The following is a 144,179-nucleotide window of genomic DNA, read 5'->3' as shown; positions in this document are numbered from 1 at the left end:
CGCCCCGCCCCCGGGGTGATTTAACCCCCAATTCCAACCCTTGATGCTGAGGTAATGGGTCCCATTTTTATAGTGTTTGGTATGACTCGGCCGGGGTTTGAATTCACAACTTACCGATATCAGGGCGGCCACTCTAACCATTAGGCCACTGAGTAGGTCAGTAGGTGTGGTGTTCCTGGGATTAAAGGCCTCACCTTTTCTCCTCCAAACATATTGCTGGGTATTGTGGCCAAACAGCTCCGTTTTTGTTTCATCTGACCACAGAACTTTCCTCCAGAAGGTCTTATCTTTGTCACATTTTCAGTAGACCCATAATAAATTCATAAAAGGACCAAACTTCATGAATGTTTTTTGTGACCAACAAGTATGTGCTCCAATCAATCAATCAATCAATCAATCAATGTTTATTTATATAGCCCTAAATCACAAGTGTCTCAAAGGGCTGAATCGCTCTAGTTGTAGAAATGATTGGAAACTCAAGACAGCCATGACATGATGTTCTTTACAAGTATATGTACACTTTTGACCACCACTCTATATCCATGCCTCCATTGTTTGATTTGATATTTTCAGGTATGCAGATCCCAAACACAGGCAAGGATAGTTGGTTTTGCTGTAAAGTGCTGATGAAGACTTGTTTTATTGATGTTTGGTTTTATATGTGACAGGAAACATGGTACTGGCAAGGAGACTCTGCAGCTGAGAACGTCGTGATGAGCGGTGTGAGGTGTTCAGGGACCGAGCTGACTCTGGATCAGTGTCTGCATCACGGGAAACACCTGGAATGTCCTAAAGGAGGAGGACGCTTCGCCGCCGGGGTCTCCTGTGCTCCAAGTAAGGAGTTTGGTACCAGCGCAGAGTCCCAGGAACCAAGCTGAACGTGTTGATGCTGTGTCTTAACGCAGCGGCCCCTGACCTGGTCCTCAATGCCCAAGTCGTGGAGCAGACCACCTACCTGGAGGACAGACCCATGTACGCCCTCCAGTGTGCGCAGGAGGAGAAGTGTCTGTCCAGCAGTGCCGACAACGCCGATCAGAACTCTTACCGCCGCCTGCTACGCTTCTCCTCCCAGATCCACAACAACGGCCAGTCAGACTTCAGGCCAAAGGCCGGACATCAGTCCTGGGTGTGGCATGAATGCCACAGGTGAGAATTTCATGTTCATCTACCACTCAAAGCGTGATTCTTTTTTGACACCCTGCCCCCCTCTCCCTTGTGGAGGGGGGGCGGGGGGGCACAGGTCCGGTGGCCATGGATGAAGGCCACCAGACATGGATGGCTGTCCAGAGTCAGGACCCGGGCTGGACCGCTCGCCTGTGCATCAGTTGGGGACATCTCTGTGCTGCTGACCCGTCTCCGCTCGGGATGGTCTCCTGCTGGCCCCACTATGGACTGGACTCTCACTATTATGTTGGATCCACTATGGACTGGAATCTCACAATATTATGAACTCTCACTATTATGTTAGATCCACTATGGACTGGACTCTCACACTATTATGTTAGATCCACTATGGACTGGACTCTCACAATATTATGTTAGATCCACTATGGACTGGACTCTGACACTATTATGTTAGATCCACTATGAACTGGACTCTCACACTATTATGTTAGATCCACTATGGACTGGACTCTCACTATTATGTTAGATCCACTATGGACTGGACTCTCACTATTATGTTAGATCCACTATGGACTGGACTCTGACACTATTATGTTAGATCCACTAAGGACTGGACTCTCACTATTATGTTAGATCCACTATGGACTGGACTCTCACACTATTATGTTAGATCCACTATGGACTGGACTCTCACTATTATGTTAGATCCACAATGGACTGGACTCTCACTATTATGTTAGATCCACTATGGACTGGACTCCACAATATTATGTTAGATCCACTATGGACTGGACTCTCACTATTATGCTAGATCCACTATGGACTGGACTCTCACAATATTATGTTAGATCCACTATGGACTGGACTCTCCCACTATTATGTTAGATCCACTATGGACTGGACTCTCACTATTATGTTGGATCCACTATGGACTGGACTCTCATAATATTATGTTAGATCCACTATGAACTGGACTCTCACTATTATGTTAGATCCACTATGGACTGGACTCTCACACTATTATGTTAGATCCACTATGGACTGGACTCTCACACTATTATGTTAGATCCACTATGGACTGGACTCTCACACTATTATGTTAGATCCACTATGGACTGGACTCTCACTATTATGTTAGATCCACTATGGACTGGACTCTCACTATTATGTTAGATCCACTATGAACTGGACTCTCACTATTATGTTAGATCCACTATGGACTGGACTCTCACACTATTATGTTAGATCCACTATGAACTGGACTCTCACTATTATGTTAGATCCACTATGGACTGGACTCTCACACTATTATGTTAGATCCACTATGGACTGGACTCTCACTATTATGTTAGATCCACTATGGACTGGACTCTCACTATTATGTTAGATCCACTATGGACTGGACTCTCACTATTATGTTAGATCCACTATGGACTGGACTCACACTATTATGTTAGATCCACTATGAACTGGACTCTCACTATTATGTTAGATCCACTATGGACTGGACTCTCACACTATTATGTTAGATCCACTATGGACTGGACTCTCACAATATTATGTTAGATCCACTATGGACTGGACTCTCACAATATTATGTTAGATCCACTATGGACTGGACTCTCACACTATTATGTTAGATCCACTATGGACTGGACTCTCACTGTTATGTTAGATCCACTATGAACTGGACTCTCACACTATTATGTTAGATCCACTATGGACTGGACTCTCACTATTATGTTAGATCCACTATGGACTGGACTCTCACTATTATGTTAGATCCACTATGGACTGGACTCTCCCACTATTATGTTAGATCCACTATGGACTGGACTTTCACAATATTATGTCAGACCCACTCGACGTCCATTGCATCCGGTCTCCCCTAGAGGGGAGTGTGGGGGTGTCACCCACATATGCGGTCCTCTCCAAGGTTTCTCATAGTCATTCACATCGACGTCCCACTGGGTTGTGAGTTTTTCCTTGCCCTGATGTGGGCTCTGTACCGCGGATGTCGTTGTGGCTTGTGCAGCCCTTTGAGACACTTGTGATTTAGGGCTATATAAGTAAACATTGACTGATGGATTTCTTCTTCTTGCTTCTCCAGACACTTCCACAGCATGGAGGTGTTCACCCACTATGACTTGGTGAATGTGAACGGCACCAAGGTGGCAGAGGGCCATAAAGCCAGCTTCTGTCTGGAGGACACGTATTGTGATGAAGGTAAATCTACCCGACTGCGTTACTTTTCTAACCACACCTGGATCTTAGGCGACATCAGGAATGTGTTCTTGTTTTTAACACCCTGGGCGTGATGTGAAAGTCAATAACTTCATCTTCTGTGGTTGAGTACGTTTAAAAACATGAGATAATGTCTCACATTTGGTGGGAAACAAACCAAAACATCTTTGAAAAATAACCCATCCCGTTTTGAAAAATCCCCACTCTGTCCAGAGTTGATTCAAATATCAGTTTTTAAGAAGTGAAGTACACAGAGGCCAAAACGTTTTTAGAATATGTGTATTTGTGAAGCTAAACACTTTTTATTATCCTTCATTAAATGTAATCTAACAGCAAGTATTGCGGCACCATCCACTTCAACTAATAAACAGTCTTTGTTATAACACCACTATATTCACACTGTCAATATTCATTATTATATATTATCTTTGACACCAGTGTAAATATTCATTATTATATATTATCTAATAAACACTAAACAGTCTTTCTTATACAACCACTGACAATATTCATTATTATATATTATCTAATAAACACTAAACAGTCTTTCTTATACAACCACTGACAATATTCATTATTATATATTATCATTGACACCAGTGTTAATATTCATTGCACAACAATATCCTTGTTCAAATAAAGACCTCCTCTCAAATAAACCAGTATGACTCTTTAGTACAGGGGTCTTCAGTCTTCTCCAGACCAAGGATCTCAAACAGACTGTGACCCCCCACTTACATATCTAGTATAAAATGGTGTTTTAAATTAAAACTGGCCCGAAAGTACCTTGTTATTGTGCAAAAAAAATATTTTTTTATTATATAGTATAACATGGCTAATAGCAGGCTGGCAACTAGTATGCTAATCGCTAGCTGTCACATAGCATGCTAATTGCTAGGTGGCAACTACAGTGCTAATGTACTGCAACTACACATTGTACAGTTTTTTGTATATTGTACAGGATTGCTTTTTGTTTTTATTGGATAGTAGTCTGTTTATTTCAATTCTTATTTTTTTATCTTTATTACTTATGTGATTTATTTGTATTACATATTTGTTTCCACTACTGCACCTTAAGTTGGAGTCCTTAATCTCGTTATATGCAAATATAATGACAATAAAGTCCATTCTATTCTATTCTTCTATTCTACAGACCCCGTTTCCATATGAGTTGGGAAATTGTGTTAGATGTAAATATAAACGGAATACAAGGATTTTCAAATCCTTTTCAAGCCATATTCAATTGAATGCACTACAAAGACAACATATTTGATGTTCAAACTCATAAACTTTATATTTTTTTGCAAATAATAATTAACTTAGAATTTCATGGCTGCAACACATGCCAAAGTAGTTGGGAAAGGGCATGTTCACCACTGTGTTACATGGCCTTTCCTTTTAACAACGCTCAGTAAAGGTTTGGGAACTGAGGAGACACATTTTTGAAGCTTCTCAGGTGGAATTATTTCCCATTCTTGCTTGATGTACAGCTTAAGTTGTTCAACAGTCCGGGGGTCTCCCTTGTGCTATTTTAGGCTTTATAATGCGCCACACATTTTCAATGGGAGACAGGTCTGGACTACAGGCAGGCCAGTCTAGTACCCGCACTCTTTTACTATGAAGCCACGTTGATGTAACACGTGGCTTGGCATTGTCTTGCTGAAATAAGCAGGGGCGTCCATGGTAACGTTGCTTGGATGGCAACATATGTTGCTCCAAAAGCTGTATGTACCTTTTAGCATTAATGGTGCCTTCACAGATGTGTAAGTTACCCATGTCTTGGGCACTAATACACCCCCATACCATCACACATGCTGGCTTTTACACTTTGCGCCTATAATAATCCGGATGGTTCTTTTCCTCTTTGGTCCGGAGGACACGACGTCCACAGTTTCCAAAAACAATTTGAAATGTGGACTCGTCAGACCACAGAACACTTTTCCACTTTGTATCAGTCCATCTTAGATGAGCTCAGGCCCAGCGAAGCCGACAGCGTTTCTGGGTGTTGTTGATAAACGGTTTTCGCCTTGCATAGGAGAGTTTTAACTTGCACTTACAGATGTAGCGACCAACTGTAGTTACTGACAGTGGGTTTCTGAAGTGTTCCTGAGCCCATGTGGTGATATCCTTTACACACTGATGTCGCTTGTTGATGCAGTACAGCCTGAGGGATGGAAGGTCACGGGCTTAGCTGCTTACGTGCAGTGATTTCTCCAGATTCTCTGAACCCTTTGATGATATTACGGAGCGTAGATGGTGAAATCCCCAAATTCCTTGCAATAGCTGGTTGAGAAAGGTGTTTCTTAAACTGTTCAACAATTTGCTCACGCATTTGTTGACAAAGTGGTGACCCTCGCCCCGTCCTTGTTTGTGAATGACTGAGCATTTCATGGAATCTATTTTTATACCCAATCATGGCACCCACCTGTTCCCAATTTGCCTGTTCACCTGTGGGATGTTCCAAATAAGTGTTTGACGAGCATTCCTCAACTTTATCAGTATTTATTGCCACCTTTCCCAACTTCTTTGTCACGTGTTGCTGGCATCAAATTCTAAAGTTAATGATTATTTGCACACAAAAAAATGTTTATCAGTTTGAACATCAAATAGCAGCTTTATTATTGTCCATTCTTATGTTGTCTTTGTAGCATATTCAACTGAATATGGCTTGAAAATGATTTGCAAATCATTGTATTCCGTTTATATTTACATCTAACACAATTTCCCAACTCATATGGAAACGGGGTTTGTAACTACACTACAGTGCGTTGGATCAATCTTAATGTGTATTTAAAGACATTTAAATGAAACAAAGACTTCCCCCTGCAGAACCTCTGGGGGTCACAGACCCCCTGTTAAAGACCTCTGTAGTACATAGACTCTCCAGCGGAGTACTACTAGTCAGAGTCGTGTATGGCCAACTCAGTTTCAAAGTTGGTAGCAAACATGGCGCCCTGTAGTCACCGATCATTTAGGAGACCATCCAGCCATACGCTCTCTGATTGGTCAAAAGCCCCTAATGTCACTACAGGGCGCCATGTTTGCTAACAACTAAGTTGGTCATACTGTCTTTATACACGGCGGTGTGGTGTATAATCAGAGTAAACAAAGGCGCCATGACTGTTGCTGTCGTTTTGACGTTAGCTTTTCTGATGAAATAATATGTCAATATACAGTTCTAAAAATACTCCAGCTCCTAAACTTAGAATAAAACATGATTTTATTTGGTGACAGTATAATTTTGCGTATTTGACGCACATTCCTGCTGTGTTTGGTGACCAGCAGGCACTCGGAACACGCACTTACAAGTGTATGTCCACTTTTGACCAGGACTGTAAATCAACATTGACAAGTGTCCAGGGAATGGATGAATGGATGAATAATAACATTGGTGTGGCAGGCATCCAGAAGCAGTACGAATGTGCCAACTTCGGAGCGCAGGGCATCACTGTGGGCTGCTGGGACACTTACAGACACGACATCGACTGTCAGTGGATCGACATCACAGACCTTCCACCTGGCGACTACGTGCTGCAGGTACAGACACACCAGGCCACCACCAAAGAGATGGCTTCAGTGTGAGAGGGAGAAAATAAACCACTTGCTCCTCCTCCAGATTGTGATCAACCCCGAGTACGAGGTGGCCGAGTCAGACTACACCAACAACATCATGAAGTGTCGCAGTCGCTACGACGGCAACCGCGTGTGGACTTACAACTGTCAGATAGGTAAGTTCTGAGACGACAACAACACCCGTCCAACATAATCTATCTGTCTGACAATTGACCTTATGCTTTTGACTGCACTTATCAGTATCAGTGTTTCCCATAAACTGCCAAGATACCTGTGGCGGTGGGGGCGTGGCTATGGGCGTGGTCACCATGACATCATCGAGTAATTTGCATAATTTTCTACAATGATTTGATTTTCTCTAAAAAGGCTCAAAAAATGTATACTTACTAATTAATAATAACAGTTTTGTTTTATTTTTTATTTTTATTTTTTTATTTTTATTTTTTTTTCTATGTCCTGCCCAGCTTCTCGGGCAAATCATATAGCAGATGTAGATGCCCATATCGGCTGTTCAGATTTACTTTACAAAAGAGAAGTGTAGGATACTTCTCTTGTTGCCTTACTTGTATTTTGACTTTATTAAATGTATTTATATTATCATTTGGTGCAGCCGGGCCGGAGCAGGAGGGGATAGAAAGAGAGAAAAAGGAAGACAGAGGGGGGAATTGTGGGGACAAGAGGGGGATTAGACAGAGAGACAAAAACAACAACAGCAAACACAACAACAACAACAACAGAGCAACATCAGCAAATACGACATGTACAAATATGATGGTAAAAGTAATAGCAAATAAACAGTTAGCGAAAATTTAAAAAAAAAAAAAAAAAATACAGAAATTACAATGAGCATTATTACACTAAAAATGGAGCAATATGAATACCAATAGAAATAGTGCTATTGATAATAAACAATACCAGTACTTTACCTTTATTATCAACAATACAATTGTTCAAATGCAACAATACATATACGTAATGATAACTTGAGATACGAAAGAATGCAGAAAAATGGAGGGGAAGAAAGAGAAGCAACCTTAACCTTGTAGATTGTTAAAACAGTTTTGTTTTAAACGTCCATCCATCCATCCATTTTACAATATAACTACAACACTTTATGTACATATTTATATACAGATTTGAACAATAAGTTATTCACTGAAATATATTTATTAATTGTGGTTCTTACAAAAATATATCTTATAAAATATAAAAGCTAAAATGTCTCTTAAAGCTCTGCCCCTTTAATTAGTGCGTACTAAATAATTTAACTTTAGCCTACTACTACAACCATATTATTTACCAGCAACATAAAGTGAAACAGAGGCAGAGGTGTCCTGCCACAGTCAGTAACAAATAAACAGAAAACAGTAGTGGTCAAATACAAATAAGGCAAAAATAAATCTGAACAGCCTATATGGGCATCTACATCAACTATATGATTTGCCTGAGAAGCTGGAAAGGACAAAAAAAATATATATATATATATATATATATATATTTATTTATTTATTTTTTTTATGTGGCGGACGTAATTCTTTCGTGGCGGGCCGCCACAAATAAATGAATGTGTGGGAAACACTGAGTATGGCACAATACAAAATACATTTGCAGTTGGTGGGCAGCACAGTGGCAGAGGGGTTAGTGCATGTGCCTCACAATACGAAGGTCCTGAGTAGTCCTGAGTTCAATCCCGGGCTCGGGATCTTTCTGTGTGGAGTTTGCATGTTCTCCCCGTGACTGCGTGGGTTCCCTCCGGGTACTCCGGCTTCCTCCCACCTCCAAAGACATGCACCTGGGGATAGGCCCCTCCCACCTCCAAAGACATGCACCTGGGGATAGGCCCCTCCCACCTCCAAAGACATGCACCTGGAGATAGGTTGATTGGCAACACTAAATGGTCCCTAGTATGTGAGTGTGAATGTTGTCTGTCTATCTGTGTAGGCCCTGTGATGAGGTGGCGACTTGTCCAGGGTGTACCCCGCCTTCCGCCTGAATGCAGCTGAGATAGGCTCCAGCACCCTAGGCCTATGGATATGAATTTTGGAGAAAAAATTGAAATAAAAAAGTTCTAAATATGTGCTTTCAACAGATTATTGTTATATAATTTAACATTGTATTTTAACAGTATTCATTTTCCATATCCACTTTATTATTGATAATAAATTAAGTCCTTTTTTGTTTTTATTTAGGTGAAGTGTGAATTAATAGTAATTATTAGAGATGTCCGATAATATATAAATGCTTTAAAATGTAATATCGGAAATTATCGGTATCGGTTTCAAAATTATCGGTATGGGTTTAAAAAATGTATGACTTTTTAAAACGCCGCTGTGTACACGGACGTAAGGAGAAGTACAGAGCGCCAATAAACCTTAAAGGCACTGCCTTTGCGTGCCGGCCCAGTCACATAATATCTACGGCTTTTCACACACACAAGTGAATGCAAGGCATACTTGGTCAACAGCCATACAGGTCACACTGAGGGTGGCCGTATAAAAAACTTTAACACCGTTACAAATATGCGCCACACTGTGAACCCACACCAAACAAGAAAGACAAACACATTTCGGGAGAACATCCGCACCGTAACACAACATAAACACAACAGAACAAATACCCAGAACCCCTTGCAGCACTAACTCTTCCGGGACGCTACTATATACACCCCCCTGCTACCTCAACCTCCTCATGCTCTCTCAGGGAGAGCATGTCCCAAATTCCAAGCTGCTGTTTTGAGGCATGTTAAAAAAAAAAAAATGCACTTTGTGACTTCAATAATAAATATGGCAGTGCCATGTTGGCATTTTTGTCCATAACTTGAGTTGATTTATTTTGGAAAACCTTGGAGCCCTTGTGTGGGCTCTGTGCCGAGGGTGTCGTTGTGGCTTGTGCAGCCCTTTGAGACTTTTTTGATTTAGGGCTATATAAATAAACATTGATTGATGTTCTTGTCTGTGTCTCCACAGGCGGGTCACGCAGCTCAGAAACAGAAGAAACCTTTCCTGGACTGCTGACCAATCAGCTTTCACACAGGTAGAGCAAGAAGTGAGGTGGAGGAGGGTTTCCCAACCACTACAGAGGAGCCGGCGCTAAACTGCTATAATGAACATTTCTCACAATCATTTGGGACACGGAACGACGGCGATGTGATCTGATCTGATCTGATCCGAGGGCGACAAGATGCGGTGGAATGTGGCAGAGAGGCTATGGAACTCAAGTTATTATGAAAAGTTTGGAGTAAGGGTGTAACGGTACGTGTATTTGTATTGAACCGTTTCGGTACGGGGGTTCCGGTTCGGTTCGGAGGTGTACCGAACGAGTTTCCACACGGACATATTAAGTAGCGTAATAGTGTGTAAACAATGCACACCGAGGCACAACACACTGCCGTGTGTTTCTTAAATGCCTCAAATGTCCTGCATTTTGAGTTAGGGTTGCGTGTATTAACAATGTACGTTCAGGGTTAAGAAGGGGTTAAAAACAAAACAAATTGTGCGTGCAGCAGCATTGGTGAGGGAGGGGCAGAGACAGAAAGAGAGAGAGAGAGTTATGATAAACGTGCATGCGTCGCCAGGCTCTGCTTTTTATCCATAGATTTATCACATTCAATTTTTTATTATCTATAGCAGGGGTGTCAAAAGTGTGCCCCGGAGGCCATTTGCGGCCCACAGCTAATGTTTTAAAGGCCCACGGCACATTCTAAAAATACTATTCAAATAAACAAAAACATAACAAAAGTGAAATAAAAAAGGTTAAATGTAATTTAGAAAAAGTTGCAATCTTGACTACCGTATTTTCCGCACTATAAGGCACACTTAAAAACCTCCAATTTTGCAACTTTTTCTAAATTACATTATAAGGCGCACTTGTCAGCTTTTGAGAAAATTGGAAGTTTTTAGGTGCGCCTTACAATGCGGAAAATACCGTATTTTCCGCACTGTAAGGCGCACCTAAAAGCCTCCAATTATGCAACTTTTTCTAAATTACATTATAAGGCGCACTGTCAGCTTTTGAGAAAATTGGAGGTTTTTAGGTGCGCCTTATAGTGCGGAAAATACAGTATTTTCCGCACTATAAGGCGCACCTGAAAACCTCCAATTTTGCAACTTTTTCTAAATTACATTATAAGGCGCACTTGTCAGCTTTTGAGAAAATTGGAGGTTTTTAGGTGCGCCTTATAGTGCGGAAAATACGGTATTTTCCGCACTATAAGGCGCACCTGAAAACCTCCAATTTTGCAACTTTTTCTAAATTACATTATAAGGCGCACTTGTCAGCTTTTGAGAAAATTGGAGGTTTTTAGGTGCGCCTTATAGTGCGGAAAATACAGTATTTTCCGCACTATAAGGCGCACCTGAAAACCTCCAATTTTGCAACTTTTTCTAAATTACATTATAAGGCGCACTTGTCAGCTTTTGAGAAAATTGGAGGTTTTTAGGTGCGCCTTATAGTGCGGAAAATACGGTATTTTCCGCACTATAAGGCGCACCTGAAAACCTCCAATTTTGCAACTTTTTCTAAATTACATTATAAGGCGCACTTGTCAGCTTTTGAGAAAATTGGAGGTTTTTAGGTGCGCCTTATAGTGCGGAAAATACGGTATTTTCCGCACTATAAGGCGCACCTAAAAACCTCCAATTTTGCAACTTTTTCTAAATTACATTATAAGGCGCACTTGTCAGCTTTTGAGAAAATTGGAAGTTTTTAGGTGCGCCTTACAATGCGGAAAATACCGTATTTTCCGCACTGTAAGGCGCACCTAAAAGCCTCCAATTATGCAACTTTTTCTAAATTACATTATAAGGCGCACTGTCAGCTTTTGAGAAAATTGGAGGTTTTTAGGTGCACCTTATAGTGCGGAAAATACAGTATTTTCCGCACTATAAGGCGCACCTGAAAACCTCCAATTTTGCAACTTTTTCTAAATTACATTATAAGGCGCACTTGTCAGCTTTTGAGAAAATTGGAGGTTTTTAGGTGCGCCTTATAGTGCGGAAAATACGGTATTTTCCGCACTATAAGGCGCACCTGAAAACCTCCAATTTTGCAACTTTTTCTAAATTACATTATAAGGCGCACTTGTCAGCTTTTGAGAAAATTGGAGGTTTTTAGGTGCGCCTTATAGTGCGGAAAATACAGTATTTTCCGCACTATAAGGCGCACCTGAAAACCTCCAATTTTGCAACTTTTTCTAAATTACATTATAAGGCGCACTTGTCAGCTTTTGAGAAAATTGGAGGTTTTTAGGTGCGCCTTATAGTGCGGAAAATACGGTATTTTCCGCACTATAAGGCGCACCTGAAAACCTCCAATTTTGCAACTTTTTCTAAATTACATTATAAGGCGCACTTGTCAGCTTTTGAGAAAATTGGAGGTTTTTAGGTGCGCCTTATAGTGCGGAAAATACGGTATTTTCCGCACTATAAGGCGCACCTAAAAACCTCCAATTTTGCAACTTTTTCTAAATTACATTATAAGGCGCACTTGTCAGCTTTTGAGAAAATTGGAAGTTTTTAGGTGCGCCTTACAATGCGGAAAATACCGTATTTTCCGCACTGTAAGGCGCACCTAAAAGCCTCCAATTATGCAACTTTTTCTAAATTACATTATAAGGCGCACTGTCAGCTTTTGAGAAAATTTGAGGTTTTTAGGTGCGTGCCTTATAGTGCGGAAAATACCTTATTTTATGCACTATAAGGCGCACCTAAAAACCTCCAATTTTCTCAAAAGCTGACAGTGCGCCTTATAATCCGGTGCGCCTTATATATGGACCAATATTGAGCCACAACAGGTCTCGCAACCCCAGCCTCTACCGTAGAGTCTATTCTATGCGCCTTATAATGCGGTGCGCCTTATATATGAACAAAGTTTTAAAATAGGCCATCCATTGAAGGTGCGCCTTATAGTGCGGAAAATATAAAACAAAGCTGTTTTTCTTTTTTTCAAACTGTCATTGCTCAAAACATAATATTGAATCAAAATCAATGTTATTATGAATTATTGACCTATGCAAGGTTCCCATTACTTCACATCAAATATTCCACTAAAAAACATATTTTTGGTGGAAGATTTTGCAAATTTGGTAAATAAATAACCCAAAAATTTATATTTTTTTGTTTTCTTACTGTACCGAAAATGAACCGAACCGTGACCTCTAAACCGAGGTACGTACCGAACCCAAATGTTTGTGTACCGTTACACCCCTAGTTTTGAGTTAATGTGACCATCTATAAACTAATATGTTGTACTATGTCAGTGTGGTTAAAGCTAGCTGCGTGTTACAACTCACTGTGATGAAAATGACTCGGTGCTTCATTCATAACAATGTCAGGGAACATTGCAGCCAAGTAAAGAGCACATTGGGAGAAACCATCAAGGTGCTTCATTCATAACAATGTCAGGGAACATTGCAGCCAAGTAACGAGCACATTGGGAGAAACCATCAACGTGCTTCATTCATAACAATGTCAGGGAACATTGCAGCCAAGTAACGAGCACATTGGGAGAAACCATCAAGGTGCTTCATTCATAACAATGTCAGGGAACATTGCAGCCAAGTAACGAGCACATTGGGAGAAACCATCAAGGTGCTTACATGTTGCACAAATGTTACTATGCAGTAGAAACATTGAATATGTTTACACAATATTTCATCCAGCACACATTGGATTTACTACCAAGGTCTCAAATACAATTAATCTATTTCCTTTTCAAATACTTGACCTTTTATTTATTGACCATTTTTATGTTGACTACGCTCTCCTTCCTAACCTGCATTGAGCCCTCGTCGCCATGTTGGATTGTGTTAAATTATTGCTGTCAGAGTCCCTTTCTGATGCCTTGTTGGTTGTTTTGTAAATGACCATTTCTAGGTGACACATTCCCTTCATTTTAGAGGGAGTCAGTCACGTGTTGCCTTTTGTAGATGTTCTTATCAGGTGGAATAAAGGTAGACGGTGAAAGCACACACGTTTAATGTTTGGCTCCTCTTCTTTCACTTTAGTATGGCCTTTTAAGGCAAAAACAATTAAAAGTGAACACACAATTGTTATGGTTCATTGTATGTCCTGTACCGTAAATAGAAAAACATGCCTATAAACAAAGGGAAAGTACAAACGTGAACAAAGTCAAGTCAAGCAAACCCTGCGAAACAGGAAGAGCAACAATATATATTTTGTATAAAAGCTAACTAAATGGTATATAATGTCTTTGTCCTGTTGGTGTAACTTGAAGTCAGTGCTTCTGCGTTCAATTTAAATTATGGGCGGCACGGTGGGTTCTGGGGTTCCTGTCGCTGGCCGGCCTGGCTGCGTGGGGGCGGTGGTCCCTGGTCCCCTGGGCGCCACACCCGCTGTTTGTGGGTGGGGCTCTCTGGGAGGCTGGGGCCGTACTCTGACTCCCACACACTGGGAGTCAAATATAATGTACATACAAATTCACATATATACTCACATACATACATAGGTACCTACGCTCCCACATACATATACAAATACAGTACATACCTACATACTCAAAGTTCGTACATCCACACGCACATTCACTGTACAAACATACACATACTGTACATATACATTCACTGTACAAACATACATATACACATACATGTACATATACATTCACTGTACAAACATACATATACACTTACTGTACATATACATTCACTGTACAAACATACATATACACATACATGTACATATACATTCACTGTACAAACATACATATACACTTACTGTACATATACATTCACTGTACAAACATACATATACACATACATGTACATATACATTCACTGTACAAACATACACTCATGCACATAATCACGTTTCATCAAACATAAATGAACGTTGTTGCCCTAGGGTAAACTGGGTAACACATGGCACACTGACAAAGCTTAACCTATAGTTACTATAACAATCTACAAGGTTAATATAGGTTGCTTCTCTTTCTTCCCCTCCATTTTTCTGCATTCTTTTGTATCTCAAGTTATCATTACGTATATGTGGCATGGTATTCAAAAAGACTTGAGGTGTAATTTCTGCCAAAGGTGCATTAATTAAGCATTGAGCAAAGGCTGTGAATACTTTTTTTTTTTTTAGCTTTTTATTTTATTTTTTAAATACATCAAAACTTGCAAACATACATTTTCACACTGTCATTATGGGATGTTGTTGGTAGAATGTTATGGAATGTATTCCATTTTGGAGTAAGTCTGCAACATGACATGTGGAAGAAGTAAACCACTACATTTTGTCTTACTTGCTGGTTGAATAATTAGAGCAGTGCTGCCCCCTAGTGGGAGACTTGTGTATTGAATGAAAAAAGATGGAAGTCCTCTCACGGTTCATCACCTGTATTGTTGCTGTCAGTAGTTCTGCCCTCGTCCTCGTCCTCGTCCCTTCAGGCCCAAGGCTCGGGCCACCATCCGCCTGGCCACAGCACTGTCGGTCTTGGGGCGCTCCTTCACCGGTTGGATGAACTCTGGGGGCCACAAACACACGCTGGATGTATCTTCAACAACAAGACATGTTTGCAGGGATTGTGTAGTACCTGCTCTTCTGATGGCCTTGCCTTGTGCCTTCTTGCTGCCTTCTGCCAGGCGCCGCACCTTCAGCAGAGGGTGGTCCATGGACAGTGCCTTCAGTGCTGCACACACACACACACACACACACACACACACACATTTAGTCATTTGGGGGCCCGAGGCAATTCAGCCATTAGGGGCCTCCACATAGCAAAAACATTTTTTAGAAACTGCCATGCAAAATACATATTAAAGCTTGGCGAGCAGTCAGAACTTTTACTGTACCATTAATAAACATTTAAAACTGATTCTAACACTTTTACTGCACCATTAATAAATATTTAAAACTGATTCTAACACTTTTACTGCACCATTTGTCTGCCAAACATTGTTTTTAAACTTTTGCATTCAGATTCCCAACTTTCAGTGAACAGTCATATTTTTTGTGCTTAATATGTATTTTATTTATATTGAAATTAGATTTATTTTTATGTTAAAGATATTATTTATTTATCTTACAATTTGAATTTATCTACATTATATATAGAATTTATGTTCAAATTTTAATTTATGTTCAAATTTTAATTTATGTCAACATTTGTGTTTGTGTTTTTATGTTAGATATAGAATTTATTTATGTTAAAATTGGAATTCCTTTATGTTTAATATAAATTTATGTCAAAAATTTAATGAATCTATGTCAAATAGATTAAAATTCTAAATGATTTTTTTATGTTAAAGATATTATTTATGTTAAATTTTGAACTTATCTATGTTGAAAATAGAATTTATTTATGTCAAAATGTGAATTCATTTATGTTAAATATAGAACTTATGTTAGACAGAATTGATTTATCTTAAAATTTGAATGTATGTCAAAATTTGAATTTATGTTAAATACAGAAGTTCTTGTTAAAATTGGAATTTCTTTATGTTTAAAATGTAATTAATTTATGTCAAAATTTGAATTGATTTATGCTAAATTTTTAATTTATTTGTTAAAATTTGAATTTATGTTACATATAGATATAGATATTTGTTAAAATTTTAATTTATGTTAAAATTGTACTTTATGTTAAATATGTAATTTATTGATGTTAAAAATTTTAATTTATTGAATTTATTTATTTTAAAATTTTAATTTATTTATGTAAATATATAATTTATTTATGTTAATATTGGAATTTTTACCATTCAACATTTAAAACTGATTCTAAACACTTTTACTGTACCATTCATCAACATTTAAAACTGATTCTAACACTTTTACTGTACCATTCGTCAACATTTAAAACTGATTCTAACACTTTTACTGTACCATTCGTCAACATTTAAAACTGATTCTAACACTTTTACTGTACCATTCGTCAACATTTAAAGGGACCCTATAAGGATTTTAATCGGCATTTAAAACAAAACAACATTTTATTCCATTTTTGGAACTTAAGTGTGTGTTAGTAAATATTAGTTTTAAATGTGTTTAAAAATGTCATTTTGTTCTATTTTTGGTACTTAAATGTGTGTTAATAAATATTAATTGATCTTGATAAAAGAAACTAATTTTATTCATTGTTTTGTACTTAAGTGTGTGTTAATAAATAATTTTTTTATTTTCATTTTTTTAATCTAATTTTATTCCATAATCGGTAATTAAGTTTGTGTTAGTAAATATTATTGTTTTTGATTTATTTTTTAAATATTTTACAATTTCTTTATGCTTAATATTTATTTAATTGATGTCAAAATTTGAATGTATTTATGTTAAAATTAGAATTGATTTATGTTAAATATGTAATTTATTGATGTTAAAAATTAAAACTGATTCTAACACTTTTACTGTACCATTCATCAACATTCAAAACTGATTCTAACACTTTTACTGTACCATTCGTCAACATTTAAAACTGATTCTAACACTTTTACTGTACCATTCGTCAACATTTAAAACTGATTCTAACACTTTTACTGTACCATTCGTCAACATTTAAAACTGATTCTAACACTTTTACTGTACCATTCGTCAACATTTAAAGGGACCCTATGAGGATTTTAATCGGCATTTAAAACAAAACAACATTTTATTGCATTTTTGGAACTTAAGTGTGTGTTAGTAAATATTAGTTTTAAATGTGTTTAAAAATATCATTTTGTTCTATTTTTGGTACTTAAATGTGTGTTAATAAATATCAATTGATCTTGATAAAAGAAACTCATTTTATTCATTTTTTTGTACTTAAGTGTGTGTTAATAAATAATTTTTTTATTTTCATTTTTTTAATCTAATTTTATTCCATAATCAGTAATTAAGTTTGTGTTAGTAAATATTATTCTTTTTGATTTATTTTTTAAATATTTTTTTACAATTTCTTTATGCTTAATATTTAATTAATTTATGTCAAAATTTGAATGTATTTATGTTAAAATTAGAATTGATTTATGTTAAATATGTAATTTATTGATGTTAAAAATTAAAACTGATTCTAACACTTTTACTGTACCATTCGTCAACATTTAAAACTGATTCTAACACTTTTACTGTACCATTCGTCAACATTTAAAGGGACCCTATTTATTTATGTTAATATTGGAATTTTTACCACTCAACATTTAAAACTGATTCTAAACACTTTTACTGGACCATTAATAAACATTTAAAACTGATTCTAACACTTTTACTGTACCATTCATCAACATTTAAAACTGATTCTAACACTTTTACTGTACCGTTTGCCTGACAATCATTGTTTTAAAATTTTTGCATTCAGATTCCCAACTTTCAGTGAACAGTCGTATTTTTTGTGCTAAATATGTATTTTATTTATGTTGAAATTAGATTTATTTTTATGTTAAAGATATTATTTATTTATGTTACAATTTGAATTGATCTACGTTATATATAAAATTTATGTTCAAATTTTTATTTATGTCAACATTTGTTTTTGTGTTTTTATGTTAGATATAGAATTTATTTCTGTTAAAATTGGAATTCCTTTATGTTTAATATGTAATTAATTTATGTCAAAAATTTTATGAATCTATGTCAAATAGATTCAAATTCAAAATGATTTTTTTATGTTAAAGATATTATTTATGTTAAATTTTGAACTTATCTATGTTGAATATAGAATTTATTTATGTAAAAATGTGAATTCATTTATGTTAAATATAGAATTTATGTTAGACATAGAATTCATTTATCTTAAAATTTGAATTTATGTCAAATACAGAAGTTCTTTGTTAAAATTGGAATTTCTTTATATTTAATATGTAATTAATTTATGTAAAAAAAAAAAAATTTTATTTATGCAAACATTTTAATTTATTTGTTAACATTTGAATTTATGTTAAAATTGGAATTTATTTATGTTAAATATGTAATTTATTGATGTTAAAAATTTGAATGTATTTATGTTAAAATTTGAACTTATCTATGTTAAATATAGAATTTATTAATGTTAAATATAGAATTTATGTTAGACAGAATTGATTTATCTTAAAATTTGAATTTATGTTAAATACAGAAGTTCTTTGTTAAAATTAGAATTTCTTTGTTTAATATGTAATTAATTTATGTCAAAATTTTAATTAATTTATGCTAAAATTTTAATTTATTTGTTAAAATTTTAATTTATGTTAGATATAGAATGTATTTGTTAAAATTTGAATTTATGTTAAAATTGGAATTTATTTATGTTAAATATGTAATTTATTGATGTTAAAAATTTGAATTTATTTATGTTAAAATTTGAACTTATCTATGTTAAATATAGAATTTATTTATGTAAAAATGTGAATTCATTTATGTTAAATATAGAATTTATGTTAGACAGAATTGATTTATCCAAAAATTTGAATTTATGTTAAATACAGAAGTTCTTTGTTAAAATTAGAATGTGTAATTAATTTGTCAAAATTGTAATTAATTTATGCTAAAATTTTAATTTATTTGTTAAAATTTTAATTTATGTTAGATATAGAATGTATTTGTTAAAATTTGGATTTATGTTAAAATTTGAATTTATTTATGTTAAATATGTAATTTATTGATGTTAAAAAATTGAATTTATTTAATTTATTTATGTAAAAAATTGAATTTATTTATGTAAATATATAATTTGTTTACGTTATATTGGAATTTATTAAAACTGTTCTTGAACAAGATTATGTATATGTGTTTTAAAAAAATGGACCTTACTGACCTAAACATGAGACAAAACCTGTTTTTGGAAAAATATTTCCAGGACAACATCTAATAAAAAATGAATTTTTATTTGTATAATTATGTTTTGAAAATCAGTGAAAGAAGGGTAAATAATACAACTGTAATTATTCTCTATGGATGAATTAGATTGACATGATTTGTTGTTGCTCTCACCTGCCTCCTCAGTGGAGAAAACCCCCAGAGCGTGTGTGTCGTCCACCCAGGTGATCTTCAGTCCTCCGTCACTACAAGACACAGGAACCTTACCTTCACCATCAGCCAAGTGAGAAGACCTTCAGGATGTCTCACCTGTACTCAAAAAGAGCATCCCTGAGGTCCTCTGTCTTGAAGACGGGCGGGAAGTCGTAGATCTCGATGACGTGGTCAAAGTGCTCAGGCTTGATGAGCACCTTCTCGTAGGCGGAGTAGTCCTTGTGCACGTGCATCACTGAGAAGGTCGCTCCGTCTTTCAGGTGTTCCTTGATCTGAGGGGCGTTGGCAGAACATGTTAGCGCAGGAAGGGTAACCAGAAGCATGTGGTAGTCTAACCTCCTGAGTCAGGTCACATGTGGCTCCTTGCTCCTCGCCATTGTCCTCCAGGCTGATGTCCCTCAGTGTGTTCCCCCAGTGGAGAATCTCGCCTTCCTCATCGCTCAAAGTCACGTTTGCTTCCCCTCCTCCTGGCGGATCATCTCCGAGGGCGCCATCCGTGGCGTGGGGGACGGATTCCTCTTTTAAAACGAGCGATGGCGACTTGTCTGTGGTCTCAGCAGGAGGAGAACACGTCTTTGATGGATGGCTGCTGGCTGGACGTTGGAACTCCTGCTGTGGTTGCGGTCTACTCCGAGCAGCTTTTGGGATGTAGAGCTCCTTGTCGGGCCTCCTGGGGGCTTTGCTTCGTGCGGAGGGGGAAGATCTATGCTGTGTTCTGACAGGCTCTTCATCCAGGCTGTAGTTGCTCTCCACATCGTTGTCTACTTCCAGTGCGCCTCTACAGAAAGCACAGTTTTACCATTTAGTCATAACTTTTGCGCTAATGAAACTTCTCTATGACTTCAGCTGCGGACTTCTCCTGTTTGTTTGATATTGTCATTACTGCCACAAGTGGTGAAAAAGTGCATTACAACTGAGTACCGATGTGGCCCATACGGACAACAGCTGAGAAATACCATTTTTTTTGGCGGCCTTTTCGGAGGCGCTCACGGCCCAACAAGCCCTATGGTTAAGAATCACTGCTGTAAAGCACCCAGTCATTTATTATTTGACATTTTGCGGCGCATAGTTCAAAACAAAACTCCCCGATGGCCAGTCCAGTTGCAGAACACATGACAACTGACTGCATCTGGAGTACACAAGCTACAGCAAAATCTTAGTTACATGAATCACATTACAAAAATATTCTAGAGAGGACTTAAAGGCCTACTGAAATGAGATTTCCTTATTTAAACGGGGATAGCAGGTCCATTCTATGTGTCATACTTGATCATTTCGCGATATTGCCATATTTTTGCTGAAAGGATTTAGTAGAGAACATCGACGATAAAGTTTGCAACTTTTGGTCACTGATAAAAAAGCCTTGCCTGTACCGGAAGTAGCGTGACGTCGCAGGTTGTGGAGCTCCTCACATCTGCACATTGTTTACAATCATGGCCACCAGCAGCGAGAGCGATTCGGACCGAGAAAGCGACGATTAGCCCATTAATTTGAGCGAGGATGAAAGATTTGTGGATGAGGAAAGTGAGAGTGAAGGATTAGAGGGCAGTGGAAGCGATTCAGATAGGGAAGATGCTGTGAGAGGCGGGTGGGACCTGATATTCAGCTGGGAATGACTAAAAGAGTAAATAAACACAATACATATATATTCTCTATTAGCCACAACACAACCAGGCTTATATTTAATATGCCACAAATTAATCCGCATAACAAACACCTCCCCCCCTCCCGTCCACATAACCTGCCAATACAACTCAAACACCCGCACAACACACTCAATCCCACAGCCCAAAGTACCGTTCACTTCCGCAAAGTTCATACAGCACATATATTTCCCCAAAGTTACGTACGTGACATGCACATAGCGCCACGCGCGTACGGGCAAGCGATCAAATGTTTTGAAGCCAAAGCTGTACTCACGGTAGCGCGTCTGCTATCCAACTCAAAGTCCTCCTGGTTGTGTTGCTGCAGCCAGCCGCTAATACACCGATCCCACCTACAGCTTTCTTCTTTGCTGTCTCCATTGTCCATTAAACAAATTGCAAAAGATTCACCAACACAGATGTCCAGAATACTGTGGAATTTTGCGACGAAAACAGACGCTGTTTGTATTGGGACACAATGGTGTCCCAATACTTCCGCACAATCCGTGACGTCACGCGCAAACGTCATCATACCGAGACGTTTTCAGCCGGATATTTCCCGGGAAATTTAAAATTGCACTTTATAAGTTAACCCGGCCGTATTGGCATGTGTTGCAATGTTAAGATTTCATCATTGATATATAAACTATCAGACTGCGTGGTCGGTAGTAGTGGCTTTCAGTAGGCCTTTAAGGCGGAACCTTGAGGAACGCCTCAGTTATGTACAGTCGTGGTCAAAATCCTACATACAGAAAAGAACATAATGTCATGGCTGTCTTGAGTTTCCTATAATTTCTACAACTCTTATTTTTTTGTGATAGAGTGATTGACCACAGAACTTTCCTCTAGACCAGTGGTTCTTAACCTGGGTTCGATCAAACCCTAGGGGTTCGGTGAGTCGGCCTCAGGGGTTCGGCGGACCCTCCGCCGCGGATGGCGAGACACATCCAACTCATCGTGTAAATAAAAATTTCTCCCTATCTGCGTATTACAGATACGGCAACAGCAGAACTCACACTGATTTGCAGGTGTGTCATTTGTTGTGAGTTCATGCACTGTGTTGGTTTTGTTCTTTGAACAAGGTGATGTTCATGCATGGTTCATTTTGTGCACCAGAACAAAAACATACAACTTTGTCTTGAATTTGAAAAAATATATATGTATATTTTTCACTAAAGAAGGATTTGGTGAATGCGCATATGAAACTGGTGTTGTTCGATACCTCCAACACGGTTAAGAACCACTGCTCGAGAAGGTCTTATCTTTGTCCATGTGATGTCAGATGAAACAAAAACGGAGCTGTTTGTCCACAATACCCAGCAATATGTTTGGAGGAGAAAAGGTGATGCCTTTAATCCCAGGAACACTATTCCTACCGTCAAGCATGGTGGTGGTAGTATTATGCTCTGGGCCTGTTTTGCTGCCAATGGAACTGGTGCTTTACAGCATTGGTACCGGTCCGTGACGCATTTGCTACCGGGCCGCAGAGAAACATTAAATCATTTGGTAACCCTTTAGTATGGGGAATATATTCTAAGTAACAAATGCTTAATAAAGAGTTATTTGGACACTAAGGGAACATATTCTAAGTAACAAAGACCTAATTTAGAGTTATTTGGTTAGGGGTAGGGTTAGGGTTGGGGTTAGGGTTACTGGTTGTATAATAAGGCCATGCAGAATAAGGCATTAATAAGTATTTAATAATGACTAATTAAGAGCCAATATGTTACTAATTTGCATGTTAAAAAGGAACTAATTAATGGTGAATATGTTCCCCATACTAAAGTGTAACCAATAATTTATAAACGACTGCATTTTCTTCGACTTAACTTCCGCCTGTCCCACTACACCAGGAGTGTCCAAACTTTTTCCACTGAGGGCCGCACACGGAAAAATTAAAGCATGTGGGGGCCATTTTGATATTTTTCATTTTCAAACCATAACAAAATATATGGATTTTTTAAATTTATTTTACCTTTAGGGGTCCCGGGGACAATAAAGAGTCTCAGTCATTAAAATGTTAAAAATAAGTCAGATTATTTTATTTTTTTAAATTATTTAACGCTTACAGTAAATCTCTATATCAACTTCAAGTTGATATAAAGTAATACAAATTAAAAAAAAAGTTTTATGGCTTTTCTGTCAAAAACAACTTCGTTTTTTTTTATAGTAAAACTGAAATATGCAGTATTTAGTAGTTAGAGCCCTAAAAGATCAATAATGCAGGACACCATTGATTTTAATTCTTTCATATTTTTGAGTAATCACAGTGAAAAGATAAATAAAAAATCACTAAATATATTTGAGATCCAAAAGGTGCCCCATTCATAAAGTGATACATTTTTATTAGGTTTTTCTTTTACTTTCAACACTTAAGTTACGAGATCCACTTCAGATATATCTGTCCATTTTATGCTGGAACTATTATTTTGTTTGTTTTATGCGCTTTTATCAAAGAAAACTTTGATGTTTTTATATGGCTACTACACAATATATGCAATATTTACCACATAAAACATTTTAAAGTGAAATATTTGAAGTAAGCCCTGAAAATAATTCATTATAACATGGATTTTTTTTCATTCTTTTTTTTTTTGAGCAATGGCAAAAAAATAAAAATGAAGAAAGACAGAAGAAAAAAAAAAGCCTGCATGGCAGCTTTTGTGTCAACATTGCAACTTTTTCTCATTTCACCTCATTCCACTTTTTTTAATGTTCTTTTTTATTTTTACAATAGTATTTCCAGAATGTGTGGCGGGCCGGTAAACAATTAGCTGCGGGCCGCAAATGGCCCCCAGGCCGCACTTTGGACACCCCTGCACTAGACACACCAATAATCTTGTTTATAGATGTACAATTAAACTCCTCTTTGGAAGTTGCCATTTGTTGTAACTCTGTGCACATTAATGAACATAGAAAATATAAATGTCACAAATTGTAGCCAAAGGCTGATTTCCATCTGCATCTCATTGCAAAGAAACAAGTCCACAGGGCCCCCACTAATTCAGCGTTATAGTGAGTTGTATTTTCCACGCACTTGTTTTTGCTGCATTTATCTGGCACAAGTGGAAAGCCGGTCCATGAAACTGATGCCTTTATTAAACCGGTCCGTGTTGCAAAAAAGGTTGGGGACCACTGCTTTACAGAGAGTAAATGGGACAATGAAAAAGGAGGATTACCTCCAAATTCTTCAGGAGAAGCTAAAATCATCAGCCCGGAGGTTGGGTCTTGGGCGCAGTTGGGTGTTCCAACAGGACAATGACCCCAAACACACCTCAAAAGTGGTAAAGGAATGGCTAAATCAGGCTAGAATTAAAGCTGCAAGCAGCGTTGGTCGGGCCCGCATATTTGGCAGGTGCTAGTCCTGAGTGTCCAAAAACTTTTGTCTACTGTTAGTCCGAAGTGTCCCAATACTTTTGTTGACATCAGCGCAGTGGTACAGTGGTTCTATTAAAGCTCGTAAAATCACAGCAGCATTATCAGCGCAGCGGTTCTTTGAAGGCTCGTAAAATCAAAATTGTAGCACTTATCAAAACTCTAGGTTTTAGAATGGCCTTACCAAAGTCCTGACTTAAATGTGTGGACAATGCTGAAGAAACAAGTCCATGTCAGAAAACCAACACATTTAGCTGAACTGCACCAATTTAGTGGTCAAACATTCAAGCAGAAGCTTGTGGATGGCTAACAAAAGCGCCTTATTGCAGTGAAACTTGCCAAGGGACATGTAAGCAAATATTAACATTGCTGTATGTATACTTTTGGCCAGCAAAAGATTTTTGCTGGGTCTTTAGATCCAGGCTAAAGACCAGAGGGGACAGAGCCTTCTCCGTTTCCGCCCCTAAGCTCTGGAACAGCCTTCCCCTCCACATTAGGTCAGCCCAGAGCCTGGGGGTCTTCAAAACCCTTCTTAAGACCGACCTCTTCTCGCTGGCCTTTAACCTGAGCTGAGCCCGCCCACTAGGCCACCATTTCTAGTGCCCCCCCCCCCACCTTCGCTTTAGTTTTTCTTCAATTTGTCGCACTTTTATTATTTCATTATTTTTATCTTGCAATTTTACTTTGTATTCGAACCCTTTTATCGTATTGCTTTTGCACTATCTTGTTTAGCTCATTCATTGTTTATGTTCTGTGGGGAGGCGTGGCCGGCAGACCGACAGCGAGGCAGGGCAAGTTGGGGCCGGGATCGACGACGAAACAAATATCAGGTGCGTGGATCGCCCGCCTGGGCACAATTATGTAATCTCCTCCCAGTGTGTAAAAGGGCGGCGGCCGAGAACGTCGAGGCATAAGGAGTTGGAGAGCCAACAGTGGATGCAGCGCGGAAGAGAGCAAGAGGCAGACAAAGACGACGCGGCAGGTTGAAAAGCGTGCAGAAGAGCAAACAGGAAGAGGAGCTGAAAAGCGACCTGAAGAGACTGAGTATTATTGAAAAATAAACAAAGTCAAAACTGCTGGAAGTCATGTCTGTGCTTGGTGGTCCATGGAACCCGGATGACAGCTGAAGACTGTCACAGTTCTTTGTTGTTTTTGCTCTATGCTTTTTAACTTGTAAAGCACTTCGGTCCAATTTAAAAATTGTTGTAAACGTGCTATATACAGTAAATAAAGTTGCCTTGCCTTGCCAGCAGATTTGCTCACATTTTCAGTAGACCCATATTAAATCCATAAAAGAAGCAAACTTCTTGAATGTTTTTTGTGACCAACAAGTATGTGCTCCAATCACTCTATCACAAAAAAATAAGAGTTGTAGAAATGATTGGAAACTCAAGACAGCCATGACATGATGTTCTTTACAAGTGTATGTACACTTTTGACCACCACTGTAAACAGTGTTTCCCACACATTCATTTATTTGTGGCAGCCCGCCACGAAAGAATTACATCCGCCACAAATTTTAAAAAATTAAAAAATTAAAAATTAAAATAAAAAATAAATAAAAAATGTTTTTTTTTTGTTTGTTTTTTGTCCTTTCCAGCTTCTCAGGCAAATCATATAGTTGATGTAGATGCCCATATCGGCTGTTCAGATTTACTTTACAAAAGAGAAGTGTAGGATACTTCTCTTGTTGCCTTATTTGTATTTGACTTTATTAAATGTATTTATATTAGAAACACAACATGTGTATATAACAAAGGGTGCAAAGTCTGCAGGCAGTATGAAACACATGGTTAAGTGTAGGGAGTAAAACTGATGGCAGTCTAAAGTTCAAGATTTTTGGAGCTCTTTGTTCAGTGCCTCTGCCTCTGTTTCACTTTATGTTGCTGGTAAATAATATGGTTGTAGTAGTAGGCTAAAGTTAAATTATTTAGTATGCACTAATTAAAGGGGCATAGCTTTGAGACATTTTAGCTTTTATATTTTATAAGATATATTTTTTGTAAGAACCACAATTAATAAATATATTTCAGTGAATAACTTATTGTTCAAATCTGTATACCGGTATAAATATGTACATAAAGTGTTGTAATTATATTGTAAAATGGATGGATGGATGGATGGATGGATGGACGTTTAAAACAAAACTGTTATTATTAATTAGTAAGTATACATTTTTTGAGCCTTTTTAGAGAAAATCAAATCATTGTAGTAAATTATGCAAATTGCTCGATGATGTCATGGTGACCACGCCCACAGCCACGCCCCCACCGCCACAGGTATCTTGGCAGTTTATGGGAAACCTGGTAAATCACAAGTTTGGACCCCAGTGGTCTACGTTTTCTATAGCCATGTTAAAATGTCGATGCAAGGATGTGCCAATGTGTTAAAAGTGGTGCAAATTCCTCGATACACCAGGAGCACTCTGGTGTTGCCATGTTGTGGTGTCAGATGACAACAAGCACGCAGCATATGAGGCTGGTAGTACCTGAGCTGGCAGGGACAAACCACCACCCGACGCCACCAGCTCTCTCCCACAGAGAAGGTGGTGAGCTCCGGCAGGTCCTCCATGGTCCTGTGGATTAGGTATCGTAGTCTGCTGGGTAGCGGTGGGAACAGGAGGACACTGGAGGCAGAAAAGGTTATGTTGAAGTGTCTATGTAGGCTTTGAAGTTATTTGTTAATGCAAGTAGTAACACAGTCATCAGTACATGAAGCTCTCTATTGAACAGACCTGGGCAAATTAAGGCCCGGGGGCCGTTAAGCTTTTCAATCTGGCCCGCCGGACATTCCCAAAATATTTTTTTTAGATCTTTAAGATGGAAAGTGTAGCTGCCATTATGATGTGCAGTGATGTTTTCAAACTACCGTAAGTCTTGAACTATACAAAGTATTTCAATGGTTGGAATCTGCACTTTTACATGATATACTAGTTACTATGGTCATCTAATTAGTTACTATGGTCATCTCATTAGTTACTATGGTAATCTACAAACCCCGTTTCCATATGAGTTGGGAAATTGTGTTAGATGTAAATATAAACGGAATACAATGATTTGCAAATCCTTTTCAACCCATATTCAGTTGAATGCACTACAAAGACAACATATTTGATGTTCAAATTCATAAACTTTATTTTTTTTGTTGCAAATAATAATTAACTTAGAATTTCATGGCTGCAACACGTGCCAAAGTAGTTGGGAAAGGGCATGTTCACCACTGTGTTACATGGCCTTTCCTTTGAACAACACTCAGTAAACGTTTGGGAACTGAGGAGACACATTTTTGAAGCTTCTCAGGTGGAATTCTTTCCCATTCTTGCTTGATGTACAGCTTAAGTTGTTCAACAGTCCGGGGGTCTCCGTTGTGCTATTTTAGGCTTCATAATGCGCCACACATTTTCAATGGGAGACAGGTCTGGACTACAGGCAGGCCAGTCTAGTACCCGCACTCTTTTACTATGAAGCCACGTTGATGTGACACGTGGCTTGGCATTGTCTTGCTGAAATAAGCAGGGGCGTCCATGGTAACGCTGCTTGGATGGCAACATATGTTGCTCCAAAACCTGTATGTACCTTTCAGCATTAACGGCGCCTTCCCAGATGTGTAAGTTACCCATGTCTTGGGCACTAATACACCCCCATACCATCACACATGCTGGCTTTTACACTTTGCGCCTATAACAATCAGGATGGTTCTTTTCCTCTTTGGTCCGGAGGACACGACGTCCACAGTTTCCAAAATCAATTTGAAATGTGGACTCGTCAGACCACAGAACACTTTTCCACTTTGTATCAGTCCATCTTAGATGAGCTCAGGCCCAGCGAAGCCGACGGCGTTTCTGGGTGTTGTTGATAATCGGTTTTCGCCTTGCATAGGAGAGTTTTAACTTGCACTTACAGATGTAGCGACCAACTGTAGTTACTGACAGTGGGTTTCTGAAGTGTTCCTGAGCCCATGTGGTGATATCCTTTACACACCGATGTCGCTTGTTGATGCAGTACAGCCTGAGGGATCGAAGGTCACAGGCCTAGCTGCTTACGTGCTGTGATTTCTCCAGATTCTCTGAACCCTTTGATGATATTACGGAGCGTAGATGGTGAAATCCCTAAATTCCTTGCAATAGTTGGTTGAGAAAGGTTTTTCTTAAACCGTTCAACAATTTGCTCACGCATTTGTTGACAAAGTGGTGACCCTCGCCCCATCCTTGTTTGTGAATGACTGAGCATTTCATGGAATCTACTTTTATACCCAATCATGGCACCCACCTGTTCCCAATTTGCCTGTTCACCTGTGGGATGTTCCAAATAAGTGTTTAATGAGCATTCCTCAACTTTATCAGTATTTATTGCCACCTTTCCCAACTTCTTTGTCACGTGTTGCTGGCATCAAATTCTAAAGTTAATGCTTATTTGCAAAAAAAAAAAAATGTTTATCAGTTTGAACATCAAATATGTTGTCTTTGTAGCATATTCAACTGAATATGGGTTGAAAATGATTTGCAAATCATTGAATTCTGTTTATATTTACATGTAACACAATTTCCCAACTCATATGGAAACGGGGTTTGTAAGTTGTGTATCATATCCAGATGTAAATACCTGCAAATGAAAGCTAAAATGTTGATCTCTTGTCCCATATTCATCTTTTGATGTCAAACCCAAATGTTTTCAGTCTACAACAAAAAAAAAACAAATTGGACTCACTGTTCCAATACTTTTGGAGGGCACTGTATGGCCCCCAGATAAAAAATTTTCTCTAAATTCGGCCCCCGGGTCAAAATAATTGCCCAGGCCTGCTATAGAATGTTATTGAGCTGTCAGCTCAGTTCTTGAGTGGGTTGACACTCCACGTACTTTCTCACAGACACACTAGTTGTGGTTCCACTTACCTGTCGGGGCTGCTCTCCTGGTATGTTTCCACTTCAGTTAAGACCTGGTGCACGAATTCATTCTCTTCTTTGGGGAGGTAAACTCCATCGAAGCAAGGGAACGCCATTGTAAAAAATGTAATATTACTGAGCCGACGGTGCTAAAAGTAAAGTTAATGTTACAATGCTAGGTGACATAGCATGTACGCTAGCTGGTTAGCCACCGGCTAAATAAAGCCAAAGACGTATTGTTGTTTAAATTTAACCAAAAATTGCTTAAATACATCAAATAATTGAATGAATGCCAAACGTCACTAAGTTTAAGTCGCCGAATGAGCCGCAGGAGCACATTTTAGTTCAAGATATTCGCCGGTTGAGATGTTTACTTGCGTCTTTTACTGTACTTTACGGTACTACGGCAACTGAGAGAGGTCAAAACAAAAGTACGGGTGCCGAGAGAGGTCAAAAATAGTAATGCAAGCAAAATAAAATCGTTATTTTATGCAATATTTAGGTTAATGTGCCACATATAAATACTGTCATGTAGGGGTGTGGGGGAAAAATCGATTCGAATTCGAATCGCGATTCTCACGTTGTGCGATTCAGAATCGATTCTCATTTTTTTAAAATCGATTTTTTTATTTTTATTTTTTTAATTAATCAATCCAACAAAACAATACACAGCAATACCATAACAATGCAATCCAATACAAAAAACAAACCCGACCCAGCAACACTCAGAACTGCAATAAACAGAGCAATTGAGAGGAGACACAAACACGACACAGAACAAACCAAAAGTAGTGAAACAAAAATGAATATTATCAACAACAGTATCAATATTAGTTACAATTTCAACATAGCAGTGATTAAAAATCCCTCATTGACATTATCATTAGACATTTATAAAAAAAAAATTATACACTTGCATCGCATCTCATAAGCTTGACAACACACTGTGTCCAATATTTTCACAAAGATAAAATAAGTCATATTTTTGGTTCATTTAATAGTTAAAACAAATTTACATTATTGCAATCAGTTGATAAAACATTGTCCTTTACAATTATAAAAGCTTTTTACAAAAATCTACTACTCTGCTTGCATGTCAGCAGACTGGGGTAGATCCTGCTGAAATCCTATGTATTGAATGACTTGAGAATCCTTTTGAATCGGGAAAAAAGTCGTTTTTGAATCGAGAATCGTGTTGAATTGAAAAAAAAAAACAATTTTGAATCGAATCGTGACCCCAAGAATCGATATTGAATCGAATCGTGGGACACCCAAAGATTCACAGCCCTACTGTTATGTATCATTACAAAAACCATGAATTGATCAACGTGGACTTAAACAAGGTGAAAAACTTACTCGGGTTTTACCATTTGTTTGGGCAGCCTAAGGAATAATAATCATGCTGTTTCATCAGCACCTTGACATGATGCCACACCTGTGAGGTGGGATGGATCATCTTTAGACAAGATTTGTCAACAATATTTGAGAGGAATAGGTATTGTGTGTGTATACAGGAAAAAGTGTGTTCAACTCATGAAAAATGGGAGCAAAAACAAAAGTTTTCTGTTTATATTTTTGTTCAGTATACAAATGTTGATATCAATCCAATACCAAGTATTTACAGGCTCACACATTGGTCATAATTAAAGTTCTCCTGCATCTAGGGACATATTTGTGTTTATAAACAATAAAAAAAAATGATAAAATATTTTGTAATAAAAAATATTGATATAATCATTGTAGTTCAGACTATATCTACGTTATATATATTGTTACAGTCCATGTCGATTATCTTCCGACATAACTTTGACATACACTTGTAAAGAACATCATGTCATGGCTGTCTTGAGCTTCCAATCATTTCTACAACTCTTATTTTTTTGTGACCACAGAACTTTCCTCCAGAAGGACTTATCTTTGTCCATGTGATGTCAGATGAAACAAAAACGGAGCTGTTTGGCCACAATACCCAGCAATTTGTTTGGAGGACAAAAGGTGAGGCCTTTAATCCCAGGAACACCATGCCTACCGTCAAGCATGGTGGTGGTAGTATTATGCTCTGGGCCATGTTTTGCTGCCAATGGAACCGGTGCTTTACAGAGAGTAAATAGGACAATGAAAAAGGAGAATTACCTCCAAATTATCATTGCAAAAACCATGAATTGATTAACGTGGACCCTGACTTAAACAAGTTGAAAAACTTATTCGGGTGTTACCATTTAGTGGTCAATTGTATGGAATATGTACTGTACTGTGCAATCTAATAAATTTCAATCCAAAAAAAAATAAATTTTGCTACAACTACTTTAAAAATCATTAACACATAATTCAATCAGTAAGTAGAAGTGTAAGCTTGGTTTTCTGCCACTTTCCGGATATTTTGGTAGCAAAATATTACATTGGAATGTAAAAATGTAATTGCAATGTTAAAAAGCTTAAAGGATATGCATGCAAATAGTTGTACTAGTGCCAAAAGATTCAACCTATTGTGGAAAAGTACACCTACATTTACTTTTCTGTACTCTTACAGAACATTGACTATTAAGTCGTGTAGAACCGGGAGTTTTTTGGGGGCATAAAAAATACAATCATGCATGCTTACGGACTGTATCCCTGCCGACTGTATTGATATATAATGTAGGAACCAGAATATTAAACCCTTTTGTGCGGTGAGGGAGGTTTTTTTGGGTTGGTGCACTAATTGCAAGTGTATCTTGTCTATGTTGAATAAAAGATAATTTTATTTTTAATTTCTTGTGTGGCCCAGTACCAATCAGTCCATGGACCGGTACCGCAATGAGGGAGGTTTTTTTTGGGTTGGTGCACTAATTGTAAGTGCCTCTTATTTATGTTGAATAAAAATATACCAATCGATCCATGGACCGGTACCGGGCCACAGCCCGGTGGTTGGGGACCACTGGTGTAAAGACAGATTGGGTGTTTAAGGCATAAAAGATGCATTTACTTTTAACTGTTACCAAGAGATCATTAAAAGCTTTGGTGTTACTCTCACTTAAATACTTCACCTTCAGTTAGAGGTATTGGCTGTAAATTACATAGTACAAAAAAGCGGCTGTATAATTTATTTAAAGACTTAAAACAGACTTGAGTAGTCATCACATCTGTAACTTTGTGCACAGTCAAATGACTAAATTATAGCAAATATTTCTATATACTTGATGCAGTGCTCATTAGTCTAAAGACCTTAGTTACTTATACTGGCAGAATAACCCAAGTCATTTCCCTGTAAATCTTCAATATTTGATGTGTACACAGTACAAGTACAGTTGGTCATGTTACTTGCACCATTTAATTGGAGATTTGACCCCTAAACATTTTCAAAATCGACTCATGTTTGACACATTTTATTAATCTTTAGATGTTATCTTAGTCAAACAGCCCGAAGCCCATGTCGTCATCTGATTCCTCAGACTCCTCCTTGACTTCCTCCTTGGCGGGGGCAGCAGCAGCAGCTGGTGCTGTGGTGGCTGCAGCCGCCGTTGGTGCTGCGACAGCAGCAAAGGCAGATGGGTCAGCCAGGAAGGCTTTCACCTGCAACAAAGACATCATTAGACACTGCAGGACATACCCCGACATTTAAGATGTTATATACAAACCTTGTCTGCCAGAGGGAAAGAGTAATCCGTCTCCACAGCAATAGCCAGGACTCTCTTGTAGCCATTGATGACCGTATGGGGAACAGAGGCCAGTGTAGGATAGCCAATCTGAAGACACACGCTGGCGATGTTCCTCACACCCTGAACATGAACATTTTTCAGTGAGTAGACCAACCCATGAAACATTTGTCACACGTATAACGACTCTACACACCTCCAGGAACCTGGTATGCAGAGAGGCCTCGGTGATGTCGAGCACATCAGGACTGTAGACGCTGCCGTTGTCATACACTTGCTGGATGTTGAGTCCGAAGGAGAAGGGGGAGATGTTCAGCATGTTGCACAGCGTGGCTTCGCTGGCACCAACTTTGTCCCCAGTCTTGATGAGGCTGACATCACTCTGAGGGAAGATCATGTGGTCAGGAACTTCAACATTACAACATTTTGATTTTAATTTCATCTTACCAGGATTTCAATAGTTCCCCTGGAGATCTTGGTGGTGATACCCAGAGCCTGGAAGAAAGAGGTCTTCTCAGGACCCAGTCCAGTATTCTGGGCAGGCACGGTCACATCACAGGGGGCTATGGCTCCAGCACGGGCAGCGGCTGGCACCTGGTAATTCCAGAAAGGTTATTCAACTAGACACTAGCAAATTAGACACATGGATGGGACTAAAGAGTGTCTGCACCCTTGCGAGCCTGGCTGTCAAGGAGGTTTGGACAGACAGATAGCTGGAAACAAGTTAATTTATGCAGAAGAACCACAACACAGCACCACACAAGCCGTGTTGTAACCTGTATCTGCATATCTCTCCATAAATGGGACTAGGGCTGGGCGATATATGGAATATACTCGATATATCGCAGGTTTGTCTGTGCGATATAGAAAATGACTATATCGTGATATTAGAGTATACGTTCTCACACCGTTGCTTTTAGAGGTTGGCATTACACTAGACTCTTCTCACTCCACAGAGACATAAAACAAGCGCGTCACACGTTCTCACGGAGCAGACAGGTAGCGGCATGGGTAACATTAGCTCTGATGCTAGCGGAGCGAGTGGTGATACGAGAAAGTGTGAATCTGGTAAATCAAGGGAGAAGAATTCCTAAGAAAAACAGCACGGGGTGGTTTGGCTTCAAGCGGGAAGACGTTGAATAGACAACCGTAATTTGTAAAGTGTGCATCAAAAGTGTTGCTACAAAAAGTAGCATTCATTTGCCCGCTTATTGATCATTAGTCACCCGCTAGAGAATGAGTGCTTGAAACTCTGCATGTCAACATTTAGAATGTTTTAATGTGTACACATAAAATCATCATACTGCTGTGATTATATGCATCAAGTGTTCATTCAAGGCTAAGGCAAAATATATAGGTATTAATAAAAGGTCATATCGCCCAGCCCTAAATTGACTATTTTTAATCTTCTCCATTTAAAGTGTCTCACCTTGTTGGCCAACAGCAAGTCCCTGACCTCCGCCAGGTCCTCCTTGGTGAAGACAAAACCGACATTGCCCTTGATGTGGGGCAGAAGCCTGTTAAAACCAAAGTCTCCTGTCAAAAATATTGTCAGAGTAAGCGTCGAAACATTGGACAAATGACGATTTTGTCTGAAACCTTGCGTCCCGGGCTGCCAGGAGAAGTAGGCAGACAAGGATAGCGAGGAAACAGGTTACTTTTTGCAGGGGGAACGACAAAGCAGCACCGCACAGGCTACATTGTAACTATCCTGCACACACACACAAAAAAACAAGCCAGGCAAGACTCACTTTTCCAGAGCAGGGTTGTTCTCCAGGTGGCCACGGATGGCCTTGCGCATCATGGTGTTCTTCCCCATCAGCACCACGGCTTTGCCACGCAGGGAACAGCGGATGGTCTGCATCTGCTTGGAGCCCACATTGTCGGCTCCCACAACGAAGCATTTTGGGTAGTCATCCAGGAGTTGCTGTTAATAAAAAAATTAAAAATTTTATCGTATGATACAACGCGATTATTCGTGGATGACGTGAAAATGGCAAATGCTTTGATACCTACGATGATTTTCATAAAATAGTTGGACTTCCACGTGGCCCTGTCTTCCCTGGGCATCTTTGCAGTGCTTCCAAGGATTCGCTTTAAAGCTGTTTTAAAGACAAGGTAATATCTGCAAGGAAACAAAGAAAAAAAGGAATTTGTGCTTTAAGACGGCTTTTGAACAACCAAACACTGTGTTGAACGATGAAGAAAGGAGAAATATAACCTTAGAGGAAAATCTAACTTAAAACATTTGTATGCACGTACAACACTTAGAGCCTTTAGCATATCAGTATGTGGAATTAAATTATGGGATGGATTAAGTAAAGAAGTTAAACATTGTACTGATATGATCCAGTTTAAGAGGTCCAGCTCGTAGTGCCCAAGACCAGACTTAAAACCAAGGGAGACCGGGCCTTCTCTGTGGTCGGCCCTAAGCTCTGGAACACTCTGCCCCTCCATGTTCGAACTGCTCCCACAGTGGAGTGTTTTAAGTCTAGTCTTAAGACCCACTTTTACTGTCTGGCTTCTAACACTACGCGAGTTGTGGTCCTCTGGTGTCAAAATTTAGATTTCTATTTACTGTTTTAATTGGTTTTACCCTTTAAAATCGTTTTTAGTCTTATTTTATATTGTTTTTATATGTATTTTTTTTTAATTCAGTCATTGGTGGAGCTAAGGATATTTTAATGTTGTGCAGCATTTTGAAAACATTTTGTTTAAATGTGCTATATAAATAAAATGGATTGTTCAAAATAGTGCTTACAAAGTACAGATTTAAGAGAAATACTTTCAACCTTATTGAAAATATATTCTTCATCTCAGTATATTAATAATGACTGAATTAATTAATTACATATAACAAAACCGTGTATACTAATTCCCAGATGTTATATTACATAAAAAATGTCAGTAAATTCTATATATTTGTAAACGCTCTAAAGTGGGAAAGGGGTAGGATTAAATAAGCTTTAATTCTTCCTACTGCTTTTCAGACATGATGTTAAGTGAAATGATATGAAATTGAGTGATGTATTATGATGTAAGTGTGTTCATGTTCGAAATAAAAGAAAGAAAAAAGAACGATAAGACATGTGCTACATTGCTAGCTCATGCTAGCGAGCACGCGGCGTCACGGGCCTAGCTGGCTACGTCGGGCCTAAATAGTCGACGCTAACAAAACACTCAATTTAACAAAAGTACGCTTCAGATTCACAAAGTAAGCCCACACAAATCTACATTATTAACAGCTAAAACGTTAACTATATATTTACTTAACATTACTGCGAGGAGTGTAAGTGCTTACCGCGTTCGAGGGTCGCGTGAAAGAAAGAGGCTGAACAAGGCACGGCGCGGCGCTTATAAAGAACTGGCTGACCAATGGCATTGGCGAGTGGGCGTGAACCGAGCAGTCATTGGACAGTGGGTGTGTCAATCATCTTTCATCACGATGACGTTCTTACTCCTAACCGACAGATGGCGATAATACGCACCGTAAAGCATTTTGACCAGCAGAACAAGCGCTGGTAAGGAACGAGAAAAACATCACTAAAAAAGGACTACTGAATGTTGACTAAATAGCACATCAAATGACGTGTTTGTTGGCTTAAAATGTTAAAACACTACTTCTAACAACCAAAAAGCTGTGAAAACTATGATGCTGTGCTTCAAATTTGGATTATTTACGTAACTGGTGTGAGTCTATGGCTTTACACTTTGTTACATATATATATTTTGTATTCTATTTTAGTTGCCTTATTGAGTTTACAACCCCCTGGCGCTGTTTTGTACTTACTTGATTATTACTATTTATTTGCTTGTATGTAAATGTTGCATATTATGAATAAATAATAAAAAAAGAACAAGGCAACGCACGGCTCCTATACAGAAGTGGCTGACCAATGGCATTGGAGAGTAGGCGTGAACCGAGCAGTCATTGGACAGTTTTTGTGTCAATCATCTTTCGATCACGATGAGCTGGTAAGGAACGAGAAAAATAAAATGACTACTGAATGTTGACTAAATAGCACATCAAATGGCGTGTGTGTTGGTTTTAAGGAGCACAGGATTGTTTCAAAATATATCCGGGAAGGTGAGATATTAATGATATGGTAAAATGAGCGCACAAGTATGGTCAAAACGTCAAACCGGAAGGGAGCGGTAATGCACCGAGGTGATGGGTGACAACCGCCATTGAACCGAAGAAGAAGACTGCAGAAACGCTAAATAGGTCTAAAGTCCAAGAACATAAATATAATGTAGAAATTGACTTTTTTAAATAGAGCTTACCGCGCTTGAGGGTCGCGTGAAAGAAAGAGGCAGAATCAAGGAACGCGCGGTTCTTATAAAGAACTAGCTGACCTATTGCTTTGGGAAGTGGGCGTTAACCGAGCAGTCATTGGACAGTTTTTCTGTCAATCATCTTACATCATGATGACGTCGTTCTTACTCCTAACCGAAAGATGGCGATAACACGCACCGTAAAGCATTTTTGACCAGCAGAAAAAGCGCTGGTAAAAGTGTTGTGTGCCCAACTTAAGTTCTCACTTATTAGTTAGTGCACTTTAAGATGAATAATACACAAAGAAAGCTTATTGTCTTTCCTGCCTTTTATTCCCGCTCTTTGTTCCTTCACTTCCCGGTGTCCAACATCTAACCCTGTCATCATATCCTGTGTCCCCCACCATTAAGTCCCCCCTACAATGGTTCCGGTATTGTCCCGCGACTTGAGTAACCAAAACATGACAGTAAGGAACAAGAAAAATATCACTAAAATAACTACTAAATTTTGACTAAATAGCACATCAAATGACGTGTTTGTTGGCTTTTTTTAAGGAGCACAGTTATTTTAAAATATGTCCGGGAAAGCGAGCACAAAAAGTATGGTCAAGACGTCATACTGTACATTACCTTTTGCATTATATTAATTTATGTTATTACGTGTTGTCTACCTTGTACTTTTTTTATGTCATTGCCTGAAATAAATGAATAAATGTGAAAAGGTTTATAAAATAAAAAGAAAAAAAACATCTAACCCCTGTCATCATATCCTGTGTCCCCCGCCCTTAAGTCCCCCCTACAATGGTTCCGGTATTGTCCCGTGACTTGAGTAACCAAAACATGACAGTAAGGAACGAGAAAAATATCACTAAAATAACTACTTAACTTTGACTAAATAGCACATCAAATGACGTGTTTGTTGACTTTTTTTTTAAGGAGCACAGTGATATTTCGAAATAATCCGGGAAAGCGAGCACAAAAGTATGGACAAAACTTCATACTGTACTTTACTTTTTGCATTATATTAATTTATATTATTACGTGTTGTCTACCTTGTACTTTTTTAATGTCATTGCCTGAAATAAATGAATAAATGTGAAAAGGTTTATAAAATACAAATTAAAAACATCTAACCCCTGTCATCATATCCTGTGTCCCCCGCCCTTACGTTCCCCCTACAATGGTTCCGGTATTGTCCCGTGACTTGAGTAACCAAAACATGACAGTAAGGAACGAGAAAAATATCACTAAAATTACTACTAAATGTTGACTAAATAGCACATCAAATGACGTGTTTGTTGGCTTTTTTTTTTTAAGGAGCACAGGGTTATTTCAAAATATATCCGGGAAAGCGAGCACAAAGGTATGGACAAAACTTCATACTGTACATTACCTTTTGCACTATATTAATTTATATTATTACGTGTTGTCTACCTTGTACTTTTTTTTTATGTCATTGCCTGAAATAAATGAAAAAAAAAGAAAAAAAAAAGTCAAACCGGAAGAGGGCGGTATTTCACCGCCATTGAACCGAAGAAGAAGACTGCGGAAACGCCAGATAAGTCTAAAGTCCAAGAACATAAACATTTTTAAATCTATGATTTATTCAGCGAGGTATAATGTATGAGTGGACTAAAACAAAATGCGGGTTCCTCCCGTCAGAAGTGTGGACGCACGTGTTCGCGCACTTGCACGTGGCCGACAAGCTCAGCGTGCGTGCGACCTGCAGAAAGTTCCAGAAACTCATCGATTGTGCCTCGCTGTGGAAGAACTGGACGCTCGTCCTGAGGTTCCCCCATGCCTACAACGATCGCTTCTGGAGGACTTTACGTGCGAGGAAGACCAGGGCGGTGGTGGTGGTGGTGGTGGTGGTGAGGCAGCAGAGCAGCAGACTTCCTGACTGGAAGCATCTGGCAGCCTCCATTCCATCCATCACCACCTTGGTGCTGGACCAAAGCTCTCAGGAGATCTTGGACTGTTTGAAGAACTTTGGCCAGTTGAGGCGTCTTTCTGTCAGGTCCGCGTCTCGGCCCCTGGACTTGTCCACGGTCTTCTGCCGGGGGAGTCTCCTGACCCATCTCAGCCTGTGCCACGTCAAGTCAGACCACTTTCTCCCAACCCTCTCCCAGTTGACTCATCTCACATCTCTAGTCTGGCACCAGACCGGGGTCAGCCAAGAACCGCTGCTGCTGATCGACTCCATACTCGGCTCGGTTCCACTGAAGCATCTGTCACTGACTTGCGGGGAGAGGTCTCAAAGTGGCGTCACACCGGTTCTACCAGTGGGAACCCACCCCTTGACCAGTCTGGAGCTAATTCACTGCGACGAGGCGTTGCCCGGAGACGCGATGAAGATGCTGCCCGACCTGCAGACTCTGGTTCTGGTCTACAAGAACTCCAATGAGCAGATACCTCACCCGTGTCCTGTTGTCCAGAACCTGAGAACATGGCTGGGCGACCTCCAGCGACTCTCATCCTTGGTGGTCGTCAAGGGTCCGAGTGTCCACAAGTACGCCCGCTCACTTCCTTCCACGCTGACCAGTCTGACGCTACGTGTCGGGAGAACTTCGGAGGAAATGGCGGAAGTCTCGTCACAGGTCCCGAACCTCCTCCACCTTCACTTGGACCCCTGGCCTTCGTATTTAGGGTCCCTCACTGCTCGGATCCCGCAGCTCTTCCCCAAACTCCAAAGTCTTAAAATCCGGGGTGAACATGTGCCAAAGCAAGACTTTTTGAGCCTCCACAAGCTGGTGGACCTGAAGGACCTGGAGGTTCTGGACTGCAGCCCTCAGCTTTCTGAGCTGGCCGCAGAACTCCAAGCGCTCACGGACTACAGAGTCCATGTGGCGGAGAGACGGCCGGGAGACCTTCTGTCCTGCCACTGCGTGTATTGACGCCCAAATGTGACTGGGAGCTTTTCAATAAGCAGGGGCGCCCAAAGTGTGGCCCACAGCTACTTTGTTTACATTTAAAAAAAATATGATTACAAGAAAAACACGGAAAATGGAATAAAAGAAGAAACCATGCAATGTTACTGACAATATTTACACTTTTAACACACAAGCTGCATGCAGGCTGAACAATAATGAATTCAAATCAAAGTTATGAATTATTTAGTGAATATTCCACCTTCAATTTTTTTTTTTTGGGGGGAGGGGTAGAATAAATTGTATAATTTGTGTTGTTGCAATAAAAACATGTTTTATTTTTTTTTACAAAAAGAGCATAAAAACAAAACAACTGGGAAGTTGATCCTGAGATTTAAGCGTTAAAAGTAAAAATAATTTTAATATATTTTAACATGTTTATTAGTGGAACTTTTTGGGATTTCTGAGAATTTTAGGCAGATTTTTTTATTTATTGAATATTCCACCTTCAATTTTTATTTTTTTGGGAGGGTTGGGGGGTAGAATATATTGTATAATTTGTGTTGTTGCAATAAAAACAGGTTTTATTATTTTTACAAAAAGAGCATAAAAACAAAACAACTTGGAAGTTGATCCTGAGATTTAAGCGTTAAAAGTAAAAATAATTTTAATATATTTTAACATGTTTATTAGTGGAACTTTTTGGGATTTCTGAGAATTTTAGGCAGATTTTTTTATTTATTGAATATTCCACCTTCAATTTTTTTTTTTTTTGGGAGGGGGGGTAGAATATATTGTATAATTTGTGTTGTTGCAATAAAAACATGTTTTATTATTTTTACAAAAAGAGCATAAAAACAAAACAACTTTGAAGTTGATCCTGAGCTTTAAGCGTTGAAAGTAAAAATAATTTTAATATATTTTAACCTGTTTATTCGTGGAAGTTTTTGGGATTTCTGAGAATTTTAGGCAGATTTTTTGATTTATTGAATATTCCACCTTCAATTTTTATATTATTGGGAGGGGGGGGGGGGGTAGAATATATTGTATAATTTGTGTTGTTGCAATAAAAACATGTTTTGTTATTTTTACAAAAAAGAGAATAAAAACAAAACAACTTGGAAGTTGATCCTGAGCTTTAAGCATTGAAAGTAAAAATAATTTTAATATATTTTAACATGTTTATTCGTGGAACTTTTTGGGATTTCTGAGAATTTTAGGCAGGTTTTTTGATTTATTGAATATTCCACCTTCAATTTTTATTTTTTGGGGAGGGTAGGGGGGTAGAATATATTGTATAATTTGTGTTGTTGCAATAAAAACATGTTTTATTATTTTTTACAAAAAGAGCATAAAAACAAAACAACTTTGAAGTTGATCCTGAGATTTAAGCATTAAAAGTAAAAATAATTTTAATATATTTTAACACATTTATTAGTGGAACTTTTTGGGATTTCTGAGAATTTTAGGCAGATTTTTTTATTTATTGAATATTCCACCTTCAATTTTTTTTTTTTTTGGGAGGGGGGGTAGAATATATTGTATAATTTGTGTTGTTGCAATAAAAACATGTTTTTATTATTTTTACAAAAAGAGCATAAAAACAAAACAACTTTGAAGTTGATCCTGAGCTTTAAGCGTTGAAAGTAAAAATAATTGTAATATATTTTAACATGTTTATTAGTGGAACTTTTTGGGATTTCTGAGAATTTTAGGCAGATTTTTTTATTTATTGAATATTCCACCTTCAAATTTTTTTTTTTTGGGAGGGGGGGTAGAATATATTGTATAATTTGTGTTGTTGCAATAAAAACATGTTTTTTTTTTACAAAAAGAGCATAAAAACAAAACAATTTGGAAGTTGATCCTGAGATTTAAGCGTTAAAAGTAAAAATAATTTTAATATATTTTAACATGTTTATTAGTGGAACTTTTTGGGATTTCTGAGAATTTTAGGCAGATTTTTTTATTTATTGAATATTCCACCTTCAATTTTTTTTTTTTTGGGAGGGTGGGGGGGTAGAATATATTGTATAATTTGTGTTGTTGCAATAAAAACATGTTTTGTTATTTTTACAAAAAAGAGAATAAAAACAAAACAACTTGGAAGTTGATCCTGAGATTTAAGCGTTGAAAGTAAAAATAATTGTAATATATTTTAACATGTTTATTAGTGGAACTTTTTGGGATTTCTGAGAATTTTAGGCAGATTTTTTTATTTATTGAATATTCCACCTTCAATTTTTTTTTTTTTGGGAGGGGGGGTAGAATATATTGTATAATTTGTGTTGTTGTAATAAAAACATGTTTTATTATTTTTACAAAAAGAGAATAAAAACAAAACAACTTTGATATTGATCCTGAGATTTAAGCGTTAAAAGTAAAAAATAATTTTAATATATTTTAACATGTTTATTAGTGGAACTTTTTGGGATTTCTGAGAATTTTAGGCAGATTTTTTTATTTATTGAATATTCCACCTTCAATTTTTTTTTTTTTTGGGAGGGGGGGTAGAATATATTGTATAATTTGTGTTGTTGCAATAAAAACATGTTTTGTTATTTTTACAAAAAAGAGAATAAAAGCAAAACAACTTGGAAGTTGATCCTGAGCTTTAAGCGTTAAAAGTAAAAATAATTTTAATATATTTTGACATGTTTATTAGTGGAACTTTTTGGGATTTCTGAGAATTTTAGGCAGATTTTTTGATTTATTGAATATTCCACCTTCAATTTTTATTTTTTTGGGAGGGTAGGGGGGTAGAATATATTGTATAATTTGTGTTGTTGCAATAAAAACATGTTTTGTTATTTTTACAAAAAAGAGAATAAAAACAAAACAACTTTGAAGTTGATCCTGAGCTTTAAGCGTTGAAAGTAAAAATAATTTAAATATATTTTAACACGTTTATTAGTGGAACTTTTTGGGATTTCTGAGAATTTTAGGCAGATTTTTTAATTTATTGAATATTCCACCTTCAACTTTTTTTTTTTTGGGAGGGGGGGTAGAATATATTGTATAATTTGTGTTGTTGCAATAAAAACATGTTTTATTATTTTTACAAAAAGAGCATAAAAACAAAACAACTTTGAAGTTGATCCTGAGATTTAAGCGTTAAAAGTAAAAATAATTTTAATATATTTTAACACGTTTATTAGTGGAACTTTTTGGGATTTCTGAGAATTTTAGGCAGATTTTTTTATTTATTGAATATTCCACCTTCAATTTTTTTTTTTTGGGAGGGGGGGGTAGAATAAATTGTATAATTTGTGTTGTTGCAATAAAAACATGTTTTATTTTTACAAAAAGAGCATAAAAACAAAAGAACTTGGAAGTTGATCCTGAGATTTAAGCGTTAAAAGTAAAAATAATTTTAATATATTGTAACATGTTTATTAGTGGAACTTTTTGGGATTTCTGAGAATTTTAGGCAGATTTTTTTATTTATTGAATATTCCACCTTCAATTTTTTTTTTTTTGGGAGGCGGGGTAGAATATATTGTATAATTTGTGTTGTTGCAATAAAAACATGTTTTATTATTTTTACAAAAAGAGCATAAAAACAAAACAACTTGAAGTTGATCCTGAGATTTAAGCGTTAAAAGTAAAAATAATTTTAATATATTTTGACATGTTTATTAGTGGAACTTTTTGGGATTTCTGAGAATTTTAGGCAGATTTTTTTATTTATTGAATGTTTCACCTTCAATTTTTATTTTTTTGGGAGGGTAGGGGGGTAAAATATATTGTATAATTTGTGTTGTTGCAATAAAAACATGTTTTATTTTTACCAAAAGAGCATAAAAACAAAACAACTTGGAAGTTGATCCTGAGATTTAAGGGTTAAAAGTAAAAATAATTTTAATATATTTTAACATTTTTATTCGTGGAACTTTTACGGATTTCTGAGAATTTTAGGCAGATTTTTTGATTTATTGAATATTTCACCATCAATTTTTTTTTTTTTGGGAGGGGGGGTAGAATATATTGTATAATTTGTGTTGTTGTAATAAAAACATGTTTTATTATTTTTACAAAAAGAGAATAAAAACAAAACAACTTTGATGTTGATCCTGAGATTTAAGCGTTAAAAGTAAAAAATAATTTTAATATATTTTAACATGTTTATTAGTGGAACTTTTTGGGATTTCTGAGAATTTTAGGCAGATTTTTTTATTTATTGAATATTCCACCTTCAATTTTTTTTTTTTTTGGGAGGGGGGGTAGAATATATTGTATAATTTGTGTTGTTGCAATAAAAACATGTTTTGTTATTTTTACAAAAAAGAGAATAAAAACAAAACAACTTGGAAGTTGATCCTGAGCTTTAAGCGTTAAAAGTAAAAATAATTTTAATATATTTTGACATGTTTATTAGTGGAACTTTTTGGGATTCCTGAGAATTTTAGGCAGATTTTTTGATTTATTGAATATTCCACCTTCAATTTTTATTTTTTTGGGAGGGTAGGGGGGTAGAATATATTGTATAATTTGTGTTGTTGCAATAAAAACATGTTTTGTTATTTTTACAAAAAAGAGAATAAAAACAAAACAACTTTGAAGTTGATCCTGAGCTTTAAGCGTTGAAAGTAAAAATAATTTAAATATATTTTAACACGTTTATTAGTGGAACTTTTTGGGATTTCTGAGAATTTTAGGCAGATTTTTTAATTTATTGAATATTCCACCTTCAACTTTTTTTTTTTTGGGAGGGGGGGTAGAATATATTGTATAATTTGTGTTGTTGCAATAAAAACATGTTTTATTATTTTTACAAAAAGAGCATAAAAACAAAACAACTTTGAAGTTGATCCTGAGATTTAAGCGTTAAAAGTAAAAATAATTTTAATATATTTTAACACGTTTATTAGTGGAACTTTTTGGGATTTCTGAGAATTTTAGGCAGATTTTTTTATTTATTGAATATTCCACCTTCAATTTTTTTTTTTTTGGGAGGGGGGGGTAGAATAAATTGTATAATTTGTGTTGTTGCAATAAAAACATGTTTTATTTTTACAAAAAGAGCATAAAAACAAAAGAACTTGGAAGTTGGTCCTGAGATTTAAGCGTTGAAAATAAAAATAATTTAAATATATTTTAACACGTTTATTCGTGGGACTTTTTTGGATTTCTGAGAATTTTAGGCCGATTTTTTTTATGTCACAGGTCAAAAAATTTATTATTAATTGACCCTATTTAGGGCTCCAATTACTTCCAATTAAATATTCCAGTTTGAAATTTTGGGGGAAGATATTGTGTATTTTGTGTTGTTGCAATAAAAATATTTATTTATTTTTATTTTTTTTCACAAAAAGGCATAAAACAATAAAAACTAAATTAAAAGTTTTTATGGACAATAGCTCTGAGGTTGATCCTGAGATTTAAACGTTGAAAGTAAAAATAATTTAAATATATTTTAACACGTTTGTTAGTGGAACTTTTTGGATTTCTGAGAATTTTAGGCAGATTTTTTTAATTCACTGGTCAAAAAAAGTTATGAATAATTGACCTATTTAAGGCTCCAATTACTTCAAATTAAATATTCCACTTTGAAATTTTGGGGGGAAGATATTGTGTATTTTGTGTTGTTGCAATACAATTTTTTAAAATTATTTTTACAAAAAGAGCATAAAACAATAAAAACAAAACAAAATCTTCTGAAAAAAAAATCCTGAGATTTAAGCGTTGAAAGTAAAAATGAACACGTTTATTCGTGGGACCTTTTTGGATTTCTGCGAATTTTAGGCAGTTTTTTTTATGTCACTGGTCAAAAAAGTTATGAATAATTAATAATATTTTTTTTTATTTGGTATAGCGCTTTTCAGTGTACTCAGACGCTTTACAGGTAAAAAAAAATTAAAATACAGTTCAAAGTAATAATCCTCAAGTTGCTGGCACGGCCACTCTACCAACCGAGCTATACTATGTTAGCGATGCTGTAGTCGTTTAAAAAGTGTGGCATCATTTTCATCTTATAGCGTCAAATGAGGATGTTTTTCTTTTCCGCTTTGCTAACTGGCTCATTTTTTTTTGTTGTATTATTTTATGCGCATCTATTTTGTCAAATTGACATGTTTCTAATCCAGTATGAAACACTAACACAGTGTCAATACAGCTAGTGAGTGTGCCAAACACTCGCCCGTCACAACAAGCAAAGTGAACTTTGAGCTAACCTCCCAGTTATGATCAGCACACTTTGCTAATCATGGAAATATCTTCCTGTTTTTGTCATTAATATCGTTGGCAACCATGAAAATATTCACAAAAAAAAAAAACACACTTTGCTAATCATGGAAATATCTTCCTGTTTTTGTCATTAATATCGTTGGCAACCATGAAAATATTCACCAAAAAAACCCACACTTTGCTAGTCATGGAAATATCTTCCTGTTTTTGTCATTAACATCGTTGGCAACCATGAAAATATTCACCAAAAAAAACCACACTTTAGGTTAATCATGGCAATATCTTCCTGTTTTTGTCATTAATATCGTTGGCAACCATGAAAATATTCACCAAATAAACCCACTCTTTACTAATCATGGAAATATCTTCCTGTTTTTGTCATTAACATCGTTGGCAACCATGAAAATATTCACCAAATAAACCCACTCTTTGCTAATCATGGAAATATCTTCCTGTTTTTGTCATTAATATCGTTGGCAACCATGAAAATATTCACAAATAAAACCCACACTTTGCTAATCATGGAAATATCTTCCTGTTTTTGTCATTAATATCGTTGGCAACCATGAAAATATTCACAAAAAAAAAACACACTTTGCTAATCATGGAAATATCTTCCTGTTTTTGTCATTAATATCGTTGGCAACCATGAAAATATTCACCAAAAAAAAACACACTTTGCTAATCATGGAAATATCTTCCTGTTTTTGTCATTAACATCGTTGGCAACCATGAAAATATTCACCAAAAAAAAACACACTTTAGGTTAATCATGGAAATATCTTCCTGTTTTTGTCATTAATATCATTGGCAACCATGAAAATCTTCACCAAATAAACCCACTCTTTGCTAATCATGGAAATATCTTCCTGTTTTTGTCATTAATATCGTTGGCAACCATGAAAATATTCACCAAAAAAAACCACACTTTGCTAATCATGGAAATATCTTCCTGTTTTTGTCATTAATATCGTTGGCAACCATGAAAATATTCACCAAAAAAAAAACACACTTTGCTAATCATGGAAATATCTTCCTGTTTTTGTCATTAACATCATTGGCAACCATGAAAATATTCACAAAAAAAACCCACACTTTGCTAATCATGGAAATATCTTCCTGTTCTTGTCATTAATATCGTTGGCAACCATGAAAATATTCACCAAAAAAAAACACACTTTGCTAATCATGGAAATATCTTCCTGTTTTTGTCATTAATATCGTTGGCAACCATGAAAATATTCACCAAAAAAACCCACACTTTGCTAATCATGGAAATATCTTCCTATTTTTGTCATTAATATCGTTGGCAACCATGAAAATATTCACCAAAAAAAACCACACTTTGCTAATCATGGAAATTTCTTCCTGTTTTGTCATTAATATCGTTGGCAACCATAAAAATATTCACACAAAAAAAAAACACACTTTGCTAATCATGGAAATATCTTCCTGTTTTTGTCATTAATATCGTTGGCAACCATGAAAATATTCACCAAAAAAAACACTTTGCTAATCATGGAAATATCTTCCTGTTTTTGTCATGAACATTGTTGGCAACCATGAAAATATTCACCAAAAAAAACCACTTTGCTAATCATGGAAATATCTTCCTGTTTTTGTCATTAACATCATTGGCAACCATAAAAATATTCACCAAAAAAAACCACACTTTGCTAATAATGGAAATATCTTCCTGTTTTTGTCATTAACATCGTTGGCAACCATGAAAATATTCACCAAAAAAACCCACACTTTGCTAATCATGGAAATATCTTCCTGTTTTTGTTATTAATATCGTTGGCAACCATAAAAATATTCACCAAAAAAAACGACACTTTGCTAATCATGGAAATATCTTCCTGTTTTTGTCATTAATATCGTTGGCAACCATGAAAATATTCACCAAAAAAACCCACACTTTGCTATTCATGGAAATACCTTCCTGTTTTTGTCATTAATATCGTTGGCAACCATGAAAATATTCACCAAAAAAAACACACTTTGCTAATCATGGAAATATCTTCCTGTTTTTGTCATTAATATCGTTGGCAACCATGAAAATATTCACCAAAAAAAACCACACTTTGCTAATCATGGAAATATCTTCCTGTTTTTGTCATTAATATCGTTGGCAACCATGAAAATATTCACCAAAAAAAACCACACTTTGCTAATCATGGAAATATCTTCCTGTTTTTGTCATTAATATCGTTGGCAACCATGAAAATATTCACCAAAAAAAAACACTTTGCTAATCATGGAAATATCTTCCTGTTTTTGTCATTAATATCGTTGGCAACCATGAAAATATTCACCAAAAAAAAACACACTTTGCTAATCATGGAAAAATCTTCCTGTTTTTGTCATTAATATCGTTGGCAACCATGAAAATATTCACCAAATAAACCCATTCTTTGCTAACCATGGAAATATCTTCCTGTTTTTGTCATTAATATTGTTGGCAACCATGAAAATATTCACCAAAAAAACCCACACTTTGCTAATCATGGAAATATCTTCCTGTTTTTGTCATTAATATCGTTGGCAACCATGAAAATATTCACCAAAAAACACACTTTGCTAATAATGGAAATATCTTCCTGTTTTTGTCATGAACATTGTTGGCAACCATGAAAATATTCACCAAAAAAAACCACACTTTGCTAATCAGGGAAATATCTTCCTGTTTTTGTCATTAACATCGTTGGCAACCATGAAAATATTCACCAAAAAAACCCACACTTTGCTAATCATGGAAATATCTTCCTGTTTTTGTCATTAATATCGTTGGCAACCATGAAAATATTCACCAAAAAAAACACACTTTGCTAATCATGGAAATATCTTCCTGTTTTTGTCATTAATATCGTTGGCAACCATGAAAATATTCACCAAAAAAACCCACACTTTGCTAATCATGGAAATATCTTCCTATTTTTGTCATTAATATCGTTGGCAACCATGAAAATATTCACCAAAAAAAAACACACTTTGCTAATCTTGGAAATATCTTCCTGTTTTTGTCATTAATATCGTTGGCAACCATGAAAATATTCACCAAAAAAAACCACACTTTGCTAATCATGGAAATATCTTCCTGTTTTTGTCATTAATATCGTTGGCAACCATGAAAATATTCACCAAAAAAAAACACTTTGCTAATCATGGAAATATCTTCCTGTTTTTGTCATTAATATCATTGGCAACCATGAAAATATTCACCAAAAAAACCCACACTTTGCTAATCATGGAAATATCTTCCTGTTTTTGTCATTAATATCGTTGGCAACCATGAAAATATTCACCAAAAAAACCCACACTTTGCTAATCATGGAAATATCTTCCTATTTTTGTCATTAATATCGTTGGCAACCATGAAAATATTCACCAAAAAAAAACACACTTTGCTAATCTTGGAAATATCTTCCTGTTTTTGTCATTAATATCGTTGGCAACCATGAAAATATTCACCAAAAAAAACCACACTTTGCTAATCATGGAAATATCTTCCTGTTTTTGTCATTAATATCGTTGGCAACCATGAAAATATTCACCAAAAAAAAACACTTTGCTAATCATGGAAATATCTTCCTGTTTTTGTCATTAATATCATTGGCAACCATGAAAATATTCACCAAAAAAACCCACACTTTGCTAATCATGGAAATATCTTCCTGTTTTTGTCATTAATATCGTTGGCAACCATGAAAATATTCACCAAAAAAACCCACACTTTGCTAATCATGGAAATATCTTCCTGTTTTTGTCATTAATATCGTTGGCAACCATGAAAATATTCACCAAAAAAGCCCACACTTTGCTAATCATGGAAATATCTTCCTGTTTTTGTCATTAATATCGTTGGCAACCATGAAAATATTCACCAAAAAAAAAACACACTTTGCTAATCATGGAAATATCTTCCTGTTTTTGTCATTAACATCATTGGCAACCATGAAAATATTCACAAAAAAACCCCACACTTTTCTACTCATGGAAATATCTTCCTGTTCTTGTCATTAATATCGTTGGCAACCATGAAAATATTCACCAAAAAAAAACACACTTTGCTAATCATGGAAATATCTTCCTGTTTTTGTCATTAATATCGTTGGCAACCATGAAAATATTCACCAAAAAAACCCACACTTTGCTAATCATGGAAATATCTTCCTATTTTTGTCATTAATATCGTTGGCAACCATGAAAATATTCACCAAAAAAACCCACACTTTGCTAATCATGGAAATATCTTCCTGTTTTTGTCATTAATATCGTTGGCAACCATGAAAATATTCACCAAAAAAAAACACACTTTGCTAATCATGGAAATATCTTCCTGTTTTTGTCATTAATATCGTTGGCAACCATGAAAATATTCACCAAAAAAACCCACACTTTGCTAATCATGGAAATATCTTCCTGTTTTTGTCATTAATATCGTTGGCAACCATGAAAATATTCACCAAAAAAACCCACACTTTGCTAATCATGGAAATATCTTCCTACTTTTGTCATTAATATCGTTGGCAACCATGAAAATATTCACCAAAAAAAACCACACTTTCCTAATCATGGAAATATCTTCCTGTTTTTGTCATTAATATCGTTGGCAACCATGAAAATATTCACCAAAAAAACCCATACTTTGCTAATCATGGAAATATCTTCCTGTTTTTGTCATTAATATTGTTGGCAACCATGACAATATTCACACACAAAAAAAAACACACTTTGCTAATCATGGAAATATCTTCCTGTTTTTGTCATGAACATCGTTGGCAACCATGAAAATATTCACCAAAAAAAACCACACTTTGCTAATCATGGAAATATCTTCCTGTTTTTGTCATTAATATCGTTGGCAACCATGAAAATATTCACCAAAAAAAACCACACTTTGCTTATCATGGAAATATCTTCCTGTTTTTGTCATGAACATTGTTGGCAACCATGAAAATATTCACCAAAAAAACCCACACTTTGCTAATCATGGAAATATCTTCCTGTTTTTGTCATTAATATCGTTGGCAACCATGAAAATATTCACCAAAAAAAACCACACTTTGCTAATCATGGAAATATCTTCCTGTTTTTGTCATTAATATCGTTGGCAACCATGAAAATATTCACCAAAAAAAACCACACTTTGCTAATCATGGAAATATCTTCCTGTTTTTGTCATTAATATCGTTGGCAACCATGAAAATATTCACCAAAAAAAAACACTTTGCTAATCATGGAAATATCTTCCTGTTTTTGTCATTAATATCGTTGGCAACCATGAAAATATTCACCAAAAAAAAACACACTTTGCTAATCATGGAAAAATCTTCCTGTTTTTGTCATTAATATCGTTGGCAACCATGAAAATATTCACCAAATAAACCCATTCTTTGCTAACCATGGAAATATCTTCCTGTTTTTGTCATTAATATTGTTGGCAACCATGAAAATATTCACCAAAAAAACCCACACTTTGCTAATCATGGAAATATCTTCCTGTTTTTGTCATTAATATCGTTGGCAACCATGAAAATATTCACCAAAAAACACACTTTGCTAATAATGGAAATATCTTCCTGTTTTTGTCATGAACATTGTTGGCAACCATGAAAATATTCACCAAAAAAAACCACACTTTGCTAATCAGGGAAATATCTTCCTGTTTTTGTCATTAACATCGTTGGCAACCATGAAAATATTCACCAAAAAAACCCACACTTTGCTAATCATGGAAATATCTTCCTGTTTTTGTCATTAATATCGTTGGCAACCATGAAAATATTCACCAAAAAAAACACACTTTGCTAATCATGGAAATATCTTCCTGTTTTTGTCATTAATATCGTTGGCAACCATGAAAATATTCACCAAAAAAACCCACACTTTGCTAATCATGGAAATATCTTCCTGTTTTTGTCATTAATATCGTTGGCAACCATGAAAATATTCACCAAAAAAACCCACACTTTGCTAATCATGGAAATATCTTCCTACTTTTGTCATTAATATCGTTGGCAACCATGAAAATATTCACCAAAAAAAACCACACTTTCCTAATCATGGAAATATCTTCCTGTTTTTGTCATTAATATCGTTGGCAACCATGAAAATATTCACCAAAAAAACCCATACTTTGCTAATCATGGAAATATCTTCCTGTTTTTGTCATTAATATTGTTGGCAACCATGACAATATTCACACACAAAAAAAAACACACTTTGCTAATCATGGAAATATCTTCCTGTTTTTGTCATGAACATCGTTGGCAACCATGAAAATATTCACCAAAAAAAACCACACTTTGCTAATCATGGAAATATCTTCCTGTTTTTGTCATTAATATCGTTGGCAACCATGAAAATATTCACCAAAAAAAACCACACTTTGCTTATCATGGAAATATCTTCCTGTTTTTGTCATGAACATTGTTGGCAACCATGAAAATATTCACCAAAAAAACCCACACTTTGCTAATCATGGAAATATCTTCCTGTTTTTGTCATTAATATCGTTGGCAACCATGAAAATATTCACCAAAAAAAACCACACTTTGCTAATCATGGAAATATCTTCCTGTTTTTGTCATTAACATCATTGGCAACCATGAAAATATTCACCAAAAAAAACACTTTGCTAATAATGGAAATATCTTCCTGTTTTTGTCATTAATATCGTTGGCAACCATGAAAATATTCACCAAATAAACCCACTCTTTGCTAATCATGGAAATATCTTCCTGTTTTTGTCAATATCGTTGGCAACCATGAAAATATTCACCAAAAAAACCCACACTTTGCTAATCATGGAAATATCTTCCTGTTTTTGTCATTAATATCGTTGGCAACCATGAAAATATTCACCAAATAAACCCACTCTTTGCTAATCATGGAAATATCTTCCTGTTTTTGTCATTAATATCGTTGGCAACCATGAAAATATTCACCAAAAAAAACCACTTTGCTAACCATGGAAATATCTTCCTGTTTTTGTCATTAATATCGTTGGCAACCATGAAAATATTCACCAAAAAACACACTTTGCTAATCATGGAAATATCTTCCTGTTTTTGTCAATATCGTTGTCAACCATGAAAATATTCACCATAAAAAACCACACTTTGCTAATCATGGAAATATCTTCCTGTTTTTGTCATTAACATCGTTGGCAACCATGAAAATATTCACACAAAAAAAAAACACACTTTAAGTTAATCATGGAAATATCTTCCTATTTTTGTCATTAATATCGTTGGCAACCATGAAAATATTCACCAAAAAAACCCACACTTTGCTAATCATGGAAATATCTTCCTGTTTTTGTCATTAATATCGTTGGCAACCATGAAAATATTCACCAAAAAAAAACACTTTGCTAATCATGGAAATATCTTCCTGTTTTTGTCATTAATATCATTGGCAACCATGAAAATATTCACCAAAAAAACCCACACTTTGCTAATCATGGAAATATCTTCCTGTTTTTGTCATTAATATCGTTGGCAACCATGAAAATATTCACCAAAAAAACCCACACTTTGCTAATCATGGAAATATCTTCCTGTTTTTGTCATTAATATCGTTGGCAACCATGAAAATATTCACCAAAAAAACCCACACTTTGCTAATCATGGAAATATCTTCCTGTTTTTGTCATTAATATCGTTGGCAACCATGAAAATATTCACACAAAAAAAACACTTTGCTAATCATGGAAATATCTTCCTGTTTTTGTCATTAATATCGTTGGCAACCATGAAAATATTCACCAAAAAAAACAAACAAGGGCAGAAATAAAGAGTTTATTTTATTTGCACGGCGCTGACATCAGCTGACAAACTGTAGCACCCAAGCACAAAATAAATGGACTGTTTGTATTCCACTTAATCTCATTTAAAGCAGACATCCCCAATCAAAGAGGTAACTAAGAATCCACGATACAAATAAAATAAAATTCCTGGTAATATTTGCACTCTAAGTTAAAATCAGCAGGATGTAGAGTCGGTCATCTTCCTCTTTGGGGAAGAAGACGCGGCACAGCAGACTAAGTCTTCCTCAATTCTGTCCCCAGAAGACCTGAACCCGACACAGTGTTTGAGTCTCACCTTATTGCAGACACACTTTTTGGCACGTGACCTCACATTAACACCAAATGAGGCGAAAAAGTCCCACAATGTGCCATCGAACGCACGAAGCCCACCCTGCCACCGCGCGGCACTCGGGACGTCGTCGGTGAGTTTTGTGGTTAAAAAACAAAAGAAAAGAAAAAGAAGGACTTTAAAGTACTGGACTATGGTCTAGCCTGCAGGCCTGTAGAGCCAGCTCTCTCACATTACATGGATTGTGGATCGTGGCAGACATTGTGAATAAAACAGTAAACGACGGTAGCATGCACACCCCTTTTTGTATTCAAACACACTGAGGAATATATTCCAGCTTCAATTTTGTTTTGGCGGGAAGATATTGTATCATTTGTGTTTTTGCAATAAAAATCATTTTTACAGAAAGAGTAAAAGGAAGTTGATCCTGAGATTTAAGCGTTGAAAGTAAAACTAATTTAAATATATTTGAACACGTTTATTCGTGGGACCTCTTTGGACTTCTGAGAATTTTAGGCAGATTTGTTTATGTCATTATAAATAATTGACCTATTTAGGGCTCCAATTACTTCAAATTAAATCATCCACTTTGAAATTTTGAGGGGGGGGGGAGATATTATGTATTTTGTGTATTTATGCAATAAAAACATTTTTCTTTTTAACTTTTTTTTACAAAAAGGCATAAAACAAAAACTAAATTAAAAGTTTTTATGGACAATAACTTGACAATAGGTGATCCTGAGATTTCCAGCATGGAAAGTAAAAATAATTTAAATATTATTTTTAATCAGTTTATTAGAGGGGACCTTTTTGGGTCCCTGAGAATTTTTGGCAGATTTCTTTTGGTAAAAAAAAAGCAACAATGAAGTCAAAATCAATGTTATGATTTATTGACCTATTCAATTACTTAACATGAAATATTCCACTTTCAACATGTTTTGGGGGAAAATATTGCATATTTTGTGTTTTTGTCATTAAAAAAAAAAAAAAGACATTGTTCACAAAACTACAGTAAACGACGGTAGCATGCACCCCCCCCTCCCTTTTTTTGTATTCAAACACACTGAAGAAGTCAAAATACGCACCGGATTCTAGAAATTGTGCATGAATATAGAGGGAAAATCTCTGCATTTTTATAAACACTTTTAGGATACTTTTATCCTTTTATTTTGAAATGAATCACTGGAAAAAAATGCCACTCTTAAAAAATCTCTGCATTTTATAAACACTTTTAGGATAAAAGGGGTTCCTTTTATCCTTTTATTTTGAAATGAATCACTGAAAAAATGCCACTCTTAAAAAAAAATACAAAAAAAAACAAGTTGCCGAAATTGTCTTGAAATAAGATGTATTGAAGCTTTAAAAACCTATAAGTGATCCGGAAATTAGCAATAAAATCGTATTAGCTTTACTTACTAGTACACTAGGTAATACTGACTAGTACACTAGGTAACAGGGCTGGTGATCTTTGGCCACTACATGATTCCATTCTTGGGAGTGATTAGATTCAGAATCGATTCTCGATTCAAAATTAATACTTTTTTAATAACTTTGGGTGCCAGATTGACTCCATTTCTCCATAAAATAGATAAACAACGCTGATCAATTTCTATATTGCTTAAAAGAAAACTGGTTTTGTTGAATACAATTCTACATGAACATTTAATAAAGTGGCTGAACAGGACAGATAAAAAAAAAAAATCTATTTTTTTTTTAATTAAGAAAATCGCGATTAATTCGAAAATCTTTTTAAAAAATGTTTTTAAACAAGTCTTATTTTTGTCTCATCCTTCACTTTAAGTGAGTGAAGATAAGACCTGATAAGACCGAAAGAGATGATAAAGTATTATAGAAAGAGATGATAAGAGTATTATCCGATCCCAGATGCCACCTGGTGGTTGTTTGAGCACACTGCAGCCAGTCCCACTCCTGAAGGCTTCAGCCGCACGCAGGATTCTCACAGGAATGAGACACAAATAGGACTGAATGGGGAATTTGTGTGTGAAAAGTAGTATTTTATCCCCGTAAAATCCGTCGCCTAAAACAACTTTCTATATCTCACTGAAAAATGAATATTTGAAGGACTGTGACTTGAATTAAGTTTTTTTTTTTTTTAGATATTCCGACTAGAAAAGAGTAATATGTACTTTATTTCCCCGGTGATGGCACGGAATAAAGATGTGAGGAAAAGGATCGACGTGGTTCTTTCCTGTGGCTCCAAAGTTTAAAAAACTGCTGACATTTGATATTTAAAAAGGTCAATCATTTTGGTATTATTAGAGTAGAAAAATAAAAGCACACTAAATGGTAAAAAGCCACCATAAGATCATCTCATCAAGAGAGCGCCGAGGTGGTTTTTCCCTCAAAGACTCTGATTGGCCACGCAAAATATGACATCTAGTCCCATGCGGACTTGTGTAGTCAGCCAGCGCTCTTAAAGGGGAAGTGCACTTTTCTTTTGTTCACAATCATTATGAAAGTAGTTTTTTTTAATTGCATTTTAACATGTTCTTGGTGGGTAGCATTGCAGCTAATGTTAGCAATCAATTCTACCTCTGAATCACTTTAAAAATGCTTTCAAACCCCATCAACAATACTTTGTTTACGTTGTGTAACATGTATAATTAAAGCTGCAAGCAGCGATGGACGGGACCCGACTTTGACGGCACATAAAATCCAAACCGGAGCAGTAATTAAAACTCTTTCGTCAACTTTTAATCAGAAGGGTTCAATCTCTCTCCTGTGCTAATTTGAAGCCGACACGACAAACGCGCTAAGAGGAGATAATTTTTGAAAAAAGGTGACCGGTTTTTACAAAACTTTTGTTTTGAAGGGGGAATTGCAAACTTCCTGTTGATATTTGCTGGGGGTTGTCAATATATGAAATGTAGGTCCACGTGAGACCTACATAGATGTTTTTGTTTCATGTCTCTACGACATTCCTACTGGAAGTTACAGGCAGTTGTGTCTGTGTTTTCTTCCTAGGAGCAGTTTTGTCTGTGTTTTCTTCCTAGGGGGCGCTAGAGTTTTGGGGTTGGGTTTTTTACTAGATCGCAATTTTTGCCAGTCCTGAGGTGTGTGTCCAGTTTGGTGAATTTTGAAGCATGTTAAGGGGGTCAAATTATAGCTCAAAGAGGCAAAAGTGACTGTTTTTACAAAACTTTTGTTTTGAAGGGGGAATTGCAAACTTCCGGTTGATTTTAACTGGGGGTTGTCAGCGTATGAAATCTACGTCTAAGTGAGACCTACATAGAGGTTTTTGTTTCATGTCTCTACGACATTCCTACTGGGAGTTACAGGCAGTTTTGTCTGTGTTTTCTTCCTAGGGGCGCTAGAGCGCAATTGTGAGTTTTGGGGTTTGGTTTTTTGATAAGATCGCAATTTTCGCCAGTCCTGATGTGTGTGTCCAATTTGGTGAGTTTTGAAGCATGTTAAGGGGGTCAAATTACAGCTCAAAGAGGCGGCGGTATAATAATAAAACGCTAGAAATTCAATAGGGTCCTCTGTTCCAAAGGGACTCGGTCCCTAATAACAAACTGTAGCAACATTGTTATTGTAAGAGAGAACACTGAGGAACTATTTTTCTGGCGTACTAACACATCGGCGTGATTCGGTGTTAGCTGTAAAAGCTAACTACGGCAAGAGATAAGTTAGCTTCTAGGTGAACGCGTTTGAGTTTGTAATACACGACACAATGCGATAAGACGCCAATCTGTACTGACTGATAAACCAATCATGTTACTGTATCTGTAAAGTATTATTTCATATTTTGTGTATGTACTGTAGTTGTGCTAACACGCATGATAAGTGTGACTCACTCGATGGACAGTTGTGCGTGTATATTATAATTTTCCCGGTTTATTTAGGTAAGCACTCCATTTATGTCGAATTAGCTTGGCTTCAAGTTCCACATTTACAGCGCCAAAGTAGCGACGACCCCAACTCCGTTGGCGTCCGTCTGCTCCGAAGTCTCACCCGTCCTCCGCGCCGCTTCATCCTCTGTATATTCAGCTTCAAAAATGTCCAAAAATGCTTGTCAGAATAATTGTATCTAAGTTATCACAAAACTTTGTGTTTCAATGAGTTCCCGGCGAGCAGACAAAAAGCTGTCTTTGATCCTACCAAGCAAAAAGGCTTGTAAAACTCCACTGTGTAGGATGGGAAGCGACATGAAGGTGTCGGTTTCTTTGATGTATTGTTATCCACAGGAAGATTTTGTCTCCAAAGCGGAGAGGAAGCAGGACCTGACCCCCGCTACAGGCACCTTTTCTTTGAACTGTTTTGTGACCAAAGGCAGCGGCTGTTTACGACCCCCCTCCCTTTAGAAACAGCTGTCGCCATGTGTTAGAATAATTGTTTCTAAATTATCACAAAAACTTTGTATTACATTGAGTTCCTGACAAGAAGACAAAAGCTGTCTTTGAAACCTACCAAGAGTAAGGCTTGTAAAACTCCACTGCGTAGGGGGGGGGGGAAGCAAGATGAAGGTGTTTCTGTTTTCTTGTACATCCCTTTGAGACACTCGTGATTTAGGGCTATATAAATAAACATTGATTGATTGATTGATTGATTTTCTCTCATGTATGGTAATCAACAGAAAGATATTGTTCTAACCCAAGGACTTCAAAGCGGAGAGAACCAAGGATCTGCCCAATTTCCAGGCGACCTCTATATGAAGTATTTTACGAACTCTTTTTGAACTATTTTATGGAACTCTTTTTGAACTATTTTACGACCTCTTCTTTTGAACTATTCTGTAAACAAAGGCAACGCTGTTTACGACCCACTTCCCTCTGGAAGTGGAAGCGGTGGTCAGGTGGTCGGAGAAAGTCATATAAAGAAGGAGGAGTGCAATCTTTTGGTAGAGCGTGCTGGAGACTGTACAAGAGTACAGTGTGTCCAGGCGTTTCTCCTCAATTGAGTCCAAATTGAATTCTGTCTCTGTTTAATTCTTTGCCTCTTGTCTTGTTTTAATATATTCCATCAGTGTTTGAACCTGACACCATGTAATCAGGGAAAGTCCAAATAAAAGATCTTTCGTCAGAGCATGGTGGGACACTGTACAAGAGTACAGGTCTACGCGTTTCTCCTCATTGAGCCAAATTTAATTCTGTCTCTGTTTAATTCCTTGCTTCTTGTCTTGTTTAATAGATGTCATCAGTGTTTGAACCTGACACCATGTAATCAGGGAAAGTCCAAATAAAAGATCTTTCGTCAGAGCATGGTGGGACACTGTACAAGAGTACAGGTCTACGCGTTTCTCCTCATTGAGCCAAATTTAATTCTGTCTCTGTTTAATTCCTTGCTTCTTGTCTTGTTTAATAGATGTCATCAGTGTTTGAACATGACACCATGTAATCAGGGACAGTCCAAATAAAAGAGGAGGCGTACAATCTTTCGTCAGAGCGTGGTGGGAGACTGTACAAGAGTACAGCCCAGACGTTTCTCCTCAATTGAGCCAAATTTAATTCTGTCTCTGTTTAATTCCTTGCTTCTTGTCTTGTTTAATAGATGTCATCAGTGTTTGAACCTGACACCATGTAATCAGGGACAGTCCAAATAAAAGAGGAGGCGTACAATCTTTCGTCGGAGCGTGGTCGGAGACTGTTCAAGAGTACAGGTCTACGCGTTTCTCCTCACTGAGCCAAATTTAATTTTGTCTCTGTTTAATTCCTTGCTTCTTGTCTTGTTTAATAAATGTCATCAGTGTTTGAACCTGACACCATGTAATCAGGGAAAGTCCAAATAAAAGATCTTTCGTCAGAGCATGGTGGGACACTGTACAAGAGTACAGGTCTACGCGTTTCTCCTCATTGAGCCAAATTTAATTCTGTCTCTGTTTAATTCCTTGCTTCTTGTCTTGTTTAATAGATGTCATCAGTGTTTGAACATGACACCATGTAATCAGGGAAAGTCCAAATAAAAGAGGAGGCGTACAATCTTTCGTCAGAGCGTGGTGGGAGACTGTACAAGAGTACAGCCCAGACGTTTCTCCTCAATTGAGCCAAATTTAATTCTGTCTCTGTTTAATTCCTTGCTTCTTGTCTTGTTTAATAAATGTCATCAGTGTTTGAACCTGACAATAGTTGCCTTCGTTCGCCATGATCAAAACACGCTGGCGTTTGTTTCCGGAAGAAGGAACAAGCGTGTCTCTCATAATGATTGTGAACGATAGGCATTTAAAAATCCCCGCCAAAATAGTGCAGTTCCCCTTTAAGTCAACACAGATTTGAACACGCCGCATAAAATCTCCGTTAAAAACAAGCCGACGTAGCAAAAAGCCTGAGAGGTTGTACAGGCAAGTGTGACTAGTCGAACGTGCGTACGCTAACTTGTGACCAGTCGAACGCGCGCACTTGTGACTAGTCCGAGGCGTGTACACTAACTGAAGAGTTTGATGAAGCAGCCGTGGCAGTAGGGCTTGTCGTTCTGCTCCTTGAAGGTTCCCTTGTTGAGCTGCTTGAGACAGAAAGCGCACACAAAGTGTTCCGGGTGAAACTTCTTGCCCATGGCGGTGATGCAGCGGCCCGTGATGGCCTTCTGGCAGCCCGAGCACAGCGAGCCCCGCCGCTCGTGGTAGTGCGCCTCGCAGTAGGGCTGGCCCTCGTGGTCGAAGAAGCTGCCGTTGATGAAGGGCGTGAAGCACTCCTGGGGGAAGCACAAAAAATCCGCTTGTTAAACGCTTAACCTAGTTGTGCCATAACAATGTAAAAGGTTAATATGCTATTTCCTCCCCCTGCCTCTTTATCTGCTTTTCTTTTGTAATTAAAATAATAATTGTGCAAATCCTTTTCAACTTACATTCAATTGAATAGACTGCAAAGACAAGATATTTAATGTTTGTTACTTTTTGCAAATATTAGCTCATTTGGAATTTGATACCCGCAACATGTTTCAAAAAAGCTGGCACAAGTGGCAAAAAAGAGTGAGAAAGTTGAGGAATGCTCATCAAATCTTATTTGGAACATCCCACAGGTGAACAGGCTAATTGGGAACAGGTGGGTGCCATGATTGAGTATAAAAGCAGCTTCCATGAAATGCTCAGTCGTTCACAAACAAGGACGGGGCGAGGGTCACCACCTTGTCAACAAATGCCTGAGCAAATTGTTCAAGAACAACATTTCTCAACCAGCTATTGCAAGGAATTTAGGGATTTCACCATCTACACGCCGTAATATCATCAAAAGGTTCAGAGAATCTGGAGAAATCACTGCACGTAAGCGGCAAGGCTGAAGAAAAGCGACATCAGTGTGTAAAGGATATCACCACATGGGCTCAGGAACACTTCAGAAACCCACTGTCAGTAACTACAGTTGGTCGCGACATCTGTAAGTGCAAGTTAAAACTCTACTAAGCAAAGCCAAAGCCATTTATCAACAACACCCAGGAACGCTTCGTATTGTTGCATTCAAAGCGATGTTGGTAATTGAGGTAATTACTATCATTATCCATGATCAATATTGTTATGTCTATTGCTCCACCTGCAGTGCAACACTGTTCATTGTTCTTACCATCTACTTCATCAACTGCTATCACATGTGTACATATGGAGTGTCACATGTGTACATATGGAGTGTCACATGTGTACATATGGAGTGTCACATGTGTACTTATGGAGCGTCTCACCCTGCAGACGAAGCACTCGGGGTGCCAGAGGGAGTTGAGGGCGGAGATGTAGTTCTCCAAAATGGCGCGGGAGCAGCCGCCGCACTTGGGAGCAAACATGTCAAAGTAGTCCTTCCTGCAGTAGGCCTTGCCGTCCTTCTCATGGAACCCTGCACCAGTCACACATGGCTTTAAAATATATATATGTACATATACATACATACATACATACATACACATGTATACATATATATATGTATACAAATATATATATACTATGGCTGCAACTAACGATTCATTTGATAATCAATTAATCTGTCGATTATTACTTCGATTAATCGATTAATAATCGGATAAAGGAGACCGACTACATTTCTATCCTATCCAGTATTTTATTGGAAAAAAACAGCATACTGGCACCATACTTATTTTGATTATTGTTTCTCAGCTGTTTGTAAATGTTGCAGTTTATAAATAAAGGTTTATTAAAAAAAAAAAAACTCTGCGCACGCGCATAGCATAGATCCAACGAATCGATGACTAAATTAATCGGCAACTATTTTATTAATCAATTTTAATCGATTAGTTGTTGCACCCCAAATATGTATATATATATATTATATAGTTATATATAGTTGTTGCACCCCAAATATATATATATATTTGGGGTGCAACAACTAATCGATTAAAATCGATTAATAAAATAGTTGCCGATTAATTTAGTCATCGATTCGTTGGAGATATATATATATATATATATATATATATATATATATATATATATATATATATATATATATATATATATATATATATATATATATATGTACACACATATATAAATGTAAATATATATATTTATATATATATATATATATATACACACACATACATACATATACATATACAGTACATATATACAGTACATATATATATATATATATATATATATATATATATATATATATATATATATATATATATATATATGTACACATATATATAAATGTAAATATATATATTTATATATATATATATATATATATATACACACATACATACATATATATATATATATATATATATATATATATATATATATATATATATATATATATATATATATATATATATATATATATATATATATATATATATATATATATATATATATATATATATATATATATATATATATATATATATATATAAATACATACACTACCGTTCAAAAGTTTGGGGTCACCCAAACAATTTTGTGGAATAGCCTTCATTTTTAAGAACAAGAATAGACTGTCGAGTTTCAGATGAAAGTTCTCTTTTTCTGGCCATTTTGAGCGTTTAATTGACCCCACAAATGTGATGCTCCAGAAACTCAATCTGCTCAAAGGAAGGTCAGTTTTGTAGCTTCTGTAACGAGCTAAACTCTTTTCAGATGTGTGAACATGATTGCACGAGGGTTTTCTAATCATCAATTAGCCTTCTGAGCCAATGAGCAAACACATTGTACCATTAGAACACTGGAGTGATAGTTGCTGGAAATGGGCCTCTATACACCTATGTAGATATTGCACCAAAAAACAGACATTTGCAGCTAGAATAGTCATTTACCACATTAGCAATGTATAAAGTGTATTTCTTTAAAGTTAAGACTAGTTTAAAGTTATCTTCATTGAAAAGTACAGTGCTTTTCCTTCAAAAATAAGGACATTTCAATGTGACCCCAAACTTTTGAACGGTAGTGCATATAAATATATACACATACATACATATATATACATACACACATACATATATATATATATATACACACATACATACATATATATATATATATATATATATATATATATATATATATATATATATATATATATATATATATATATATATATATATATATATATATATAATAGGGATGCAACAACTAATCGGTTATAAAAATAGTTGGCGATTAATTTAGTCATCGATTCGTTGGATCTATGCTATGCGCATGCGCTGAGGCTATTTCTTTTAATATTTTTTTCATAAACCTTTATTTATAAATTGCAACATTTAACAGCTGAGAAACAATAATCAAGATAAGTATGGTGCCAGTATGCTGTTTTTTTTCAATAAAATACTGGCAAGGATAGAAATTTAGTTTGTGTCCTTTATCCGATTATTAATCGATTAATCGAAGTAATAATCGACAGATTAATCGATTATCAAATTAGTTGTTAGTTGCAGCCCTAATATATATATACCTCTAAACTGGATCACCTACACCTGCGTGAAATGTGTTTGTACTGCACTAAAAGATGAGCCTGTTTTGATGCTGAGATAAATGTTATGTTGTATTTTATTTTTTAAACATATCGTATATGTATTGTGTGAATTTTTTCATTTTTTATTTTAAATTGTAATTTTACTGCCTTTGTTACATCACGGCCAGGGGACTCCGGATGAAAACTAACCTTCTGGCTTTTTTGTAACCACGTGTAGTCATGTGTTTTATCAAGTTACATTGTCCCCTTTGAAATAAACTCATCTAATCTAAAAAGGTATGCAGCACAATTGTTGGTGGAGAAGCTGACACGGGTGTAACGTGGCCATGTTTCCACACAAAGTACCTTCGGGTCCAAAGAAGGAGCCACACTGGGCACAGAAGAAGTGCTCCGGATGCCAAGTCTTGTCCAAGGCAGTCACCACTTTCTGTCAGACACAAGAGATGACTTTATGTTTAGATGCACCATCACTAACTCAGAGAATACCTCATCTACATATTTAGTGGTGAATACCACTTTACTCATTACAAACACTCCATAGTAATTAACTGTAAAAATAGTCAATTATGTCCTCACCACTAGGGGGAGCAATGTGACAAGAAGCTTTTGGAGCAAATTAACACAGCAAGTCAAACTTTTATTTTGGACACAATATAAACTCACGGGACTCTTCATTAGGAACACATTGGCCACAACATTAGGTACATCTGTGGACTCTAAACACTAAATATTGCTATTGATATAATATATTAATGTGACAATGTTTGTACACTGCATATTATGTGCCACTTGCCAAGATTTTGGATTTCATTTCTAGAAATGTCCCTAGTTTTATTTTACAAGCTATTTACTTATTTTTAGTCAGTGACTTGACACCATCATCTTCATTTTAGCATGACTATTGTCTATTGTAGTATAAAAGTGTTAAAATGGTGAGAATAATATATTCAAATAAGATATTTTGGGGTTTTTTCTTCACATTTAAAGATTCTGCAACATCCCCAGGATTTTTTATTTAAGATTAGCAATTGAAATAATGCTGGTTTTCAAAATAAAATACTTCTTTTTATCTTAAAAGTCCTGCTAATTTCTTAGTTTAGGATGACTTATTAAGTAAAATTACCGTAGTACTTTTTTTTTCTAAAATACTCTTTACTCTTTAAAAAACTCAGTACAGTTTTTGCAGTGCAGGACTACATACAGTATTACTAGGACTCGCCAGTACAGTTTTTGCAGTGCAGGACTACAGTATTACTAGGATTCTCCAGTACAGTTTTTGCAGTGCAGGACTACAGTAATACTAGGACTCGCCAGTACAGTTTTTGCAGTACAGGACTACAGTAATACTAGGATTCTCCAGTACAGTTTTTGCAGTGCAGGACTACAGTAATTCTAGGTTTCTCCAGTGCAGGACTACAGTAATACTAAGAATCTCCAGTGCAGTTTTTGCAGTGCAGGACTACAGTAATACTAGGACTCTCCAGTACAGTTTTTGCAGTGCAGGACTACAGTAATTCTAGGTTTCTCCAGTGCAGGACTACAGTAATACTAAGAATCTCCAGTATAGTTTTTGCAGTGCAGGACTACAGTAATACTAGGACTCGCCAGGACAGTTTTTGCAGTGCAGTACTACAGTAATACTAGGACTCTCCAGTACAGTTTTTGCAGTGCATGACTACAGTAATTCTAGGTTTCTCCAGTGCAGGACTACAGTAATACTAAGAATCTCCAGTGCAGTTTTTGCAGTGCAGGACTACAGTATTACTAGGAGTCTCCAGTACAGTTTTTGCAGTACAGGACTACAGTAAAACTAGGAGTCTCCAGTACTGTTTTTGCAGTGCAGGACTACAGTAATACTAGGATTCTCCAGTACAGTTTTTGCAGTGCAGGACTACAGTGTTACTAGGAGTCTCCAGTACAGTTTTTGCAGTGCAGGACTACAGTAATACTAGGATTCTCCAGTACAGTTTTTGCAGTGCAGGACTACAGTGTTACTAGGAGTCTCCAGTACAGTTTTTGCAGTGCAGGACTACAGTAACACTAGGATTCTCCAGTACTGTTTTTGCAGTACAGGACTACAGTAATACTAGGATTCTCCAGTACAGTTTTTGCAGTACAGGACTACAGTAATTCTAGGATTCTCCAGTACAGTTTTTGCAGTGCAGGACTACAGTAATTCTAGGTTTCTCCAGTGCAGGACTACAGTAATTCTAGGATTCTCCAGTACAGTTTTTGCAGTGCAGTACTACAGTGTTACTAGGAGTCTCCAGTACAGTTTTTGCAGTGCAGGACTACAGTGTTACTAGGAGTCTCCAGTACAGTTTTTGCAGTGCAGGACTACAGTAATACTAGGATTCTCCAGTACAGTTTTTGCAGTGCAGGACTACAGTGTTACTAGGAGTCTCCAGTACAGTTTTTGCAGTGCAGGACTACAGTAATACTAGGATTCTCCAGTACAGTTTTTGCAGTGCAGGACTACAGTGTTACTAGGAGTCTCCAGTACAGTTTTTGCAGTGCAGGACTACAGTAACACTAGGATTCTCCAGTACTGTTTTTGCAGTACAGGACTACAGTAATACTAGGATTCTCCAGTACAGTTTTTGCAGTACAGGACTACAGTAATTCTAGGATTCTCCAGTACAGTTTTTGCAGTGCAGGACTACAGTAATTCTAGGTTTCTCCAGTGCAGGACTACAGTAATTCTAGGATTCTCCAGTACAGTTTTTGCAGTGCAGTACTACAGTGTTACTAGGAGTCTCCAGTACTGTTTTTGCAGTGCAGGACTACAGTAATACTAGGATTCTCCAGTACAGTTTTTGCAGTGCAGGACTACAGTGTTACTAGGAGTCTCCAGTACAGTTTTTGCAGTGCAGGACTACAGTAACACTAGGATTCTCCAGTACTGTTTTTGCAGTACAGGACTACAGTAATACTAGGATTCTCCAGTACAGTTTTTGCAGTACAGGACTACAGTAATTCTAGGATTCTACAGTACAGTTTTTGCAGTGCAGGACTACAGTAATTCTAGGTTTCTCCAGTGCAGGACTACAGTAATTCTAGGATTCTCCAGTACAGTTTTTGCAGTGCAGTACTACAGTAATTCTAGGTTTCTCCAGTGCAGGACTACAGTAATACTAAGAATCTCCAGTACAGTTTTTGCAGTACAGGACTACAGTAATTCTAGGATTCTCCAGTACAGTTTTTGCAGTGCAGGACTACAGTAATTCTAGGTTTCTCCAGTGCAGGACTACAGTAAATCTAGGATTCTCCAGTACAGTTTTTGCAGTGTAGTATTTAATTAGAATATACTGTACTACACCTAAATCTGCACTGGAGGGGTTTCTCCAGTGCAGGACTACAGTAATACTAAGAATCTCCAGTACATATTTTGCAGTGCAGGACTACAGTAATTCTAGGACTCTCCAGTACAGTTTTTGCAGTGCAGGACTACAGTAATTCTAGGTTTCTCCAGTGCAGGACTACAGTAATACTAAGAATCTCCAGTGCAGTTTTTGCAGTGCAGGACTACAGTAATACTAGGACTCACCAGTACAGTTTTTGCAGTGCAGGACTACAGTAATTCTAGGTTTCTCCAGTGCAGGACTACAGTAATACTAAGAATCTCCAGTGCAGTTTTTGCAGTGCAGGACTACAGTAATACTAGGACTCTCCAGTACAGTTTTTGCAGTACAGGACTACAGTATTACTAGGAGTCTCCAGTACAGTTTTTGCAGTACAGGACTACAGTATTACTAGGACTCTCCAGTACAGTTTTTGCAGTGCAGGACTACAGTAATACTAGGAGTCTCCAGTACAGTTTTTGCAGTGCAGGACTTCAGTAATACTAAGAGTCTCCAGTACAGTTTTTGCAGTGCAGGACTACAGTAATACTAGGAGTCTCCAGTACAGTAGTTGCAGTGCAGGACTACAGTAATACTAGGACTCGCCAGTACAGTTTTTGCAGTGCAGGACTACAGTAACACTAGGACTTGCCAGTACAGTTTTTGCAGCGCAGTACTACAGTATTACTAGGACTCTCCAGTACAGTTTTTGCAGTGCAGTACTACAGTAATACTAGGACTCTCCATTACAGTTTTTGCAGTGCAGTATTACAGTAATACTAGGATTTTCTAGTACAGTTTTTGCAGTGCAGGACTTCAATATTACTAGGATTCTCCAGTACAGTTTTTCCCTCAGCTTCTTATGTGTTGTAATGATGGTGTGCAGCTAATGTGTGAGTATAAACAACACATGCAGGCAGCTTTAGGAGGCGGTGGACTGGAAAATGTTGGCATGACTCATGTGGGACAGTCCCTGTTCTAAGTCCACTTCCCCTCATCGACACAGTGTGTGTGTGTTCATCATGGACACCAGCGTGTGAGTGTGTGTGAAGGTGTCACCAAGGAGGTGAATAAGTAACTAATAAGCTCCACAATGGTGGTGCGTTGTGTTACTCACATCCAGTATGGGTCCGTTGCAGTAGTGGCATCGCGGCGAGAAGAGAGTGTGGTAGTCCTTCTCACAGAAGGGCTGTCCCTCGCGCTCAAAGAAGTTGCTGGAGCCGATCTCGTCCTGGCAGTGGGTGCACACAAAGTGCTCAGGGTGCCACGTTCTCCCCATGGCCGTCACCACCTGAGACACAGGAAGTCATAAGCTGCACATGTAGCTGGGGGGGGGGCATGTATCTCTGAATGGTGTCAGGTTTTAATAAATTTTTAAAATTCAATTAAAATTAAAGCTGCAAGCAGCGTTGGTCGGGCCCCCATATTTGGCAGGTTCAAGTTGCTGAAGGATGTCAATCTATGAAATGTAGGTCTAAGTGAGACCTACATAGAGGTTTTTGTTTCATGTCTCTAAGACGTTCCTACCGGAAGTTACAAGCAGTTTTGTCTGTGTTTTCCTTCGAGGAGCAGTTTTGTCTGTGTTTTATTCCTAGGGGGCGCTAGAGCGCAATTTTGAGTTTTGGGGTTCGGTTTTTTTATTAGATCGCAATTTCCGCCAGTCTTGATGTGTGTAAAAAGTTTGGTGAGTTTTGAAGTATTTTAAGGGGGTCAAATTACAGCTCAAAGAGGCAAAAATGAGTGTTTTTATGAAACTTTTGTTTTGAAGGGGTGATTGTCAACTTCCTGTTGATTTTTGCTGAAGGATGTAAGTGTATGAAATCTAGCTCTAAGTCAGACCTACATAGAGGTTTTTGTTTCATGTCTCTACGATATTCGTACTGGGAGTTAGAGGAAGTTGTGTCTGTGTTTTTTTCCTAGGTGCTGCGGCACAGTGGTTCTTTTCTTTGAAGGCTCGTAAAATCAAAACCGTAGCACTTATCCAAACTCTTTAAGTATCCTTCAATCAGAAGGGTTCAATCTCTCTCCTGTAGTAGTTTGAAGCCGAAACGACAAACGCGCTCAGAGGAGATAATGTTTGATGTTTGGTGACCGCTTTTTACAAAAATTTAGTTTTGAAGGGGGGATATCAAACTTCCTGTTGATTTTTGCTGAAGTGGGTCAATCTATGAAATGTAGGTCTAAGTAAAACCTACATAGAGGTTTTTGTTTCATGTCTCTAAGACGTTCCTACCGGAAGTTACAAGCAGTTTTGTCTGTGTTTTCCTCTGAGGAGCAGTTTTGTCTCTGTTTTATCAAAAAATTGCGCTAGAGCACAATTTTGAGTTTTGGGGTTCGTTTTTTTATTAGATCGCAATTTCCACCAGTCCTGATGTGTGTGAAAAGTTTGGTTAGTTTTGAAGTATTTTAAGGGGGTCAAATCACAGTTCAAAGAGGCAAAAGTGACTGTTTTTAGTCATTTTTTGTTTTGAAGGAGAAATTGCCAACTTCCTGTTGGTTTTTGCCCGAGGATGTGAAATTATGAAATGTAGGTCTAAGTGAGACCTACATAGAGGTTTTTGTTTCATGTCTCTACGACCTTCCTAGTGGGTGTTACAGGCAGTTTGTTTTTTTCCTAGGGGGCGCTAGAGCGCAATTTTGATTTTTGGGGTTTGGTTTTTTTGACTAAAGTGTTATGTACGCGTTTTTTGATGTGGGTGTAAAATTTGGTGAGTTTTGTAGCATGTTAAGGGGGGCAAAGTAGTGCGCAAAGCTGCGGAAAAATAATAAAGAATAATAATAAAACCTTACAGAAACAATAGGTCCTTTCGTCCCAATCCAAAAGGACTCCCGTTGGGATTCCTTTTACATGGGCCGTGCGGGCCCTAAATATATATTTGTTGTGTGGGGGCAACATTGTATGAATGCATAATTCTTAGTGTACTATAAAGTCAGACTGAAATGGATGAAAGCGCGTATGTGCGTTGTATAACGATTAAAATAATAATGTTTAGAGATGTCCGACAATGGCTTTTTTGCCGATATCCCTATATTGTCCAACTCTTAATTACAGATTCCGATATATAATAAAAACTAATTTATTGTTCTTAATTGAAAGGCAACAAGGCAAGCGCTTGTTACTCTCGGGGTCTCCTAGCCGCTCAGGCAAATCATATTGTCTAAAAATGCATTTTTCCATGGATAACATGACATCATAGCGCCAAGTGCGTGCTCTTTCAGTCAATTAGTGCGCATATATACAGCCTGGCCCCCGGCCCAAATTGTTTTAAATTGTAATTTTGAAGAATTTACCTGAATGCGCATGAACTATTTCTGTTCAAAATTGTTAGAAATGTCACATGTTAAATATTTAAATAGTCAGTTTGCTGTACTGTGCCAACTGTACTACTATATGAGTACCGTATTTTCTATTGTTTCATTGAAAATAAAACAGCAAAGTCCATTTGGCTGTCATCTGTTTTAATTATGAGACACAATTTTGTCAAAATCATGATTTTTTTTTGTCATGCTTGAAATAAGAAATGATGACTTTAAAAAAGTAGTTTTATACTTGTGAGTGTTGATGACACAGCTTTGCAGCACTTGATATTCTAGTTTCAAGCATGTTTTACTCAATATAGGTCATCAAATCTCAGCAACAAGCTGCAATATCTTACTGAGATCATTTAGGACCAAAACACTTAAAACAAGTAAAACACTCTAACATAAAATCTGCTTAGTGAGAAGAATGATCTTATCAGACAGAAAATAAGCAAATATCACCCTTATTTGAGATATTTCATCTTACTTAGATTGCAGTGTTTGCAGTGTGTAACAACAACAGTTAGTGTATGTACTGTACAGAGAGAGGTGTTAGGTGCCAGTCATCTGTGGGCGCCTTTTTTAGCTCACACAAGATGTGCTTGATAGCCTGGAAATAACTTCTTTTTTTTTTAAACCACATTAGTCAGTGTACTTTTTTTGATCAAGACTGGTGTGGAGGAAATGTGCATTTGTGAAAATATCCACTTTTGTGTTTGTTTGTTCCTGCTTTGACATCATTTACATGTGCACATAACCTTGTATGTCAGACAAACTATAATAATACATGTCGCTAGTTCAAATAAATACTTTGAGAAGACGCTCACAAGCTGACTAGGTTTGTGTTAGTGGTCTATAGACTCTGTCTGTGTTAGTGGTCTATAGACAAGTTTTGTGTTAGTGGTCTATAGACTAGGTATGTGTTAGTGGTCTATAGACTAGGTTTGTGTTAGTGGTCTATAGACTCTGTCTGTGTTAGTGGTCTATAGACAAGTTTTGTGTTAGTGGTCTATAGACTAGGTATGTGTTAGTGGTCTATAGACTAGGTTTGTGTTATTGGGCTATAGATGAGGTTTGTGTTAGTGGGCTATAGACGAGGTTTGTGTTAGTGGGCTATAGATGAGGTTTGTGTTAGTGGGCTATAGACGAGGTTTGTGTTAGTGGTCTATAGACGAGGTTTGTGTTAGTGGTCTATAGACGAGGTTTGTGTTAGTGGGCTATAGACTAGGTTTGTGTTAGTGGTCTATAGACTAGGTTTGTGTTAGTGGGCTATAGACTAGGTTTGTGTTAGTGGGCTATAGACTAGGTTTGTGTTAGTGGTCTATAGACTAGGTTTGTGTTAGTGGTCTATGGAATAGGTCTGTGTTAGTGGTCTATAGACTGGGTTTGTGTTAGTGGTCTATGGACGAGGTTTGTGTTAGTGGTCTATAGACTAGGTTTGTGTTAGTGGGCTATAGACTAGGTTTGTGTTAGTGGTCTATGGACTAGGTCTGTGTTAGTGGTCTATAAACTAGGTCTGTGTTAGTGGTCTATAGACTGGGTTTGTGTTAGTGGTCTATAGACTAGGTTTGTGTTAGTGGTCTATAGACTAGGTTTGTGTTAGTGGTCTATAGACGAGGTTTGTGTTAGTGGTCTATAGCAGTGGTCCCAAACCACCGGGACCGATTGGTACCGGGCCGCGCAAGAAATTTAAAAAAAAAAAAAAAAAAAAATTTTTTATTTTTTTTTAAAAATAAATCAACATAAACACAATCTATACATTATATATCAATATAGATCAATACAGTCTGCAGGGATACAGTCCGTAAGCACACATGATTGTATTTCTTTATGAAACCCCCCCCGGTCCGTGGGACAAATTTTCAAGCGTTGACCGGTCCCCAGCAACAAAAAGGTTGGGGACCACTGGTCTATAGACTAGGTTTGTGTTAGTGGCCTATAGACTAGGTTTGCATTAGTGTCTATAAACTAGGTTTGTGTTAGTGGTCTATAGACTAGGTTTGTGTTAGTGGTCTATAGACTAGGTCTGTGTTAGTGGTCTATAGACGAGGTTTGTGTTTGTGGTCTATAGACAAGGTTTGTGTTAGTGGTCTATAGACTGGGTTTGTGTTAGTGATCAATATACGAGGTTTGTGTTAGTAGTCTATAGACGAGGTTTGTGTTAGTGGTCTATAGACGAGGTTTGTGTTAGTGGTCTATAGACAAGGTTTGTGTTAGTGGTCTATAGACTAGGTTTGTGTTAGTGGTCTATGGACTCGGTCTGTGTTAGTGGTCTATAGACGAGGTTTGTGTTAGTGGTCTATAGCAGTGGTCCCCAACCACCGGGACCGATTGGTACCAGGCCGCGCAAGAAATTAAAAAAAATAAATAAATAAATACATTTTTTATTTTTTTTAAATAAATCAACATAAAAAACACAATATATACATTATATATCAATATAGATCAATACAGTCTGCAGGGATACAGTCCGTAAGCACACATGATTGTATTTCTTTATGAAAAAGAAACCCCCCCCCCCCCCCCCCGGTCCGTGGGACAAATTTTCAAGCGTTGACCGGTCCCCAGCTACAAAAAGGTTGGGGACCACTGGTCTATAGACTAGGTTTGTGTTAGTGGTCTATAGATGAGGTTTGTGTTAGTGGTCTATAGACTAGGTTTGTGTTAGTGGTCTATGGACTAGGTCTGTATTAGTGGTCTATAGACTAGGTCTGTGTTAGTGGTCTATAGACTGGGTTTGTGTTAGTGGTCTATAGACTAGGTTTGTGTTAGTGGTCTGTGGACTCGGTCTGTGTTAGTGGTCTACAGACGAGGTTTGTGTTAGTGGTCTATAGACTAGGTTTGTGTTAGTGGTCTATAGACTAGGTCTGTGTTAGTGGTCTATGGACTAGCTTCTTAACCTTTCTGACCTTGGGGCCCAGGGCCAATTCAAATATTAACTCTTGTTTTTGACAATATGAAAGCATGTGTTAATCACAAAGATGATAATTTATTTAACACATAAACCTTAGACTTAGGTCAGGCTGATTGGACAAATGCGTACTCATCAAATGTACTCATAAATAACTGATGACAAATACGTTTACATAAAATGATGTAACTAATAATGAATATTTATTTTTATATTATCAATTTATATCTATTTTTGACTGTCTACTAAACTAAAGTGTAAAAAGCCTCACCACCTTAGTCATATTTTTTGTGCTTAAGAAACTTCTCTATTTTAGCACAAGACATCTTTTGTTTGCTATTGTCATTACTGCCACAAGTGGTGGAAAAGTGTATTACAGCTGCAGCCCATGCAGACCACCGCAGAGAAGCAGATATTTTTGGGGGGCCCAACAATGAGCTATGGTTAAATCACACAGTGGAGCAGAAAAAGCCTGAATAAAACAAAGTGGTTAAATCACCTGTCCAACTATGGGCTTATTGCATGCACCACACACGCCTTTAGCCACAGTCTGGACTCCCAGTCTGTTCAGGTCCGATTGCAGGCTGCCCAGCATGTTGTCCAGCTTGTTGGCTGGTTTCAGTGGTCCGGTGGGGGACGTCTTTCCCTGGGACTTGATCTAAAAAAAAACATTGCAGAGGTGTCATTGTCACCATGCACATGACATCACAACACACCCCCCTTCTTTTTCCCAGCTGCATTCACACTATTAGTTTGGTCAAAAAGTCCAACAAAGACTCAGCGTTCATATCAAGGCTGCAACTAAGCATTATTTTTATAGTCAACCATTCTCATAAAGATCAGTCCACTTATCAGATAATAAAGCGTACACATATTTAATGGCTTTATCTTTTCCATCGACTTCTAAATACACCTGAAGTTATTTAAGCCGTTAAAAAAAAATTAAATGACTTAAAATGCTGTCCATTTTTACCATCATATTTGTACATATCGTATTTGCTGATGTTGCTCTATTGTTATTGTTCTGTTTGCTGTTGTTGTTTTTGTCTCTCTGTCTAATCCCCCTCTTGTCCCAAAATTCCCCCTCTGTCTTCCTTTTTTTCCTCTTTCCATCCCCTCCTGAACCCGCCCGGCTGCACCAAATGATAATACATTTAATAAAGTCAAAAACAAATAAGGCAACAAGAGAAGCATCCCACACTTCTCTTTTGTAAAGTAAATGTGTACAGCCAATATGGGCATCTACATCTACTATATGATTTGCCTGAGAAGCTAGACAGGACAAAAAATATATAATAATAATAATAAAAATAAATAAATAAATAAATAAAAAATCAAAAAATCAAAAAAAAAAAAAAAAAGATAAAATGCTGTACATTTAAAAATAAAAAAAGGAAAGTCAAAGTGCTTTTAAAAAATATATATTTTTATTTTTTTTCCTCGGGATCCCCCGTGAAGAGCTGGACAAAGTAGCTAAGGAGAAGAAAAGCTGGGCTTCTCCGCTTAGGCTGCTGCCCCCGCGACCCGACTTCGGATAAGCAGAAGAAGATGCATGGATGGATGGGTATTAAACCTCTAAAGCAGGGGTCACCAACCTTTTTGAAACCAAGAGCTACTTCTTGGGTACTGATTAATTTGATTCTACAGATTTTCTGGATTTGCCAGAATATTTTTTTTGAATTTTAATCATAATAAGTTTGAAGAAATATTTCACAAATATTCTTTGTCGAAAAAACAGAAGCTAAAATGAAAAATTAAATGAAAATGTATTTATTATTCTTTACAATAAAAAAAAATAAATTTACTTGAACATTGATTTAAATTGTCAGCAAAGAAGAGGAAGGAATATAACAGGTAAAAAGGTATATGTGTTTAAAAATCCTAAAATCATTTTTAAGGTTGTATTTTTTCTCTAAAATTGTTTTTCTGAAAGTTATAAGAAGCAAAGTAAAAAAATTAATGAATTTATTTAAACAAAAGAAGACCAAGTCTTTAAAATATTTTCTTGGATTTTCAAATTCTATTTGAGTTTTGTCTCTCTTAGAATTAAAAATGTCGGGCAAAGCGAGACCAGCTTGTTAGTAAATAAATACAATTTTAAAAATAGAGGCAGCTCACTGGTAAGTGCTGCTATTTGAGCTATTTTTAGAACAGGCCAGCGGGCTACTCATCTGGTCCTTACGGGCTACCTGGTGCCCGCGGGCACCGCGTTGGTGACCCCTGCTCTAAAGGCTTAGTGGCCACATATGTGGACAGCACCTTTAAGCTCCTATTTCCAAAATTGTGTACACTACTGAATTGGGGTCTTACGGCCGCTTATGTGGACACTTATACTGCCATCTGGTGGTGTCAGAAGAGTATAACATACAATGGAATTTGAAAAAAAAAAAGTGTAAAAATAAGGATTAGCATGTCACTACATATGAAGTACACATTTGTGTACTTATGGACTAAGTACATCATATAAAAAGCTGATTCTTAGTTTTTATTCTAATTAGGGTCCAATAAGCCCAAATAGCAAAGAGGGGAAAAAAATAGCATGTAAACAAAAAGCTTGGGCCTTAAGAGGTTTTAAAAAATACAGCTTAGAAAAACTAGTGGGAAAGAAAGCTCCAAGTCGACAACGAACAACAGCGTAAGAAATGTTATCGGCAATATCCGTAATATAAAACTGGCACTTAGGGCGGACGTCAGAGAAGACTGGAGAGCCTTGATCTTACATGCCAGCAAACAGGCTTGATACTTCATGATTGTCATACAGAACCTTTTTTCGATGTGTGACTTGAATGCCATTTATGTGCTTCGAACATGGTAATAGTTTTGTCTAAAGTCCAGTCAGGGTATATTTTAAAGTCAAGCACACCAGTCAAGGACGTATGCGTTGACTTGATCACTGACCGTATGACAACCCACGCCACCTTTCGGGTAACCATCAAGGTAAAAGAGCATAAGTGGTCAAAATAAATGGTGGGTTTAATCATGACTAATGCAATAGTCTTTGGTGATTAATCACATCATTTTTGACATCCCTAGTTTTGACTAGAGATTTCCGATAATGGCTTTTTTGCCGATATCTGATATTGTCCAACTCTTAATTACCGATTCCGATATCAACGGATACCGATATATACAGTGGTGGAATGAACACATTATTATGCCTAATTTTGTTGTGATGCCCCGCTGGATGCATTAAACAATGTAACAAGGTTTTTCAAAATAAATCAACCCAAGTTATGGAAAAAAATGCCAACATGGCACTGCCATATTTATTATTGAAGTCACAAAGTGCAATATTTTTTTTTTAACATGCCTCAAAACAGCAGCTTGGAATTTGGGACATGCTCTCCCTGAGAGACTATGAGGAGGTTGAGGTGGGCGGGGTTGAGGTGTGTGTGTGTGGGGGGGGGGGGGGGGTGTATATTGCCGCGTCCCGGAAGAGTTAGTGCTACAAGGGGTTCTGGGTATTTGTTCTGTTGTGTTTATGTTGTGTTACGGTGCGGATGTTCTCCCGAAATGTGTTTGTCATTCTTGTTTGGTGTGGGTTCACAGTGTGGCGCATATTTGTAACAGTGTTAAAGTTGTTTATACATCCACCGTCAGTGTGACCTGTATGGCTGTTGACCAAGTATGCATGGCCTTCACTTGTTAGTGTCAAAAGCCGTAGATATTATGTGATTGGGCAGTGCCTTTAAGGTTTATTGGCGCTCTGTACTTCTCCCTACATCCGTATCCCACTCCGTCATATATTTTACTTTTTGAAACCGATACTGATAATTTCCGATATTCACATTTTAAAGCATTTATCGGCCGTCCGATATTATCGGACATCTCTAGTTTTGACCAAACCAAAAGTGACTGAACTGCGTTACACTCTCAGTATCTCTTCTCTCTAAGCGACTTTATTTCAATTGACAATAATCTGAGGTCTGTCAATCATCACAAGATGGCGGCGTAATTGTTTTTTGTTTTAGGTGAAGAATTGAAAATAGACCTCTTCGTCAAACCTATCACTGAAGATCAAGAGTTTCTAAAATTGGTGATGATGGTATACCGGCATACCGGTCTCTGAGCTAGTGGGACCAGTTAATGAGCGTCCAGCAGGACAGGCTATAAGTGTCGTGGTAAGTGTGCAGTCATACGGCAGATGAGGTTTCCACAAGCCGACCATTCCTGCACATGGCCAGGAGGGGTGACGCTCTACTTGCCCCTAAGCTCTTAAACTCTGCACTCCGACTCGGAACACACGACTCTTGGCGCCGTCACATGTCGGAATTAGAAAAGGGGCTCAGTGTCCCCCGCCTGGGTGTCAGCGCTACTCGTAACCTGGACTGACTGAGTACGCCTTTCCAGCTCCTGGAGACCCGGTGCCAAAAACAGACTTTAAAGTCCATCCTCAGGGAAATACAGCACAAGACTGTACATACAGTGGTGGTCGAAAGTGTACATACACTTGTAAAGAACATCATGTCATGGCTGTCTTGAGTTTCCAATCATTTCTACAACTCTTATTTTTTTGTGATAGAGTGATTGGAGCATCACATGGACAAAGATAAGACCTTCTGGAGGAAAAAATGGAGCTGTTTGGCCACAATACCCAGCAATATGTTTGGAGGAGAAAAGGTGAGGCCTTTAATCGCAGGAACACTATACCTACCGTCAAGCATGGTGGTGGTAGTATTACGCTCTGGGTCGGTTTTGCTGCCAATGAAACTGGTGCTTTACAGAGAGTAAATGGGACAATGAAAAAGGAGGATTACCTCCAAATTCTTCAGGACAAGCTAAAATCATCAGCCCAGAGGTTGGGTCTTGGGCGCAGTTGGGTGTTCCAACAGGACAATGACCCCAAACACACGTCAAAAGTACGGGTGTAACGGTACGTGTATTTGTATTGAACCGTTTCGGTACGGGGGTTTCGGTTCGGTTCGGAGGTGTACCGAACGAGTTTCCACACGGACATATTAAGTAGCGTAACGCACGTTGTGTAAACAATGCACACACCGAGGCACAACACACGGCATGCTAGCAGCTAACGGGCTAGGATAGACTGACCATACGTCCTCCTTTCACCGGACATGTCCTCTTTTGCGGAGCTGTCAGGGCCGAGTTTCTTAAATGCCTCAAATGTCCGGCATTTTGAGTTAGGGTTGCGTGTATTTTCAATGTACGTTCAGGGTTAAGAAGGGGTTAAAAACAAAACAAATTGTGCGCGCAGCAGCATTGGTGAGGGAGGGGCAGAGACAGAGAGAGCGAGAGAGTTATGATAAACGCGCATGCGTCGCCAGGCTCTGCTTTTTATCCATAGATTTATCACATTTAATTTTTTATTATCTATAGCAGGGGTGTCAAAAGTGTGCCCCGGAGGCCATTTGCGGCCCACAGCTAATGTTTTAAAGGCCCACGGCACATTCTAAAAATACTATTCAAATAAACAAAAACATAACAAAAGTGAAATAAAAAAGGTTAAATGTAATTTAGAAAAAGTTGCAATGTGGACTAATAAAACAAAGCTGGTTTTTTTTCTTTCAAACTGTCATTGCTCAAAACATAACATTGAATCAAAATCAATGTTATTATGAATTATTGACCTATCCAAGGTTCCCATTACTTCACATCAAATATTCCACTAAGAAAAATATTTTTGGTGGAAGATTTTGCAAATTTGGTAAATAAATAACCCCAAAATGTATATTTTGTTGTTTTCTTACTGTACCGAAAATGAACCGAACCGGGACCTCTAAACCGAGGTACGTACCGAACCGAAATTTTTGTGTACCGTTACACCCCTAGTCAAAAGTGGTAAAGGAATGGCTAAATCAGGCTAGAATGAAGGTTTTAGAATGGCCTTCCCAAAGTCCTGACTTAAACGTGTGGACAATGCTGAAGAAACAAGTCCATGTCAGACAAAACCAACACATTTGGCTGAACTGCACCAATTTTTGTCAAGAGGAGTGGTCACAAATTCAAGCAGCAGCTTGTGGATGGCTACCAAAAGCGCCTTATTGCAGTGAAACTTGCCAAGGGACATGTAAGCAAATATTAACATTGCTGTATGCAATGTTCCCTCTAATTTTTCATGTGTGTGAGCAACCGCAAAAACTCCCTAAGCATTGAGTGGCGCCCATGTGAGCAACATCAGACGTGCACACTGTGGCTACACCAGCAGCACACCTGTCCCAAACCTGACTAAATAACAAGTTCAATCTCCATCCATCCATCCATTTTCTACCGCTTGTCCCTTTCGGGGTCGCGGGGGGTGCTGGAGCCTATCTCAGCTGCATTCGGGCGGAAGGCGGGGTACACCCTGGACAAGTCCCCACCTCATCGCAGGGCCAACACAGATAGACAGACAACATTCTCTTATTATTATAATCAAATGACAGCAGTCATTTCCATTTCTAATATAAGTGTTTAGGCCCACTTACAATGACAATAACAAAAAATATTGTTTTTCATGAACAGTGTACTTGTATTGTCTGGGTGGAGGTCCTGCTTTGGAAAATAATTTGTACCCCTTTCAGACATTGCATTTAGTTCCCATTAAAACATTCACATGTTGCACAATGAGATGTAAGCAGGGGATCATGTGTACATTCCTGCAACTTCCTGTTGGTAAAACATATATTTTTATTAGTATTTATTTAATATACTAACAGCATTTCATGATTAATATTTATAAATTAAGATTCCTAATAAATGACACTAGAATAAGCACACATTTGATTGGTAAATCATAGTGTAACGACCTGGAATGACACTTTATGTGTGGTGTTGGAGTTGTCCGACTTTTTTGTGTGGCTGTAAACGCATCACTGGCTATGTGCCATATGTGCATGTGTTGGCGCAAGTGAGAAAGAGCGAGCGGCTGCTGTTGATATAACAAAATTGGTTTTGGTCTGGTTTGTACTGCAGAAAATGACCAGTTTTGCCAGATATAATTTTTTTTACTAATGTTTTGGTGATGTGTTTATGGCCGACAATAAAGAGTTTTGCTCAGTAAAGTGGTCGATGGAATTCATGTCCTCAAAGCGTCTCGACAGACGTTACAATATTTGAACAATGACGACGAAAACGGTTTTCTCTGTCGTGTCGAAAATTGTTATGCGCTTATTTTTTTATTTGATTTTGTGCGCGGCATAGATTTGCCGTGCGCAGAGGACGCTTCAGCAGTGCGCAATTGCACAGGCGCGCACCTTAGAGGGAACATTGGCTGTATGTATACTTTTGACCCAGCACATTTGCTCACATTGTCAGTAGACCCATGATAAATTCATAAAAGAAGCAAACTTCATGAATGTTTTTTGTGACCAACAAGTATGTGCTCCAATCACGAAAAAATAAGAGTTGTAGGAAACTCAAGACAGCCATGACATGATGTTCTTTACAAGTGTATGCACACTTTTGACCACCACTGTAACTAGATTGGAGTGTAAGGTAAGAGTAAAGAGAGGTGATCCATGCCTGCATAGGTGGGAAGAGGGGGTCATACTCAGTCTGACAGCCCACTGATAGAAACACCTTCGGAGGCGGAGGTGGGGTGACAGGTTTGGGCGGAGGGCTCGGTGACGGAGGGAGCAGGACAGGAGGCGGTGTGGGTTCCCTTGGGGGGGGAGTCGGCTCCTTGGGAGGAGGAGGGGTCGGTTCCCGGGGTGGGGGAGGGGTCGGAGGCGGAGGTGGCAGAGGCAGTGGCGGAGGCGTCTGTTTGACAGGGGGTATGCTTTTGGGGGCTGGCAGGGACTTTGGCGGACAGATAACTTTTCTCTGAGGGACGGGAGATTCGGGAGGGATGATGATCTGCACAGTTGGATGAGAACAGGAATGGCAAAGAAGAGCAAAGAAAGTAAGAAACAAAAAAAGGGAAGAAGAAATGCCAGCAAGCAAGGAACCAGTGTGCCTCAAAGCGCTACCTTGTCCACAGGAGGGAGGGCCCGCTCTTCCCGTGTTCTCTGCGGGTTCGACATCACGATGACTCCCTCCGTCAACCAATCGTCAGAGCGTTGTTTATGGCGGCGTTCCACGCGGCCGATTCCCAGTTTCCCCTGCAGCTCCTCAATGAGCTGATCTTGCGATCTGCTTTTATTGACAATAATAGGTCCCATTTTACGCCGCACCGCTCCGTCCCTGTACATGGGATGCACGTTGGCCGTCTCTTTGGTGCGACGTATGACCGACTTGAGCTGCAGGGCAGACCATAGTCAAGGTTGGGCCTTTTAGCAGAAAATTCCGTGTTTGGCTTCAAGCACAGGAGGAGCAATCAATAACACTCTGCAATATGCCGCATTTGTTGCACACACACTCTTGCAGTTATCCAATTGAATTCTCTTTTTGCCACTCAAATCCACTCGCTGTAGGTAAGTCAGGCATGGCATGCCGGAGAGTCCAGACAGTACAAATCCATCGCCAAATGCTTGCAAAGCAGCTTGCACGTGCCACACGGGAACTGTACTTCTGTAGGAATTTTGCCTATCGTTCACAATCATTATGAGAGAAAAGAACACACAAGCCTTTTTTAGGATGATAAAAGATGATTAAAAAAAACAATTGGAAGATGTTGTAGCCTTCAAAGCCCTCTAAAACAACTCCATCAACGTTTTATATACACACTGCAAGTATATATATATATATATATAATGTAGTAAGACACCTTCATAACAATATGTAATATGTACAATATACACACTGCAAGTATATATATAATGTAGTAACAGACACCTTCATAACAATATGTAATATGTACAATATACACACTGCAAGTATATATATAATGTAGTAAGACACCTTCATAACAATATGTAATATGTACAATATACACACTGCAAGTATATATATAATGTAGTAACAGACACCTTCATAACAATATGTAATATGTACAATATACACACTGCAAGTATATATAATGTAGTAACAGACACCTTCATAACAATATGTAATATGTACAATATACACACTGCAAGTATATATATATATAATCCATTAACAGACACCTTCATAACAATATGTAATATGTACAATATACACACTGCAAGTATATATGTAATGTAGTAACAGACACCTTCATAACAATATGTAAAATGTACAATATACACACTGCAAGTATATATATGTAATGTAGTAACAGACACCTTCATAACAATATGTAATATGTACAATATACACACTGCAAGTATATATAATGTAGTAACAGACACCTTCATAACAATATGTAATATGTACAATATACACACTGCAAGTATATATAATGTAGTAACAGACACCTTCATAACAATATGTAATATGTACAATATACACACTGCAAGCATATATAATGTAGTAACAGACACCTTCATAACAATATGTAATATGTACAATATACACACTGCAAGTATATATATAATGTAGTAACAGACACCTTCATAACAATATGTAATATGTACAATATACACACTGCAAGTATATATATAATGTAGTAACAGACACCTTCATAACAATATGTAATATGTACAATATACACACTGCAAGTATATATATAACGTAGCAATAAACAAGTTCATAACAATATGTAATATGTACAATATTTACCGTATTTTGGTAGTCTTAATCATCACGGGAACTAATTCCTCAGCACATTTATTTCTGTTTCCATAGCAACACACTTCCGACTTCTGGAAACACATGCGAGTGTGGGTTCTAATCATGGCAGACTTGGTAATAGACAACGAAGACGACTATTTTTGGACAAATGAGGATTCACAACCTTATCTTTTTGAAGCTGAATATACGGAGGATGAACTACTGCTTCTAGAAGCCAGCACGAAGGAAGAGTGAGGCGTTGGCGCAGACAAAAGCCGAGAGAGAGTGATGTCGGCATGACTCAAAGCTGCAAAATGTGGAACTTGAAGCCGAACTATTTCGACATAAACTGAGTGCTTACACAAATAAACCGGAAAAAAACGTCCCTGGCCAGCTGGACCAAACGCACAACTGTCCATCAAGTGGGTCACATTTTTAATTTTGATCATGATATACGCAGCACACTGTAATATGATTGTTCATGTTTTTTTACTCAGTACAGATTGGTGTGGTATCGCATTGTGTTGTGCATTACAAACTCAAACGCGTTTCGTGTTGACGTACGAGCTAGCTTATCTCTTCCGTAGTTAGCTTTTACAGCTAATACCGAAGCGTGCCGATGTGTTACCACGCCAAAAAAAAAAGAGTTCCTCAGTGTTCACTCTTACAATAACAATGTCGTACAGCTTGGTTATTATCCAAGTTACAGAACGTAAATGAAGTATTTTATTTATCGGCCGATAAATGCTTTAAAATGTAATACCGGAAATTATCGGTATCGGTTTCAAAATTATCGGTATCGGTTTCAAAAAGTAAAATGTATGACATTTTAAAACGCCGCTGTGTACACGGACGTCGGGAGAAGTACAGAGCGCCAATAAACCTTAAAGGCACTGCCTTTGCGTGCCGGCCCAATCACATAATATCGACGGCTTTTCACACACACAAGTGAATGCAAGGCATACTTGGTCAACAGCCATACAGGTCACACTGAGGGTGGACGTATAAACAACTTTAACACTGTTACAAATATGCGCCACACTGTGAACCCACACCAAACAAGAATGACAAACACATTTCGGGAGAACATCCGCACCGTAACACAACATAAACACAACAGAACAAATACCCAGAACCCCTTGCAGCACTAACTTTTCCGGGACGCGGCAATATACACCCCCCGCCACCCCCTACTCCCCACCCCCAAATCATTGAACATTACTGTCCCCTGGTGTCTGTTGCCGTCATCTCCCTTAGTCAAACGCAATACCCCCAAATTCCAAGCTGCTGTTTTGAGGCATGTTAAAAAAAAATAACGCACTCTGTGACTTCAATAATAAATATGGCAGTGCCATGTTGGCATTTTTTTCCATAACTTGAGTTGATTTATTTTGGAAAACCTTGTTACATTGTTTAATGCATCCAGCGGGGCATCACAACAAAATTAGGCATAATAATGTGTTAATTCCACCACTGTATCTTTCTGTATCGGTTGATATCGGAATCGGTAAATAAGAGTTGGACAATATCGGAATATCGGCAAAAAAGTCATTATCGGACATCTCTAGTTTTTGAATGTATTTTTAAAGTGATTTAGAGGTAGAATTGATTGCTCCCATTAGAATGCATAAACAACAACTTTTGAGGTCTTGTCTCCCATAAGTTTGGTGAACGATAGGCAACCTAAAAAAGTGCAGTTCCCCCTTTAAAAGAAAAGTGTGTTTTTGATGCTCAGGTTCTTATTTGACCTGAGCTTAATACAGGAGTATATCAGGAAGTTAAAATCTCAAAGTCTGCATCATTGCGTCAACATCCCAGGTGAGCCCTAAGACGAACACAACAATGTTGTCTCAAGCAAGTAAGGGCGTGCACAGACATCTTATTAGCAATTCTTTCAGCACAAGAAGCGTCCACAAGCAGATCTCTCCCTAAAAGCCTTTTGCAGTTCGTATGCGGCGACACACCATGCATCATACCACACCGATGACACCTTCCCCAAAACTACACTCCCAAAATAAGCTTCTTTCAGGAGTTTGGACCGTAATCTCCACAAAATGGAAAGCCCACAAAAGGTCCAACAAATACAACTTTAATGCCAGCCTATTTTGGGAGTGGAGTATGCCGTGTCTCCTACTTGGCCAGAAGCAGATAAACGCTCAACAGCAGATGGCTGCTGTGTCGGCAGATCCAGCGTTGCATCTGGTGTCCCCGGGCAGGTGGAGGGGGTGAAGCACTCATCCATCCAACTGGCTTCGGTCATGGGTGTTAGGGTCCCCTCTCGGCTCACGTCTGGGTAACTGCCATCTTCGTCGTCCCATGCTTTGTCCTCATCACCAGGCGTAACAGGAGTGGGCTGCTGGGTGTCATCTGGTGCTAAAAGTTGATCTAAGGCACTATCCAGGAAAGGCTCCCGGCAGGGCCACGTTAAGTTCATGATTTCACTCCGCTGCTTTTTCGTAGGAGGGGAAGAGGGGATTTTTGATGACACGGCAGACAGTAAAATTGGGGAGTTTCTGGAACTACTAGGGTCTGCAACAGTGTAAGTCTTTTTGGTGACTACGGCAGGACTTTTGGGAGCCGGGCTTTCACTCTTCCGAGTCGTTGCTGGACTTGGAAGTTTGGGAAGTACGAGTGGGTTTACGTTTTTAGGGCAAGTCTCTGGACTCGAGTCTCTGTGGACAATCACAGGACTAGCAATCTTCGGAACTGGACTTGAGAGTCTTTGAAATGACACTGGACTCTTAGGAACTGTTTCGGGACTAGAAATAGTCACAGGACTTGCACTACTTGAAACCTGACCTGACAGTCTTGGAACGGTTACTGGGCTAGTTGACTTTGGCAATGTTTCTGGACTTGTTGGTGGTGGTATTGGACTTTTATTCTTTTCAAGTGTATCTTGTCTATGACCTGTAGGTGCTGGACTGGAACTTAGTTGAAAGACCGGGCTGGTACTTTTAGTTTTAAGAGTGGCACTAGACTTTTTGGACACAATAAATGAACTTGGTTTCTTGGAAACATCCACTAAACAAGCACCAACTTGACTTGAGGCTTTACTAGTCGAGACTTCATTGGCAGACATACTTGGTTGCTTTGGGTTACTAGAAACACTGAGACTCTCCACACGCGAGACCTCAGAGGTGACATAGCCACTATTTGCCTTTCTGGGTGATGTAACCACAACTGTGGAAGCAGCTGAAAAGGTAGGGGTTGTGCAACCGTCTTCATCGATGTGAAGTTCCAGCGGAACAGGGGTAGAGGAGGGTGTGGTCTGACTAGATGTTACATCAACATCCACAGATGAGTCATTATGGGTAATTGTGGACGGAGCGTCAAAGGGGACCACAGAGGGGTCTGCGGCTTCTTGGTTCATTGACAGCTGAGAGCCGGACTAGCAGGTGGAGTTTGTACAAACAAACAAAGACATACAAGGTGATAGAGAAGAGAAAAAGCAGGTGAAATAGACTGAAATAAAGGGAATGGACAGTCATCAATCAGACCATGAAGGGGGCACAGGAAAATTAGCAGCAAAAAGTAAATAATACATAAACCGAAATCTGATACATTTGTAGAAAACTCCAGACTTTTAAATAAGATGTCACACATATTATTAAAATGGTTTGTTTTTGACTGCTAAATGGTAACACCCGAATACGTTTTTCAACTTGTTTAAGTCGGGGTCCACGTTAATCAATTCATGGTCCAAATATGTACTATCATCATAATACAGTCATCACACAAGTTAATCATCAGAGTATATACATTGAATTATTTACATTATTTACAATCCAGGTAGTGGGATGTGGAGGGAGTTGGGGCGAGGGGGGTTAGGTTTGGTTGATATCAGCACTTCAGTCATCAACAATTGTATCATCTGAGAAATGGGCATTGTAACAGTGTAGGTCTGACTTGGTAGGATATGTACAGCGAGCAGTGAACATAGTGAGCTCAGAAAGCATAAGAACAAGTATATACATTTGATTATTTACAATCCGGGGAGGTGGGATGTGGTGGGGGGAGGGTGTTAGTCAAGGGTTGTAGTTGCCTGGAGGTGTTCTTTTAGTGCGGTTTTGAAGGAGGATAGAGATGCACTTTCTTTTACACCTGTTGGGAGTGCATTCCATATTGATGTGGCATAGAAGGAGAATGAGTTAAGACCTTTGTTAGATCGGAATCTGGGTTTAACGTGGTTAGTGGAGCTCCCCCTGGTGTTGTGGTTATGGCGGTCTGGAAGTAGTTTGACAAGTACTTCGGTATCAGGGAGGTGTAGCGAATTTTATAGACTAGGCTCAGTGCAAGTTGTTTTACTCTGTCCTCCACCCTGAGCCAGCCCACTTTGGAGAAGTGGGTAGGAGTGAGGTGTGATCTGGGGTGGAGGTCTAGAAGTAACCTGACTAGCTAAGTGTAACTTCCAAATCTTGAATGGTCATACAATTTGTAGAGTAAAAAACATGCCTCCAAAAAAATCAAAACATAATGTGTGATCTGCAAACGTCAACTCAGTGAGCATTTAGGATTCACTCCACAGGCTGTGGATTTTCCTTGTTGATGACGGCATAGTGGTGGCAAAGACAACAATTAGCGATATGGCTGTTCAGTACACGCATCTCTGTCCATGCCGTATATCGAGTATACTCGATATATCGCGGGTTTGTCTCTGTGCGATATAGAAAATGACTATATGGTGATATTGGAGTATACGTTCTCACGCAGTTGCTTTTAGCTGCGGGCATTACACTACATGCGTTCCTCACTCTTTCTTGTCTCTCCTTCGCACAGAGACATAAAACAAGCGCACCTTGTTACATACGTCACATACTGTCGCGCGTGCAACATCACACGCTCTCGCCGAGCAGAGAGGTAGTGGAATGGGCAACGTTAGCTGTGATGCTAGCGGAGAGGTGTGAGTGGTAATACGAGAGAAAGAAGGTGCGAATCTGGTAACAAATGAAGGAAGAATTAATTCCCAAGAAAAACAGCACGGGGTCCATCGTCTGGCGGTGGCTTGGCTTCAAGCGGGAAGATGTTGAACAGACAAGCGTTGCTACAAAAAGTAGTAACACCGCTAATGTGTAGCATCATTTGAAAAGTCACCCGCTTAGAGAATGAAAAGTGCTTGTAACTCCGCATGTCAACATTTCCGTTTGGTGCCACACCCACAAAATGCCCAAGCAACCATTTCCACATCAACACAGTATGAAAAAATAGTCAACAACAGTAGGAGATAACGTCCGCAGGAACCTTTGATTGATTGAAACTTTTATTAGTAGATTGCACAGTACAGTACATATTCCGTACAATTGACCACTAAATGGTGACACCCGAATAAGTTTTTCAACTTATTCATAGCGAAGCACATACACTATTTGATTTCCTATTATGCAGCTCATTTTTATTTGACACTTATTGAAATATCTTGTGTGACATCATGCACAAAAGTGCACTTTATTTGTTTTAAACTATTGTAGTGGCGTTCTGTACAAAAAGTGCACTTTAATTTAGTGTTGTTTTGATATGTCATCTTAGTGACATCATGCACAAAAGTGCACTCATAGCTTGTTTTAAAATGTCTCTGACAATCTTGCACTTTCTGTTTTGGAAATGACATGAATGTTTGTGCCACTGCTTAATAACTGTTTAATAAATACACTTTTAGTTGTGATTTCCCTCTCTGCATGAGAGTTTAAAAGTAGCATATATTAATGCAGTATGAAGAAGAATGTTTTAATGTAGACACATAGAATCATCATACTGCTGTGATTATATGCATCAAGTGTTCATTCAAGGCTAAGGCAAAATATCCAGACATACACTACCGTTCAGAAGTTTGGGGTCACCCAAACAATTTTGTGGAATAGCCTTCATTTCTAAGAACAAGAATAGACTGTCGAGTTTCAGATGAAAGTTCTCTTTTTCTGGCCATTTTCAGCGTTTAATTGACCCCACAAATGTGATGCTCCAGAAACTCAATCTGCTCAAAGGAAGGTCAGTTTTGTAGCTTCTGTAACGAGCTAAACTGTTTTCAGATGTGTGAACATGATTGCACAAGGGTTTTCTAATCATCAATTAGCCTTCTGAGCCAATGAGCAAACACATTGTACCATTAGAACACTGGAGTGATAGTTGCTGGAAATGGGCCTCTATACACCTATGTAGATATTGCACCAAAAACCAGACGTTTGCAGCTAGAATAGTCATTTACCACATTAGGAATGTATAGAGTGTATTTCTTTAAAGTTAAGACTAGTTTAAAGTTATCTTCGATGAAAAGTACAGTGCTTTTCCTTCAAAAATAAGGACATTTCAATGTGACCCCAAACTTTTGAACGGTAGTGTATATCGTGTATCGTGACATGGCCTAAAAATATCCACATATTAAAAAAAGACCATATCGCCCAGCCCTATGACAAAGTAACCATAACAACCAATGAATGGTATGCACACCATGTGTTAGCTAATGTGGTATTACTTGAAAACTTGCTTTCTCCCTCCCACTGTACGCTAATAAATGTTGTTTTTGTTTTTTTCTGCAACTGCTTCTGCATTCAAACCAAAGTCAGGACTGAAACGTTGCCACATGCATCCCTTGGTGGTACAAACCCTGAAAAAGACAAACAGTACTCACATTGAAGTCGGACAAGGAGGCCATTAGCTCATCCAGCTCTCGAGTAGCAGAGGAAGCGGACATTCTTGCTTGTTGCTGTGCGGGCATTTCCTCTTGTCCTTCTGAGACCACCAGGGGAGTCGGACTATGGGAGGAATTTAACTGGTCACAACCATGTCTTGTTTGGCCGTGACAGATGTCACACCTACATGGGTGAGGGCACCGAGCTCTCCAGCTCATCCAGAAGGCTCTCCATACTTGGTCGCACGTCCTCCAGTCCTTGAGCTGCCGCACTGCGTTTGGGCTTCTCCAAGTCAGGCGGCGAGGGCTTCGATGCCACGGACACTCCGTTCTCCTGAAAACTACGGACCACGGTGCTGGCGGGGAGAGGCGGAGCCGCCTCCTCTGTCGAGGCAAACGTAAAGAAATTGCACGTCGTAGTTGGGGATCATGTCAAAGTGAAAGAGGCAATGGCCAAACCTTCTGTGGGGAAGGAAGGCGTGCTTTGCTGAACGGCGTTGAGTTCCAACAGGAGGCGGTCCAGTTCTGAGAGATTGCTGCCCAAGGACATGTTAATGGCAGGTGAAGACTCACTGCTCTTCTGCTTATTGGGGAAACTGCACAAGAAGAGATGTGATGAGTTAATATCAGTTCAACAACATGTATAAAGCAGAGTTTTTCAACCTTTTCTGAGCCAAGGCACATTTTTTTCATTGAAAAAATCCCGAGGCACACCACCAGCAGACATCATTAAAAAACGAAACTCAGTAGCCGATATTGACAATAAAAAGTCGCTCTCGCAATTGTTGGATATGACTTTAAACCATAACCAAGCATGCATCAATATAGCTCTTGTCTCAAAGTAGGTGTATTGTCACCACCTGTCACATCCTGCCGTGACTTATTTTGAATTTTTTTGTGTTTTTCTGTGGATAGTGTTTTAGTCCTTCTCTTGCGCTCCTATTTTGGTGTTTTTTCCTGTTTTTTTGGTATTTTCCTGTTGCAGTTTCGTGTCTTCCTTGAGCGCTATTCTCCACACCTGCTTTGTTTTCGCAATCTGACTATTTAAATTGTGCGGACGCTTTCCTTCTTTGTGGGGACATTGTTGATTGTCATGTCACGTACGGATGTACTTTGTGGACGGCCGTCTCTGCTCCACACGCTGTAAGTCTTTGCTGTCGTCCAGCATTTTGTGTTTTGTTTACTTTGTAGCCAATTCAGTTTTAGTTTCGATTTGCATAGCCATGCCTAAGCTTCAATGCCTTTTCCTTTTGGTTTTAGCATAAGATACCTTATTACCTGCCAATGCTTCCCGCTGTCGTCTGCATATTCTGATCACGACACGACGTGTTCCCGACATCTACAAAGCAATTAGCTAGCGGCTGCCACCTACTGATATGGAAGAGTATTACACGGTTACTCTGCCGAGCTCTAGACAGCACAGACAGTCAACAACGGCACATTATTTACGGATTATAATTACTTGTGTGCAAAAAATATTTTTAACCCAATTAGGTGAAATTACTTAATCTCCCACGGCACACCAGACTGTATTTCTCGGCACAGTGGTTGAAAAACACTGTTATAAACAAAGACACTAGGGATGGCTACCTTTCACATTTGCAACCATACTAATTCCTGGTACCTGCAATTCAATGCCGGTACTCAACGGTACCAATTTTTGGTACGTCTTTGTGTGTTCTTGTGTCAACAAATATCACATTTTTAAATTATAAAATCTCTTGAGCTGATGATGATAACTGTACTGTCTGCTTGTTATGTCTTGATTTCTCACACTTCTGACTCATTTGCAAGTATTACATAGTCCACTGTGCATGCAGTTGCAATTCCAATACGTTAGATGGCAGTAGTCTATAGGCTACGGTGTATTGCCAAGTCAGGGAGTAATCTTTGCCATTAAGCTGAATCTAGTCTTTTGTTGCACCCAACAAAATATTTATACTACAAGTATCGTCCTTATTCCTTCGAGGTTGTAGTTAACATTACCAAATTCAGAGGTGTTGAAATCGCCATGTAAAATTGCTAATGCTAATCCGTAGCATGCCTATAGCAAATCCAATGTAAATCAACATTGAGCTAGCACACTTGCCTTACTTTACGTTGGAGTGTTTTCTATCAGGCATACTTGTTTTGTTGGCATGGAAAATTGCAACGTTACCCAGAGCAGTGTTTTTCAACCTTTTTTGAGCCAAGGCACATTTATTGCGTTGAAAAAATGCGGAGGCACACCACCAGCAGAAATCATTAAAAAACGAAACTCAGTTGACAGTAAAAAGTCGTTGTCGCAATTGTTGGATATGACTTTAAAGCATAACCAAGCATGCATCAATACAGCTCTTGTCTCAAAGTAGGTGTACTGTCACCACCTGTCACATCACCCCCTGACTTATTTTGAGTTTTCCTGTGTGTAGTGTTTTAGTTCTATTTCGGTGGCTGTTTGTCTTTTTTTGGTATTTTCCTGGCGCAGTTTCATGTCTTCCTTTGAGTGATATTTCCCACACCTACTTTGTTTTAGCAATCAAGAATATTTCAGTTGTTTTTATCCTTCTTTGTGGGGACATTGTTGATTGTCATGTCATGTTCGGATGTACTTTGTGGACGCCGTCTTTGCTCCACAGTAAGTCTTTGCTGTCGTCCAGCATTCTGTTTTTGTTTACTTTGTAGACAGTTCAGTTTTAGTTTCGTTCTGCATAGCCTTCCCTAAGTTTTAATGCCTTTTCTTAGGGGCACTCACCTTTTGTCTATTTTTGGTTTAAGCATTGGACACCTTTTTACCTGACCGACATCTACAAAACAATTAGCTACCGGCTGCCACCTACTGATATGGAAGAGTATTACACGGCTACTCTGCCGAGCTCTAGAAAGCACCGACACTCAACAACAACACATCATTTGCTGACTATAATTACTGGCACAGTGGTTGAAAAACACCGACCTAGAGGCAGTTTGACTGAGTCCCCTCTGAGTACTGCTCAAGTGCTTGTTTGCCCACCAAGTGTTTGAGCCGAACAAGTCTGCAACCGGATGTGAGGTCAGGTGCAACAAAGGTATCGAAATGTGGCACCTTACTGAGTTTTCCGTGAACGGATACCCTGTAGTGCCGATGTAAAAGTACCAAATTCGGTACCCATCCCTAAGAGAACCTACAGGCAGATTTTGAGTCTTCAGACTTATTTTCATTTATAGTGAGAGACTTTAGTCACTACCCAAACTAACATTCTACCTGTAAACGTGGTCTTCTTCTCCAGGGGGTTGACCTGTGTTGCTGGTTTCTCTTGACTGAATAATTATCTTTTCTGAGCTGAACATCTGAGGAGAGGAAAGTTGGCGTTTGAAATATGACCTCCATTCAAATGAAAGTGTAGTGTTACTTTTATGAAAAGGTACAAGAGCGTTTACGTCTGTTTCCTGTGCGCCGTTGAGGGTTTTCTCAGAGGGAATGGGTGGGCCTTGTGGTGAGAAGCAGATGTCTTGCTGGGTCTGACTGCCAACAGGGAGCGAGTAGCCCGGCTCCTCGGACAGGAAGAGTGGACGCTTTGAAATGTGGGACGTCGAGGACTCCAGGTCCGCCAACAAAGCATCTATGGAAACAAAGATTTGAGAAGATGTTTGTAACCCGCTCTTTGTGACAGTGTCAACTAGAAAAACAGAGAGCAGAAATCTCCGCCAAGCAAGACCTAAATCCAGACGTTGATCCGAATCACCCCCAAAAAGAATTGTAAATTCCTGACTATAACCCGCTTACTTTTTTCCTACGCTTTGTACCCTGCGGTTTATAAATCGGTGCTGCAAAGTTATGGCTTTTTCTTCGCTGACGGCTATAATGCAAATAGTTCAGAGAAGTCAAGCAAACACACTGAACAGGTGTGTTATTGTTTGTGCTATGGCGCCATCTTTTGGACAAGTTCACTTACTGCAGTGCCCTTCTTTTTAGACCACTGATGAACTGTGGTGCGTGTACCACGAGTGGTAAGCGGGCTCTAGCTAGTGGTACGCCAAAGAATCACTTGATTAAAGTACAGTGTTTTATTTTCCTATACTCACAAAACAATGTGTTATTTTACAGTGGCCAAAATATTAAACATACTGTCAGGTTCAAACACCGATGACATCTATTAAACGAGACAAGAAGCAAGGAATTAAACAGAGACAGAATTAAATTTGGCTCAATTTGAGGAGAAACGTCTGGGCTGTACTCTTGCACAGTCTCCAGCACGCTCTGGCGAAAGATTGTACGCCACCTCTTTTTATTTGGACTTTCCCTGTTTACATAACAACAGCTGTTTCTGAAGGAACAGGGGGTATGTAAACAGCCATTGTTTTCGGTCACATAAAAAAAAAAGATGCCTAGGGCTTTGACTGGTCCTGAATCGAGCTTGGGCAGGTCTTGGATCAAAATAGATAACCCCTCCCATCACCCCCCAATGTACAAAATTGAGTTTTACAAGCCTTTGGCTTGGTGCAACAAAGACAGCCTCTTGTCTGTTCACTGGGAACTCAGAGAACGGAAAGTTTTTTGATAATTTACATAAAAATTTTCTGGGAACTTAGAGAACGGAAAGTTTTTTGATAATTTACATAACATTTTTAGGAGTGTCTGCGTTAGTATTATTACCTTACCATGGGATTCTTCTTGTGTTGTTTCAGTTTCAGAAATCCCTCAGTAAACTCACCAAAACGTCACCGTGGAGTTATTGAGTCTGTTTAGCTGATTGGAGAGCTAGCTTCCGCATCTAGTGGGTCCATGACCATGACTTCTGTTTTGTTTGATCAGCCGTTTTACAGCTATGTTTGGAAACAATGAACTTATGTAAATAAACATTTACATAATAGTTATGTGTAAATAACTCATTTTGCAACGCATATGTCTGCGGCTTGTAGTCCAGTGCGGATAATACATGGGAAACATTTTTTTCCCCCCTACAATTTAGTGGGTGTGGCTTATATAAATAAATAAATGATAAATGGGTTGTACTTGTATAGCGCTTTTCTACCTTCAAGGTACTCAAAGCGCTTTGACAGTATTTCCACATTTACCCATTCACACACACATTCACACACTGATGGCGGGAGCTGCCATGCAAGGCGCTACCAGCACCCATCAGAGGCAAAGGGTGAAGTGTCTTGCCCAAGGACACAACGGACGTGACTAGGAAGGTAGAAGGTGGGAATTGAACCCCAGTAACCAGCAACACTCCGATTGCTGGCACAGCCACTCTACCAACTTCGCCGTCGTCCCTACTGGTGGGCTCTACAGTCCGGAAAATATGGTAATGTCTTTGGCGTTAATAATCCTTGTTTCTGCCACCGTTTCCTGTTCTGTGCTTTTATTTTTAAATCTGCTTCCTGTTTTGGCCTTATTCTAATGCAGCACCTTTACTCCTGAGGCAGCAGGGCACAGATGTGTGTACGGTAGTTGTTCATCAGTAGTCTTTACAGGTCTGTGGAGACTACTTGGGTCATTGTTCTACCTTTGCCAGTGTTTCCTTTCTTTCCTGCCTGGATGCTGCGGCACATTCCATGCATCCCATGTTTTCTTCATTTTTAGCACATATTTTAGCTTTCACGCTTCATGGTGAGTTGAGTTTTTTCTTGTTATGCTAAGTACCTAACAGTGCATCGGTTTGCACAGTCTTCTTGGGTTTGGTACTTTGTATCCAAGTTAGTCGAGACTCAGCCGTCAATAAAGGACTTAAATGCATGCGGGGGTCAGGCCTCACGCTTGTTGAATGCACTGCAAACAACTTGTTTCTTATTTATTTTCCTGAAAGTTCCTGTAATTTAGTCCGCCAATAACCTTTTCAGCAATCTATGATATAATGAAAGAAACTGAGTCAGTCTCTACTATCTGTGTCTCTGCCACTAGTATACACACAAACACACACAAAATGATCCAGATCAGACTCAAAATCTGATCAGTTGTTCTTTTGTCCCATTTTGGATCATTTCCTAAAAATGTTATGAAAAATTGCACATAAAATAACTAAAAAACGAAGTGACTGACAAACCAATTAATGTTAAGACTAGGTCTGCAACGATTAATCGAATAATTCAAGTATAAGCATTTAAGTCCAATCTTAAAACGAATTTGTATACTCTAGCCTTTAAATAGACCCCCCTTTTAGACCAGTTGATCTGCCGTCTCTTTTCTGCTCTGCCGCCATCTCCTGCGTGGAGCGGTTATTAGGTGACTACAGATGATTCGCTAGCTATTCAAAGTCGGGACCCCGGGTGGACCACTCATCTGTGCATCAGTTGATGACGTCTCTGCGCTGCTGACTTGTCTCCGCTCAAGATAATCTCCTGCTGGCCCCACTATGGACTGGACTCTCACTATCATGTTAGATCCACTATGGACTGGACTCTCACACTATTATGTTGGATCCACTATGGACTGGACTCTCACTATTATGTTAGATCCACTATGGACTGGACTCTCACTATTATGTTAGATCCACTATGGACTGGACTCTCACACTATTATGTTAGATCCACTATGGACTGGACTCTCACTATTATGTTAGATCCACTATGGACTGGACTCTCACACTATTATGTTAGATCCACTATGAACTGGACTCTCACTATTATGTTAGATCCACTATGGACTGGACTCTCACACTATTATGTTAGATCCACTATGAACTGGACTCTCACTATTATGTTAGATCCACTATGGACTGGACTCTCACACTATTATGTTAGATCCACTATGGACTGGACTCTCACTATTATGTTAGATCCACTATGGACTGGACTCTCACACTATTAACTAGATCCACTATGGACTGGACTCTCACAATATTAACTAGATCCACTATGGACTGGACTTTCACAATATTAACTAGATCCACTATGGACTAGACTCTCATAATATTAACTAGATCCACTATGGACTGGACTTTCACAATATTAACTAGATCCACTATGGACTAGACTCTCATAATATTAACTAGATCCACTATGGACTGGACTCTCACAATATTAACTAGATCCACTCCACGTCCATTGCACAGGTCGCCCAGGGGTGGTTCTCATTCTCAAGGTTTCTCATTATTATCCCATTGGGTTGAGTTTTGTCTTGCCCTGATGTGGGATCTGAGCCGAGGATGTCGTCGTGGCTTGTGCAGCCCTTTGAGACACTCGTGATTTAGGGCTGTATAAATACACTTTGATTGATTGATTTATATTGTGATACTTCAATTAGTGTAAAACTCAAGGCCCGGGGGCCAAATCTGGAGTGCCCGGATTACTGAAATAATCAATAGCTGCAGCCCTAACTCAGACAAAACACTCCTCATCTTGTCTTACACAAGACCTAATCCAGTGTAATAGACTTGACACTGTGCACATTAGTCAACATGATGTTGTAACAGCGGAATTATTTCTACTGTCACGGCCACACCTTCAGTTACTCATTGACCCCCATCTGACTGAAGTTTGTCATGTTCCCATTACTGTACATGCTGCATTTTCATCTTTATATATTGAATAGGTGAGGTCATTACTGGTTTACTTGATAACAAGTTTTAAGCACAAACAGGGCAAAGTGAGAACCACACTCCAATGCAACCTAACAAACATGAAGCGGAGACGTACCTCATATAAATACACAAAGTTTAGAGCACTGTTGTCAAACTCAAGGCCCGGGGGCCAGATCTGGCCCACCAATTCATTTTACGTGGCCCGCGGACGCCTGGAAAATAATATGTGTCAATAAAGTACCTTATCTTTTCTTACTAAATGTATTCGTTCTTTCCATTTTGACAGGAAAAAAATATATGTACTGCATGAAATTGCATATGTTTTCAACTTTAATATCACCCAATATTGCAACAAGTATATTATCAAATAAAAATAAATACTTAAATATCCGCTTGACTTAGGATGTTAAAAGAAGTTATCCATCAAATTGTACAAACTGTAAAAAAATTATTTAGGGTAAAATGTATGGTGTTTTACAGCATATTACTGTAGATTGAAAAAAACACTCTACCACTGTTTTTTATGGTAACATTATGTCAACTGAGCTGTTTTTCTTACCGTAAAATCTATGGTTGCTGTATTACTGTAAATGAAAAAACAGTACCACATTTTTTTTAATCGAAAAAAACTGGCAGCTCTGTTGCCAGAATAAAAAACAAACAGTGGTACTGTTTTTTCATTTAATTTAATTTTATTTTATTAAGGATCCCCATTAGTCTACACCGCAATGGAGACTATTCTTCCTGGGGTCCAGGCAAAAAACATCACACAATCACAAAACAAAAGATTACAATGCAGTACAACATGATCAAATAATAAAATGTTGTAATACAAAAATAGCAACAACAAAGAACCAAAAAAAACCCCAATAACTTCGAGTTTACATAATAATGTTCATACCTAAGATAAAAAGAGCAATATAAAAATATATATATATATTTTTGCAAAAATAAAACCAAGAACCAATGGCCTAAAATATACACATTAGTGTACCAAAGACAAACAATAAGTGACGAATAAGTACCATACATCCATTTTCTACTGCTTGTTCCATAATCAATAAAATAGTCAATAATCAATAAAACCAGTCATGACATTAGGTACAATCTAGAATAATCTCTTTCAGTAATATAACTGTAAATTTACTGTAAAATTTACAGTAATATGTTTAATTTACAGTAAAATTCTGGCGACTAAGCTGCCAGTTTTTTCCCGTAAAAACAGTTACAGTTTTTCCATTTACTCTAATATGTTGTGTGGAGAAAAAATGTTTTACAACAGTAGAATTCTGGTGACTAAGTTACCAGTTTTACAGTTTACCTAAAAAAATATTTATAGTTAAATGCATAGGCAAATTCATTTATTTGCGGTGACAAGCGGCTCTCTGAGAGCAGCCATAACTGTGATGTGGCCCTCAATGAAAACCAGTTTGACACCCATTGTTTAGAGGGAGAAGTGGTAAGAAGTGATAACGATACTTTTAAGAAACTTACTTTATTTGTCGCCAGGATTAGTGATTTAGAAGTAGGGATGGATGTTAGCTGCTAGCTAGCTATCCATGTCTTAAAGCACCTCTTCCTGAGGGCGTTTCAGTATTTCAACTTCACCTTTATCGTCAGTCTTTAGACCAAAATGCGTTTGTTCTCCCTTTTCTGTCTACACACTTTGTCTGCTTGTAAGTACTCCGTGTGTGTGTGTTGCCGAACATGCTCCACTGCTCGTAAAACCAGCAATGTCACGACGCGCCGTCATGCCCGGTAACCGAAACTTTTCAAACAGAGTATAGTGCCGTTTTCGATTCATTAGTACCGCGACACTATACCGTACAACTGTCAAGTTCAAACACTGATGACATCTATTAAACAGACAAGAAGCAAGGAATCATGCAGAGACAAGAGTTCAATTTAGCTCAATGAGGAGAGAAGTATTGGGCTGTACACTTAGTTACAGTTCCAACCTACGCTCTAAGGCACAGTCCCACGTGCTCCACTATTTATTTGGGAGGTCCCTGGTTACATCACTGAGGCTGCTTCTGAAGGAAGGGGGGCACTCGTGATATCGCCCTGTCTCTGCTTTGTCTGCGTCAAGGTACTCGATGCTCTGGACACAAACAGTGATACGAGACGACTCGCAATCTTGGATTGCAAGTTGTCCCTTTGCACGGATAGAAAAGTACAACTTTAGCACAATTGATAATAACTATAGCAACGGCCTTTAAGCATAAGAGTTGTGTGATAATTTACACATAACTATTCCAACAACAACCCTAATAGGGACTAGCGAGGCTCTCTCTGTGCATCCAGAGAGTGTCGGTGAGCAGCAACTCTGTTATTGAACAAACACCTTCAGAGGCTGACAGCGATGCATAGAGTGAACCCTCTCGCGCCGTGTCTGGAAGCGGGAATTAAAAGGAATTATAACATTTTATTTTAATACATCGTTCTATTAAGGGATTTGTTGATTATCGGCCCAGACCTGGGTAGGAGAGAGACGTCGGCTTCCTAAGTGGGCGACTTACAAACAAAACAAAACAACCCACAAAAAAATAATAGTTCCAAAAGATAATGATTTAATTATTTTGAATGTAAAAGGAAAAATAGATTAAGCACTGTGGAAGAAGCAGTTTTCTACCTCGCAATGACTCTCCCAACTTCAGGCAGTGGAAAGACAAAACATTTATTACCAGTCCTTGTTGCCATGGTTACTCAACACTGGCTTTTACCATCTTCCCAATAAAACTTTAAACAATCGCTGCCCGCTCTTCTCCACGAGCTGCGTGTGGCATGAATGTCGGTCTTTAAATACAACAGCAAGATGGAGACTGTAACATTAGGAAGGACCTGGAAACCAATGCTTAGAATAGCAGTCAGTAAAAGTAGAGACCGAGGAGACACAGAACCAGCCATGGCTGATCCACTTGGACCAAGTTAGCATTAGCATGGATAGCATGGCTAACATGCCAGTGGACCAGGTTGCACACCACAGATTCCACTCAGGACACAGAAGCCCTCGCTGCCACGTTCATGGGTCATGAACAACTGACATCTCACGGAGTAAAAAAAACAGCTTGAAAGGTATATTTCAAGTTTCAAGTTTATTCACGATACCATATTACGATTACAACAGTAGTGAATATCCATTTAAGGATGGTGGTAAGTGAAAGGGTCCCCCAGATAAGCTAGAAGAAGCTTTTGGCAGGGGGTCTAGAGGTCAGTATATGCATGGAATGCTGAGACATGGTGGCAAGCACAAAAACGCGATATGACAAACACAAAATTAGCACAAAAGCAAGCATAAACATACATACATACATACATTCAACAACGCACAACCCAACAGTAGTCTACCCTGAAGCCACATGTGACAATGCTAATCCTCTATAGGAGCACTGGCCATTCACATGGCGCATTAGAGATAGGTGGTTAATAGTTTCTTTTTGAAGTTGGAGAATGAACACAGCATCCTGAGGCTCTCATCAAGCCGGTTCCAGATCTTTGGTCCCCTGCATACAACACTTCGAGCAGTACAAGCCAGTAGACTATGTTTACCTGATATCAGGTCAAAGTTAGGGGTGTTGTGGGCATGCTGGGGACGATAGATAGGAACCAAGCTACAGAGCCTGAGATTCAGCCTGTGGATGACTTGATAGGTTAGACAAGCATTGTGATAAATATTGAACTCTTGTCAGTCTGAAGAGATGATAATTATGGAATAGATGTCGAGTGGGGGCATTAAATCAAATCAAATCAACTTGATTTATAAAGCACATTTAAAATTTACCACAGGGGTAGCCAAAGTGCTGTACAATGGGCAGGTTAAAAGATAATACGATAATAATATTGAGCAAAATTTAATAGAAATATTGTCGATGTGGCCCTCCAGCAGTGCTCGGGTTGCTCATGCGGCCCCCGGTAAAAATTAATTGCCCACCCCTGTGTTAGAGCGTCCTCAATAATCGAAAAATTTCAAAGCCAGACTGAAGTTTATGCATGGTTTGAATAAAACTAATGTCAATATATTTTAAGGCCTTTCATAATCGTATTTAAAAGACATTTTATGAGATTTTGGGAGCATTTTACACATTTTAAGGCCTTACATTTAAATTATTAGATTTAAGACTTTTTAAGACCCCGCGGACACCCTGTTATCTGTAATGATCAATGTCAGTACGCTGATTCCGTGTCATTCAGTTCTCTTTGTCCGTTTGCAGTTGTATCAAAAAGACGAAGTCTCTGCCAGTAGAGACTACATTGCTGGCCTGCAATGTATTATATTTACGGTATTCCTCACTCAATGTGAGCTAGGGCTGCAACTAACGATTAATTTGATAATCGATTAATCTGTCGATTATTACTTCAATTAATCGATTAATAATCGGATAAAAGAGACAAAGTACATGTCTATCCTTTTCAGTATTTTATTGAAAAAAACAGCATACTGGCACCATACTTATTTTGATTATTGTTTCTCAGCTGTTTGTACATGTTGCAGTTTATAAATTAAGGTTTATAAAAAAAATTTTTTTAATTTTTTAAAAAAAGAATTAAAAAAATTTACTCTGCGCATGCGCATAGCCTAGATCCAACGAGTCAATGACTAAATTAATCGGCAACTATTTTTATAATCGATTTTAATCGATTAGTTGTTGCAGCCCTAATGTGAACCAAGTGGGAACTAGGTATGCCTCTCTCCCGTATTAAAATAAAACACATGTATTATTAAATGCACAGCTCTTACATGATTTGTTAGTCCTTTTACCAGATTTGACATAATTAAACTCAGTTTTTTTTCCTTAACCCAAAGACAGAGCAATGAAACATTTTGTCTAAATTGGTTGGTTATGCTCTCTCATTAACCCAAGTCTGTTATTTATATCTTACAGAGGAATGGACTGTTATGCAGACAAAAAAATGAAAAAAACAAAAACATACCATAATCATTATGTCAACTGGGAAAAAGTCATTCTTGCTATTGTCCGAACAAAGCTAACCTGCAGCTGCTAAAGCAGATGTTCATCCAGATGCTTTTCAAAACGGACGCTAATCAAATTAGCTCTGTTGATGAACTGGCTTTCCCCCTCATTAAAAACAATTTGCTGCTCCAAAATAAGTTTAAACATGAACTCTAGGGCTATACATGGTCTTGGAAGAAAATAACATTGAAGCGGCTGATTTAGCAAGTGGCCCACGTATACACTTTATACATAGACTTGTTGTAAAGCTAAGAGACTATTGTAGCTTCACAGTAATGCTTGTAAACGGAGGACATTTTGAAGCTTGTCTGAACAATCTGCTCGGCGTGCGCTGGCCTGATACTCACTACACAAACATGGAGGTGTGGCAGCTCTCTCTGCCAAAGGAACATACCAAGAACTCAAGCATTCTCCTGTGACCAAAATTGGCTCGCCAGTCAAATGAGAAAATCACAAGAGCATGATGGGCATACAAGACCTTTACCAGGTACCTTCGACCTATTTTGAACAGTATTTGATCAAATCACGGGGGCGTGGTTTTGCATTCTTAATTCAAATGAGAAAAAAGGATGAAAACAATAGATAACAGTGAAGAATATTTATGATGTCCATGTGTGTTGCATCTTATTTCAGTAGCGGCAGACATGCACACTTTTTTAGTTAAATCCATGGGTGCGGCGCCCTATGGTCTGTAGCTTAATGCATGTCATACTGGGGTCATACTGTATATACAGTACAGGACAAAAGTTTGGACACACCTTCTTATTCACAACACAACTGATGGTCCCAACCCCATTGATGAAGCAAGAAATTCCACTAATCAACCCTGACAAGGCACACCTGCATACTTGCCAACCCTCCCGGATTTTCCGGGAGACTCCCGGAATTCAGCGCCTCTCCCGAAAAACTCCCGGAAGAAATGTTCTCCCGAAAATCAGCCGGAGCTGGAGGCCACGCCCCCTCCAGCTCCATGCGGCCCTGAGTGGGGACGGCGGCGACAGTCTGTTTTCACGTCCGCTTTCCCACGATATAAACAGCGTGCCTGCCCAATCACGTTATTACTAAAGAATGATCGAGGGCGAATTCTTGGTTTCTTATGTGGGTTTATTGTTAGGCAGTTTCATTAACGTCCTCCCAGCGCGGTAACAACACACAACAACAGCAGTCACGTTTTCGTCTACCGTAAAGCAGTTCATCTGCCGTAAACAGCAATGTTATGACACTCTTAAACAGGACAATACTGCCATCTACTGGGTAGCCTCCGGAACACTGAAATTCAAGTATTTATTTTATTTATATGTATAATAAAATAAATTATATATATATATATATATATATATATATATATATATATATATATATATATATATATATATATATATATATATATATATATATATATATATATATATATATATATATATATATATTTAATATACTCCTCCTCTCTTAACCACGCCCCCGCCCCACCCCACCCCACCCCCCACCTCCCGGAATCGGAGGTTTCAAGGTTGGCAAGTATGCACACCTGTGAAGTGAAAAACATTTCAGGTGACTACCTCTTGAAGCTCATGGAGAGAATGCCAAGAGTGTGCAAACATGATCAGATTAAGGTGTTTCCATGGGTTGTAGAATGTTTTTTGGAGCCGAATTATTTGAAAAATCAGAGTAATTTAGTGCCTAAAAATATAGTCACTGTGATTGTTAAAAAAAAAATGCTTTGGTGCCAGAAAATGGTATGATTTAGCTAGAGAACAAAAAAAAAGTATATAATTTAACCAACAAAACTTAGAAGAGCCATGACAGACAGTAGAAAACAGTAAAAAAAAATAGCCTGGATGACATCTTAAAAAAGAGATATGAGAATAAGAGAAGTTCAAATCAAACAGAGATTCAATAAGTGACATGTGGCAAGATCAAACTTGATCAGATTAATGTGTATCCTTGGGTTGTAGAATGTTTTTTAGAGCAGAATTATTAGAAAAATCAGAGTAATTTAGTGCCTAAAAACAAAAAAATAGCCTGGATGACGTCTTAAAAATGTGATATGAGAATGAGAGCAGCTCCAATCAAACAGAGATTCAATAAGTGACATGTGGCATGATCAAACATGATCAGATTAAGGTGTTTCCATGGGTTGTAGAATGTTTTTTGGAGCCGAATTAATTGAAAAATCACAGTAATTTAGTGCCTAAAAACAAAAAAAATAGCCTGGATGACGTCTTAAAAATGTGATATGAGAATGAGAGCAGTTCCAATCAAACAGAGACTCAGTAAGTGACATGCTGGCCTGACGCAATAAAGCAAGGCAAGACGAGAGGGAGTGAAACTGGGAAGTGTGTGTTTGTGTTAAGGAGACACCCTTCCTCCCAAATGAATGGCGAGCATTTTTAATTACACTGAGGTCGCTCCACGTGGGGGTTCATTTCAGGAAAGAGAAGGCGGAAGTGAGCGAAAGATAAAAAAGGGTGGCAGGAAGAAGAGGATTTGGAAGGGGGGAAGGGAGGATGTGCAGGAAACAAGAGTATGGAAAGCAAAACCTTATAAGGAGCATATTGCAAACGATGCAGAGCCACTCAGAATATGAAGAGTAATTGGACAAATGAGTTACTCTTACAAGTACTGGACATCAACAGAGGCTAGACATGCTGTGTTGACACAGTGCACATAATGGAAGCATGTAGCCAATCACTGCACTTGGCCGCTCTCATCAAGTCAACAACTACAGACATAAGAAGCAGTCTGCCTGCAAGGGGTGTTGTTGAGATTCAGGTTAGGGCTGGGCGATATGGCCTTTTATTAATATCTGGATATTTTTAGGCCATGTCACGATACACGATATATATCTGGATATTTTGCCTTAGCCTTGAATGAACACTTGATGCATATAATCACAGCAGTATGATGATTCTATGTGTCTACATTAAAACATTCTTCTTCATACTGCATTAATATATGCTACTTTTAAACTTTCACGCAGAGAGGGAAACCACAACTAAGTCAATTTAGCAAAAGTGTATTTATTAAACAGTTATTAAGCAGTGGCACAAACATTCATGTCATTTCCAAAACAGAAAGTGCAAGATTGTCAGAGACATTTTAAAACAAGCTATGAGTGCACTTTTGTGCATGATGTCACTAAGATGACATATCAAAACAACACTAAATTAAAGTGCACTTTTTGTACAGGACGCCACTACAATAGTTACAAACAAATAAAGTGCACTTTTGTGCATGATGTCACACACGACATTTCAATAAGTGTCAAATAAAAATGAGTTGCATAATAGGAAATCAAATAGTGTATGTCCTTCGCTATGTGGTAGGTTCCTGCGGACTTTATCTCCTTCTGTTTTTGACTAGTTTTTTCATACGGTGTTGATCTGGAGATTGTTGCTTGGGCATTTTGTGGGTGTGGCACCGACCGAGATGTGGACATGCGGAGTTTCAAGCACTCTTTATTCTCTAGCGGGTGACTTTTCAAATGATGCTACAAATTAGCAGTAGGTGCTACTTTTCGTAGCAACGCTTTTGCCTCATACTTGACATATTACTGAGGTCTGTTCAACATCTTCCCGCTTGAAGCCAAACCACCGCCAGACGATGGACCCCCTGCTGTTTTTCTTGGGAATGAATTATTCCTACATTTGTTACCAGATTTGCACCTTCCTTCTCTCGTAGTACCACTCGCACCACACTGCTAACCTTACCCATGCCCCTACCTCTCTGCTCGGCGAGGGCGTATGACGTTGCACGCTCGACAGTATGTGACGTATGTAAGAAGGTGCGCTTGTTTTATGTCTCTGTGAGAAGGAGAGACAAGAAAGAGTGAAAAAAGCGTGTAGTGTAATGCCCGCAGCCAAAAGCAACTGTGTGAGAACGTATACTCCAATATCACCATATAGTAGGGGTGTAACGGTACACAAAAATTTCGGTTCGGTACGTACCTCGGTTTAGAGGTCACGGTTCGGTTCATTTTCGGTACAGTAAGAAAACAACAAAATATAATTTTTTGGGTTATTTATTTACCAAATTTGCAAAATCTTCCACCAAAAATATTTTTCTTAGTGGAATATTTGATGTGAAGTAATGGGAACCTTGGATAGGTCAATAATTCATAATAACATTGATTTTCATTCAATATTATGTTTTGAGCAATGACAGTTTGAAAGAAAAAAAACAGCTTTGTTTTATTAGTCAACATTGCAACTTTTTCTAAATTACATTTAACCTTTAAGCTTTTTTATTTCACTTTTGTTATGTTTTTGTTTATTTCAATAGTATTTTTAGAATGTGCCGTGGGCCTTTAAAACATTAGCTGTGGGCCGCAAATGGCCTCCGGGGCACACTTTTGACACCCCTGCTATAGATAATAAAAAATTAAATGTGATAAATCTATGGATAAAAAGCAGAGCCTGACGACGCATGCGCGTTTATCATAACTCTCTCTCTTTCTCTGCCTCTGCCCCTCCCTCACCAACTTAGTTATTTTATAGTAAAACTGAAATATGCAGTATTTAGTAATTAGAGCCCTAAAATATCAATAATGCAGGACACCATTGATTTTAATTCTTTCATATTTTTGAGTAATCACAGTAAAAAGATAAATAAAAAATCACTAAATATATTTGGGATCCAAAAGGTGCCCCACTCATAAAGTGATACATTTTTATTAGGTTTTTCTTTTACTTTCAACACTTAAGTTACGAGATCAACTTCAGATATATCTGTCGATTTTATGCTGGAACAATTATTTTATTTGTTTTATGCGCTTAGTCAAAGAAAACTTTGATGTTTTTATATGGCTACTACACAATATATGCAATATTTACCACATAAAACATTTTAAAGTGAAATATTTGAAATAATTGGAGCCCTGAAAATAATTCATTATAACATGGATTTTTTTTTTTTTTTTTGAGCAATGGCAAAAAAAGAAAAAGAAAGAAAGACAAAAGAAAAAAAAACAGCCTGCATTGCAGCTTTTGTGTCAACATTGCAACTTTTTCTCGTTAGATTTCACCTCATTCCACTTTTTTTAATGTTCTTTTTTATTTTTACAATAGTATTTCCAGAATGTGTGGCGGGCCGGTAAACAATTAGCTGCGGGCCGCAAATGGCCCCCGGGCCGCACTTTGGACACCCCTGAAATACACGTACCGTTACACCCCTACGATATAGTCATTTTCTATATCGCACAGAGACAAACCCGCGATATATCGAGTATATTCCATATATCGCCCAGCCCTAATTCAGGTCCTAACTGAAGCAGCGCTGCCTTGCTCGCTCAGGGCTGACGGGCCAAACAATCGCTTCCTCTGTGAAGTTTCTAAATGTCATGACATTTAAAATGGGAACTGCATGAATATCGTGTTGTTTCTTTGCAGCCTACCACTGATTTCTTGGCTTTTTTTCCCTGTCTGCTTTTGATGCAGATGACAGAAATTCCTAACATGCCATAGCTTGTTCACACAAGAGCGATGTGAGTGGTGAAAAACTGAACAAGATAGCTTCAAGAGGTAGCAAAGTCGGTCTGATGGGCCCGAGCGAGTGGCTGCGAGATGCGATATGACAGCCTTTCATGTTGCGTTGTACATGAGATGTGCCGTCAGGGTGCTAACACACCACGACTCTACCCAACCGCCTTGGCTCGGATCACAACTAGAGATTTTTGGCCCACGCACTCTGCAGACAACATGAGTTCTGCAACAGTACTTTAAACGAGGAACAGGTGCAACAATCAGACAACATTGAACAAAGGTGCCGTGTCGCAGGCAGGGTTGCTATAAATACCCTCCCCACTTGACCATGACCTGTCAGAGACAAGACATCCCACACAGAAGGTGATAGATGGCCGTGGTTGTCCGTGCCACAGAAGGATACCTGCATGTGCTAGTGTACGTTTTCCTCTCTGGCTCAGTAAGACATGTTGGAACGTTGAAAGTCCGCCTCAAATAAATAAATAGGAAATACTGCACTAGGGTTGTCTCAATACCGATATTTTGGTATTGGTAACAAGATACTTTTCTAAATAAAGGGGCCCACAAAAAATGGCATTCTTTTCTTTATTTGAACAAAAAATAAGTTCATTATAGCAATTCAGTCCTTAAATAAAATAGTGAACATACTAGACAACTTGTCTTTTAGTAGTAAGTAAACAAACAAAGACTCCAAATTAGTCTGCAGATGCAGTAACATATTGTGTCATTTATCATTGTATTATTTTGTCAACATTATAAAGGACAAGCTGTAAAAATTAATTATTAATCTACTTGTTCATTTACTGTTAATATTTGCTTATTTTCTGTTTTAACATGTTCTATCTACACTTCTGTTAAAATGTAATAATCACTTATTCTTCTGTTGTTTGATACTTTACATTAGTTTTGGATGATACCACACATTCAGGTATCGATCCGATACCAAGTAGTTACAAGATCATACATTGGTCATATTCAAAGTCCTCATGTGTCCAGGGACGTATTTCCTGAGTTTATAAACATAATATGATTTTTTTTTTAAAGAAAGATTTTGCAACGATTAAAAATATTGATGTAATCATAGTAGTATTGACTAGAGAAACCATTTTCAGTAGTGTGTATGAGAGGATTTCAGTTGTGTGTGAGAGATGATTTCAGTAGTGTGTATGAAAGGATTTCAGTAGTGTGTATGAGACAAACAAAATTCAGTAATGTACGGCAACATATGAGGCGCTGTTAGAGACATTATTCAGAATGGCCTCTTACATACACTACTGACATGCTCTCACATAAACAACTGAATAATTATTCTTTCACACACACTACTGAAATCCTCTCATACACACTACTGATTTTTTTCTCTCATACACACTACTGAAAATCTTTTATAAACACAACTGAAAACCTTTCACACACACTACTGAAATTCTCTCTCACACACACACACGACTAAAATTCTCACACATTACTGAAAACCTTTCACACACACTACTGAAATTACTTTAAGTAATGTGTATGAAGGGGTTTCTGTAGTGTGAGAGAAAAAAAATGAGTGTGTGTGAACCATGAATTGATTAACGTGGACCCCAACTTAAACAAGTTGAAAAACGTATACCATTTAGTGGTCAATTGCACGGAATATATACTGTACTGTGCAATCTACTAATAAAAGTTTCAATCAATCAATCAAATGCTTATCAGTAGTGTGTACGAAAGGATTTCAGTTGTGTGTGTGAGAGAAACAATTTTCAGTAGTGTGTATGAGAGGATTTCAGTTGTGTGTGAAATACGATTTCAGTAGTGTTTGAGAGGATTTCAGTAGTGTGGATGAGACAAAAAAAATTCAGTAATGTGTCCATCAATCCATTTTCTATCGCCGTGTGAATGAGAGGATTTTAGAAGGGTGTGTGAAAGGTTTTCAATAGTGTGTACGAAAGGATTTCAGTTGTGTGTGTGAGAGAAACAATTTTCAGTAGTGTGTATGAGAGGATTTCAGTTGTGTGTGAGAGACGATTTCAGTAGTGTATGAGAGGATTTCAGTAGTGTGTATGAGACAAAAAAATGCAGTAATGTGTCCATCAATCCATTTTCTATCGCCGTGTGAATGAGAGGATTTTAGAAGTGTGTGTGGGAGGGTTTCAGTAGTGTGTGTGAGAGAATAATTATTCAGTTGTTTATGTGAGAGCATTTCAGTAGTGTAATTAAGAGGTAATTCTGAATAATGTCCCTAACGGCCCCTCATAGAAACATGTCTGTCAGCCATAGATATGATGAAGCAGAGAGACGACACATGCCTTCGAGCCGCACGTTTATGGCAACTGTGGCCAAAATGTCTGAACATTCTGTGGTTTTAGAAGGCACAACAATTAAATCAAGGATGCCTGCTCGCCAAGTAGGGTCTTTAATTTATTGTATCACTCAGCCGGCTACTACAGTTCTCACGTATCTAGTCTACCAGCAGCAGACTGGTTTAGTGGTTAGCATTAATATTTGTATACGCAGAGTTTGGTGACTATATGCCTGCATGTAAAAAATGCATTTGTTGTTTTACATACATTTTTTTTCCGTTAAAATAAAATGTGTTAATTGTTTGTACAAGTTTAAAACAATCGGAATGCGCTAATTTTCGTTAGCCTGTCAATGGGCTCATCCATTGTATGTTAGCATTAAGCTAGCGGCATAACAGCCAATCTTTATCCTGTATGGTTGCATTGCTTTTTATCAGTTTATACTAAGCTGTATTGTGGATTTAACATGATTTCTACCTGTATGTGCACTTCATGGGTATATATTATTATACTTTATTTTGGGCTTAGTTTTACAGTAACTTCATTGTGCAGACTATCAATAAACTACCTCTAATTGGGCGATTTTCCTCTCGGATGTAACGGACTGTCTACTTATTGGCCAAATTAAAATGCAACATTCAGGAAAGGCGAAGAGCAGCCTGTGTTACGTTGTAGTAAAACAATAAGCAGCAACAATTGAAAAATACAGCCAAAGCAAAACAATATATTGTTAAAAAATTAAAAATAGCTTCATAGCCAATGATGCTAATTATACGTCATGTTGATACAACCCACCACACCCACTGCCACACCCTCGATGCCAGAAATAGATTGCCAATCTGTGGGAAATGCTGAACCAGCAGAGGCGTTGTGGGTTGACTCTCAACTAGAAGAACATATGCACCAGCATCATGTTGCTATAGATGTACAGATGCAACACTGGCATCATTGTAACAGAGTAAAACTAATACGATTTTACCTACACACTTATTTTCTCACATTTTGGCAAAACAGACCAGAAGTTAAGAATGCAGAGGGAGTACGTCATAGTAGCGTTGAAAGAAATAGTCTGACTTTCATTTTCTACATCCAATCAGTTTGGTCTTGTGGTGCATTTCCTGTAGCAAAGTAGGTCACAAGCTCTGAAACAAGCTGTTCTCTGTCCCCTCCAGGAGGACAAGGACACGGGGAAGTGGAACAAGGGGACAGTTACTCCAAAGCAGACGCAAATCACGCCGCTGGAGAACAATCAGCGATATTAAAGCCATTCTGTCTGCAGGCACTAAACCCTTACGACATGCGGAGTAGTAGTCTTGACCCTGCATCGGTCCCCATATTATTAAGCTATCAAACCTCCTAAATCATCCTTTTCAACAACAATGCTGACAATAAGATTAGATAAAAGCAAACTAAATGGCACAGCGTAGAGCGCAGACCTCCCTTAATGTGAAATCTAGTCTCCATCAAGAATAAATGAAAAAATAAACCCTTGGCGATATTTTCATTTCATCCATAAATTCAAGTATTTTGCTGTAGACAATTAAAATAATTACAAATCTATGTGTTTTTCTTGCTCCGGCATAATTTTTGCCCAAGGGAGCTTCCATAGATTCTGCCCTTGTCCTCGCTTCCTTAGCGAAGATTCACACACCTAACAAGCGCGAGACGTTTATTCCAAAGAAAAGTGTTGTCAGTAGTTTGGTTTTGCGGCAACAGGCGTGGAACAAATAACTGCACGCTGCAAAGTCTGTTTGAAAAAGGAAGCAGCAGAACAAACTTATTCTTGCATCTGAAAAACAAAGCCTGAGTTTATCAACTTCCTAAAACTATACAGTTTTGTTAATGTTTTATCAGGTTTTTATTTCCATACAAAGTACAACATTTTAATTTACACAAGCATTTTATTCAAAACAACACAAGTTCACACTTTTTTGATTTTGTATTAGTATTTATTAATTATTGACATCCATTTATTTATTGGAGTTTATTGCAAGGTGCAATGCTACATTTATGACAAAAGTATTTTATTCAAAAGAGAAGTATTGCCTCCCAAAGTTAAGTCTTAATTTAGTTATTTAAAAATGATTCACGAATATTGAATGATTACATTTTTGAACACAATTATAATCAGACAAAAATACAGTATGGCGGTGTAATAATATCAATTCATCCATCCATCCATCCATTTTCTACCGCTTATTCCAGGGGTGTCCAAACTTTTTCCACTGAGGGCCGCATTCGTAAAAATTAAAGCATGTGGGGGCCATTTTGATATTTTTCCTTTTTAAACCATAACAAAATATATGGATTTTTTATTTATTTTACCTTTAGGGGTCCCGGGGACCATAAAGGGTCTCAGTCATTACATTGTTAAAAATAAGTCAAATTATTATTATTATTTTTTATTTACAGTAAATCTCTATATCAACTTCAAGTCGATATAAAGTAATAAAAAAAAGGTTGTATGGCTTTTATGTCAAAAACAACTTTGTTTTTTATAGTAAAACTGAAATATGCAGTATTTAGTAATTAGAGCCATTAAAGATCAATAATGCATGGATTTTAATTCCTTAATATTTTTGAGTAATCACAGTGAAAAGATAAATAAAATACCAGTAAATAAATTTGGGATCCAAAAGGTGCCCCACTAATAAAGTGATACGTTTTTATTAGGTTTTTCTTTTACTTTCAACACTTAAGTTACGAGATCAACTTCAGATATATCTGTCGATTTTACGTTTGAACTATTATTTTGTTTGTTTTATGCTCTTTTGTCAAATAAAACATTGATGTTTTTATATGGCAACTACACAATATATGCAATATTTACCACATAAAACATTTTAAAGTGAAATATTTGAAGTAATTGGAGCCTTAAAAATAATTCATTATAACATGGATTTTTTGTCATTATTTTGTTTTTGGAGCAATGGCAAAAAAAGAAAAAGAAAGAAAGAGAAAAGAAAAAAAACAGCCTGCATGGCAGCTTTTGTGTCAACATTGCAACTTTTCTCGTCAGATTTCACCTCATTCATTTTTATTTTTGCAATAGCATTTCCAGAATGTGTGGCGGGCCGGTAAACAATTAGCTGGGGGCCGCAAATGGCCCCCGGGTCGCACTTTGGACACCCCTGGCTTATTCCCTTCGGGGTCGTGGGGGGCGCTGGAGCGTTTCTCAGCTAATTCAATATTTAAATAATTTACTACTATTGACTCCGATTTAAATGATTTGCTTTCGCCTGAATTTGTAAACAATAACAAAAACGACAAAAGAATGTATTGATAATAAAAAATATCAGGCGAACCACTGTAGTATTGACCATATACTGATACTATACTTGGTATCATAATTGTCAATATTAATATTGATCCGCCCACCTTTGTTTACTTTGAAAAACTCTAGTTTGCGGTTAGCATTATCCTCCTATGGTGTGTAGTGTAGCATTTTAGCTATTCCTCCTTCCTCCAGCGATAATTGCCACAAATGCTCCAAAACTGAGGCTGCGTTCACTTTGCAGGGTCGGAAGTCCAATTCTGATTTTTAAGTCAAATCTGATCTATTTAGTGCGATTTCTAATGTGAATGCAATCTGACCCGCATGCTGACATGATGACGTCATGCAGTGTTTGCGGAAGTAAACATGGCCTTAACTCTCGTCCGTCTCAGTACTGGCGCATTTGTAGCAATTTCAAGGATTTTGTGCAATCAAAGTCATCATTTGCTAAACCAAAATGTTGTGCGCAGAAGACTAAGAAAGAAGACGACAAGTATAAGTTCCTAAAATATTTTATTTTTACCTGTTTTCCACCCCTTTGTCAACTATTGATTTCATAACCATCTATTTTGGCAAACAATTGTGATGCTTATTGCTTTTTGATGACGTTCTGGTGGGATACGGCAAAATGATCACTTCATATTACAAAAAGTGCTCAATTTGGCCAACACCGGCAGCATGGACAACATCGATTCCTCCCAAACGAAATTTGTGGCAATTTCAAGGATTTTGTGCAACTAAAGTCAACATTTTCTCAACTGAATCGTTGCACGTAGAAGAGTAAGAAGGAAAAGGGCGAGTATTTTGGCTCTGGTAGTCTACGGGACATTTTACTTTCACATCTGCTTTGAAAAACGTGGAGCATTGACACGAGTTCCTGTTTCCTGCTCATTTGTACTTATTTTATAACAGTCTATTTTGGCTATGAATTATGACGTTCATCGCTTTTTGATGGCGTTCAGGTTGGATGAATGCGACCGGAGCGTTCACACTGCATACATATCTGATTTATTTCCGCATATGAAAGAGGCCTGGGTCGCATATGAATAATTCCGAATTGCAGTGTTCACACTGACATGAAAACAATCCGAAACAGGTTGCATTTAAGCACAAAAAACGGAATTGTCCTGTAGTGTGAACAAGGCCTAGATCACTATTTTACTGATGTTTGCCTCATTCCTGTTCATACAACAAATCAATTATTTTGAAAGTCCTGTGAAAATCTAGCTAGGTCTACTACACTGAGGCTACATTCACACTGGAGGGCCGGATGTCCAATTCAGATTTTTTGTCAAATCCGATCTTTTTTTTGGCCGTTCACGTTACTTTAAAAAAAATGTGATTATTAATGTGAATGCAATCTGACCCGCGTGCGGACATAAACACGGCTTCCACTTTAGTGGCAATTTTCAAGGATTTTGTGCAATCAAAGTCAACATTTTCTAAACCAAATTATTGTGCGTAGAAGATTAAGAAAGAAGACGACAAGTAGTTTTACGGGATATTTTGCTTTGATGTCTGCTTGAAGAGCTTGTCTGCGGGCGAGTGGTTGGAGACGGGAGTGCTAAAACTTCACGTGAGTTCCTAAAACGTTTTACTATCACCTGTTTCCTGCTCCGTTGTCCACTATTTATTTTGTAACCATCTATTTTGACGAATAATTACGACGCTTATCGCTTTTTTAATGACCTTCTGGTCGGATGAATGTGACCTGAACGTGAGAGCGTTCACATTGAGGACGCTTTGCATACACAGTACAGGCCAAAAGTTTGGACACACCTTCTCATTCAATGGGTTTTCTTTATTTTCATGACTATTTACATTTTAGATTGTCACATCAAAACTATGAATGAACACATGTAGAGTTATGCTCTTCCCTCAGGCCGTAAGACTCTTGAACGCATCAAAATAATCCCCTCAATTCCCCCCAAAAATGGATTAACTCGCTGGAATATAAAGACAATATAACATACATCCATAAATATGGATGCATATGCAAAAGTGCAATATATTTATCTGTACAGTAGTCTATCTATTTATATCTGCACCTCATTGCTCTTTTATCCTGCACTACAACGAGCTAATGCAACGAAATTTTGTTCTTACCTGTACTGTAAAGTTCAAATTTGAATGACAATAAAAGGAAGTCTAAGTCTAATGTACTTAACAAAAAAGGTGAACTAACTGAAAACACGTTTTATATTCTCGTTTCTTCCAAATAGCCACCCTTTGCTCTGATTACTGCTTTGCACACTCTTGGCATTCTCTCCATGAGCTTCAAGAGGTAGTCACCTGAAAGGGTTTTCACTTCACATGTGTCATGGTTTTGATGCCTTCAGTGACAATCTACAATGTAAATAGTCATGAAAATACAGAAAACGCATTGAAATGAGAAGGTGTGTCCAAACTTTTGTCCTGTACTGTATATTCGATTTATATCCACATACCAAGGAGGCCTGGGTCGGATAAGAAAAATTAGTAATTGCACTGTTCACATTGACATGAAAAAATCAGATACAGGTCCCTATACTTTGTTGGAGACCAGCTACAACAAACTAAAAATATTTTAGTATGTTAGGAAGTCAGTGACGGACATTGTGTGCAACCTGCAGTGTTGGTTAGCGGCACACAATGCTCTTGACTGCCAGCACCGTGACAAGGTCGGTAAGGGCACTTCCTGTCATGAAACACACCCAGAGCAAGTAAATGAGCGGCCACAACAAACAAAGGCTCAACCAGAGACTACGCAGCTACTAATCTAAGTCAAAACATCAACAAATTCTTACAGCTCTTCTGTATCATAGCCTAAATATGTTGTTTTTTTCCACTGGGAGATATATTTCCAGGGGGTAGTTGGAGGATGCATCAAGACCCGTACGAGATGACGTGACGGTTATCTGCGTAAGGAGCTGTCGCTGCTCAGTAAAGCTCGCTTGTCAAAGCGCCTGTCCACACCTGCAGCCTGTGATCTGAAGAGTGGACGTGTGCACCATATGGTTCAAAGCCTGGCAGCAGGTTTACTTCAAAGTCAAACAGATGGACAGACCCCGGAGGAGGCTACGAGGGATTCCTTCAAAAACCCATAACATCACATTCATCCAGTGTGGGTGTGCACTTGGTAGGCCAAACCCACTCCAGAACAAACTCTTAATAACGAGTACATGTCTTTGATGTTTTAATGTAATAAAACCTGACGTGTAAAAAGGACTCGAACTGGGTAGCAGGGATGAGCAAAATAATGATGTTTATACTTCTAAAAAGGCCCAGACGGTATGTTAGATGCTAGATCTCAACAGCAGTAACATCTGTCCAAACATTTAAGTCATAATTTGACTTCCTGTTCAATGCATGCATTGAAGTTGCTCTCTTTTGTGGGGCTCAGTTGGTCTGATTTGGTCTTTGTCACACCGAGATGAGCATTTTATATCATGGTTATCGTGACCAAAAATTATCACGGCTATCATTAGCATTGAGAATTAAAGTAATATATTGTAGACCCCAGAAGAAATCACACAAAGTCTGACGCTATTTTTACTTTTATTACCAATCTTATAACAAACAACGGCACAATTCCAACAGGTTTTACCTCCCATGAAAACACTTTGGACTCTGTGAGTCTTCCTTCCTCGGACACACAACAACACTTCCTCATTCTACGCCAATCACCTTTCAGGCACGGACGGTGTGTTTGCAAACTTGGGAAAAACTGACATCAAATTCAAACCACAACGAACATAAAACATTAACATTAGCTGGTCGTTACAGTATGAATTGCTATATATAGCCTATTATTTCCGCACTATTGACAAGTGATGTATCGAAAACTTGACCACCGGAAAAAAGACTTAGATCACTAAAAACAGTGCTACCGAAACCGGATGTAAACAAAACGCACACCATTGTCTGGAGTGTTGTCAGCATGTCTGTGATGTGGGCATGATTTATATATGTATATATATATATATTGCATATATACCCACGGACAGCCATCTACAAAATATGCAAACATTAAGAGGACAGTGGCGTTTTTTTAAGAAGAGAAAGTGAAACTAGAGCAACAGTGCGAAGCAAGTGTGATGTCATGTTCGCTTCAGCTCTCTTCTTTAGTCAGCGTCATCGAGGGACAGAAGTTAAGAGTCTCTAAACACGAGTACATTCTATAATAACACCAGAAGAAGATGCTAGATTTGTTGCTAGTTATTTTTTAATTTAAAAAGTAATTAAAAGTCCATAAATACTCAGCCTCAACAAAGTACCTTGTACAAAAAGCAGCAACAATTGAAAATACACTAATGAATAATAACAGATTTGTTTTAAAAGTATGCACCGTAATTTTCGGACTATAAGTCACAGTTTTTTTCATAGTTTGGCCGGGGGTGCGACTTACACTCAGGAGCGACTTATGTGTGAAATTATTAACACATTAGCGTAAAATATCAAATAATATTATTTATGTCATTCACGTAAGAGACTAGACGTATAAGATTTCATGGGATTTAGCAATTAGGAGTGACAGATTGTTTGGTAAACGTATAGCATGTTCTTTATGTTGTAGTTATTTGAATGACTCTTACCATAATATGTTACGTTAACATACCAGGCACGTGCGGTTGGTTATTTATGCGTCATATAACGTACACTTATTCAGCCTGTTGTTCACTATTCTTTATTTATTTTAAATTGCCTTACAAATGTCTATTCTTGGTGTTGGCTTTTATCAAATACATTTCCCCAAAAAATGCGACTTATACTCCAGTGCGACTTATATATGTTTTTTTCCTTCTTTATTATGCATTTTCGGGCGGTGTGACTTATACTCCGAAAAATACGGTATGCTTTTTTTGAGCCTTTAAAAAAAATAAAATCATATCATCATCGCAAATTATGCAAACTGCTCGATGATGTCATGGTGACCACACCCACACTGCCACAGGTATCTTGCAGTTTAGGGGAAACCTTGTGATCAGATCCGATATTTTTCATTATCGCAACATCCTTTCTCACTAAGCACTTACGTAGTACCTCGACACAGAATGGCTTGAACGCAGAAATCTAAAGCAGGGACATATTTGTAATATTAATTGGTATTGTGATGCCATTATCTTGTGTTTTTGTCTGATTGTCACGGTGAACAGCTGTAGACAATGGCAACACATCCACAGTAGTGAGACTAGCAGCGCCGGGGGAAAGGAGCTACGGACAAAGCCAGTCGAGCAAATCACAGATGTCACTTCTGCATCTTTTCTATTGCTGCAAACAATTTGCCAAACTAAATTTAGACATAGTTGTGAATCTAGGCTACATCCAATCTCATTAAAAGTACGTCGCCACCGCCCACTCTGCGAGTGACATTTCCAAAGCTTGCAGCGCTCGAACTGACAGCGCTCTGGGGACTTGCCTCGTCACTTCAAAACCACTAAAATGACAAGTGCGGCAAATCAGAGGGAGAGCGAGGTAACAGAGCGGAAACGCTGAAAGGTACCGCTCATCAAAGATGGAGAAACGGGGCGAACTTTGGAGGCTGTTTGACATTCATGTCTCGTTCCTGCAGGCCCCGGAGCTAGTCTTTGCCAGAAACTTTACGCGGGCCAGGTCAATCAATGTTTGCATCGCTGCCAAACGGAACTCAGTAAGAAAACAATTCAAATCATAGCTCATTGAGCTGTCTTGAGTATTAATCGGGTGACCAAAATTTACAATCTGTATTGATCCACTCCGCTACCAACTCAGCCATCCTTTAAACTGTCAATACATGGCGGCCTGGAGTTTCCCCATGTGCAGCTGGGGAGAGAGAGTGGGTGGAGAAACACACACACACACACACACACACACACACACACACACACACACAGACACAGACACACACACACAACAATCAAGTGTGTAGTCCTATGCAGATTTCAGATGAGGAAAAAGCAAGGCTGCCTGCTAGAATCAGAGACCAAAGTAAAGAGAGGTGTCTGTAGGCCAGTGGAGGGTTTCACGTTGCTGTTGGCTCATCACTTGAGAAGAGGGACTCTTTTTCTTAGCTAAAAATACATGACAGATTTGTCATCTGGGGGTCATCTTTTCACATCCGAGAACTCTTTTGACTAGTCAAAAACAGGCAAAATACTAGTCTTGATGCATACATGCCAGTGTATTAATACATGGTTTATGTTTTCTATGTGATTTCTATTTAGAGGACCTGCTATAATATTTACAACCTTTGAATTTGCAACACTCTTTTTTTTTAGCCGCAACTTCAAGGGGAGCGACGTAAACTGAGGAGGTATACTCAAATATTGACTGGATATAGAAAGACCAATATTTTTTGCCAGGTGTCACCCTCCCCACCAAGAAACTGGATGTTCTGTTGTGGGAGAAGGAGAATCCGAAGGACTGAAAACAATATAGCCCAAATGCAAAATTGAGTTATTTAATCTGAGACTTTCTAAATACATGCTCATGCTATATTAGCATGCAACAACCCCAATTCCTTAGATGCATTGCATAAATTCCTTCTAAACTTAACTTTACGATTTGCAGCACTTCCATACATATTACCACTAAGTTCGCCTGGGCCAAAAAAAAAAGTCCCAACATGGATTAATTAGCCTACATCTGAGGTTTGCCCTTTCTTTTTAATTACAGCACAGTTTCACTCCAAGGAGAATTTGCCTTTATTAATCTTGAGAGATCTTGAGAAAGATCACATCCCAGCAGGCACATGACATTGATTCAACGTAGATTAATAATACATACATGCCTTTTAAAACTGACTTTGAAGCAACGTTGCTAAATAGTTGTATTTGTGTTAGAATAATTATGTATAAGTTATCACACAGCTCTTATGCTTAAAGGCTGTTGCTATAGTTATTATCAATTGTGCTGAAGTTGTACTTTTCTATCTGTGCAAAGGGACAACCTGCAATCTTGGATTGCGAGTTGCCTCGTATCAGTGTTTGTGTCCAGACCCGGCCTGCTGACTGCCAAGGGCGAACATAGAGTACTGTGACGCAGACAAAGTAGAGACAGGGCGATATCACAAGTGTCAGCACATTTCCATTTCTGAATAATCATATATTGTGTCTAACTGGGGCTGCTGAAATTACCCCCCTTCCTTCAGAAGCAGCCTCAGTGATGTTAACCAGTGACCTCCCGAATAAATAGTGGAGCATGTGGGCTGTGCCTGAGGGCGTAGGTTGGAACTGTAACCGAGTGTACAGCCCAATACGTCTCTCCTCATTGAGCAAAATTGAACTCTGTCTCTGCGTGATTCCTTGCTTCTTGTCTGTTTAATAGATGTCATCAGTATTTGAACCTGACAATTTGCAAATTGAGACAACGTGGGATCAACGTTGTTGGTTGGGAAATGACCAAATTTTGATGTTCAAATCAACGTCACAACCTGACATTGAATGAACGTCGTCAAAAAGCATGTTGTTTCAATGTTGTGTTTGTGTTGTAGAATATTGTTTGGGAAATGACCACAATTCAATGGTCAGAACCCAACATTGATTGATTGATTGAAACTTTTATTAGTAGATTGCACAGTGGAGTACATATTCCGTACAATTGACCACTAAATGGTAACACCCGAATACGTTTTTCAACTTGTTTAGGTCGGGGTCCACTTAAATTGATTCATGATACAGATATATACTATTTTCATAATACAGTCATCACACAGGATAATCATCAGAGTATATACATTGAATTATGTACATTATTTACAATCTGGGGTGTGGGATATGGAGGGGGGGGGGGGGTTAGGTTTGGTTGGTATCAACACTTCAGTCATCAACAATTGCACCTTTAGAGAAATGGACTTTGGAACAGTGTAGGACTGACTTGGTAGGATATGTACAGCAAGTAGTGGACACAGAGAGAGAGATCAGAAAGTATAAGAAAAAGTGTCTACATTTGATTATTTACATTTGATTATTTACAATCCGAAGAGGTATGATGTGGAAGGGAGGGTGTTAGTTTAGGGTTGAAGTTGCCTGGAGGTGTTCTTTTAGTGCGGTTTTGAAGGAGGATAGAGATGCCCTTTCTTTTACACCTGTTGGGAGTGCATTCCATATTGATGTGGCATAGAAAGAGAATGAGTCAAGACCTTTGTTAGATCGGAATCTGGGTTTAAAGTGGTTAGCGGAGCTCCCTCTGGTGTTGTGGTTATGGCGGTCATTTACGTTAAGGAAGTAGTTTGACATGTACTTCGGTATCAGGGAGGTGTAGCGGATTTTATAGACTAGGCTCAGTGCAAGTTGTTTTACTCTGTCCTCCACCCTGAGCCAGCCCACTTTGGAGAAGTGGGTAGGAGTGAGGTGTGATCTGGGGTGGAGGTCTAGAAGTAATCTGACTAGCTTGTTCTGGGATGTTTGGAGTCTAGATTTGAGGGTTTTGGAGGTGCTAGGGTACCAGGAGGTGCATGCGTAATCGATTAAACGTTGTCAAAAAGCACATTATTTCAATGTTACGTTTGAGTTGCTCAACGTCAGGACCTAATTAAATAAGTTCTCAACGTTGTTTCAATGTCTTGTGCATGCAGGGATAAGTCAAAGGGAGATCCTGAGGTGAACTGCTTATTAACAAATGGTGCAAATAGTTAAAAAAAAAAGGAAATCTGGAGTGCTGTATTTAAAGAAGTCAATACCACAACATACTGTAGTAGGGAACTAATGCTAATTATTGGCTTTATATTCCTGTTTTCATAGCTTTCAAACCACCACTCTTGATACTCAAGATTCTTATTATCCAAAAACTAATTAATGGCAGTGAGCTTTAAAAGTTCGAGGACCGTGAAGGGGTCAGCCCGAATCGATTACCAGCTAATAAACACGGAAATAGGTGGACTTTTCGTAATGTACCTGAAGGCAACATTGAAATAGATGGCCTTTCTTCGTGCTGCTTTTACATCAACTTGATCAATACTGGATGTTTCCCCCCCCCCCCCCCCCCCCAAACATGCCTCCCACAACATGCTAACGCGCCCCCACACGTACACATGTTATTTCCCACGTAAAGAAGGGCGACATGTACCTAAATCGTCCATGTTGGCCGTGAGAACCGCGATGTTTTCCCGCTCCGTCGAGCCCGGCTGGACTGTCCGCCTCGATGTCGCCTCCGCTCGCCCTAAAACGTGCTGGCAAAATGCGGCGAAGTTTCCAAGTTGTCCTCTCACTCGGCGAGCTTCGAATACACTCACCGCCTGATGCCCCCCCGGCAGAGAGGAGAGTCTCTCCGGGAGGATCCAGCCCCCTCGCCCGCAGCCCACCCCGCCAACACGCGGCCGCCGACGCCATCTTGTGGCAGGTAAGACACATGGCGACGCTAGATAGCTAGCTTCATGCTAATTTTACCACAACAACAACTAAAGTCTTCCAACAGTTTTTTTCCCTTAATTCCCGAGACACAATTCCTAGAATAACTCATTTTTACAAATATCTTACTCCTGGGTCCCTATCAGTTGTGACCCTCAAACAATTAACTAGCGTCGAACACCTCACATATTTCACCAATGAAATACTCTTGTAAAAGTTATATACTTACACACATATATATATATATATATATATATATATATATATATATATATATATATATATATATATATATATATATATATATATATATATATAAACAATATGTGTTATCATGTAACACGCACTTTTCAAATATTCTCTTTATAAAAGTGTTTAGCACTTTTACTTCAAACAATCAATCAATCAATCAATGTTTATTTACAGTATATAGCCCTAAATCACTAAGTGTCTCAAAGGGCTGCACAAGCCACAACGACATCCTCGGTACAGAGCCCACATAAGGGCAAGGAAAAACTCACCCCAGTGGGATGTCGATGTGAATGACTATGAGAAACCTTGGAGAGGACCGCATATGTGGGTAACCCCCCCGCCCCCTCTAGGGGAGACCGAAAGCAATGGATGTCGAGTGGGTCTGACATAATATTGTGAAATTCCAGTCCATAGTGGATCCAACATATCAGCGAAAGTCCAGTCCATAGTCGATCCAACATAATAGTGAGAGTCCAGTCCATAGTGGATCCAACATAATAGTGAGAGTCCAGTCCATAGTGGGGCCAGCAGGAAACCATCCCGAGCGGAGACGGGTCAGCAGTGCAGCGATGTCCCCAACCGATGCACAGGCGAGCGGTCCACCCCGGGTCCCGACTCTGGACAGCCAGCACTTCATCCATGGCCTCCGGACCTGTGTAACTCCCCCTCCACAAGGGAGGAGAAAATAAAAGAAACAGCAGATCAACTGGTCTAAAAAGGGGGGTCTATTTAAAGGCTAGACTAGAGTATACAAATGAGTTTTAAGATGGGACTTAAATGCTTCTGAGGTAGCATCTCTAACTGTTACCGGGAGGGCATTCCAGAGGACTGGAGCCCCAATAGAAAACGCTCTATAGCCCGCAGACTTTTTTTGGGCTCTGGGAATCACTAATAAGCCGGAGTTCTTTGAACGCAGATTTCTTGCCGGAACATATGGTACAATACAATTGGCAAGATAGGCTGGAGCTAGACCGTGTAGTATTTTATACGTAAGTAGTAAAACCTTAAAGTCACATCTTAAGTGCACAGGAAGCCAGTGCAGGTGAGCCAGTATATATATATATATATATATATATATATATATATATATATATATATATATATATATATATATATATATATATATATATATATATATATATATATATACGTAATAGGCGTAATATGATCAAACTTTCTTGTTCTTGTCAAAAGTCTAGCAGCCGCATTTTGTACCAACTGTAATCTTTTAATGCTAGACATAGGGAGACCCAAAAATAATACATTACAGTAATCGAGACGAGACGTAACGAACGCATGAATACCGGTAATGATCTCAGCGTCGCTAGTGGACAAAGTGGAACGGATTTTAGCGATATTACGGAGATGAAAGAAGGCCGTTTTAGTAACACTCTTAATGTGTGACTCAAACGAGAGAGTTGGGTGGAAGATAATACCCAGATTCTTTACCGAGTCGCCTTGTGTAATTGTTTGCTTGTCAAATGTTAAGGTGGTATTATTAAATAAATGTCGGTGTCTACCAGAACCGATAATCAGCATTTCCGTTTTCTTGGCGTTGAGTTGCAAAAAGTTAGCGGACATCCATTGTTTAATTTGCCAATGATTGGAGTGGGCTACTATAAACACAAACACAGTACAAATACACATGACTGTAAATTGTGTAAAACTCCTATAAATTCACCAAACACAACACAAGACCAGTGTTGTTCACAGTCAGACTATTTAGTGTTGCAAAAAAAATACTTTGTGATTTCTGTGTGTAATGTGTTTAATATTTGACAAATCACTTTGTGTATGGTTTCACAAAAAGTGTGGTGTTGACCTGGGGTTCTTAACAATCTTGACCTCGGGGCCCAACTTTTCCACTACACTGGGGTTCGGCACCCGCCTTCTTTCTTTCTTTCTTTAGTTTATTTCGGACATGAACACACTTACAGCATAATACATCACACAATTTCATATCATTTCACTTTACATCACGTCCGAAAAGGAGTAAGAACAAGTACAGCTTATTTAATCCTTTCCCACTTCAGAGTGTTTACAAATACATACGTTGATTTATTGACTTCTTTTTGACTTCAGTGGATAATTAATACAGCAGTTTTTGTAATAGATAATTAAGTCAGTCATGATAAACATACTGAGATGAATAATATCTTATTTTCAATAAGGTTGACAGTGTTTCTCATAATTCTTCTTCTTTGTACTTTGTAAGCACTATTCATTTGAACAACCTCTTAAACTGGATCATATCAGTACATTGTTTACCTTCTTTACTTAACTCATTCCATAATTTAATTCCACATACTGATATGCTAAAGGTTTTTAGTGTTATACGGACATACAAATGTTTTAAATTAGGTTTTCCTCTAAGGTTATATTTGTCCTCTTTAGTTGAGAAGAATTGTTGTACATTCTTGGGTAGCAGGTTATAGTTTGCTTTGTACATAATTTTAGCAAATCATCGAACTTCAATATTTTTGACTCGATAAATAAAGGGTTTGTATGTTCTCTATATCCATCATTGTGTATCAGTCTAAATATTAATCTCAATTAGTAAATCATACTCTTGATTTTAATGGTATTCAATAATGATATCTGACCAGTTTACAACATTGTCAAATGATATGAAAGCATGTGATAATCACAAAGGTTAATATTAAGGCTTAGGTCAGGCTGATTACAAAAAAAAATACTAATTGAATATGCGGCAAAAGAAGGGATCCATAAAAACTGATGAAAAATACATTTACATACAATTACGCAGTGCTAAAATAAATACATTCTAACTAAATAAAAATACAAGTACATATTTATTACAATTATTAATTACAAACAATGTTGTGCTAAAATCACCCTATCGTTAGAAAATACCAGCACTCAAAAGTTTAACTTGTCAAATTATAGTTATAGTGCATTTTAGGTTCCTACTGAGATTTCACTTTCTGTGACGAGTGCAGTGATTCTCAAACTGTGGTACAACAAAGAATCGATTATTGTTTTATTTTCCATTATTCAAACACAGTGTTACTGTTCAAACTGTGTGTAATGTTACAGTGGCCAAAATATTAAATATACTTGTTAATCAAAACCACTGCCTGGTTTTTAATGAATACTCAGGCCTACTACGCTACCATATTTTAATGTTGGTCATTGTAAATGTGTTTTCTAAGGTGGTACTTGGTGGAAAAAAAAAAGAAAAAAAAAAAGTCTGAGAACCACTTTTTTTCCAGGTAAAAAACATGTATTTGTTTAAATGTGTTTACTGACTTGTAAAATGTCCTTTGCAGTGGACAACTGAATGCTTTTATTCCATCATATTTTTTGCTGTGCGGATGAAAACAACAAGACATTTTGTATTTTTTTTACATACTCATTTTTTTCAGACCCAGGGGGATCCATATCACAGAAGATAAACATACAACAACGATAAAAACAAATAAAATAAATACTAAGTATTATTATGATGGAAAACTATATGTATATATAAGTGAAAGGTGTGTATTTTGCAGAGGACCACCAAACTTTCTGAGTCTCAGGAGGTGATTGGTGAAACTGTGTTGGTTGTAATATTCAGCCCTCACCACTAGGGAGGTGCCAGAGTGCAGGGTGTGTTCATTGATACTAAAATCCGGTATTACTTGTTATAATATTTAAGGATACACACTTGGAAATGTCGACTCTAAACAAATGTAGTTATTTTTAGCTTAGCCTGTTGCTAAGCCCTGCAGTATTTCACTACACAGTTTGTGGCTGCCCTCAGTCTCCGCTTGAATATCTGTCTCCGTACAATACCCATGTTGCTTGAGAAGATGTACTAAAGAGCCAGATATGTATATGAATGATTGTCTCCAGAGGTTGAATGTGCGGTGCCTTGCTCAGAGGAACATCCAGCAAAAAGAGCTGAAAACAAACCCTTTGTTCAGAGCGCAGGGCAAAAGCTGGGTGGCATCCTGTTGTGAGCTTTGCACTCAGGCCTCAGTGTGACATGACTCTCCTCACATCATCACCGCACTAAAATAACAACCGGCTTTTGTCCCCTGCCTGCGTCAGGAGCCAAACATTCTGATGTCAGCACGTCACTCATGTGAGCACACCGTGAAGGTTTCATCCTGATCTCTGTGGGATTTCTCCGACTCTTCACTACCTAACATGGCGCTAAAAACGCAGCCGGAATAAGCACTCATGCGTGATATAGGAGGATTAAACCCCAATTGTAAGTTCTGTATAAAATATGAGTTAATTGTCAATAATTAATTATCTTATTTGTCATATGCAATTTATTTTTTCTTGTTCTCTCATTGCCAACTACTATACTAAACATTTGCAAATACATACCTTATAAACAGACTTGCCAACCTTGAGACCTCCAAATTCGGGAGATGGGGGGGTTGAGGTGGGCGGGGTTTGGTGGTAGCGGGGGGGGGGGGGTGTATATTGTAGCGTCCCGGAAGAGTTATTGCTGCAAGGGATTCTGGGTATTTGTTCTGTTGTGTTTATGTTGTGTTACGGTGCGGATGTTCTCCCGAAATGTGTTTGTCATTCTTGTTTGGTGTGGGTTCACAGTGTGGCGCATATTTGTAACAGTGTTAAAGTTGTTTATAGGTCCACCCTCAGTGTGAGCTGTATGGTTGTTGACCAAGTATGTATTGCATTCACTCATGTGTGTGTAAAAACCGCTTATATTATGTGACTGGAGGAAAAGCGAACGTGACGACAGGTAGTAGAGGACGCTATAGACTCCACCAATATTGTTGTCCGGGTGGAAATCGGGAGAAATTCAGGAGAATGGTTGCCCCGGGAGATTTTCGGGAGGGGCACTGAAATTCGGGAGTCTCCCGGGAAAATCGGGAGGGTTGGCAAGTATGCTTATAAATACCCTTCTACTGTACTGCATAATATTAAAATACCTTTTGGGAATATTTTTAATATGATTTAGTGCAGCATGGTGGAAGAGGGGTTAGTGCGTCTGCCTCACAATACAAAGGTCCTGGGTTCGATCCTGGGCTCGGGATCTTTCTGTGAGGAGTTTGCATGTTCTCCCCGTGACTGCATGGGTTCCCTCCGGGTACTCCGGCTTCCTCCCACCTCCAAAGACATGCACCTGGGGATAGGCCCCTCCCACCTCCAAAGACATGCACCCGGGGATAGGCCCCTCCCACCTCCAAAGACATGCACCTGGGGATAGGCCCCTCCCACCTCCAAAGACATGCACCTGGGGATAGGTTGATTGGCAACACTAATTTGACCCTAGTGTGTGAATGTGAGTGTGAATGTTGTCTGTCTGTGTTGGCCCTGCGATGAGGTGGCGACTTGTCCAGGGTGTACCCCGCCTTCCGCCCGAATGCAGCTGAGATAGGCTCCAGCGACCCCGAAAGGGATAAGCGGTAGAAAATGGATGGATGATTTAGTGTTTAATTTTGTTACTCAAGTAGTCAAGAACATTTTGTGCTCATTAAATCCTACCCAATTTCCCTCAGCATGGAAACAATGAAAAATCTGTATTTCTTTAAAAACTTTAATTTGACAAACAAGCGTAGACCTGAAGGAGACGGTCATTGGGAAACAAAAAAAAAAAGGAGGGCGGGACTTGTGTTAATGTGGTGTGGGTTCTGGCACATGTCCACGGTCTGGGGTGTGGTCTGGATCCTTGCAGCAAAGTTATTTCCTCGAAGAGACACGTCACTCCTGGTCTTTCTCCTCGCCGTGGGTGATGATGTGCACCAGGTTCTTGTAGTCCAGGTTCCCTGCCACATCTGGGGGGAAGGCAGCAAACATCTGCTCCATCTAAACAAACAAAAACATGTTTGCGTCACATTTAATAAACCCTAAGGGGGTTTTTAACCTACCTCTTCTGGGCTGAATCTGTCGGCTTGTGTTGTCAACATTTGTGTCACACTGTGGACAAAACACACATGATTGTGTCAGCATCATGGTGTGTGTGTGTGCGTGTGTGTGTGTGTTCGCTCTCTTACTAGTCCTTCCTCAGCACACCTTTCCCTTCTGGGTCAAAGACTTTGAATGCATTGAGGATAGTCTCTTCTGGATCAGCACCTACAGACCCACAACAACATTAGTCTATGTAGCCACTGTTGTGCTGGCAGAGGTGTCACTTCATTGTATCAGACAAACAACCCCGCTTTCAGAGGATGAATACTTTGTATCCTGCCGTCAGACTAGATCTAAGTCTGTAAGCATGAACTGATGGGATGAGAGGCCAAACCTCTCCTAAGAACATGACTTGCGATCACTTCAATGCCTTCGGTCTTTTGAAGAAACACAAAAAGAAATCACTTTTTTCTTATTTACCTTTCAGTTTCTCTCCAAACATGGTGAGGAAGACGGTGAAGTTGATTGGGCCGGGAGCTTCTTTCAGCATCTCATCGATCTCTTCCTGTTTCACGTTCAAGCGTCCTACGGCCACACACGTTCAACACTTAGAGCCAGTAGAACATACCTCACTCATGGACTGGAGGGAAGGGATTCATATGGCCCCATTGCAGGGAGGGTTATTTGTTTTGTAATGCAGTCTGCTGAAAATGATGGAAAGCGCTACTCTACATTGCGACTGTTGTAAAAGTTGGACTTTCCACACAACAAATTTTAAGATATTCAACACTCTGCTGCCGTCTAAAGTGGATAGTGCACCCCTCCAATTCGTCACGTTTCATGTGTCAGGTAAACCGTGACAAATTGGGCCATGTTAATCCCCTTCCTACTGTAGGCTCCATCTTTCAGTTAAGAACCCTCAGCACAATTGAAGCTCCCAAGTCGAATCCCAGTTGATTTGTATCCTGTTTTGTTTCTCTTGTCGGAGTTACTGTGCACATTTCACAAGGAAAAAAAATGCAGTTGTGCAAAACACAAATATGTTCTGCAGAGGACTCAGGAGGATATAGTGAAATCATGGCAATGTTGAAGTAAGTGTAAAGAGAAGTGAACATGCTAGGTCACATAATGGAGATGAAACAAGAAGGTGATGTTCTTGTTGTGTACTTTATACTCAGTATGTGATTGGTCAACTCAATATACGTATGTACCGTATTTTTCGGACTATAAGTCGCAGTTTTTTCCATAGTTTGGCCGGGGGTGCGACTTATACTCAGGAGCGACTCGTGTGAAATTATTAACACATTAGCGTAAAATATCAAATATTATTATTTATCTCATTCACGTAAGAGACTAGACGTATAAGATTTCATGGGATTTAGCGATTAGGAGTGACAGATTGTTTGGTAAACGTATAGCATGTTCTATATGTTATAGTTATTTGAATGACTCTTACCATAATATGTTACGTTAACATACCAGGCACGTTCTCAGTTGGTTATTTGGTTATTACAAGATGGCGGCGCTTCACGGCGGCAGCTTCTTGCAGGCGCTCTTGGAAGTGTAGACCGATTTGGCAAAAATATCCGTCAATTCAGTCAATTTCATGGCTGGCTCACAGCGTGGTCACTCCGTGATCACTTACGACCGACATACGATTCTGGATGTGGAGAGATCGGGCCATTTTGGGCTGAAAGACGCGTGTACGGTGGACCTCCTCGCTAGCTTGGGAATTCTTCGCGAGCTACATCGAGCAGTGGCCTTTGAAGCAGCGGGGTCCACTACCAGCGGGGACCGTCAACGAAAGAGACGTAAGCGGTGTGCTCGGAAGCAGAAGCGGGGATGTCGGGCGGGGCTAACAACAAAGCTAATGGCTAAGGAGTCCGTTAAGCTAGCCAGCGCCAGGCTGGATAATCCCTGCACACATAGCAATTCTCTTAGAATAATATACAACTCACATAATGTTTTTTCTGCGTCAGAGGTGGACATGCATTCTGCAGAGGTGGCAAACAATCTGAAAATTCCTGTCATATCAATTCCTAGATATGGTCGAAACTATTTAAAGTGCACTACGCATAATAAACGTAACATTATTAATATTGCTACTACGGATAATTTCAACAAAAACTCCTCAAAACATCCCACTACCTATAATATGGGCTTTTTAAACATAAGATCATTATCTTCCAAAACGTTATTAGCTAATGAGGTCATTAGAGACAACAATCTTGACATCGTTGGTCTAGCCGAGACCTGGCTCAAACCAGACGAGTTTTTTGCGCTGGGTGAGGCGTCTCCTCCTAACTATACGAATGCGCATGTTGCCCGTCCTCTTAAAAGGGGAGGGGGTGTCGCACTAATATACAATGAAAACTTTAATCTTACACCTATCGTAAATAATAAATATAACTCATTTGAGGTGCTCACTATGAGGTTTGTCACACCGCTGCCTCTCCACCTGGCTGTTATCTACCGCCCCCCTGGGCCCTATTCGGACTTTATTAGTGAATTCTCAGAGTTTGTTGCTGATCTAGTGACGCACGCTGACAATATAATCATAATGGTGGACTTTAATATCCATATGAATACCCCATCGGACCCTCCGTGCGTGGCGCTTCAGACTATAATTGATAGCTGTGGTCTTACACAAATAATAAATGAACCCACGCATCGCAACGGTAATACGATAGATCTAGTGCTTGTCAGGGGTGTCACCACCTCTAAAGTTACGATACTCCCGTACACTAAAGTAATGTCCGCTCATTACCTTATAAAATTCGAAGTTCTGACTCATTGTCAACAAACTAACAATAATAATAACTACTATAGCAGCCGCAACATTAATGCTGCCACAACGACGACTCTTGCTGACCTACTGCCTTCGGTAATGGCACCATTCCAAAATTATGTGGGCTCTATTGATAACCTCACTAACAACTTTAACGACGCCCTGCGCGACACCATTGATAGTGTAGCACCGCTAAAGCTAAAAAGGGCCCCTAAAAGGCGTACCCCATGGTTTACAGAAGAAACTAAAGTCCATAAATTATCATGTAGAAAGCTGGAACGCAAATGGCGTGCGACTAAACTTGAGGTTTTCCATCAAGCATGGAGTGATAGTTTAATAACTTATAAACGCATGCTTACCTCAGCTAAAGCTAAATATTACTCAAATCTCATCCACCTCAACAAAAATTATCCTAAATTTTTGTTTAGTACAGTAGCATCGCTAACCCAACAAGGGACTCCTCCCAGTAGCTCCACCCACTCAGCAGATGACTTTATGAATTTCTTTAATAAGAAAATTGAACTCATTAGAAAAGAGATGAAAGACAATGCAGCCCAGCTACAACTGGGTTCTATTAACACAGATACGACTGTATATACGACGGACACTGCCCTCCAAAATAGTTTCTCTCTCTTTGATGAAATAACATTGGAGGAATTGTTAAAATGTGTAAATGGGACAAAACAAACAACATGTTTACTTGACCCACATATGCGGTCCTCTCCAAGGTTTCTCATAGTCATTCACCGACGTCCCACTGGGGTGAGTTTTCCTTGCCCGTATGTGGGCTCTGTACCGAGGATGTCGTTGTGGCTTGTACAGCCCTTTGAGACACTTGTGATTTAGGGCTATATAAATAAACATTGATTGATTGATTGATTGATTATTTATGCCTCATATAACGTACACTTATTCAGCCTGTTCTTTACTATTCTTTATTTATTTTAAATTGCCTTTCAAATGTCTATTCTTGGTGTTGGATTTTATCAAATAAATTTCCCCCAAAAATGCGACTTATACTCCAGTGCAACTTATATGTTTTTTTCCTTCTTTATTATGTATTTTCGGCCGGTGCGACTTACTGTATACTCCGGAGCGATTTATACTCCGAAAAATACGGTAGTTTATTGTATTAAGCAGCCAGATGTGTTCATATGTCACATTTCCTGCTTCCTGTGGTTATCATCGCACTTTTTGTCTTTGCCGTCATCATTTGCAGGCTTTTTGATAGCATTAGAACCGTTTGTTCACCATAGGGCTGGGCGCATTGTTGGGCCGCCAAAAAAATATGTGTTTCTCAGCTGTGGTCCGTAAGTTGTAATGCACTCTTCCTCCACTTGTGGCAGTAATGACAACTTCAAACAAGCTGAAGAAGTCTGGAGTTATAGAAAGTCATAGAAAAGTTTCTTTAAGGTGCTGTTTGCTACTTCCTCACAGTAACAACAAATATAACAAGAACATTACGAGGTAGTTTATGTTACCATCAGAGGTTGAACATTTGTTTGACAATTGTCTGTATTTTACACACTAAGTTTATGTTATAAAAATTTTTTAGAGGGTGTGGTCAACATCTACGCACAGGTAGCGCATGTACACATACAAAAACAGTCCAAAAGAAGCAGCCAACAATTAGCAGTCATGTTGTTATGTTAGAATATACATTCAATGATAGCTAACGCTAGCCATCCACTTAAAAACCTAAAGCTAATGCACGTGTATGTGCTATGTGCGTACGTATGTACTGTGTAAAACACATTGTAAAGTTGGCGCTCCCTAGGCATCTGTGCAAATGTTGCAAACAGCCCCTCTAAGCGCAAAAATTATGACTAAAGTTGTTCTTGAATTTTATTGACAGTTTATTTTAAAAAACATGCATATTTTTGTTAGTAATTTAGTTAGAATGTATTTATTTTAGCACTGCATGTCACTTTTTTTCAAGTTTTAATTAATCCTTATTTTTCAGTATATTTGATTAATATTTATTTTTGTAATCAGCCTGACCTAAGCCTAGATAATAATCTTTGATTAACACATGTTTCATACCATTTGGCAAGGTTTATCCTGTTAAACTACAAGTAGGTTAAATATAATTATTGAATAGGACTAAAATCAAAAGTAAGATTACTATTTCAGTGTTAATATTTGAGTGGGCCCCGGGCCCCTTTGTAGTAGAAAAGTTCTGCCAGAGGTCAAAAAGGTTAAGAACCCCTGCGTTGCAAAAAGCAAGTGAAGTCTTTCTGTGCTAATTGAACCAAAGTCTGGCCTGATGTTTGAAGTCCAAGTTGTGCGGCATTTTTCTTCCAGAAATTCTTATTTCAAGACGTTTGAAGTGTTTGGAGGTTCCACTGTACTTGAACATTTTACATTTGGAGGTTCCACTGTACTTGACCATATTACATTTGGAGGTTCCACTGTACTTGAACATATTACATTTGGAGGTTCCACTGTACTTGACCATATTACATTTGGAGGTTCCACTGTACTTGAACATATTACATTTGGAGGTTCCACTGTATTTGAACATATTACATTTGGAGGTTCCACTGTACTTGACCATATTACATTTGGAGGTTCCACTGTACTTGAACATATTACATTTGGAGGTTCCACTGTACTTGACCATATTACATTTGGAGGTTCCACTGTACTTGAACATATTACATTTGGAGGTTCCACTGTACTTGTACATATTACATTTGGAGGTTCCACTTTACTTGAACATATTACATTTGGAGGTTCCACTGTACTTGAACATATTACATTTGGACGTTCCACTGTACTTGAACATATTACATTTGGAGGTTCCACTGTACTTGACCATATTACATTTGGAGGTTCCACTGTACTTGAACATATTACATTTGGAGGTTCCACTGTACTTGACCATATTACATTTGGAGGTTCCACTGTACTTGAACATATTACATTTGGAGGTTCCACTGTACTTGGACATATTACATTTGGAGGTTCCACTGTACTTGACCATATTACATTTGGAGGTTCCACTGTACTTGAACATATTACATTTGGAGGTTCCACTGTACTTGAACATATTACATTTGGACGTTCCACTGTACTTGGACATATTACATTTGGAGGTTCCACTGTACTTGACCATATTACATTTGGAGGTTCCACTGTACTTGAACATATTACATTTGGAGGTTCCACTGTACTTGACCATATTACATTTGGAGGTTCCACTGTACTTGACCATATTACATTTGGACGTTCCAATGTACTTGAACACATTACATTTGGAGGTTCCACTGTACTTGAACATATTACATTTGGAGGTTCCACTGTACTTGAACATATTACATTTGGAGGTTCCACTGTACTTGAACATATTACATTTGGAGGTTCCACTGTACTTGAACATATTACATTTGGAGGTTCCACTGTACTTGTACATATTACATTCGGAGGTTCCACTGTACTTGGACATATTACATTTGGAGGTTCCACTGTACTTGAACACATTACATTTGGAGGTTCCACTGTACTTGAACATATTACATTTGGAGGTTCCACTGTACTTGACCATATTACATTTGGAGGTTCCACTGTACTTGAACATATTACATTTGGAGGTTCCACTGTACTTGACCATATTACATTTGGAGGTTCCACTGTACTTGTACATATTACATTTGGAGGTTCCAATGTACTTGAACATATTACATTTGGAGGTTCCACTGTACTTGACCATATTACATTTGGAGGTTCCACTGTACTTGAACATATTACATTTGGAGGTTCCACTGTACTTGACCATATTACATTTGGAGGTTCCACTGTACTTGAACATATTACATTTGAAGGTTCCACTGTACTTGACCATATTACATTTGGAGGTTCCACTGTACTTGAACATATTACATTTGGAGGTTCCACTGTACTTGAACATATTACATTTGGAGGTTCCACTGTACTTGACCATATTACATTTGGAGGTTCCACTGTACTTGAACATATTACATTTGGAGGTTCCACTGTACTTGACCATATTACATTTGGAGGTTCCACTGTACTTGAACATATTACATTTGAAGGTTCCACTGTACTTGACCATATTACATTTGGAGGTTCCACTGTACTTGAACATATTACATTTGGAGGTTCCACTGTACTTGAACATATTACATTTGGAGGTTCCACTGTATTTGAACATATTACATTTGGAGGTTCCAATGGATTTGGTGTATGGTGCCATCTTTTGGACGAGTGAGTGAACTGCAAGTGCCTTCTGTTTAGACTAGTGCTTTCAATACAAGAGCTGTTCAATCTTCTAGCTGTCCATAGCGTTCTACTCATATGTATTCTTAATTCATCACTCCAGCAACAACATAACTACAACTATTCTTACCTACTAAACCGTCTGTAGAAGTGTCTTCTTGCATTTTGCTACATGTTATCGTAATGTGTTGAAGCAAGAGTTGTTGGCATTAGCAAATATGCTAACATGTTTTCCGGTGTCTTTTTTTAGTATTATTAGCTACAACGGCATTCCTTTTGTATTGTTTCACTTTCTTAAATTCACCAAAACGCCACTGTGGAGTTTTTGAGTCTGTTTAGCTGATTGGAGAGCTAACTTATGCAGCTAGTGGGTCCATGACCATGACTTCTGTTTTGTTTCATTAGCCTTTTTACTGCCGAGTTACGGGCACTGTTTGGAAACCATTAAGGTATGTAAATAAACATTTACACAATTTTTTGTGTAAATAATTCATTTCACAACGTGTATATCTTCGGCTCATAGTTTGGTGCGGCTAATATGTGGAAACATGTTTATTTCTTCTAAAATGTAGTGGTTGTGGAATATGTGGTAGATATAATTGACTTCACTATAAAGCAGACCTGGGCAAATTAAGGCCCGGGGGCCACATGCGGCCCGTTAAGCTTTTCAATCTGGCCCGCCGGACATTCCCAAATAATTTTTTTAGATATTTAAGATGGAAACTTAAATATCTAAGTTTAAGTTAGATATTAAACTTAAACATTTCATACATTTGTTTTTGGAATGTATGAAAATTCCGGTTTTCCTGGAACTTCAAGTTTGAGTTCATAATTCCTGGTTTTCCAAAGCCCTATACAAAGTATTTCAATGGTTGGAATCTGCGCTTTTGCATGATATACCAGTTACTATGGTCATTTAAGTCATAGGGCTGCAACTAACGATTAATCTCTCGATTATTACTTCGATTAATAATCGGATAAAAGAGACAAACTACATTTCTATCCTTTCCAGTATTTTATTGGGAAAAAAACAGCATACTGGCACCATACTTATTTTGATTATTGTTTCTCAGCTGTTTGTACATGTTGCAGTTTATAAATAAAGGTTTTTAAATAAATAAAAAATTGCCTCTGCGCATAGCATAGATCCAACGAATCGATGACTAAATTAATCGCCAACTATTTTTATAATCGATTTAATCGATCAGTTGTTGCAGCCCTACTAAGTCACAGCAGCTCAGACGAGGCACCAAGCAGTGTGGGCGGGGAGCGTTTCCATGGAGTGTTTCCTGGATCGTGGGTGTCAGGGACGGACGCGGAAGGAGATTTTCACAACAAAGTTCTAAAGCTTAGTGATATATCAGATGTATCAGATTGTAAGTGTTTGGTTTTTTTACCCTTCACGTTCATATTTCGCTGTGTTTGTTGCATTTCGCTTGATTGCAAAATATGTGGATAGAGAGAGGGTGTGACGTTTATATGTTGTCAATATTCAGTGTTTTATCCTTCATAGTTAATATTGTAACATTCTTTATTTTCATGTACATTCTGGGTGTCTCATTCAGTAAACATTTTTTAAATTCCATTCCGTTTTTTCAGGCGTTTTTAGCATTCAATCAGACATTATTGTGAGGTTTTGTACTAGTGGTCCTAAAAATAGATATACCGGCCCCCAGACACATTTTTTTCTCTAAATGTGGCCCCTGAGTCAAAATAATTGCCCAGGCCTGCTATAACGGATTTGCACATTTGTGTTGCGACCGCTGGTAAAAGAAGCAAACATTGGCCTGAAAGTAGACCCCAACACACCAAGTGCTGCAAACGTGTCCCTCAGGTCGTTCTTGTCGATGAAACCGTCTCGGTTCTGGTCCATGATGGTGAAGGCCTGTGGGAGGAGAGAGAGAGAGAGAGAGAGAACAAATGAGCGAGATGGCCCAGGGGATGTTTTCATCTGCAACCTAATCGCTGTCTGGATGTTTGGTGAAGCAGCATAGCAGCAGGGGGCCGCTGGGACAGGTGCTCACATACCATACTGACACACCTGCTAGATGTCACCATGACGACTTTTAAAGAACACCTGTATTGTTCACATTTACAGTCTGGTATTATACAACACTAACACGGTGGCAGAGGGGTTAGTGCGTCTGCCTCACAATATGTGACTGCGTGGGTTCCCTCCGGGTACTCCGGCTTCCTCCCACCTCCAAAGACATGCACCTGGAGATAGGCCCCTCCCACCTCCAAAGACATGCACCTGGGCATAGGCCCCTCCCACCTCCAAAGACATGCACCTAGGGATAGGTTGATTGGCAACACTAAATGGTCCCTAGTGTGTGAATGTTGTCTGTCTATCTGTGTTGGCCCTGCGATGAGGTGGCGACTTGTCCAGGGTGTACCCCGCCTTGAGCTCGAATGCCGCTGAGATAGGCTCCAGCACCCCCCGCGACGCCGAAAGGGACAAGCGGTAGAAAATGGATGGATGGATGGACAACTAACCATTCATGTTGTTGTTGTTGATTATACTTTCAACAATAGTAGCTCAACTTTGACAAATCACCATCATTAGCTGACAACTAGTGTGTGTGTGTGTGTGTGTGTGTGTGTGGGGGGGGGGGCGGATAAAATGCTTACAACACTTTGGAAAGTTTTGAACTCACCTCCTTGAATTCCTGGATCTGGGCCTGCTCAAACATGGAGAAGACGTTGGAGTTGGCGCCATCTGCTGTCCTCCTCTTGGCTTTTTTGGGGGCCTTCAGAGGGAAGTCAGATGTTTTCACACAACTGTGATCGTTAAATCAGTGTTTCTGCACCGCCAGAAAATATATGTTCCTCACTTTTTCACCACTGTCAAACAAACAGAAGAAGTACGCAACTACACGCAAAAATTGGGACTAATGTGGCGAATCTGTATTTTCATTTGAACTTCAATTTAGGTAAGAAAAAAATATGATTATAATCAAGTGAGAATTCATTTATTTGAGCCATTTTTCATGTACATTTATTTTCCATCAGTATTTATTTTTGTAATCAACCTGACCTAAGACTTGCTAATATTTGTTCTGACTGACACATGCTTTCATATCATTTGACAAAGTGTAAGTAGGTTCGATATAATCATTGAATACAATTAAAATTCAGACTAAAATTAAAAATTCTGAGGTGGCGACTTGTCCAGGGTGTACACCGCCTTCCGCCCGATTGTAGCTGAGATAGGCTCCAGCGCCCCCCGCGACCCCGAAGGGAATAAGCGGTAGAAATGGATGGATGGATGGATGTTTTATAGAGATGTCCGATAATATCGGTCTGCCAATATTATCGGCTGATAAATGTGTTAAAATGTAATATCGGAAATTATCGGTATCGTTTTTTTTTTTTTTAAATTTTTTTATTAATTAAATCCACATAAAAAACACAAGATACACTTACAATTAGTGCACCAACCCAAAAAACCTCCCTCCCCCATTTACACTCATTCACACAAAAGGGTTGTTTCTTTCTGTTATTAATATTCTGGTTCCTACATTATATATCAATATATATCAATACAGTCTGCAAGGGATACAGTCCGTAAGCACACATGACTGTGCGTGCTGCTGGTCCACTAATAGTACTAACCTTTAACAGTTAATTTTACAAATTTTCATTAATTACTAGTTTCTATGTAACTGTTTTTATATTGTTTTACTTTCTTTTTTATTCAAGAAAATGTTTTTAATTTATTTATCTTATTTTATTTGATTCATTTTTTTAAAAAGTACCTTATCTTCACCATACCTGGTTGTCCAAATTAGGCATAATAATGTGTTAATTCCACGACGGTATATATCGGTTGATATCGGTATCGGTAATTAAAGAGTTGGACAATATCGGCATATCGGATATCGGCAAAAAGCCATTATCGGACATCCCTAATGTTTTAATATTAATATTTAAGTGCCTCCCTGTACTTGAAAAGTTGGGCCCCAAGTTTAAAGGCGTTAAGAAGCCCTGCATGAAACGATTTGAAGTGATCCTACAATAGAAGAAGAACTATGATGAAACATTCTAATAGACTATACGTACATGAACGACTTGGTCTTGTCCAACACACACATAGAGAGGGACTTACCATGGCTGAGCAGCTGTGAGGTGAGAGCAACAATGATGCCAGGGAACAATGGGGAAGATGGGGGGTGTCCTTTTGTAGCCCCCGAGCTCTGTGCTCCACTGGTTGATATTTATAAACGATGTCCTCTTTAGGAAGTGACAGGTAAATGATGCTTTGACACACACACACACACACACACACACACACACACACACACACACACACACACACACACACACACACACACACACACACACACACACACACACACACACACACACACACCGGCCCATGTTTTATGGGCAGAGATGAACAACAGGATCGGAATATCCAAAGCAGACTGAAGGTTAAAGTTCCATCCTCTTGGTCTCCACACAATCTGGTTTTTAATATGCAAGACTTATTAATAGAGATGTCCTATAATGACTTTTTTGCCGATATCCGATATTGTCCAACTCTTAAGTACAGATTCCGATATTAACCGATACCGATATATACAGTCGTGGAATTAACACATTATTATTAGAGATGTCCGATAATGGCTTTTTTGCCGATATCCGATATTGTCCAACTCTTAAGTACAGATTCCGATATTAACCGATACCGATATATACTGTCATGGAATTAACACATTATTATTAGAGATGTCCGATAATGGCTTTTTTGCCGATATCCGATATTGTCCAACTCTTAAGTACAGATTCCGATATTAACCGATACCGATATATACTGTCGTGGAATTAACACATTATTATTAGAGATGTCCGATAATGGCTTTTTTGCCGATATCCGATATTGTCCAACTCTTAAGTACAGATTCCGATATTAACCGATACCGATATATACTGTCGTGGAATTAACACATTATTATTAGAGATGTCCGATAATGGCTTTTTTGCCGATATCCGATATTGTCCAACTCTTAAGTACAGATTCCGATATTAACCGATACCGATATATACTGTCGTGGAATTAACACATTATTATTAGAGATGTCCGATAATGGCTTTTTTGCCGATATCCGATATTGTCCAACTCTTAAGTACAGATTCCGATATTAACCGATACCGATATATACTGTCGTGGAATTAACATATTATTATTAGAGATGTCCGATAATGGCTTTTTTGCCAATATCCGATATTGTCCAACTCTTAAGTACAGATTCCGATATTAACCGATACCGATATATACAGTCGTGGAATTAACACATTATTATTAGAGATGTCCGATAATGGCTTTTTTGCCGATATCCGATATTGTCCAACTCTTAAGTACAGATTCCGATATTAACCGATACCGATATATACTGTCGTGGAATTAACACATTATTATTAGAGATGTCCGATAATGGCTTTTTTGCCAATATCCGATATTGTCCAACTCTTAAGTACAGATTCCGATATTAACCGATACCGATATATACAGTCGTGGAATTAACACATTATTATTAGAGATGTCCGATAATGGCTTTTTTGCCAATATCGGATATTGTCCAACTCTTAAGTACAGATTCCGATATTAACCGATACCGATATATACTGTCGTGGAATTAACACATTATTATTAGAGATGTCCGATAATGGCTTTTTTGCCAATATCCGATATTGTCCAACTCTTAATTACCGATTCCGATATCAACCGATACCGATATATACAGTCGTGGAATTAACACATTATTATCAGAGATGTCCGATAATGGCTTTTTTTGCTAATATCCGATATTCCGATATTGTCCAACTCTTAATTACCGATTCCGATATCAACGATACAGATATATACAGTCGTGGAATTAACACATTATTATTAGAGATGTCCGATAATGGCTTTTTTGCCGATATCCGATATTGTCCAACTCTTAATTACCGATTCCGATATCAACGATACAGATATATACAGTCGTGGAATTAACACATTATTATTAGCGATGTCCGATAATGTCTTTTTTTGCCAATATCCGATATTGTCCAACTCTTAATTACCGATTCCGATATCAACCGATACCGATATATACTGTCGTGGAATTAACACAATATTATTAGAGATGTCCGATAATGGCTTTTTTGCCAATATCCGATATTGTCCAACTCTTAATTACCGATTCCGATATCAACCGATACCGATATATACAGTCGTGGAATTAACACATTATTATCAGAGATGTCCGATAATGGCTTTTTTTGCTAATATCCGATATTCCGATATTGTCCAACTCTTAATTACCGATTCCGATATCAACGATACAGATATATACAGTCGTGGAATTAACACATTATTATTAGAGATGTCCGATAATGGCTTTTTTGCCGATATCCGATATTGTCCAACTCTTAATTACCGATTCCGATATCAACGATACAGATATATACAGTCGTGGAATTAACACATTATTATTAGCGATGTCCGATAATGTCTTTTTTTGCCAATATCCGATATTGTCCAACTCTTAATTACCGATTCCGATATCAACCGATACCGATATATACTGTCGTGGAATTAACACATTATTATTAGAGATGTCCGATAATGGCTTTTTTGCCAATATCCGATATTGTCCAACTCTTAATTACTGATTCCGATATCAACCGATACCGATATATACAGTCGTGGAATTAACACATTATTATCAGAGATGTCCGATAATGGCTTTTTTTGCTAATATCCGATATTCCGATATTGTCCAACTCTTAATTACCGATTCCGATATCAACCGATACCGATATATACTGTCATGGAATTAACACATTATTATTAGAGATGTCCGATAATGGCTTTTTTGCCAATATCCGATATTGTCCAACTCTTAATTACCGATTCCGATATCAACTGATACCGATATATACAGTCGTGGAATTAACATATTATTATCAGAGATGTCCGATAATGGCTTTTTTTGCTAATATCCGATATTCCGATATTGTCCAACTCTTAATTACCGATTCCGATATCAACCGATACCGATAGTTACAGTCGTGGAATTAACACATTATTAGCGATGTCCGATAATGTCTTTTTTTGCCAATATCCGATATTGTCCAACTCTTAATTACCGATTCCGATATCAACGATACAGATATATACAGTCGTGGAATTAACACATTATTATTAGAGATGTCCGATAATGGCTTTTTTTTTACCAATATCCGATATTCGGATATTGTCCAACTCTTAATTACCGATTCCGATATCAACCGATACGATATACAGTCGTGGAATTAACACATTATTTTTAGAGATGTCCGTTAATGGCTTTTTTGCCGATATCCGATATTCCGATATTGTCCAACTCTTAATTACCGATTCCGATATCAACCGATACCGATATATACAGTCGTGGAATTAACACATTATTATGCCTAATTTTGTTGTGATGCCCCGCTGGATGCATTAAACAATGTAACAAGGTTTTCCGAAATAAATCAACTCAAGTTATGGACAAAAATGCCAACATGGCACTGCCATATTTATTATTGAAGTCACAAAGTGGATTATTTTTTTTTAACATGCCTCAAAACAGCAGCTTGGAATTTGGGACATGCTCTCCCTGAGAGAGCATGAGGAGGTTGAGGTGGGGGGGGGGGGGGGGGTAGGGAGTAGCGGGGGGTGTATATTGTAGCGTCCCGAAAGAGTTAGTGCTGCAAGGGGTTCTGGGTATTTGTTGTGTTGTGTTTATGTTGTGTTACGGTGCGGATGTTCTCCCGAAATGTGTTTGTCATTCTTGTTTGGTGTGGGTTCACAGT

General features: G+C 38.3%; 5 protein-coding genes across 9 annotated transcripts in view; 1 reads left to right on the top strand and 4 right to left on the bottom strand.

The window, feature by feature from the left end:
• loxl2a (lysyl oxidase-like 2a) overlaps window positions 1–10,934 on the top strand; it is a 75,591-nt gene extending 64,657 nt beyond the window's left edge. Inside the window, exons 9-14 of the mRNA XM_062044245.1 lie at window positions 669–834; window positions 906–1,146; window positions 3,236–3,351; window positions 6,770–6,906; window positions 6,986–7,097; window positions 9,909–10,934. Of these exons, the coding sequence (XP_061900229.1) occupies window positions 669–834; window positions 906–1,146; window positions 3,236–3,351; window positions 6,770–6,906; window positions 6,986–7,097; window positions 9,909–9,979 (843 nt within the window). The 3' untranslated portion in view covers window positions 9,980–10,934. The remainder of the gene's footprint in view (window positions 1–668; window positions 835–905; window positions 1,147–3,235; window positions 3,352–6,769; window positions 6,907–6,985; window positions 7,098–9,908) is intronic.
• Window positions 8,790–30,212, bottom strand: r3hcc1 (R3H domain and coiled-coil containing 1). Of its 3 annotated transcripts, none has more exons than XM_062044276.1 (8): window positions 29,790–30,212; window positions 27,387–27,524; window positions 20,217–20,658; window positions 19,977–20,152; window positions 19,842–19,912; window positions 15,493–15,588; window positions 15,294–15,423; window positions 8,790–8,808 (listed from the first exon to the last, which is right to left on the bottom strand). In XM_062044276.1, exons 1-7 carry the CDS (start codon window positions 29,894–29,896, stop codon window positions 15,308–15,310), a joined length of 1,146 nt encoding a protein of 381 aa, XP_061900260.1. In that variant the 5' UTR covers window positions 29,897–30,212; the 3' UTR covers window positions 8,790–8,808; window positions 15,294–15,307. The 3 variants fall into 3 exon arrangements, with proteins under 3 accessions (XP_061900260.1, XP_061900251.1, XP_061900243.1); XM_062044267.1 differs by lacking the exon at window positions 8,790–8,808 and adding an exon at window positions 13,901–14,348; XM_062044259.1 differs by lacking the exon at window positions 8,790–8,808 and having other exon boundaries at window positions 14,803–15,423.
• Window positions 30,213–33,071: 2,859 nt separating this feature from the next.
• rplp0 (ribosomal protein, large, P0) lies at window positions 33,072–37,725 on the bottom strand. 2 transcript variants are annotated; one of them, XM_062044232.1, is made up of 8 exons: window positions 37,700–37,725; window positions 35,432–35,540; window positions 35,167–35,342; window positions 34,845–34,932; window positions 33,863–34,009; window positions 33,612–33,797; window positions 33,398–33,538; window positions 33,072–33,332 (listed from the first exon to the last, which is right to left on the bottom strand). In XM_062044232.1, exons 2-8 carry the CDS (start codon window positions 35,483–35,485, stop codon window positions 33,168–33,170), a joined length of 957 nt encoding a protein of 318 aa, XP_061900216.1. In that variant the 5' UTR covers window positions 35,486–35,540; window positions 37,700–37,725; the 3' UTR covers window positions 33,072–33,167. The 2 variants fall into 2 exon arrangements, with proteins under 2 accessions (XP_061900216.1, XP_061900206.1); XM_062044222.1 differs by lacking the exon at window positions 37,700–37,725 and adding an exon at window positions 36,717–36,763.
• A 16,818-nt stretch (window positions 37,726–54,543) lies between these two features.
• Window positions 54,544–123,173, bottom strand: LOC133648273 (paxillin-like). Of its 2 annotated transcripts, XR_009825836.1 has the most exons (12): window positions 122,964–123,173; window positions 93,840–94,021; window positions 93,664–93,749; window positions 90,900–91,036; window positions 90,629–90,824; window positions 90,441–90,564; window positions 74,772–74,930; window positions 69,179–69,352; window positions 65,066–65,147; window positions 62,475–62,623; window positions 60,925–61,496; window positions 54,544–60,564 (listed from the first exon to the last, which is right to left on the bottom strand). XR_009825836.1 is itself a non-coding variant. In XM_062044210.1 (11 exons), exons 1-11 carry the CDS (start codon window positions 122,974–122,976, stop codon window positions 61,230–61,232), a joined length of 1,569 nt encoding a protein of 522 aa, XP_061900194.1. In that variant the 5' UTR covers window positions 122,977–123,173; the 3' UTR covers window positions 54,544–61,229. The 2 variants fall into 2 exon arrangements, 1 of the variants encoding a protein (XP_061900194.1); XM_062044210.1 differs by having other exon boundaries at window positions 54,544–61,496.
• A 5,854-nt stretch (window positions 123,174–129,027) lies between these two features.
• Window positions 129,028–140,516, bottom strand: myl2a (myosin, light chain 2a, regulatory, cardiac, slow). Its single transcript, XM_062056380.1, has 7 exons — window positions 140,461–140,516; window positions 139,010–139,102; window positions 138,162–138,237; window positions 129,806–129,910; window positions 129,472–129,550; window positions 129,346–129,394; window positions 129,028–129,283 (listed from the first exon to the last, which is right to left on the bottom strand). The coding sequence occupies exons 1-7, from the start codon at window positions 140,461–140,463 to the stop codon at window positions 129,179–129,181; spliced, it is 510 nt and encodes a 169-aa protein (XP_061912364.1). The 5' UTR covers window positions 140,464–140,516; the 3' UTR covers window positions 129,028–129,178.
• Window positions 140,517–144,179: the final 3,663 nt, after the last annotated feature.

This window comes from Entelurus aequoreus, linkage group LG01 (assembly GCF_033978785.1).
Source record: "Entelurus aequoreus isolate RoL-2023_Sb linkage group LG01, RoL_Eaeq_v1.1, whole genome shotgun sequence".
Lineage (NCBI taxonomy): Eukaryota > Metazoa > Chordata > Actinopteri > Syngnathiformes > Syngnathidae > Entelurus > Entelurus aequoreus.
The sequence above is the reverse complement of the archived record's forward strand: the minus strand, read 5'-3'. Positions and strand labels throughout refer to the sequence as shown.

What these genes read in the sequence shown, in the direction of transcription:
- myl2a (XM_062056380.1), bottom strand. An exon ending in GTTTGGAGAGAAACTGAAAG is followed by an intron (nt 129,551 to 129,805) that starts GTAAATAAGAAA and finishes GTGGGTCTGTAG; the next exon opens with GTGCTGATCCAGAAGAGACT. An exon ending in GGTGTGCTGAGGAAGGACTA is followed by an intron (nt 129,395 to 129,471) that starts GTAAGAGAGCGA and finishes TTTTGTCCACAG; the next exon opens with TGTGACACAAATGTTGACAA.
- r3hcc1 (XM_062044276.1), bottom strand. Translation starts at nt 29,896, where the DNA reads ATGGCGTTCCCTTGCTTCGATGGAGTTTACCTCCCCAAAGAAGAGAAT. An exon ending in CAGGAGAGCAGCCCCGACAG is followed by an intron (nt 27,525 to 29,789) that starts GTAAGTGGAACC and finishes TTCTGCCTCCAG; the next exon opens with TGTCCTCCTGTTCCCACCGC. An exon ending in CATGTGACCTGACTCAGGAG is followed by an intron (nt 20,153 to 20,216) that starts GTTAGACTACCA and finishes AACGCCCCTCAG; the next exon opens with ATCAAGGAACACCTGAAAGA.
- LOC133648273 (XM_062044210.1), bottom strand. An exon ending in CCTCCTTGTCCGACTTCAAT is followed by an intron (nt 74,931 to 90,440) that starts GTGAGTACTGTT and finishes GTTTTTTTTTAG; the next exon opens with ATCAAGTCCCAGGGAAAGAC. An exon ending in CCGAGTGCTTCGTCTGCAGG is followed by an intron (nt 61,497 to 62,474) that starts GTGAGACGCTCC and finishes TGCTTCCCCCAG; the next exon opens with GAGTGCTTCACGCCCTTCAT.
- rplp0 (XM_062044232.1), bottom strand. Translation starts at nt 35,485, where the DNA reads ATGCCCAGGGAAGACAGGGCCACGTGGAAGTCCAACTATTTTATGAAA. An exon ending in AACAACCCTGCTCTGGAAAA is followed by an intron (nt 34,933 to 35,166) that starts GTGAGTCTTGCC and finishes TGGTTTTAACAG; the next exon opens with GCTTCTGCCCCACATCAAGG. An exon ending in ACTTGCTGTTGGCCAACAAG is followed by an intron (nt 34,010 to 34,844) that starts GTGAGACACTTT and finishes TGGAATTACCAG; the next exon opens with GTGCCAGCCGCTGCCCGTGC.